This window comes from Oenanthe melanoleuca, chromosome 15 (assembly GCF_029582105.1).
Source record: "Oenanthe melanoleuca isolate GR-GAL-2019-014 chromosome 15, OMel1.0, whole genome shotgun sequence".
NCBI classification, from domain to species: Eukaryota; Metazoa; Chordata; class Aves; order Passeriformes; family Muscicapidae; genus Oenanthe; species Oenanthe melanoleuca.
The window spans coordinates 836,811-978,034 of record NC_079349.1 but is presented as its reverse complement, the minus strand read 5'-3'; the positions used below and the strand labels follow the sequence as shown (position 1 = coordinate 978,034).

Here is a 141,224-nt window from a genome sequence, read left to right as displayed (position 1 = left end):
GCCCATAACCAGTGGATATTCCCCAGGGCATTTAGCAGCAGGAGTGATGGCTGGGAGGGTGGTGAGATATGGAAATAATTGTCAGGATTTAGGCATTCAGGAGGCACAGCCTGCTTTGCATGTAAACAAAATGTAGGTCTTGAGGGAGTCTGTGTCTCGGCTAAATCTGCTCATGTATAAATCCTCTTTTTTAGGCTTTATATTTTGTAATCATTGTAATTTAAATTCAGCCACAGTCCACAGGATTTGCACATTTTACCACCATTAAGGAAGTCAATAGGAGCTGTGCATCCCACTCCCTGTAGCTGCCCTTCAATAATTAACTCCTTCCCCTCTCCAAAATATGAAATTTGGGACAGCAGCAGCATTTGAGACAGACTTTGAGAGCATTCACCTGAGAACCTGCATGTAAAGGACAATTAATTCAGCTGCTGTGTGCTTGTCTCTCCTGCCTGACTTTCTTGGGCAGTCCCTGGTGACTCCCATGGTCATTTCCATGGTGATTCCCTGGTGATTCCCATGGTGATTCCCATGGTGATTCCCTGGTGATTCCCATGGTGATTCCCATGGTGATTCCCTGGTGATTCCCTGGTGATTCCCTGGTTTTAACCATGGTGATTCCCATGGTGATTCCCATGGTTATTCCCTGGTGATTCCCATGGTGATTCCCATGGTGATCCCCATGGTGATTCCCATGGTGATTCCCATGGTGATTCCCTGGTGATTCCCATGGTGATTCCCTGGTGATCCCCTGGTGATTCCCCTGGTGATTCCCTGGTGATTCCCCTGGTGATTCCCATGATGATTCCCATGGTGATTCCCTGGTGATCCCCTGGTGATTCCCATGGTGATCCCCTGGTGATTACCATGGTGATTCCCTGGTGATTCCCATGGTGATTCCCATGGTTATTCCCCTGGTGATTCCCATGGTGATTCCCTGGTGATTCCCATGGTGATTCCCATGGTGATTCCCATGGTGATTCCCATGATGATTCCATGGTGATTCCCATGGTGATTCCCATGGTGATTCCCTGGTGATTCCCATGCTGATTCCTTGGTGATTCCCTGGTGATTCCCATGGTGATTCCCATGGTGATTCCCTGGTGATTCCCATTGTGATTCCCATGGTGATTCCCATGATGATTCCTTGGTGATTCCATGGTGATTCCCATGATGATTGCCTGGTGATTCCCATGGTGATTCCCATGGTGATTCCCATGGTGATTCCCATTGTGATTCCCTGGTGATTCCCATGATGATTCCTTGGTGATTCCCTGGTGATTCCCATGGTGATTCCCTGGTGATTCCCCTGGTGATTCCCATGGTTATTCCCCTGGTGATTCCCATGCTGATTCCCTGGTGATTCCCTGGTGATTCCCTGGTGATTCCCTGGTGATTCCCATGCTGATTCCCATGCTGATTCCCATGCTGATTCCTTGGTGATTCGGAGCTCCACGTGCTCTGAACAAACTCCTCTCAAACCCCTGCTGAAACAAACTCTGCTGGGACAGCAATCCCCATTCCCCAGAACAATCCTCGTTCTGCTCTCATCCCTGTCCTCCTTCCTTCAAGTGCTTCCATTTCCCATGGATAAAGTTGTGTTCTGCAGCTTTCCAGGAGTGGCAGATGTTGCTTTGCCCGCTGGCACAGGAGGCAGATGTTCCAGAAATCACCCAGCTTTGCCCACCAGCCACAGCTGAATTTTATCCCCCCTGTAGCTGAACATGTAGAATCCAATCCTGCAGGGGAAGGAGGTTCAGCATCACCTCAGTCACGCCTGCTAAGTGTTATAATTGAAATAAAGGGAGCCTCAATATCTGTGCTCCATGTGGAACAGTTTATTAACTCACAGAGGCACTTGGAGTTGGCTGGTTTTTTCCCTCTGGAGGCAACAGTAAAATTTGACAGGTGATTTTGTAGATGAAGACAGTAAACAGCTGTTGAAAATGATAATGTCTGAGTGGTTTTGTTGTTTCTATGAAAACTTAGTTACACTCATTTCAAATTAATTTTTCATTGTCTTCTGTAAATGAGAATTGCTTACACGGCTGCTTCAAATGGGACTTTGATTGCTTTCCATCTACTGCCAAAACCCTAAAAGACAAAAAAAAATCAAAAGCATAAAACCACTTATGAGCAAAGATACAATAAATTCGTGCTATAGTGCATTTTAATTTGATAAAATAAAGTTTTGCTGTGCAGCAGTTTGTATTCATGTGTGAGAGAGGCATACATTAGCCATTTAAATTCAGCACTGTGTTAAACAGCAATAAAAGCAATTCTGGCAGCTAGTGGGAGCTTCTGGTGTGGTGTTATGGAATTTCCCAAAAGTCTGAGAAGCAATGTGGGAAAAATAAAATGGAATGTACTCGTGCAGTCCTGCAGCAAAGCCACCAGAGAGGGATGGAGAAGGTGGAGCTCCAGTCCTGCCACGGAATTCCTGTGCTCACTTTTTTGGGGAGAGTGGAGGGAAGGGGCTGCACTGGGGCTGGCTCCAGTTTGGAGCTTCTGCAGGTGTTTGGTGGGATCTGGAGCAGCTCAATTTTCAGTTTATCAATGGAACCAACAGACATCCTTCCACACTTCTTGTTTGTTTAGTCAGTGTGGTCACGAAGTCTCCTGTGAGTGAAAACATCTTTTTGGTGTAAAACACCTCTGAGGGCAGTGTGGTGCCAGTGTTCCAGAGAAAGGAAAAACAGACAAAGTCCAGCCATGATCCAGGCCTGCTCTGAAGCAGATTGCAGGCACTGAAAGTAGTGACTCCCTGCTCGTGGGTGATTCCACCCAGGCTGGGTCTCTGGGGACACAGACAGGTCAGAGCTGTTGTTTGTGAGTTTACAGAATGATCAGGCAAGTGTGAGTGAAAGCCATTGCTCTTTTTTTAGATCAAACACTTAATAACACTTGAGTCCTGTGCTGACCTTTTGCAGAATTTTCTTTTGGCATAAATGTCAGGAAATGCAGCTGGGAGTGGAAATATTGGTAAATACAGTGCCAGGATTTAGCTTGCTGGGGAGCAGCTATTTGGGCAGCCTTCATTTGTTTTTGAAACACTGTGCATCACCCAGTCCTTCCTATCAACACCTCTGGAAATGTTCCTAACACATCATTTACCTTTGCAAGGCTTCACCCCACAGAGAGCATTGTTCAGAGAGGGAAATCACCTCTTAGCAAATTGATGCTTCAAAGTTCACAGCAGGGCTGCTGTTTGTAATTCTGCACCCGAGGAGGTTCAGCTCAGATGTGCCAGTACATTTTTAAGGAGCTCCTGGTTTTCCTGCACTGAGCCAATTCTTCTGGCAGGCTGAATAGGAGGGCAGGGCAGGCAAGTGAGTGGTGTGAGATCATCCAGGCACTCCATGACCCCACAGACAGACAGAACACCACTGCACCTTCCTCATGGCTCATCCAGAGCTGGGGAGGAGGGAGAAAAAAAAAGGAGGGTGGTCTGAAAGTTTTATTCTAAATTTATTATTTATTTATGTTATTAATAAAGTTTTTCTTTACACTCTTTAAGTTCTAGGCCTGCCTTACTTCTGCTCCTAATCCTATCTCACAGCAGAAAATAAGAATATTAAAATTGACAAATCTAAATCTACACTAAATTGATGTTTCTGCCCTGTTTCAAACTGAAACCAAGACAAGGGGTTAATGAAAAATCTGGTGGAAATTTGGGAACTGGGAGTGGGGAAGGGGAGCAGATACAAACTCAGCTTGACAAATTCAGCCTGTCCAGGGTGTTTTCTTGTGTCTCTCTGTGCACACCCAGAGCATTTCACTCACAGGTTCCATGTCCTCAGCCCTTGGGCTGTCACTGATGGTTTTGTGCTTGCCAGTGAATGACATCAGTGCTTCCAGAAGCTCCTTTTTTGTGTCTGCTGGCACAGGTAGGACAGGGGAGTGCTGAACAATAATTCAATACAGCCACTTCAGACATTCTCTGTTTTTTCTCTTCCCTTCCTCTGTCCTCTTCAGCAGGACATTTAGTGTCTTGTTGATGATCTGTGAACCACATCATCAAGAAGAATTGAATAAAAATCTACTGATGTCAGGAAATAATGTCAATTTACACTAGGTGTCATCTACTGAGGATGAAGAGACAATCTCTGATAGCCTAGAGCATTTCTGACTTGCCTTAGGCATAAGTTTGTCTTTATATTTGAATACTTGGAGCTCAATAATCCTGTAAATCCCTTTTTCTATATTCAAAGAGCTCCATCTGCTTTGGGAAACCCTTTAAATTAGTCCTAAAGGCCAAGTCTCTTTATAGAAATAACTGGATAGCACAGATATCCTATCTGCAAAAAAACCAGCCCACTTCCTAGTGAAAAGTAATTCTTGGAAGAGTTGGCAGTGCTGCTAAAAATTATTAGGAAAATATTTGTCCATTTTCAAAAGGATTTTTGATTGAATGTCGTGTCGATCTGAGCATGTTTAACAATTCTCCCATTTGAATGGGAGAATCCTCTCTCTCTCTGGTGCAAACTGTGTATTCTGCAGGCAGCCACAGCAGGGTGTTTGCAGAGATTTTGTGTTTCAGTTCTGTGTGCACAGATTTGTGTTTCCAGTTCTGTGTGCAGATTTGTGTTTCCAGTTCTGTGTGCAGATTTGTGTTTCCAGTTCTGTGTACAGATTTGTGTTTTCAGTTCTGTGTGCAGATTTGTGTTTCCAGTTCTGTGTGCACAGATTTGTGTTTCCAGTTCTGTTTTTACAGATTTGTGTTTCCAGTTCTGTGTGCACAGATTTGTGTTTCCAGTTCTGTTTTTACAGATTTGTGTTTCCAGTTCTGTGTGCACAGATTTGTGTTTCCAGTTGTGTGTACAGATTTGTGTTTCCAGTTCTGTATGTACAGATTTGTGTTTCCAGTTCTGTGCACAGATTTGTGTTTCCAGTTCTGTGTGCACAGATTTGTGTTTCCAGTTGTGTGTGCAGATTTGTGTTTCCAGTTCTGTATGTACAGATTTGTGTTTCCAGTTCTGTGTGCAGATTTGTGTTTCAGTTCTGTGCACAGATTTATGTTTCCAGTTCTGCATGTTGGCTGAGCACAGCTCACCCTCACAGGGCAGCAGAGCTGAACTCTCCTGGACATGCAGCTCTTAATGTCACCTTGCCCTGCACAGGGTTTAATCTCTGCATTAGCCTGAACTTTCAGTATCTGGAAATGGAAGTTTTTTGTTTGTGTTGAAACAATGCCCAGGCAGAGGAATCAGTTGCTGTGTCCTGTGCAGTGCTTTGCACTGGTGACAGGAGGGCAGTACCAAAGGTGTGGAGCCACACTGTGACCCCCATTCATTGAATTGGGGTGAGAGAGGGACAGCAGCAGGAAAACCCATCCCTCTGCAGAGCAGCCAGGTCATCTGTGGGAGCAGAGCATTGCAGCTCTGGAATATTCAATAGCAGCCTGTAAGCAGCTCTCTGCTGGTGGAAAAGGTCATCCCTTGCTTTGCCTTGGGCTTTAGAAAATACTTTCAAATTGTCCTGGCTGCTCTGAGCTGACAGTGCTGCTGGAGAGGGCCTGGGGGTACAGGAGAGGTGACACTGAGCAGGGGCCCCACTGCCATCAGAATCACAAAATTGACTGGAGCCCGGGTGAGGTCAGGCCAGAGTGTGACAGGAGCGTGGGTCAGGGCTGTCACCAGCCTGATTTATCCCCCAGGAGCAGCACTCAGTGTGCAGCTGCAGGAGAGCAGAGAGATGCTGCCACGGATTTAACAGAGGGATGGTTTCCTGCACGCTCTGCTCTCTGTGTTAAAAGCAGAGTAACGTGTGCCTGGTTCAGAGCTTTGACAGGGCTCTGAAGGCAGGAAAACCAGACTGATGGGGGATGTCAGCTGGGAGGAGGCTGCAGGGGCCAAACCCTTTATACTGGTGCTGGTGATCCCCACCCCTGTGCTTGGCTGCCATCATCCTGCCCTGTTTTACCAGTTTTAAATACTGCAGGGCTGCTGTAGCACACAAGAGCCTGTGCCAGCATCCTTGGGTTTCCTCTCCCTGCAGCTCAGGTGGGAGCAGAGCTCAGCCTGGCCTGGCAGACACAGTGCTTTTCTTTCACAGTTGTGACATTCACACAGCTGTGGAGTCACTGCTGCTGCTGCTCTCCTCCAGGAACAATTAACAAGTGTAAGACAATCTCTTCATGTGCAGGCAAAGGTGTTAGTGCAATGGAAAGGTCCAGGGGAGCTTCTGATTTTGGCTCTGCATTTCCCCAGAGCCTTGGAAAGCTGAACTTCCATCAGTCCAGTCCTACCTGTGATCAAACAGAGTTCAAAGTCAGTAAGAGCAGGAGTGGTACTAATATTGTTGAAGATTTCAATAACAAAGGAAAAGCTTATGTTCTCTAGAATCTTTTTTCCTTTTTTTTTTTTTTTTTTTTTTTTTTTTTTTTTTTTTGACAATCTCCTGAATGTCATTTGTATAATTACATAAAAACCTGTTTTGACTCACCTAGTGGAAAAAGGCATAGAAAGAAGGACATAAAAAGCAGCAATGATTGCTTGGAAAAAGAATCACAGCAGAGTTTGAAATGTTTGCTCTGGGCAGTGAGGCAAACGTGTAACTGTGCTGCATGGAGGGATTCTGTAAGCTCTTGTTTATTACTTTACTGTCTTCAGTGGAAATCTTGCTGTTGTTTAAAGACAGTTTTGATATCATGGAGCTTGTGGTTCCCTCTGCCACTCCTGCACTCTTCCTGGGGTCAGGTGAAGATGAAATTATTTTCCCAGCACTGGAAAGTCAGGAATTGTTTTGCTAGAATGGAAAGTCACCTCTGTAAAGCACATCTCTCAAAAGCCTCCTCCAAGCCCATGGTGTTGTCTTGCTTTGCCTGATTTAGCACATTTGAAACATTTGAAGCAGTTCCAACCCATGGGCAGGGATCCTTCCATTAGACCAGTTCCTCCAATTCCATCCAGCCTGGCCTTGATTGATAAATCATAAAATGATAAGTCTGTAGAATGATCAATTTTTTATAGTACCCTCAATGCAGCAGACATAAGGAGAAAGAAAAATATAAATATCCAGAAGTGAGAGGGTGAACTTGCTGGTGAGATGCTGAATTAGGCAGAAATCCAAGTGCAGATAGTTGGTGCAATCTCAGGTCTGTCAGCCGTGACAGTATCTGTTAAAATGAATCCTTAAAAATGTTAATTGCACATCACAGGCACTTCAGCAATGACATTTCTGCCACTGAATGTCATGGGGACATTTTCCCTTTTATTATCCTTGAGCAGGAGGAGTGAACTACCACCAAATAACTGTATCATGAAATGTAATGGATCTACCTCCAGTATTTATGCTGCTTCCACTTTCAATAAGCTTCTTTTTAAATTTGCAATGAGCAAGAGCTTTGGATGGCATTAGGAAGGCAGTGTTGTTAATCTTTGCTTTATGAACTGTAAAATAAAGGTTTGTCCATCAGACTTGCAGAACTGCAGCTCCTGAAAGCCCCAGGGTCTGTGGTTTTTGTAAATTTGAATAAGAGCTGGTTTATAGCTGCAGCCTGAAGTTGGTCTCATTTTTGTCTGATTTCCCCAGGACATTCACTAGCACCAGCTCACTCTCTTTTGTTTTAAACATTCATAAGAAGGAAAAAAGTCAGGGAAAGCAGACAGGGAATTGTGGAATCATGGCATGGGTTGGAAGGGAGCTTAAAGCCACCTAGTCCCCCTGACCTGGCTGCTCTCACTTTCACCAGCCATTCCCATTCCCTGGAGTTCCACCAGCTCAGTTTATCCCCTGCTGTGCTCAGGGTTTTCCTCAGGCTGCTTTGGGTTTCTGCTTCACTCTGCTTGTCTTTGCCTTTAGCACAGGAGAGCAGCACATGGCATTGAAGAGAATTTACAGCAAAGAGTGGGATTGAAAGAGTAACAAACATTCTACAAATACTAATCAGGGGAATAATATGGTCTGAGACTGGGGGAAAGGAATTCATCCAGGCTGCAGAGTGCTCCTTAGTGAAGCTTGCAAAAATAAATTGACATTTTAGAAAGAAAATTTCTGCACCTTCCCCAGACTGGTATTGTCCAACCAGCTTTGGGTTGAACTCAGTATTATTCAATTCCCTGCAGCTCCCAGTCCAAGGGGCTCCACTCAAACTGGGTTTTCTGTGGGATGAAATTGCAGCTGTTGAGTTTATTTCTCAGAGGACAAGGCTCATTTCAAGATCTTTTTCTCTCTGTTCAGGCAGCTTCACAGGCACCCAGAGAAGCCTGGAAAAGGAAATTTGGGAAGTGTCCACAAGGAATGCAGGGGGAGCCTGGGGCTGCCACCCACAAACTTGATTTTTCCTTGCCCCATGGACTTTCTCCATGGCCAGCAAGTGTGAAAAACTACTTCAGTTCACCTCAATTTCTTAGTTGTTTCAGCACAATATCCAGCACTTACATGCTGTTCTTCTCCTTCCTAAGCCATTAAATGTGTGCTTTCCTTAAATCCATTGCCTCTGCAAAATGCAGGAATTATATCAGCTTTACATGCCTGTGAATGGTTGGCTTGGCAGGTGTTTTTCCAGCAGGCAGGTTCTCTGTTAAGAAGGAATGGGGATCTTTATGCACAAATACTTCTGGAGTTTTAAACACGGCCAAAAAGCAGAGACAGTGGCAGAGCTGTAATAAAAAACAACCCAGTAAGAACTGTGGGAGCTGGAACCTGAAGATACCTGAGTTGTAGATGAGATGTGCATACCCCACATCTGCTTTGCATGCACAGTTACATCTAAATGTGATTTTTTTTATTTTTTTTTTTTTGCCACCTGATTCCTGATGCAGCTTCAGCTTGCTGCAGAGGGAGTGCCTGGTGCCCTGGCTGCCACAGGAGCACTGGGGCTGTGTCACCCTTTGGTCACTGTGTCACCCAGGGGCAGAGCTCTGCCACACCCCAGTGCCAGTTAGGACAGAAAAAACTGGTCATGGCCACAGCAGCTGCCACATCTTCACTGGGTGAAGGTGGAGCCTGAGCCCATCCTGCTCACTGATGGATTCAGTAAATGGAGTCCTGCTCATTTCCAGGGGTGCTGTTGCTTCTAAGTGGAATAAAAGACATGTGCAAGGTGTTTGTGGTCAGAAAATGAGTTATGTAGACTGCTTTGTCAGAGGTGTTCTCCTGCCTCTGCAAATGTTTCACTGGCTGCTCCCAAACTGTTAAAGGCAGCAATTAAATGGGAATGATAAAAGCTCCTTTGGGGTGTTTGATCTCATCTTGCTGCATCTATCAAGCTGAAAGAGCCATAAAATCTATGGCTGGTGATGAGATAATTCTGCCTTCCTTTCTCCATCTGAAAGCTCTGGGTTTGGAGTGAGTCTCTGAAAATATCTGCTCAGGGTCTCCTTTCCAGTGATGTCCCTTGGAAGCTTTTCAGTGCTTGCACATTTGCTGTCTCCAAAAGAGGAAAATGCTGCTTGCTTAGGGTGCTGCTGGAGAGGTTCCAGCACTGAATGAATGCTGAGCAGAAAATGTCCTTCTCAGGGGCAGGAAGAGATGATGAATCACTGTGAAAGCTGATTTCTTGACCAATCTGCCTGTGTATTCTGTTATCTGAAATTGTCATGAAGACATGAGCAGCCTCATATCTTGAGCAAACTGAATGGGAAATGAAATGAAGGTGGGAGCTGGTGGCAGCCCAGACCTGTGTTTCTGATGGCACCAGTGTGGTTCCTTTGGGAACAGGGAAAAATCAATCCCATCTAGCTGGTGTGTGATGTAGTACCAGAGAAAACTAATGAGCCTGCTGTCCTCACTGCAGTGTTTATTGGTGATTAGTGACTCTGAATATCTGCTCTGCATGCAAGGAAGAAATTGGGATTTATTGTGATCCCCAGTCAGGTCTCCCTCCTTCAGGGCCTGTCCAGGAGAGGAGCATTCCTGGTTTTCTGTTCTCCAATTAGCAACATGCTAATTGCTCTCAGTGTAGCATCACTGAGATTGGCAAGGCTTGGGCAGAGAATTCAGGCTCTGAGTTGGTTATTTGTGAGTTCTTCTTCACCTTGTTCCCCTGGGGAATAGAGGCCCAGAAATATCACAGAAATATCATTAGCTGAGAATCCCCCTCCCAGCAGCTCCCAGCAGCTGGAGCAGGATGCTCTGCAGGTCTTCCCCAGCCCTGCTGCTCCTGGGCTCATGGCAGAGGTGCCATGCTCAGGTGCACAGCCAGGCTCCAGAGGTTTGTAAAGCTCCACAATGCCTAATGCCTGTTGATTTCATTTTAGCTTTAAGGATCTGGGTCTTCATGTCTTGCCTGAGGTCGTTCAAGGATGCTGTGGAAGAGCTGGGAAATGAGATTTCCTGTCCTAGTCCAAATACCTTAATCAAAAAGTGATGTTTTATATCACAGTTTATGACAAGAAAGCCAAGAAACCTTATTAACTAATCTAACTCTGATCTGGACTGTACAGAGAAATCAAGTGCAGCATTATATCATCCTCCTGAAGATACACACATATATTATGTTATGATGATCAAGAGTTTGCTCAGTTATACCTTGGATATTTTCCTTTGGAGAACTTCATAATACTTTTAATGTTGTAGATTTCCATGAAATTATATCCTCCCTATCCATTAGTGTCAAAATAGATCATCCCTTTCTTTCTCCTCTGCTAGCTTTTATGGTTTAAAAGGTAAAAGCTGGGTTAATATTGCAAAATAAGATATTTAAACTGCATTTTGTCTCCAGTAGTTAGCATTATTCTATAATTACTACATCCTTTCCCCATTTTTTTGGGGGGGTAGCTTTGTACCAGCTTTTATTAAGGACTTGCTGAAAAAAAACCAACTTGTTATTAAGGATTTGTACTGCATGTGAACAAGTGTTTCAGGTGGGCAGTGGTGGAGCAGCCAGCTCTGGTGGAAGGGGGTGGAACTCAGTGGTTTTTAAGGTCTTTTCCCCCCAGACCATTCTGTGATCTTTAAAGTCATCTTCAGTCCCACTCTCCCAGATCAAGTTCTAATTCTGTGCCGTTAATTTTTCTCTCTGTGACTCAGCCTGGTCCCAGGTGTGTTCATTACCATTATCACCATTACCAGCTGTGCTTAGGGAAGGGAGAATTGCAGGAGCACCAGCCCTGAGCCCCATCCAGCCTTTTCCAGGGTGGGGAGAGGCTCTGGTGTCTCTCAGCCACAGATTGCTCTGGGCTGCAGCTTCCCCAGCAGCTTTTTGGGTTTGTCCCTGCCCATGGTAATAACATGCTTCACTACATTCCTTTTAGTGAGGAGTTAGATGTAACTGGGGGATGATGGGGTTTGTACTCTCCATTTTTTATGTCATTTGGTAAGTGCTGATCTTGCATTAAGATGTCACTGTCAGACTGGATGGCATTAGGGGAGAAAGGAGCTGCTGGATTTCCAGCAGGTCCAAGTATTCTCGGATCCCTGGGCACTTTCAGTAAAAATCTGCTGGAATAAAGGATGGCTAAAAAATGTTTTTAATCTAGGCTTTTAAAAATTTCTCTTTTGAGAGTCACTGTAATAAATCGAAATTATTGATTTAGCCTGTAGCAGTCCTAAGATTCACTCATTTAAAGCTGAAACTGCTCTATTACTTGGAGCAATAAGGCAGCACTGTGAAATCTCTCATCAGAGACTGCTCTCCTCACCTGCAGATGGGCAGCAGCAAAGATTTCTGTCTGCTGAGGGCTCTGGCTGCTTGTCTTGGTGGTTTTCTGCCTCCCTGCCCCTGGAAGCCTTGGTCTGGTCACTAGTTCCAGGCTCAGTGGTCACCAATTCCAGACTCAGTGGTCACTAATTCCAGGCTCAGTGGTCACTAATTCCTGGACTCAGTGGTCACCAATTCCAGACTCAGTGGTCACTAGTTCCAGGCTCAGTGGTCACTAATTCCAGGCTCAGGGGTCACTAATTCCAGACTCAGGGGTCACTAGTTCCAGGCTCAGTGGTCACTAGTCCTGGGCTCAGGGGTCACCAATTCCAGACTCAGTGGTCACTTGTTCCAGGCTCAGTGGTCACTAATTCCTGGGCTCAGTGGTCACTAATTCCAGACTCATTGGTCACTTGTTCCAGGCTCAGTGGTCACTAGTTCCAGGCTCAGTGGTCACTAATTCCAGACTCAGTGGTCACTAATTCCAGGCTCAGGGGTCACTAATTCCAGGGTTAGTGGTCACTAATTCCAGGCTCAGGGGTCACTATTCCTGGACTCAGTGGTCACTAATTCCAGGCTCAGTGGTCACTAGTTCCAGGCTCAGTGGTCACTAATTCCAGGGTTAGTGGTCACTAGTCCTGGCTCAGCTATCCCTGGCCAGGTTTGACATTGCTCCCCCTTTACCAGCCCCCTGCAGACAAGCAGGATGTGTTCTGTGTTCTGCCCACACTGTGAGTCTGCCCATGAGCTGAGCTGGGCTCTACACCCAGGTTTTAAATCCCCAACATTAAGTCCAGCTTTTGATAGAGCCACTCCAGGGCATCAATAGAAGAAAAATCTCCTACCAAGGGTAAATATTTCTCAGGACAGTGGAGGTTTGAATTATCAATTAGTTGCAAAGGAGTGCTTAATGTCATACTCAAAACTCTTCCAGGATCACAAGTCCAGTGCAGTCAGCACTGTCCCAGGGTGTGTGCTGCCCACACAGCTGGCAGCAGTTCCATGGCATTTTCTCCCTGTGTCACTTCTGTTTTGCCTTTTATGCATCTTTGATTATCTTCCCATTAACAGACCATTTCCATTCCACCTTCTTTTCTCGGCTGCTGTGCTCAGAGGTGTCCAGGGGCTCTCTGCCTGTTCTCTGTGCAGTGCTCACACCCTGCTCAGCACATCAGGAGTCCTCACTCCCCTGTGCCAGCACGTGCCCCAGTCTAACCCTGCATGATTAGCATTTTTATAAATTAAAATAAGTCCAGGGAGTGAACTGGCCCAGGGGAACTCTCAATCCAATCAAATTAGACTCATATACCCACCCTGGAGCAATTCCTTAGAAGCCCTGCCTGAGGCAGCTTCATTTGCAATCACTGAGTGCTGTGTACTTTAGAAAAGTTTTATAATTACTTGCTGTTCCGGCTGCTGAGCACTTCTAAATGTTGGATATTAAGGAACTGCTGTTTCAGTCACTGAACAAGCTCTGAACATTAAATGTGCTTCACCAGGAGCGTTTTTTCTCAGCCATTACACATCTCTGAAGACACATTTTTTTTTCAAGTGGATGCTTTCCCAGCTGTTGATCATCTCTCTGTTTCTTCTGTGTGAAGAGAGGAGGAGGGAGCTGATGATGGTGTGACATTGCACAAAGGCTGCTTGGCTGTGCATCACTCACAGATGCAGGCACTGCACTGATGGTGCAGGTCAGCCTGGGAGAGCACCAAGAAAAGCTTTGTCTTGCACAAGGCACATTTTTCTGGCATTTTTCTGTCTCATGTTTTACAGAAAAAAAATACTGTAGCATTAATCACAAGCACAAGGCACATTTTTCTGACATTTTTCTATCTCATGTTTTACAGAAAAAAAATACTGTAGCGTTAATCAGAGGTCTGTAGATGAATTTTGGTACCATTTTTACAGCCCTCCACCACTGCAGCAGCCTGTCTTGGCCATGGCTCAGGGTCAGGATAGCTCAGTGAGTGATACCCAGTGCCTGGGGAAAGCTGGGAATCCAGATTTGGCAAATTTGGTGTTTTGTAAAAGGTGGTAATGATGCTTTCTATCACAGAATAACTCACCAGAAATAACCTCAGCTGCAGGATGGTGTTAGGGTGCTGCAGACCATTTCTAGAGCCAGGTGCTGTGGCACCAGAATGGTGGAGCAGGGCTTAATAAAAGATTTGGGCAGGGTTTAATAAAAGATCTGGGGGGTTCCCAATCTGTGCCACCTTCCCTGTGGCCCTGAGGGTGTCACCAGCCCCTCCTGAGTGCTGGAGCAGAGCTGGGACCCTGGGGGAAAGGCAGCAGAGGTTTGGGGTCAGGGACTGGCTTTTCCCCACTTGAAATGCCCACCTTGAGCTCTCTGGAGCTGCCAGCAGAGTGTGGGGCTTTTCCTGGATAAATTCACATTTTCAGGGGGTCTTTGGGGGAATAAATGAATCTTCCTGGTCTGGAGAACTTCCCTGGTGTTCACTGACTCCTAGAGCAGCTTTGGTGTGTGCAGAGAATTATTCTCCATTTGGTGGAAGTGAGAGCACTGAGATAGTCAATCACATGGAAAAACTTTGTCAGTTACTGAGAATCAGAGCTAGAAATGGTGCAAATAATGTCATTAATCTGAGGCATAATGGTGCCTTTAGCAGCCAAATGAACACTCAGGTGGTTCAGGTATCCTTGCCCACAATCATGTTTGCAAATAAATTCCCAAGTTCCACGCAGTGTATATTCACTTTGAGGTGTCCCAGAAGTGTGGAAACCCCAGTTATTGCAGCTGCCTCTATTTACAGGCTGTAAGATTTATTTAGTAGGAGCTCTTCAAAAGGCAACAGGCTGGGCTTGAGTTATGAATTGCTAAACCCATCCATCTATCACACTGCTGCCCAAAATCACTCTCTGAGTGCAGGCAGGAAATGTGCCACTGTCACAAAAGTGCTCCAGTGCTTCTCTTTTGACACAGCAAGAAAACAGCAAGGAAATAAATTTCAAGCATTAGGCAGTATTAAGACTTTTCAGAGGGAGCCATCCAAATGAAAACCCATCATCAAAATAATAATTATCAGGGGAACCATTTGCTTTCAAAGTCATCATGCAAAGTAAAGCACAGAATGTGTCTTAAGTAGCAAAAAAATGGTGATTTCTGTTCAGAGGGAGAAAGAAAGTCTAGCACTTGAGAATATAAGTGCTTTGTACATGATCAGTTCTTGATGGATTTTCTCAGAAATGGGCCTTCCTGTATTGTATGTTAAAAAGAGAGAAATTGGAGCTGTTCAGTGATGAATGAGGCAAAGGTGTGATGAGGCTGGGATTGGGTTACTGAGCTGGCAAGTTACCTGTCATTCCCTTCATTTTCAAATCATCTCAGAGCAGGGTTAGATTGCAGTCATATTCACTGATATTGTAACACTCTGGGAAGGCATTTGGAAAGTTCCAGAAAAGTTAATGGATAATTTCTAATGAAGGGAATTTAAACTTTTTTTCCCCAGTAAACCAGCAGCTAGTCCAGCAATTTTCTTTCATATATTCTTATTATTTCTGGTGTAGCTAAAGAAATTTAATATGAGATAAACATTTCCAACATGTCTTTTCACATTTGTTTTTCAAATTTGCTAACTGAGTTTTTGGTGTATTTTACCTGCCACAGCTTTTTGTTTTGTTTGGTTTGGTTTGGTTTGGTTTGGTTTGGTTTTGGTCTCAGCTGCCTGAGATTTTAATGAATTAATTTCCAGAAAGCACCTCTAAGATTAGACTAATGTCTATTAGTCTAATGTCTATGAGTGTTAGAATAATGCAGTTTTTTCATTTAGTCAATAATTAACATTTAATCGTGTTAATTGGTTTAAGGGTTTCCCCACACCAGTTGCACTGAGTGTCATTGCTGAGGATTTCTGTGATTTTGGTGGTGGACATCTTCAAGAAACTTTGATTTTCTTTTTGACTGCACTAATTCTGGATTCCCCAGCCTGGCCTTACCTTTGGTTGACCAGAGCTCAAATCCATCTCAGAGTATGAAACACATTTGCAGAATCACACAGCCCATGGGATGGAATAAGTGTGTCACAGCAACCTGGATCCCATCCCTCCACAGTGCCCACAGTGAGAGCTTGGAATAATTTTGGATAATTCAGTTTGTGTGCTCTGAGGCAGCTGTATTTTGGAAGAAGCCTTTTGGAAAGTGTGTCTGTTAACCTGTGGCTGCCCTGCCCTGCAGCTGTTGGGGGGCTGGATGCTCAGAGTCCAGATAATTCAGAACTCAGGCAGCAGAACCTTCAGCTAGTGAAGGATAAAGGCTTGAGGCTGCATTGTAACAGTTCCCAAGATAACTTTATTTTATTCATTTATTAATGAGACAACAGTCTCATTACATCAGACAACAAAGGGTGTTTATAGGTTTCTAGAGGATTGAACTTCTAACCAATAAAAACTACAAATTACAAACTAACCAATTACCTTAAAATTCTAAGTAAGAAAATGACCGATTATCGTAAGTAAGAAAGGACCAATTATTGGATAACTTTAAGAACCAGTAGAACTCTTAAGAGATAACAGGAGTTTCCATAAGGGAAGGGGTCCTGTTTCCAGGAACTCCTTTGTTTCAGGGGATGGAGCCCCAGGGGCACATTTTGGGGGAGGCAGCACCTTGTGCAGTGACGGTGTTTGTGCTGTTTGTGTCCCCAGGAGCACCAGCCTGTTCCAGGAGGTGCTGCAGCTGGCCTTTGAGATCACCAGCTTCAGCAGCCTGTCGGGCACCCAGCCCATCAGCTGGCAGGTGGAGTATCCCCAGCACGGCGCCTCCGAGCCCGCCCTGGCTGAGATCTTCATCTGCCAGAAGGACCTGGTGGCCATCGTGCCCCTGGCCATGGTAAGAGCCCTGCCAGAGCCACTGGGTGGGGTGGGAGAGCCTCAGGGGCAGCCTGGGGAGCAGCAGGGAGCGCTCCTGCCCGGGCACTGCCTCTGGAACTGCCCTCTGTGCACAGCACGGGGCAGGTCCTGCAGGCTGACCCAGGGGAGGGGGGTGGAGGGGAGGGATGGTCACAGGGGAGGGGTGGTGAGAGGGGAGGGATGGTCACAGGGGAGGGATGGTGAGAGGGGAGGGGTGGCCAGAGGGGAGGGGTGGTGAGAGGGGAGGGATGGTGGAGGGGAGGGATGGTGAGAGGGGGGGGTGGTGGAGGGGAGGGATGGTGGAGGGGAGGGATGGTCAGAGCAGAGGGATGGTCAGAGGGGAGGGATGGTGAGAGGGGAGGGATGGTGAGAGGGGAGGGATGGTCAGAGGGGAGGGATGGTGAGAGGGGAGGGATGGTCAGAGCAGAGGGATGGTCAGAGCAGATGGATGGTCAGAGGGAAGGGATGGTGAGAGGGGAGGGATGGTCAGAGCAGAGGGATGGTCAGAGGGGAGGGATGGTCAGAGGGGAGGGATGGTGAGAGGGGAGGGATGGTGAGAGGGGAGGGATGGTCAGAGGGAAGGGATGGTGAGAGGGGAGGGATGGTCAGAGGGGAGGGATGGTGAGAGGGGAGGGATGGTCAGAGGGGAGGGATGGTCAGAGGGGAGGGATGGTGAGAGGGATGGGATGGTCAGAGCAGAGGGATGGTCAGAGCAGATGGATGGTCAGAGGGAAGGGATGGTGAGAGGGGAGGGATGGTCAGAGGGGAGGGATGGTGGAGGGGAGGGATGCAGGGATGGAAGGAATGCTCAGAGGGAATGGATGCTCAGATGGGAGGGATGCTCAGATGGAAGGGATGCAGGGATGGAAGGAATGCTCAGAGGGAGTGGATGCTCAGAGGGGAGGGATGGTGGGAGGTGGGAGGGATGCTCAGAGGGAATGGATGCAGGGAAGGAAGGGATGCTCAGAGATGAGGGATGCTCAGAGGGAATGGATGCTCAGAGTAAGGGGATTCTGCCTCTTCAACCATCTCCCTCAGGTTTAAACCCTGAATTTCTTGGCTTTTCCCACAAAGCCCAGTAGATTTTCCTTCCTGTTTCTGATTGCCTTGAGCTTCCAAGCTGCAGAGCAGCTCCAGAGGGCCTCAAGGACCTTCTGCTGAAGGCCCATTTCCTTGGGCCTTGCTAGGCTGAGGCTGATACTGATTATTCTGCTTAATGACTTAATAGTGTAAGATCTTTTGGGTTCAAATCAAAAAGAGAAAACAGTAATAGCCTCAATAATATATTTTAAGAATCATGAAGTGCAAACTTTCATGTGGATAAATGATTTGGGTTAAAATCTACTCTCTCTGCTCAGTGTTTAGGAAAAGAAGGAATTTCACTGGATTCTCCAGCATTTTAGGTGTGCTGTTGTTAGGCAGGCATTATATTTTCTGTTGGTCAGGATTTGGAAGAAATTTAGACATAACTCTATGCTTCTTGTGACTTTTGCCCCTGCAGTGCATCATCTTGGTGGCAAAATTCTGGCAGTCTTTCCTTTGAACAGTGTTCAGCAGATAATTAGATGGGTATTATTTCCTGGAAGTCCCAGTCTTCAATATATTCTCCCCTTTGAAGAGTGAAACTGCTGCTCATATCAAATGAGGTCATGCCCAGCAATTTCCTGATCCACAGTCTGTTAAGTCAGCAGAAAGCCTGCACTGCATTCCAGATCTGAGGGGGAAATAATTGTCCTCATTACCTGTCAGCTTGAGCAGGCAATATTTACTGGAGCATCTGTCCTCCAAGGGCTGGAGAACGTGCCTGAAGAGGAATTGCTGTGGTCAGATTTTATTTTGAGTTTGGTGCCTTCCACTGCCAAGCAGCAGACATGTGTCTGCTGGCAGACTTGGTGTCTTCTTGCTCTTTTCATGAAGGAATTCATCTTCTTCTCTGAGTCCCACCTGAGGGAATAGAGATTCTAACACCTGTCAGGGTGCAATGCCTTTGCACTTGCATGCAGGGTTCTTGCAGACTTGGCTCTGTTCTGCATTAAAATTCATCTGCCTGCAAGGGTTCCTGTAAGAGCTGGAGGTCTGAATGGGTGAGTTTAGTGTTGTATAAATCATGTAAGGCAAGATCCTTTATTCCCAGCAGATTGCCAGTGGGCCCTGTGGGTTCAAACAGAGGCTTCAAACAATGAAATCATTAAACCTTTCTCCTCCCAAAGCTTTTTTGTATTTATCTCATTGCTGTACCCTCTGATAACACTTAGCCAGAGCCAAAATACTCTGTGTTAACAGAATGCAGCTGGGTAGAGCACAATTGGCTTTACTAGCAGGATACTGGTAGATAAAGGGAATTTTCACTTTTCTGTCAGCAGACACTGCCTAGCCAGCCAGGGTGCCTCCTTCATGCAGGCATTAATCTCCAGCTGAGCTGATTCCCTGGCAGCTCTCCTGCTCACAAACAGGAGGGCAGGACTGTCTCTGCTGGGAAGTCAGATCAGTCTTTATCTGCCCTGCCCAGAGGAGCAGCAGCACAGTTGTGCACAGAAATCAGATCTCAGTGTTCAGCAGCAAGTGGGGTTTGTAATCCCCTGCAGGGGAAAGCAGATTGTGTTGATTTAGGTGTGGAGTGTTCCAGGGTAAAGCTGCTGCCATCCAAAGTCAAAGCTGTCACTGCACATTTTGAAAAGTGAGCAGAAAAAGGAGCTGCCCAAAGTCACTGCAGGATGCAGGGGCTGCTCTGAGCAAAGTCCTTCAGCAAACTTTCCCTGCCTTGGGTGAACATGCAGCTGCCTCTGACCCATGGACTAAAGCTGGTCTCCTGTGAGCCATTCCAAACTTATGAAGCAAGAAAGATCATGTATCTTTTATTGCCCTGTGCCTGATTACATTGCAGAATGAGTAGTGAGATGAAAACCAAGTGGTCTTCAGAAGATTAGTGCAACTGTTGCTATGGCATTTTGAGAGAGATTAAAGAATTGACATTGTCAGCAAGAACTGAACCTGAAAGTTTGAAAGGGCCTTGTAGGGCTTGGATCAGTGGAGCAAGTGTTGGGTAAAGCTGCTGAGAAATCAATGGAAATTCCTCAGGAAGGCAAAAAAAAAAAAAAAAGGGTTTTAGCAAATCCATATTCCATGTGCCTAAACAGTGTGTACAGTAAGGAACAGCAGCACAGTGATGTGCTACAGGGAATAACAGGAGCAGGAGACACCCAGACTGCTGGACTGACAGTATCTGGAATCATTTTTTGCCAAAAAAAAAAAATTGACATGTAAATTTGAGGGAAATTTTATTTTTTACCCCAAGCTCAGAAGTTAATCAGTCTGAGTAATTTTGGAGAACGTGTCACCCTTCAAGGGAGTTGGAGAGGAAAAGTGAGACAGAAGAGTTTAAAAAATACAGTTTTAACTGGTTTGTTGCTTTCTAACTCTGACATCACAGAATATCAGCTAAGTACTGTGCACCAAACTAGATTCTAGATTTAGATTCAGACAAATCCTCTCCTTTCCAAATTCCTGAGAGTGGCACTTGGTGAAACCATCCACTCAATGCTCCTTCCATGCAGGCTGTGTGGAGATCTGTGTCTCACCCAAAGTGATTAAATTTACATTGCTGTATTTCCATCACTGAACAGCAGGAATTACTGAGGCAAGATTTGTAAGGAGTCAATGTCATTTATTAGACCTTTGGATAGAGATGGGAAAAAATAGATGTTCTTTCAGGCAAACACTCCCTCCCTCAGATCCCTGGACTCACTTAAATCACAGCTGCTGAGAGACAGCACAGCTGCAGAAAGATGAGATTCATCAAGTAGGAGAGTTAAATAAGAAAATAAAGTAATTTCTTAAGGCATACCTTAAGAAATATATATAAGATATATAAGAAAATATATCCTACTGTCTGGGGCTGAAGTATGCCTCTTCTGGCTTTTTCAAATTTCATGTTACTTGTTGCAGGGTCAATTAGGAAAGTGCTTTTGTAGGACCTTAATTAATGATTTGCTAAGCTGCTTTTGAAAGCCTCCTCAATTAATCACAGGTAACCTCAGAACTAGCTAATGAAGGTGTGCAAGGTTGCTTCACTCACTTTGCACAAATTTTTCTGTGATTTCCATCCTGTCATGAGGAAATGTAGCCCATGTGCAGATTCTGCCTCTTGGCTCTGTTAAAACACCTCAAATTTCCATCTGTGGTGTGTGCAGAGCTCTGTGTTTGTGTTCAACACAAGGCCACGTTTTGGGAAGCTCAGCCAGAGATTTCTTTTCATGCTTTAAGTGGGTAATGCATGTTTTTAACCCTACCAGGTTTTGTTTGGGATAGAAGAAGGTGCAAAAGCTGTGTATGAGTGCATTGCTCAGTGCTGGTGTTAAAGGAAAGCTCCTTCATGGGGGGAGATGGGGAATCCCTGATTTAATATCCATGCCAGAGCATCTGTGTGGAACAGGAGCTGCAGTCCTTCACCAGCAGGATGCACTCCCTCTGAAGTTGGTCTGCAGGTGTGACTTGCATGAAATCCAGGAATTAAAATGCTGAAGCATTAACTCAATGTCAGGAGTCTATTCTGAGAGTTCTGCCCCAAATTTACTTCAAAGGCCACTTGTCACCATGAAAAGCCATGCAACTCTTTAATTTCCTCTTTAAATAACTCTGATTTTCAGTGGGTCTCTCAGGTTTCACTCTGTGGTTCACTTTGCTCACAAGCAGAGCAAACTTGGAGCAGGCTCAGGCACTTCTGAACGTTTCCTGCTGCTGTTTCACGTGCCCAGGGGTTTGTCTGTCCTCCTCAGCTGTACCAGTGGCTCTCACAAAGGATGTGATTACAAAAACCACCTGTCTGTACCTGTCCTGCCTTCCTGCTGATACAAACTGATTCTTGCACTGATGGGAACTGATGCACCCACTGATCCAAACTGAGTTTTTCCCCTGTGGAGCAGCATCCTGTGAGCTGTTTAACCCAGATTTCCAGTCTGTGTGCAGTGAGCTGGCAGTCCCAGCATGAGGGTGTAGCTGGGGCTCTCAGCTGCTCCTCAGACAATTCCTCCTGTGCTTTTTGCTCAGAGCTGAGCTCTGAGGATTAGGATTCATTAGGATGTGCCTGAGTGTTTCTTTACATCCTGAGCTCAGTGTGTTGATGCTCCTGCTGCAGAAGCAGGGGATGGACCTGCTGCAGAGCTGTGACTCAGCCAAAATCACTTTTGGCAGTTTGATGTCTGCTTGTTAACTGGCTTTCCATTAAAACAGAGGTGATCAAAAACTCAGCTCCCAAGGCACTGTTGTTTTATATACACATTTATGTCTGCTGTTCCCTAAGGTAAGGATTTTTTAGGTATTTCATTGTAATGAAGTCCCTGCAATACCATTTTAAAATATGGACCTGAATAAATAGAGTTCTCATCCCTGCACAGTCTGAGTTCACACCATAAAGCTCTATCTAGTTCAAGGGCACACAAGTGCAGAATTCTCCCTCTGGTTCATCTTCCAGTCCTGAAGTGGAAGCAACAGGCACTGAGGAGCTTTCCAGAAGGAAAAACCCATTTCCTGATTTGCTTATCACAAACAAGCAAATGAACAAACAGATCATCCTCGTGTCAGAGTTTTCAGCTGACAGGAATTGTCTCAGATAATTCAGTTATGAATTGCATGGAATGAATACTGCGAGTTTAGGAAAATTATTTTATGCAAAATTGAGTTATTCTATTCATAGTCCTAACTGGGACAGCTTAAATCATCTCTGCAGCCTGAGCAGTACCATGAAGTCAGGAGTTTTTAAAGGAGAGGGAGAGCAGAGTCACAATCTCCTGGTGTGAGGGGAGACACTGAGATCCCTGCTGTGCTTCCACTCCAGCACTGCAGGGCTCTGAGTGAGGAGATTCCTTCATTTCTGAGGCTGTAATTGCACTGATGTGCCACTGCTCTGTTTGTGTCAGCTGAGCTCAGACCTCTGTCCCTGCCTGTGAATCACCTGTGTCACACAGGGTGTCTCTATGGGACTAGCAGTGCTTATTGATTGATCTTATCTGGGAGGAATTGGCTTTTTTTGCTGCCTGCCCATCAGGAAACAAAAGCAGAACGGTTGTTCATTGATCTCAAATTGGTCAGAAGATGCAGACAGCATGAAGAATCCAAAGGGACTCAATTTAACACTGTGTTTTAAGTCCCAGACATCACTTCTACAACCCTTGCACTTTTGCCTCCAGCTTCTGTTTTCCTTTTCTTTACTACAGTCCCATCCAGTCCTGCCTTTTGCAGGAAATGAGAACAGGTCAGTAAGGCTATCCCAGCTGGCTGGAATTCACATTTCCATTGGATCAAGCTGTATGTCATTTTCTGTGAGTCTGTGTCATTTCCTCTTGCAGCATCCCCTATCTGACAGTGCTGTGGGATGGATTCCTTTGGGATTTTTGAGGTGCTGAGGAGAGGTGGGGCCAGCTAACTTCAGATTTTTAAAGCTCTCTGAGAAACATTAATATGAGGATTAATAGATGCTTCTTAGTCTTGACAGGAGGCAAATCCTGCTAAGCAAACAAAAAGCTGCAGAACAGAAGAATGTGCAGTAAGGCAGGTAACAGGTAAATTATTGGCTGCTTGGTGTGCTGATACCAAAATGTCCTGGAAGAGGAGTGTCAGAAACCTCTGGAGAATTCTGTGAGCCAGGCTGATCAAAGTCAGGATGTTGGGTCAGGGTTCAGTGGAGCTGAGCTCCCTGAAAGGACAGGAGGGACAGCACAGGGACACAGCATCCACCTGTGTCAGCTCATGGCTCTGCACTGTAATGTGTGAAATCTGGAGGTTGTGTTGTTCTTGTGATGTGTTTTGGGGACTGTTTTAAGTGTTGGTTCAGCTTTGTGATGCTGCTCCATCAGAAGAAGACAGCTTAAACAGCAGTGAATATTGGAAGTGACAGCTGGTTAAAATTCGGGTTGTTTAACACAAGCACAAGGGCAGTTCCACAGCTGCCACACGGGGAGCAGAGCCAGGGCTGAGGTCCCACATGAGGAGGACACTCCAGGGCTGGAGTTTTGCTGCTGAAGCTCTCAGGACTGGGGCCAGCCCTCCCTGCAGCCAGAGCAGATGGAGGAGGGCAGAGGGGCACTGCCCAGGAGGGGCAGAAAAAACTTCAGTGCTGTGCAGGAGTTTGCAGCTGACAGAAAACTGAATTTAAAGGAGGAGTGCGGGTTTGTAGGGCTGCAGAGTGTGTTGGCAGCTCAGGCTTTGGGCAGGGCTCTCCTGTGGCCACCTCTGCAGGCAGGAGAGGAGAGGAAGCAGCTGGAGGAGCATTGCATGCCTTTGGGAAAGGGAATTGCATCATTCTCCATTGCTGGGTCCTGCCTCCTCCTCTGTTCCTAATGCAGCTCTCCCTAAAGCTTCTCATTGTCTTCAGCTACCAAGTGATTGCTGGAGTTACTGATAAATGCACATCCCCTGGCAGAGGAGCTGCAGGCAGCAAACACTGGTGGTTTTCCTGGAGGTGAATGGTCCCCAGCTCCTGGTGCTGTCCCTTCAGAGCAGGCCAGGTGTGTTTGCAGGTGTGTTTGTTTGCAGGTGTGTTTGCAGGTGTGTTTGTTTGCAGGTGTGTTTGTTTGCAGGTGTGTTTGCAGGTGTGTTTGCAGGTGTGTTTGCAGGTGTGTTTGCAGGTGTGTTTGCAGGTGTGTTTGTTTGCAGGTGTGTTTGCAGGTGTGTTTGCAGGTGTGTTTGTTTGCAGGTGTGTTTGCAGGTGTGTTTGTTTGCAGGTGTGTTTGTTTGCAGGTGTGTTTGTTTGCAGGTGTGTTTGCAGGTGTGTCTGTTTGCAGGTGTGTCTGTTTGCAGGTGTGTTTGCAGGTGTGTTTGTTTGCAGGTGTGTTTGCAGGTGTGTTTGCAGGTGTGTTTGCAGGTGTGTTTGTTTGCAGGTGTGTTTGCAGGTGTGTTTGCAGGTGTGTTTGTTTGCAGGTGTGTTTGCAGGTGTGTTTGCAGGTGTGTTTGCAGGTGTGTTTGTTTGCAGGTGTGTTTGTTTGCAGGTGTGTTTGCAGGTGTGTTTGCAGGTCTGTTTGTTTGCAGGTGTGTTTGCAGGTGTGTTTGCAGGTCTGTTTGCAGGTGTGTCTGTTTGCAGGTGTGTTTGCAGGTGTGTTTGCAGGTGTGTTTGTTTGCAGGTGTGTTTGCAGGTGTGTCTGTTTGCAGGTGTGTTTGTTTGCAGGTGTGTTTGCAGGTGTGTTTGCAGGTCTGTTTGCAGGTGTGTTTGCAGGTGTGTTTGTTTGCAGGTGTGTGTTTGCAGGTGTGTCTGTTTGCAGGTGTGTTTGCAGGTGTGTTTGTTTGCAGGTGTGTTTGCAGGTGTGTTTGCAGGTCTGTTTGCAGGTCTGTTTGCAGGTGTGTTTGCATGATGGTGTGTTTGTTTGCAGGTGTGTTTGCAGGTGTGTTTGTTTGCAGGTGTGTTTGCAGGTGTGTTTGTTTGCAGGTGTGTTTGCAGGTGTGTTTGCAGGTGTGTTTGTTTGCAGGTGTGTTTGTTTGCAGGTGTGTTTGCAGGTGTGTTTGTTTGCAGGTGTGTTTGCAGGTGTGTTTGTTTGCAGGTGTGTTTGCAGGTGTGTTTGTTTGCAGGTGTGTTTGCAGGTGTGTTTGTTTGCAGGTGTGTTTGTTTGCAGGTGTGTTTGCAGGTGTGTTTGCAGGTGTGTTTGCAGGTGTGTTTGTTTGCAGGTGTGTTTGTTTGCAGGTGTGTTTGCAGGTGTGTTTGTTTGCAGGTGTGTTTGTTTGCAGGTGTGTTTGCAGGTGTGTTTGTTTGCAGGTGTGTTTGCAGGTGTGTTTGCAGGTGTGTTTGCTTGCAGGTGTGTTTGCAGGTGTGTTTGCAGGTGTGTCTGTTTGCAGGTGTGTTTGCAGGTGTGTTTGCAGGTGTGTTTGTTTGCAGGTGTGTTTGCAGGTGTGTTTGTTTGCAGGTGTGTTTGTTTGCAGGTGTGTTTGTTTGCAGGTGTGTTTGCAGGTGTGTTTGCAGGTGTGTTTGCAGGTGTGTTTGTTTGCAGGTGTGTTTGCAGGTGTTTTTGCAGGCTGAGCAGTTGGAATGAGGTGGGGATAGCTGTGACCCCTGCAGAAAAACAGGAGGGATCTCTGTTAATTGGCAGCTTCCAATGATGATTGTGATCTGTGAAGAGAGTTCCAGTATTTCTGGGGGATACTCTTCACAGGCAGGTGGAATATTTGCTTAGCAGAACTGTGAATGTTTAGGCTGAGCTCTAATTAATGAGGTGCTGAGGTTGGACAGTGAAACACTGGAGACACAAGAGAATGCTTTACTCTAATGGGATATAATGAGGGAGCAGGGGGTTAAAAAAATCACCAGGAGTTCTGTAAGACTCAGTGTTTTAATGAACTGCCCCCAAACCTTAAAAACCCAGGAAGTTTTCACCTTCAATTTGCTCTGGGATGCATGTTTGCCTTACCCTGCTCTCAGTTTACAGTTCATTATCCAGACAGATGCTCATCACTGAGGATGTTTGTCATGGAATTCATTAGGAATCTGTACTTCAGACTCTGAGTTGTGCTTGGGGGAGATAAAGCTCAGAAGCAGGGCAGGGTTAGCCCAGGGCAGAGGACAAAGCTGCCTCTGTGCTTTTGGCTCTGTCCTCTCCTCTGCAGCAGCTGCTGAAGGACAGCACTGGGGAAGGGATGGGATTTATCCCTAATCCAGAACCAGAAGGGTACCAGAACCTCACCAAAGCTTGGACCACCCAAAAAAACCACTTTAAAACAGCCTTAATGCCCAGCTGTGTGTGTGATGCCATGTGCTGAGTGAATGACCAGCCCAGCCCTTCTCTGGGAATCCACACCAAAACTGGGCTGCCAAGGTGGGTTCCCCCTCAGGAACAAATCCTGCCTAATACTCAGTGTCCAGCACCACAGCATGACCACCAGCACGCTGGTGAGAGAGGGAATTTCAGCAGGCAAATGGAAAAAAAGTTCCACTGACATTAATTTTAATCAGGTCCCAATCATCTGATTTGTCCTCTGCATTTTTTTTTTCCCCTAGCAGAGCTGATTGTCTTTCTGCAAGATTTGTTACTTCACAGAACAATAACACAGGCTGTAATGATGTAATTTATGGCTGTAATTTGCTTTTGGAAATCCTCTATTAGTGAAAAATAGCAAGAGTGCAGTTTTATTAATTGCAGTGGGTGACTGTTGAATGCTGAGTGTCAGTACCAGAGGAGTGCCTGTGTCACACTCTGCTCCCCAAGGTCCTGTAGGAACACAGCTCTGTGTCCTTTGCAGTGAGTATTTTGCTTAAACTAAATAAGTGTAAAAATAATTCAGGTTCAGTGGGAAGTTTGAGCAAATGGCAGAGGGGAACATTAGCCTGTAAATTCAGTATTGAGAGGCACAGCAGAGTGTTTCTGCAGCACATAATGTGCTCACACCCAGGATGGCTCTGCAGAATTGCACTTTTATTTACACCAGAGTGCTGCTGGCAGCTCAGACCTGCAGGTTCATTACTGAGCTCCAGCCTCACTGTGCCATGCCAGGGAGAACCACTTCATCTCTCTTCCTTCTTTAATGTGGACATCTTTTACCTTGGCAGAACACTTTTATTTCCATTTGCATAAACCAGACTTTACCAGGATGTAGCTTTGGAGGGGGGGAAAGCACACAGGTAAAAAATCACCTTGTGTGATTTAAAGGTGAATTCTCTTCCCTTTGTGCTCTGCAGCAGTGCTCAGCTGGCTCAGCTCCAGGAGCCTTGCTGTAACCTCTCTGTGCTCTTGAGCTCTCATTTTGGGGAGCTGACAGAAGGCAGGAGCCTCCTGCTGCTCAGATTGTGTCAGCAGCAGAAACCAAACCCATCCTTCCCAGACTGAGTGTCCTCAGGAATCATTCTGTCCAGGGTCCTGCATGCCTTTTATTTTTTTTTTTTTTTTTAATTTTTTTTTTTTTTTAAGTTTTTACATGGTTTGCTGCTTGGTTGAGCCAGCAGAGGAGCCTCTGCTGTGGCTGCTGGAGCTGGGACAAAATGTCAGTGGAAAAGCAGGGCTGAGAGGAGCTGCCAGCTGGCACAGGTATCCTGAGGCATCTGTTTTCAGGATGCCTGGAAGCTTCAGGAGTCAGCTTGGTAATAAATAAGTCATCCCAGACTCAGTAATTCCTCCTTGCTGCTCTTACCTCATCCAAATGATGGGCTCCTCATTAAGCCCTGGGAGGCTCTGAAATGCAAAAATAGGAATTGTCTGGCAGGGTGGCAGCCACATGTCTGTCTGCAGTTGGTTTCTGCCTCTCCTCTTTGGCTGGGGCCCACAGCAGGTTGACTCATATTCAAATGGACTCTGTAGAATGGACTCTGTAGAATGGACATGTGTTTCCTGTGTTACAGTGCAAGGGCTTGGCTGACAGCATCACCCTGCACTGCTGATTCTTCAGGAAGGAAATTTCCCTGGATGCTGGGGTGCCCTGCTTCAGTACTGGCAGGGCATTCTAGCCCTGAAGAGTGAAAATCACAGTAATTCCATAAGTGAGGCCAGGTTTGTGGCTGGAGGTGATGTCTTTTGTTAGGCCATCCAATAGAGTTGGAAAAAAAGCCAAGCTCTCAAGCACACATCTTTTTTCAAGGCTCTTTCAGCCTGGAAGTTGCAGTGAGATGCTCAGATAAAGTTAATGGTCACTGGGATTGCTCCAGGTTACACTAACAAGGAAAATGGGGCTTTAAACAAATGGATTTGATCCCTTTGTCTGTCACATCCCTAACTTACACAAAGATCAGAGCAGCCTTTTTCAAGGATGCTTCTCTAGCCAGAGCCTCCAGCAGGATGTGGACAAGCAGCCCCTGGAGGTAAAACATGTTTCTGCTTGAGGAAGGGGGAAGTAATTGCATCTGTGATTATATATACTGTATATATTTAATTTTCCTCCTTCTAGATGATTGCCAGGTTTAGTCTCTATAAGGCCCACCAGTCTATCAGACATGTGCCTGATCAATAATTCAATTTTCCTGTGTCACTCTCTCATCTTTTTAACCACAGTGAGTGTCTGATGTCTGTACAGTGTCTGCTCTCATTAATGCAATAATCTTGGTCCTGCCCTCTGTGTGCTTTGCTTATGTAGAGCTGCTGTGAAGTCAGTGGAATCAGTAAACCATTTGAAAAGGAAGAATAATCTAGGTACAAGGATAGGAAATAATAATGGCTGTTTTCTGCATTTTTATCACCACTTCTTCATAGTGGTTGCACAAGAGTTTGTGGTGGTTTTGTTACAGATTTTGCTTATCAAAATTTAAAACTGTAGAGCCAAAATAAGAAAAAGAGCAAGTAGAAGATTTCTCTTGCTGATTGCAAACCAGACTAAATTCAATTGAAATACTGAAACAGAAGCTGCCTGCTTCACTTCCACTGTGGCTTAAATGGGGCTGTGACATCCCCTGGACTGATCCTGGGGTGTCTGAGCAAAGCAGGAGCTGCTGCAGCCACTGCCTTCAGTCTCTGGAACAAATATTTATCTTTTCCTGAGTGCTGGAAGTGGCTGCATTCACTCAGTTAATGCTCTTCAATATGATTCTCTCCACTCTAGTGTTTTCCAAGCACTCATCTAAGGGTGCTCATTAGATAAAAAATTCTGTGTGTGGCTACTAGGAGATGATTTCGTGTGTCTGGCAGAGAGGAAATGAGTCTAATTTATGCACTGCATAAATGCATAAAGCCAGAAGTTTTCAAGAGACCTCAGGACAGTTTATTGCTTGTATTTATCAGGTGTGAGTGTGTTCAGAAGTGCCTGCAAGTGCACTTCCCTCCAGAAGCAGCAGCAGTGGTTCCCAAGTGTGTTGGTCTCAGAATAAGGGCTTTTCACCTGTCACTTCACAGGTTTTCATCTGTTCCCATTTTCTTTGCTAAAAAGAGCCAGTTATGGTGCTGGAGTTGGAATATCTCACATTTCAAGCCATAGCTACAGTTTTTTTCTCTCTAGATAATGTGTTTCCTATGTAAGTGCTTTCATTTCTAAGTCAACTTAGCAAAATATTGAAAGTGAGGATTGAATTGTCACAAAGAGGAGCAGGTAGTTTCTGGGTTACAAATAAGCATCTTCTAAATAAATCTGTTTTTTTTTTTAATTTATGTATATGCTTGGAGAAATAAAATGCAGGCTTCTGCTTCCCATCTTCTCCAGTCACTTTTATGTCCTTATTCTGTATTTAAGTGGTTATAGAAAGATGAAATGTGGGGTTCTGTTTCCCATCTCCTGCAGTTATCCTTAAATTTTTTTTCTTAAGTTTTAATGGGTTCCAGAATTGTTTCCTTTGAAGTCATTTTCAGTTCCAGACTCTCAGCAGGAAATACCATTTTTACAGATTGGCCCTGAATCCTGCCATGGCTCTTCCATCAACAGAAAGCAGAGACAGCTTTGGTGTAATAGTTGGGGTTTTATATATTTAATTTTGTTTATTTATTTCATATTATTCAATATTTGAGCTGTTCCTATTGGAATTTGGTGCCACAGCTCCTGCAAGGCAGAGAGGCCCCAGCCAGGGGCTCAGCACTGGTGAGACACACTGATAATGAAAAACACTCACAAAAAACAAACTGCAACCATTTACAGCTATAAGGATGCTGGAGGAAGAGACAATCTAACATGAAAACATTGATTTTGTTCCATCTCCTTATTAATTTGCTGTTCCCATCACCTTTCTGCAGGTTTTAAGATAAAATAGAGGTTTTATGTATTTTTAAAAAAAACAGTAATAGTCAGTTATTGACCCACATGTCTGGGGATCAGTTGATCTGGGTGCTCTTGGTGTGTAAAATCTCACCACAGTCTCTGCTCAGCACTGACACCCACGGTGGGGCTGCTTTAGAGAAATGGGAAATTCATATTCAGGCAGTGGAACTTTAAAAATATTAATGCAAGTGCTTAGATCCTTATTTCACAAGGGAGAGGAAATAAGATTTCCTGGTTAGTCTCAGTGCCTGTGGCAAACTCATACAGCTCCAGAATTAAGTTTTGTATTGGTTTTATGAACTGCATATCATAAAGTTAGTATAGCAAATACAGTGGAGTAAATATTTACTTCTGAAACCAATTTGTTAAAAGAAATCTGAATTTGATTCTCAGTTGTTTAGGAGTGGAAGAGGTGACAGGAGCTTTGGAGGCATCGTGGTTCTGTGGTTCTGTAGTTCTGTGGTTCTGTGGTTTGTGGTTCTGTGGTTCTGTGACTCTGGTTTTGTTGTTCTGTGGTTCTGTAGTTCTGTAATTCTGTGGTTCTGTGGCTCTGTAATTCTGTAATTCTGTGGTTCTGTAGTTCTGTAGTCCTGTTGTTCTGTGGTTCTGTGATTCTGTGGTTCTGTTTTTCTGTGATTCTCTGGTTCTGTTGTTCTGTGGCTCTGTGGTTCTATGATTCTGTAATTCTGTTGTTCTTTAATCTTGTTGTTCTGTGGTTCTGTTTTTCTGTGGTTCTGTGATTTTGTAATTCTGTAATTCCATGGTTCTGTGGTTCATGTGATTCTGTGGTTCTGTGGCTCTCTGGTTCTGTGGTTCTGTTTTTCTGTGATTGTGTAATTCTGTGGTTCCATGGTTCTGTGGTTCTGTAATTCTGTAATTCTGTGGCTCTGTGACTCTGTGGTTCCATGGTTCTGTGGTTCTGTAATTCTGTGGCTCTGTGGTTCTGTTTTTCTGTAATTCTGTAATTCTGTGGCTCTGTGACTCTGTGGTTCCATGGTTCTGTGGTTCTGTAATTCTGTGGTTCTGTGGTTCTGTAATTCTGTGGCTCTGTGGTTCTGTTTTTCTGTAATTCTGTGGTTCTGCTCTCTGGACTGCCAGGGTTCTCCAGCACTGGTTCCAAAGCTGGACATGAGCAGCAGTGCTGGTTCTGCCCCTCCAGCAGCTCACAGGGAGCTGCCCTGCCTGCCAGGGCAGTTTGTCCCCTGAGCTCTGCAGGAGCTCAGCCCTCAGCTCAAGGCAGGATTGCTCAGAATTTGCTCAGAATTTGTCCCTTTTGGAAGGTTCATGCTGATCCTAACCCAAGGTGTGCCCACTGCTCATTTTCCTGCTGGCCAGAACATCATTTAGGGCCTGTTCAGATGGAATGCTGGTAAGATTTTACCTTTTTCTATTCAAAATTCCAATATTCCTGCTGTCACAGTAGTCTGGGTGGAGCCCAGAGCTCTGTCCTGTCCCTGGGTCAGCGTGGCCTTGGTGCCCACACAGACCTGAGCAGTGCCAGCAGCTCACACCACCTGCACACAGGACAGAGCAATTAAATGCTGCAGTCTCTCCTTCCTTTGTCAGGGGTGCTACCAGGATGGATTCACTGCAAGGAAAGGGGGATTAGTCACCCATGGATCCAAAGATATTTCCCTGCTTCCCTGTCTGGTAATATATTCTGCATCCCCCTTTTCTGTCTGCAGAGTGTAATTTATCAGGACTCAGAAATTCCACTAGCAGGGCATTTGAGAACTGTACAGGCAGGGAAGAAGATGGAATGGTGTGTTGCTAAAGTAGGGGGCCAGTAATTAAGATTTATGTTAATGTGGAGACTAAACAGAGACAAGATGGTTGATTAAAAGGGCATTGCATTTGCAGAACACCGAGTTCCCATTTTGAAGAGACACTTAGATCTTCATCATCAATTACACTGTCCACCAGAGCTACAGGGAAGATTGTGCTGGGCCCAGAAAATTCCCATCCCAGCTTTGCTTTCTGTGCTCCTGGCCCCAGGAAGCTGCTCCTGAACTCCTGCAGGGCTGGAGCCCCAGGAGAAGCTGGGCAGGGGCCCCACTGATGGTGTGATCTAGTGATGGGCACTGATAATGGGCACTGATAATGGGAACTGATAATGGGAACTGATAATGGGATTTGATAATGGGAACTGATAATGGGACCTGATAATGGGAACTGATAATGGGCTCTGATAATGGGAACTGATAATGGGCACTGATAATGGGATCTGATAATGGGCACTGATAATGGGAACTGATAATGGGATCTGATAATGGGAACTGATAATGGGAACTGATAACGGGCTCTGATAATGAGCACTGATAATGGGATCTGATAATGGGAACTGATAATGGGCTCTGATAATGGGCACTGATAATGGGAACTGATAATGGGATCTGATAATGGGCACTGATAATGGGAACTGATAATGGGCTCTGATAATGGGAACTGATAATGGGCACTGATAATGGGATCTGATAATGGGCTCTGATAATGGGCTCTGATAATGGAAACTGATAATAGGCTCTGATAATGGGAACTGATAATGGGAACTGATAATGGGCACTGATAATGGGAACTGATAATGGGCTCTGATAATGGGAACTGATAATGGGAACTGATAATGGGCACTGATAATGGGAACTGATAATGGGCTCTGATAATGGGCACTGATAATGGGAACTGATACTTAGCACCAGTGAATGGGAACTGATAATGGGCTCTGATAATGGGCACTGTTAATGGGCACCAGTGATGGGCTCTGATAATGGGCACTGATAATGGGCTCTGATAATGGGAACTGATAATGGGCTCTGATAATGGGCTCTGATAATGGGCACTGATAATGAGCACTGATAATGGGCTCTGATAATGAGCACTGATAATGAGCACTGATAATGGGCATTGATAATGGGCTCTGATAATGGGCACTGATAATTAGCACCAGTGATGGGCTCTGATAATTGGCACCAGTGATGGGCTCTGAGTGTCAGAGCCTTCTCTGGCAGGTGGGAAGGATGAGTGTGAGTCCCTTCCTCGTGTCCCTGGCCCCACATCCCCTCCTGGAGCCCCCAGGCTGAGGCTGTGTGTGCCAGGGACAGGGCAGTGCCAGCCCCCAGCTCTGGCTGTGCCCACAGAGGTGTTTGGGCTGGCTTTGTTCTGCCTTGATTTCTGTGCCAGTTAACAAAGCTTTAACCAAGAGGAGACAGCTCACAGTGCTGGGTGGAATTAGCATCCAAGAGAAACTTGGAGCTCCTTTGTTCTCCTGTCCTGTCAGAAACAGATGCAGAAACAGCAGCTTTTATTCCCTGAGTCTGTTTCTTATGTAGATTTGGAATGGCCCAGTTTTTCTCCACAGTTAATCTGTTCCTTAGCTAACATTTTCCTTGGCAGTTGGACCTTGGAGTCATGGAGTGATCTGGATTCCACCTGGATCCATGTTTGAGGGATGCTATTGAGAAGCAGGCTGTCCCCTCTTGGTTTCCCTCCTGAGCAGCATTACCCCATTGCAGTTTCTTCTGCACTTGACATTGCTCATGAAGTAAAGCCCTCATGTTATAAAGTGATAAATGAAGTAGAGCAGAATTGAGATTATATGGGCAAATAGTACTGGAATCAAGTGAGAGAGCAGCCCAAAATCCAACCAACAAACTTTGCTTTTCCCCACTGCTGCAGACCAAGGAGTTTGTCCCATCCAACCTCCCTGGTGAGCAGGAGCACTGCTGTTCTCCTGCAGGGTGTGCTGAGAATGTAAAAAGCAGAATGTCAGCTTCTTCCCCCCTTGTGCACAGTGCCTGTGGATGTGGAGAGCCAGAGAGCCCAGTTGGCAGAAAGCACAATGTATAATTTCCTGGTAATCACAGGATTATGTAGATAAACAGAGTCTGCTGCCTAACAATGTTATTTCATTAATCAGCTGTAATCTTAGCAGCATGAATAACCCCAGTCCACACCTAGTGTGTCCCCAGGCTCATTTTCAGGTGGACAGTGCCTCTTTCCCACATGCTCTTTCCTTATTAAAACACAAATGTTATTTTTGTGTCAGTCCTTCAGGTGTGTCACTGCTGAGGTGGTGTGGCTGTGAGGGACAAATCTGAATGCTGAGCCAGGATTAACATCATCCTGGGGGGCTCCACTCACAGGAATTTCAGCCTGCAAACTGGACCACTCTCATGACCTCAGGCTCCCATGGATTTCTCTTGATAACACCATCTAATCGGATTTAGAGTTTAATTAAACAGCTGTCACTTTGCTTCCTCATTCTGCCACAGTTCAGTGTTGAATTAGTTCCTGCATCAGTCATGGCTGAATGCTTGCCTTCCTACAGCTGGGAGCTTGGATGAACATGAGGTTTGCTCTGCAGCTAATTCCAACCAAGACTTTGTGCTCCTGCTCTTGGTGCAGAGCTGCTCTGCCATCAGTGCAGGTTCCCTGGCTGCAGAGGGATGGAATCAAATGTGGGATGGCTGCAGAGCCACCCTGGGGTTTCCTAGCTCTGCACGAGCAGATGTGAGCACAGCCTGCCCAGCTCTGCCTTCAGCACTTCTGCTTTAGGAATATTCTTTTCCCTTTCTAAGGAAAAAGTGATTTTTCTGAAACCAGTCCTGCAGCTGTGGGAGGAAATGTTGAGGCCAATACTGCTGCTGGTGGATTTTATCCAAATTGACCCTGACACAGGCAGGAGCAGAGTGTGAGTGGAGGTTTGTGGTGCTCTGAGCTCCAAGGAGGAGAGCTTGGGGATCTCCTGGGAAATGGTAGTTTTGCTTCAAATTCTCTCAATAAATTTTAAAGTAATTTCTTACACACAAAATTCAGTGATTTGCTTTCAGACATTGATACCTCCTTGAGCCTAACCACGAGAGTTTTCCTTTAATCATTTAATCAAAAATTGTTCTTTAATTATACTATTTGTTAATTAAATACATTTAAATAGTAATTATTTCCTTTATGTGTTGCATCCATAGAAGGGATGCCCTGCTAACAGGAAAGCCCCATCCTAACTGGCAGTTTGTGGATGTTTTCCAGGCAGCAGAGCCAGCTCAGCCCTGCAACATCAGTCAGATGTTGTTGGGATTTGGGCTGGAGGCTTCCCCAGTCAGAGCTCAGCCTCCCTTGTTTCCATGAGGATGATCTGTGTGGCTCTGTGTCAGCTGTGCAGGTGCCAGCCCTGCTTCTCTGGAGTTTGTAATGCACTTACAGAAACTTCTTTCTGACCTGGATATTGATGCTGACTTGCAGTGCATCTTCCTTCTGTTTTCTCAATTTACTCTACTTCCCTCATTTTTTAATTTCTTGGGGAACAAGTCCAAACACTGCTTTCTGGTTTTTTGTCACACAAAACAAATTTCATTTTAGAACTCTACTTGCTGCCTGCACAGAAAGTGGATTAGTTCTTGGGGGATTTTAAAAATTAAAGAATGTGGAAATGGCCAAGATACTGTGATTTTGAAAAGTGCCTTCATTTTCAATGAATTCACAGTCTCTCTGAAAGTTTCTTAGGAATGTTGCCTGTGTTCTCCTGAATCAGCCAGCAATCAGGGCAGTATCTTGTGTTTAAAAATGAGACCCAGGAGGCACCAGCTCTGCTGCCTGTTGGGTTTTCTGCTGGGAGAACAATTGTTTTCCTGATGGTGTTTGACATACCCTTGATGTCCTGCTTGTGCTTTCCAGTGGATATTTGGGGATATTGCAGGGAAAAAAATCTGGGTGCTGAGCCAGAGCCCTGTGGGTCACGTTGGGTGTACTCACAGACAGACACACAGACAGACAGAGTTTCTACTTGAGCTCCTTTATTTTTTTCTATTTCAGTTCATCTTGTGAGGAGTTCTGGGCTGTGGATGCTTCCCTGCACTGCTCAGAGTTTTCTGTCAGTTTTGTGGTGCAGACAGTGGGTGATTCTCCCTGAATTGCCTTTGGCTTTATTGCAGCAATATAAAGGAACACAGAGTTGTGCCATGAGGCTGTTCCACATCCAGGGATATAGGATACATGATTTTCTATTTTAGTTCTAAACAAAAAAGACAATAAAGTCAAGGCTTTGTTCCTTGGTCTCTTTTTCTGGTTTGTTTTATCACAGGGCACTTAGAGCCTGAGGAAGGGAAGTGGCAGAGCTGAAAATTGCTTTTAGTGTAGTGTGTAATATATTAATTGCTTACACATCAGTATTTTTAATCTGTGTAATAGCCATGAGTTATGGCTGCTTTCAGGGGAGGGGAAGGCAGAAAGGTTTCCATCTCTGCTCAGAGCTGTCCTGGATGGGCACCAATCCCTTCCCAGGATCTCTCATGTGCAATTGCAATGATTTTGGGTTCTTACATTTCTAGAACACTCAACATTCCTTTTTAGCATTTCCTTTTAAGTTTGATGGGATTTCTTATGAGAGCTGCAGGAGAACCTGAGAAATAACAAGTTGCCAGATGAAAAGAAAGTCTGACCTAAATTTCAGACTCACTAAAGTTGAATTGAAAACAGTATCAGCAGTATCAGTGCCCCATTTTGCTGCTGTTGCCATCAGTGGCTGCAGTCCTCATGACTTCAGTGCTGAGGAATTTGCTGAATATTTTATTCACTTTATATTGAAAGCTGAAAAGTTGGAGAAAACTTTGAAGTTCTTCCTGCATGGGAATCTTGGGAATAGAGTGATGCTGAAAGAGTTGAGGAGTTCCAAGTGTCAGCCTGGTTGATGGTGCATTGAAAGGCTTTTATGTGCCACAACCCCAGTTCAGACTTCAAATCTCCTTGTTATTTCCCCTGCAGTTAACAGCATCACTGACTCCTTCTGGATTCCTTACATTGCTTCATTGGCCATATCAGAGGAAATTAAATAATCTTGAAACAGTTCCAGACACAGAGTTCACTGAGAGGCCCCGTCTTTGCACTGGGCTTGGATTCACAGAGCAACATTTTTATTTTGGAGGCTCTTACCCAAACACTGCCAGTTGAGTCTACATCAGTAAAAACTCTGAAGTCACAGGTGGGAAGGTGAATATTGGGAATAACCCACATAGCTCAGAGGCAGAAGATGAGCTGGGTGTAGCTGCAGTGATGAGCAGCACTGAGTGTTTATCCAGCAGGGGAACAGGGCTGGTTCCCGTGTCCCAGGGGATGAGCAGCACTGAGTGTTTATCCAGCAGGGGGAACAGGGCTGGTTCCCTTGTCCCTGGCTGAGCTGGGTGTAGCTGCAGTGATGAGCAGCACTGAGTGTTTATCCAGCAGGGGGAACAGGGCTGGTTCCCTTGTCCCAGGGGATGAGCTGGGTGTAGCTGCAGTGATGGTGCTGTAGAACACAGAGCAGCACTGAGTGTTTATCCAGCAGGGGAACAGGGCTGGTTCCCTTGTCCCAGGGGATGAGCTGGGTGTAGCTGCAGTGATGGTGCTGTAGAACACAGAGCAGCACTGAGTGTTTATCCAGCAGGGGAACAGGGCTGGTTCCCTTGTCCCAGGGGATGAGCTGGGTGTAGCTGCAGTGATGAGCAGCACTGAGTGTTTATCCAGCAGGGGAACAGGGCTGGTTCCCTTGTCCCTGGGGATGAGCAGCACTGAGTGTTTATCCAGCAGGGAACAGGGCTGGTTCCCGTGTCCCTGGGGATGAGCTGAGCTGGGTGTAGCTGCAGTGATGGTGCTGTAGAACACAGAGCAGCACTGAGTGTTTATCCAGCAGGGGAACAGGGCTGGTTCCCTTGTCCCTGGGGATGAGCAGCACTGAGTGTTTATCCAGCAGGGGAACAGGGCTGGTTCCCTTGTCCCTGGGGATGAGCTGGGTGTAGCTGCAGTGATGAGCAGCACTGAGTGTTTATCCAGCAGGGGAACAGGGCTGGTTCCCTTGTCCCTGGGGATGAGCTGGGTGTAGCTGCAGTGATGAGCAGCACTGAGTGTTTATCCAGCAGGGGAACAGGGCTGGTTCCCTTGCCGTGCCCCAGGGGCTGAGCTGAGCTCTGTCTGCAGGACACGGAGATCCTGAACACGGCCGTGCTGACGGGCAGGACGGTGGCAGTGCCCATCAGGGTGGTGTCCATCGAGGAGAACAGCGCTGTCACCGACATCTCCGACTCTGTGGAGTGCAAATCCTCGGGGGAGGACGTCATCAAGGTCAGTCCCTGCCGCCGCTGCCTCCTGCAGGCTGTGCTTTGTGCACGGGGGAAAAGAGCCCGGGAAAAACCACTGGAGCAGCTCCTGCAGGTTAATTGTGCTGCCTTTGGGGCTGCCTGAAAACAGAGGGCAGACAGAGTTATATATAAATATATAAATATATAAATATATAAATATATAAATATATAAATATATAAATATATAAATATATAAATATATATATATACATGTAAATAGATATAAATATATATCTATATATATACATGTAAATAGATATATATATATACAGACACACATGTAAATATATATAAATATATGTGTGTAAATATATATAAATATATATCTATATATACATGTAAATATACATAAATATATATACAAATATATATATCTATATATTTACATGTAAATATATAAATATATATAAATATATATACATATATGTATATATATTTTTATATATTTATATATATAAATATATATACATATGTGTGTATATAATATATACATATAATAAATTATATTATATTATATTATATTATATTATATTATATTATATTATATTATATTATATTATATTATATTATATTATATTATATTATATTATATTATATTATATTATATTATATTATATTATATTATATTATATTATATTTTACATATATATATATATATATAAAGGGAATATATATTTGTATATAAATACCTCTTCTATTTATTGAAGGGCTTTCAGGTACATTTGGGGCAGACAAAGCTCTCCAGGGGCTGCACTCAAAAATGGACAGTGAGTCATGGGGTTTTCACACTTTTGTAAGTTTGGTCCATTTGCATTTTGGGGTTAATCTCCCAATTTCAGCTCCAGGTAATGAGGTCATTTACCCCAATTTTGCTCCCCCCAGTCACTTTTGTTCCCATCTCTGGCCCTGAGGCAGTGAGGTGTCCTTGATTCCAGCCTGGGAATGTTGTGTCTGCCCAGAATGGGAGAGCAGCAGTGACACTGGACATGGAGTCTGGAGTTACTAAAGAGCTGCAGGATTACAAATACATAAAATCCAAAAGCTGAAATCCTGAGGCATCACAGAAACTGTCTCCTGTGTGTTTGGAAAACCCAGAACCTCTGGGCTGTGGCTGTGACAGGAGTGCTAACTGCTGGAAAACACAGCTCAATTAAATGCTTGGAACAAAAAGGTTTTCTCATCTCATCATAAAGCAAAAAAAGGCTTTTTAATTTTTTTCTCCATCTAGAATGTTCTGTTTCCACAAAATTTCTTTTTTATACGGGGAAGTGGTTTGGGGTTCAAGGCAAATTGACATCTTCAGTTGGTTCAAAAATTAAAAAGCACTCAGAAAGCTTCAAATGAGCACAGAGGCCTTTCATCCTTAATTCATTCTGAAATTCTCCATCAAGCTTTTATGTTCAATTCTTCAGAAATATCATCTTCCTCTGTGAAATGCTGGTGTAGAGACCTTGTTGGGAGTAACCTTTTCTGCTTAAAAATAAAATCCAGTCATGATAAATTATTATTTTGGGCAGAGCCCATGGTACAAGGGCTGTGTGCATGAGTTTATAGTAAAGCCTGAGAATTACCTTAAACCACAAACTTAGGGGAAAAAAAAGCAGCTATTTAATAATTACACTTATTATCATCTGGAGGTTCAGGCAGATATTTTTGTGTGCTTTTAATTGTGTGGAACTTCTGGTAATTTGGATTCAGGCAGACCTGACACATGGAGGCCAGAAGCTGAAGATGCTCAGTGCCTGTCTGCACTTGGCCTGTAATATTTAATTATCAAATAAATGTCCCTTTGAATGGCTCATGCAAAGGGCTTGAAGGTAATGCTCCTGCCCAGCAATTGCCCAAGAGCACTTTATTTATTTATATAAATTTTTATATTTATATTAATTTTTATATTTATATATTTATTTATGCTAAATATATATTATTTATATTAAGTATATATTTTTTAGTAAATATATATTATTTATATTATTATAAATAATATTATATATTAATATTATTTATATTGATTTATATTGATTTTTATTTTATAATATTTATATTTATATTATTATTTATAATAATTATTTATGTTAATTTTTACTTCAGCTGGGCTGAATTACGTTGTTCTCAGTAACAGAACTCTGTGGAAATCTGGAATTTTTTTTTAAGATCTCTCTGCAAAGAGCAGGTGACAGTGACACTCATGGTCCCAGGGCAGCTCAGTGCTCACTTTGTGTCCTGTCTGAATGTGCTGACTGCTGCTCCTTTTACTTCTTTTATTGTCTCATAGTTCCCAGCCTTCACTTCCAAATTTACAGCTGATTTCATGAACTTTAAATGCCTTTGAGTGCTCTAGACCTTCACACAGTGGTCCAACCTTTTAAAAGCGGACACAAAATTTATTAAGGCACTAAAAAAGGAAGCAGAAGCCAAATTTTATTTCACTAAGTGGAATTTACCAATAGAATCCATCTGGATCCATTAGCAGCAGTTGCAGCTGCGTGCACGGGCTCCTTCCCAGCTGTGGAATTCAGGTGGAGCTGCTTCTGCTTTGTGCAAATTCGGGCTCCTGGGTCACCTGCAGGGACAGGTGTGGGTTCCTGCTGTGGAGAACACAACAAATCCCCTTCCCCTGAAGGTTTGTGCTGTATGTTCAGTATCTGATGAGCTGTAAAGGCAGTTCCCACTGCCCAAAAACATCCTGACAGCCCTGGGAAGCAGCAGCTGCTCTGAGTGAGCCCAGAGCCATCAGCCTGGTTCTCCTTCCCCTCTGATCCTGTGTGATCCCAGAGCCATCAGCCTGGTTCTCCTTCCTCATTCTGTGTGATCCCAGAGCCATCAGCCTGGTTCTCCTTCCTCATTCTGTGTGATCCCAGAGCCATCAGCCTGGTTCTCCTTCCTCATCCTGTGTGATCCCAGAGCCATCAGCCTGGTTCTCCTTCCCCTGATCCTGTGTGATCCCAGAGCCATCAGCCTGGTTCTCCTTCCTGATCCTGTGTGATCCCAGAGCCATCAGCCTGGTTCTCCTTCCTGATCCTGTGTGATCCCAGAGCCATCAGCCTGGTTCTCCTTCCTGATCCTGTGTGATCCCAGAGCCATCAGCCTGGTTCTCCTTCCTCATTCTGTGTGATCCCAGAGCCATCAGCCTGGTTCTCCTTCCCCTCTGATCCTGTGTGATCCCAGAGCCATCAGCCTGGTTCTCCTTCCTGATCCTGTGTGATCCCAGAGCCATCAGCCTGGTTCTCCTTCCCCTCATCCTGTGTGATCCCAGAGCCATCAGCCTGGTTCTCCTTCCTCATTCTGTGTGATCCCAGAGCCATCAGCCTGGTTCTCCTTCCTCATTCTGTGTGATCCCAGAGCCATCAGCCTGGTTCTCCTTCCCCTGATCCTGTGTGATCCCAGAGCCATCAGCCTGGTTCTCCTTCCTCATTCTGTGTGATCCCAGAGCCATCAGCCTGGTTCTCCTTCCTGATCCTGTGTGATCCCAGAGCCATCAGCCTGGTTCTCCTTCCCCTGATCCTGTGTGATCCCAGAGCCATCAGCCTGGTTCTCCTTCCTGATCCTGTGTGATCCCAGAGCCATCAGCCTGGTTCTCCTTCCCCTGCTGATCCCAGAGCCATCAGCCTGGTTCTCCTTCCTCATTCTGTGTGATCCCAGAGCCATCAGCCTGGTTCTCCTTCCTGATCCTGTGTGATCCCAGAGCCATCAGCCTGGTTCTCCTTCCCCTCATCCTGTGTGATCCCAGAGCCATCAGCCTGGTTCTCCTTCCTCATTCTGTGTGATCCCAGAGCCATCAGCCTGGTTCTCCTTCCTGATCCTGTGTGATCCCAGAGCCATCAGCCTGGTTCTCCTTCCTCATTCTGTGTGATCCCAGAGCCATCAGCCTGGTTCTCCTTCCCCTGATCCTGTGTGATCCCAGAGCCATCAGCCTGGTTCTCCTTCCCCTGCTGATCCCAGAGCCATCAGCCTGAAATGGCAAACACTGTGATGGTCTCAAGTGCACAACTGCTGAGTAGATGGAACTAAAAGTTATTTCACCCTGGGATCCTGCCTTGCCAAGCAGGATATTTGGGGCTGTGCTGCATATATGGGCTGGCACCCCCAGTGAGCAGGAGCCAGGCTCTGTCCCCATTTCCAGAAACTGCTTGAGTGGAGAGTGCACAAAACAGGGCAGATTTTGGGTTCTGTGCTGCTGTGAGCTGCAGGGAGCTCAGCACAGCCACAGCTCAGCTCCCAGCCCAGTCATTTGGGAGCAGAGAGATGCCCTGCAGTCTCAGCTGGCATTCTGTGCCCCTTTCCCTCTCTCAGCTCTGTCGTGGTGAGTGATACTCAGTTAGTTCAATGTACTGCTGCAGCTCTGCAAGGCTCCTCTGAAATCTCTGTAATGAGATTAGTTCATGTACAGCCTTTCCCCCAAGAAAAGCTCTCTTGCTCTGGGGGCTTTCTGCTTAGTTTTGCTAATCTGGCTGCTGATACTGAAAATGCAGACCCTGCTCAGCAGAAAGAGCCCAAATTCCATCCAAACCATGGCCCTGGTTTGGCAGGTTGTGCCCTTCAGGCTGGGGGCTCATCCCTGAGCTGTTGGTGGGGATTGCTGGGAGCCTTGCCTGAGGGCTCTGAACCCACATCTGTGATGGGGCAGCTGCTCACACACAGCCCTGGTGTCCTCAGAGAGCTGAGGGACACAGAAACCAGTTAATAAAACCTGCTCATAGCAACAGAATTCATAAAAGCTCCTGTGCCCCACTGCCTGTGCCCAGGTGTTCCTCAGCTAGTGCAGATACAGATTCATTCCTTGGTGGGTCACAGGTGAAAAGCACTCTCAGGGTTATTCTTGGATGGAATGTGGGAGCAGCAGTCCTTTCCTGTGTTAAGGTGGGAGTTTTTCTGCAGCGTTGTGTTTGCCTCTGTGCAGGCTTAAACAGTTTAATTTGAAAAAATGACTACTATGGGCCTTGAGACAGCTTTGGTTTTCCACTAGGTTACTGATTATTCAGGATTATGCAGCCAGGCATTGAAATCCTCCTTAGGAAGCCTAATGTTCATGTAGCAGAGGATTTCCTTTGTGTATAAATCCATGTGTTTAATTGGAATCAAGGCTAGAGAGCCACATGGAGTCTCTCTTTCAAAACCTGTAGAATTTAATAGAGGATAATTCCCTTTCTACAGAGGACGTTGTTGAAAAGAAATCTTAGGAGAAATTCTGTAGCAATGAATATCCAAATATAGACATGAATATTCAGAAAGCTCATGGAATTATTATCACTGTCTAATATTTCCTATAAATTCCATGTTGGTTTGTGGTGAATAAGTGGTCCTGGTGCTCTGTTCCTTGATGGAATAAATGGCTGCTCCCAGAGCTGGACCTGCATGAGCTCCAGGTGCCTTGCTGGTGTGTCAGAGTGATGACACTGTTCTTTACTGATTATCCTGTAATTATTTTTTTTCTCTGAAATTGAGATTTCTCTAAGAGGCACTGGAAAAAGCTCTGCTCATAGAAGTGCTGTCATAAATATTTCAACATTTATGTAACCTTTGAATATTTTAGCAGCATTTACATTAGTGTAACAGAAGTGGGTAAATGGGTTTACAGACAAAAGTGCAAGATTCTGAACCTGATGAATACAAGCAGGACATCCACTGTTCCCACAGCTCCTCATTTCTGCTCAGCCCTGAAGCCACACAGACTTCTGCCTAGGAAATGGACTGATGCCTCTCAGGTTTTCCATAAACCTGACAGGATTGCTGCATTAAAAACTTCCCTTTCTGTCCCCCTGAGCTGTCCTTCAGACACTGGGCTGGTATCTCCAGGGGTGAAAGCCACTGGGGGATAAACAAGCTTGGGCTGGAGTAGTCTCACAGAGACAACCACTCATTTCTTTTTAGGTTTTACAGTTGTCATTCCTTCCACTCCTGTGTACACAGACACACCAGGACAGGCAGAGCTCTGAGTTCATTCTTTTTAAAGGCAGCCTTTGCTTGTCTGTGACATGAAATTTGTCTTTCTAAAACCACCTGACTCCACCAGGAACTGAAGGAAGATGTCTCAGGACTCTCTAGTGGAATTCAAGCCAGCAAACCCCAATATTCTCCAGAGGTGCCAGCAGCCCCTCTCTGCTCTGGTGTCCAGCAGATCCTCTGTGCAGACTGAGGTCATGGTGGCACCCAAACCTTCATCTCAGCTGAGCAGTGAAGGCAGACCCAGAGGTTCTGCATTTGGCTGGTAACAGTTCCAGGAATATCCCTAAAATTCATGCAGCCAGTGTGCAGGTGGCCAGGGGGAGAGGGAGGTCCTGCCAGAGCACAGAGTGCCACAGCTGGGGCTCCAGGAGGGACTCTCTCTTGCTTTCCAGGCAGCAGTTTTCTCTGTCAGCTCAATAAAATGTGATTTGTTGCAGAGAGAATCTGTCCAAGTCATCTGGAAAGGGAATGGCCTTTGTTACAAAGGGGCACAAAAATATAATGCCAGGAAAAAAGACAAGCAGCCTCTAGGGAATTGTGCTTAGCCCTGTCTTTTGCTGTCTGCTTCTTTATTTTAGTTTTAATCTGGAGAAAGAAGTTAGGAAAATAGAAAAAAAAAAAAAAAAAAAAAAAAGGGAAAAGTGGTTGAATGCAGCTTAATAATGAAAGGAACTGCTGAAAAAGCATCAGAGAGCTCTTTAAAATGCAAAAGTACTAGCTGATCTGCTAAGCAGGAAAGAAAAAACCCAGTCACTTAAAGATGGTAGCTGAAGCTTTCCCTTCATCATTGCTCACTGCTTCTGATGCCAGAGATAAAAAACACCTCTCCTCTCCTCTCCTCTCCTCTCCTCTCCTCTCCTCTCCTCTCCTCTCCTCTCCTCTCCTCTCCTCTCCTCTCCTCTCCTCTCCTCTCCTCTCCTCTCCTCTCCTCTCCTCTCCTCTCCTCTCCTCTCCTCTCCTCTCCTCTCCTCTCCTCTCCTCTCCTCTCCTCTCCTCTCCTCTCCTCTCCCAGGAGCAGAATCACATGCAGGGACATTAGCAGTTCTTGTTCTTAGGGAGAATAATCATGTTTTTCACAGTGCAGCTCCTACAGACCTGCCAGTGGTGCTGATGCATGTCCAGCAATAAATACCAACCTGGGGCAGTCTGGAGGGCTTGTGGTGGCTGCTCAGCCCCCTCCTTGGGATGCTGGATGGGCTTGTTCAGCCATTTGTCTGTGGCATGCCCACAAAGGCTTCCAGCAGCTTTCCAAATACAGATGGAGATTGGATCTCAGCCCAGGACCAATTTGGAATTGCAGTTTTGCTGCTATTGTTCCTCTTTTTTCTTTCCCCAACAGTTAGATTTGTTCAGTTACTGACAGCATGGAGCTTTAGACAATATAAAATCATGCATCTGGACCAGACCTGACCAGGCTGAGGCTCAGAAATCTTTTATCAGCACGTGCAAGTGGTTTGCACTGTGCATAAATAAACAACTTGCACAACTGAACCAGGTTCACTTTGTCTTTGGGGTGAACTCCACAGAAATGAGTGGGACAGCAGTGGCTGCTGCTCCAAGCAGAGTTCAGTGAGATTTTGCTGACAAGCCTCAAACACTTCTGCTCAAAGGAAGGGAAGCTGAAGAGCCAGGAGCTTTATCTGAGCTGCTCTGTGGAATGTTCAGACCTAGGATGGACAGCAGCAGCTCAGACACAGGGCTGAGTGTCCCTGGGCCGTGCCAGGGGCTGCTCAGGGCTCCAGGCACAGCCCCTCCCTGGGCAGGAGTCAGGGCTGGGGCTCCTGACACGCAGCCCTTGCCTGCAGCTGGAGCTGCTCAGTGGGAAACATCCTCAGCATGATTCCTGTCCCAGGGTGAGCTGGGGCAGGGACACCATGGAAAGAACCAGCAGCCCATCTAGGGTGTGCTCTGAGCACCTGCTGCTGTTCTGTAGGATATTAAACATGTTATCGGGTTCCTCAGACCTCTGCTGCACGGTGCTTTTATTTTAAATCAGTTTGGAACAGCCTGGTGTGAGCCAAACCTGCTTCTGGATTGCCATTCCAGTTAACAGGTGGAAAACGAGGCCATGCCATTCATAGTGCTAAAGTGAGGATGTTTCTGCCCCCTTCAGCCTTTCAGAGCAGCCTCAGGTGGTCTGAGGGAGAAGCCTGAGCAGAGGGATGGCTCAGGTATTGCAGCACGTGGTTGTGCTTCAGTCAGCTGGAGCACAGCCCTCTGAGGGAACAAGGCACAGAAATCTTGGTGCTGTGTTCTCTGGAGTTTCTTTTTGCAATCTAATATTTTACCTGAGTATGAGCAGTGCCCAAAGCTGGGAGGGGATACAGGCTGGGAGTTCAGCTCCTGCAGCTGGTCACAGAGGACATCCATTAGTCTGGGGACATCAGCACTGCCAGCTGATCATCTGTTTGAATAGAACAGGGCTGGGGGTGGATAAAAGGGAGCAGATGATAATATAAATACATGTTCAGGTGGGGAGATGCATTTCCACCATTACCAGTGCTCATTAGGGGTGATGAAATGGAATTCTGGCAGGGTGGGAGCAGGAGCAGGAGTTGGGATCTGCTGGCTTTGCTGATAATTTCTGCAGACATACCAGCTCATTTAGTAATGTAACAGCTCCCATTGCTCACCACTTAATGCATGATTAATGTGCCACAGGATTTCCCCAGACATTTATGACACCTTCAGGAATAGAAATGACAATGACTTTATCACATGGAGTCACTTCATACTATCTGCATCTCTCTTAATGATTTATATTTCCAGGAGTGATTTTATCACTAGTACTCAGTAACATAATAAATGAGAAAACTCAATGGTCTGTAAATTACAACACTGATTAAAGAAGTGATTACTGATATAACTCTTACACAGCTATGATAATGCTTGCTTATATTTCAGGACAGCATTTACATATTAATGATAAATCTGCTGTAGTGTTTAGAAATACTTTACAGCTTTAATCAAAATGTAAACATTTATAAACAGATAATGTTTATTGCAGAGGAAATGAGTCGACTTCTGTTACCCTTCAGTGGGTGAAATCTGCTGCAGAGCCAGTCTTGAAAGCAGCATCAGCCCTGATGGAGGTGATCCTCGGGGGGCAGCTTGGCTTGGCTGCTGGCCCCTGTGGAGCCCAGTTTGGGTGTGCTGGGCTCCTCCTGAGCAGGCTGGGGAGGAGCTTTGCTCATTGAGAATTCCCCAGCACTGCCACAGACAGAAAATCAACAAACAGCACTCAGTCTTCAGGCAGCTCCAGCAGGACTGTGCTGCTGAGCCAGGGACGGTTCTGTGTCCAGCTGCTCCATTAGCATGGATAAAGAGAAGGGAGCCTGCTCTGTTTGTTTGGGGCTGCACTGGGAGCTTGCTGTGATCTCTTCCCTCCCCCTCCCAGGTCTCTGACAGGTGTGACTATGTCTTTGTCAACGGCAAGGAGATGAAAGGCAAGGTGAACGCCCTGGTGAACTTCACCTACCAGTACCTGAGTGCTCCCCTGCAGATGACGGTGTGGGTGCCCCGCCTGCCCCTGCAGATCGACATCTCCGACACCGAGCTCAGCCAGATCAAGGGCTGGAGAGTCCCTGTCGTCTCCAACAAAAGGTGGGTTTGCATTTCAATGGCTGCTGTGCAGAAGGGATGCTCCCAAAACAGCACGGTGTTGGGGAGGGAATAGAAAAATGGTATGAGTGCCTAGCAAGTAGTTCTGAACAATAGATGAAATAAAAATGTTGGCATATTTTGACATAGAGGCTGAAAACAGCCATGTGAAAGTTTGAGGCCTCTTCCTTTGTTCAGATGATGCCACAAACCCCGAAGAACCAACAGACATCCTGTCCCAAGGCTGGCAGGAAAGGTCTGGAGATAAGGGTTACAGATAAGAAAGCCAGAAAACATGGGAATTTAGTAGTTTCTATGGGTTGCATGCAAATATTAAGAAATTAGTATATTGTATTAGATTGGTTAATGGAAATTAGAATATTCATCATAGAAGAATACTTACTGTATTGTAAATATAAAATAATAAATATAAATAATAAATTCCTGAGCACACTTCCTTTTTCCCTGACACTCCTGAGCGCATTTCTTTTTTCCCTGAGTTCCCTGAGCACATTTCCTTTTTCCCTGATGCTCCTGAGCACATTTCTTTTTTCCTGATGCTCCTGAGCACGTTTCCTTTTTCCCTGACTTCCCTGAGCACATTTCCTTTTTCCCTGAGTACATTTCCTTTTTCATTGACATTCCTGAGCACATTTCCTTTTTCCCTGGTTTCCTGTTTCCTTTTTCCCTGATTTCCTGAGCTTTTCCCTGAGTTCCCTGAGTTCCCTGAGTTCCCTGAGCACGTTTCCTTTTTCCCTGATTTCCTGAGCACATTTCCTTTTTCCCTGAGTTCCCTGAGCACATTTCCTTTTTCCCTGGTTTCCTGTTTCCTTTTCCCCTGATTTCCTGAGCACGTTTCCTTTTTCCCTGATTTCCCTGAGCACATTTCCTGTTTTCACTAACATTCCTGAGCACGTTTCCTTTTTTTCCTTTTTCCCTGAGTTCCTGAGCACATTTCCTTTTCCCCTGATTTCCTGAGCACATTTCCTTTTTCCCTGAGTTTCCTGAGCACGTTTCCTTTTTCCCTGAGTTCCCTGAGTTCCCTGAGCATGTTTCCTTTTTCCCTGATTTCCTGAGCACATTTCCTTTTTCCCTGATTTACTGTTTCCTTTTTCCCTGATTTCCCTGAGCACGTTTCCCTTTTTCCCTGATTCCCTGAGCACATTTCCTTTTTCCCTGATTTCCTGAGCACGTTTCCTTTTCCCCTGATTTCCTGTTTTCTTTTTCCCTGATTCCCTGAGCAGTTCCCTTTCCCTGCTTCCCTGAGCAGTTTCCCTGCTCTGCTGTCCCCAGGCCGGCCAGGGACAGCGATGACGAGGACGAGGAGGAGCGCAGGGGCCGGGGCTGCACCCTGCAGTACCAGCACGCCATGGTCAGGGTGCTCACGCAGTTTGTGGCCGAGGACTCGGGGCCCTGGGGCCAGCTGAGCTACCTGCTGGGCTCAGACTGGCAGTTTGACATCACTGACCTGGTCAGGGACTTCATGAAGCTGGAGGATCCTCACATTGCCAGGCTGCAGGAGGGCAGGATCCTGGTGGGCCGTGAAGTGGGGATGACCACGATGCAGGTACTGCTCTGGGCTGGTCCTGCCTCTGCACAGCTGGGGTGGGACTGTCTGGGGGGATCCTCACTAAAGCCAGTGCAGGAAGGTGAGCAGAGCTGATCTGGTGGGTATGAGGAGGGTGGAGAAGGCAGCACGTGCCTGGACTGGCTCCCTGCAGTTCCCTAAAGAAAGCAGCATGGCCCTTGGTTTCAGCAGAGGGAAGGATGTTCTACTGTCCTGATGTTCCGTCAGAAACAGAAAAAACCAGAGGAACATGCATTTCCAAGCAAAGAAATGAAGGACAATCCTGGCTGGTGACCTCCCTTTGAAGTAGTCGAGAGTTCCCATCCTCATGGGAAGACAGAGTAGCAGGAGAGAATTGTAAATCCACTGTTGTGCTGAAATAATGCAAACAACAACTGGGATAGGACAGCTCCAGGTGTGGGTGGTTCTCAGCCATAACTTCTGCACTCAGGTTTTCTGACCCTGCTAATGCAATCAGACTCCCTTTTGCACGTGCTCCTCATTTCTGTGCATAAAGCTGTGGAGACAAGAAGGGATGGTGACCTTAGGAAAGGATTTATTAATTGGTCAGCCTTTCCCTAAGTCGATTCTTCTGTGTTTCTCCAAAGGTTTTGTCTCCTCTGTCTGACTCCATCCTGGCAGAGAAGACAGTGACAGTGCTGGATGACAAAGTGACCATCACAGACCTCGGGGTGCAGCTGGTGTCTGGGCTCTCTCTCTTCCTGCAGCCCAGTGCAGCCACCAGCAGGGCCATTGTGGCCACAGCTGTTGCCCAGGAGCTGCTTCATACTCCTAAGCAGGTAAAGTACACCTGAATTTGCTGGGATGGGGCAGGGTTTTATCAGTGCAAAGCACAGAAAGATAATTCATAGCAAGTTTAGAATTTAGACTTCAGGTGTGTCCATGGTTAATTGCTTTTCCTACACATACTCTGGAATTACCTTGTCATTTCTTCCCTTCCAATATGGACTTTATCTGCAGTAAAGTTCTAACTACACTGAAGTTTGTGCTGTTTGCAGTTTTAATACCCTTTCTTCAGCTAATGAGCTTGTGTTCTCACTGCACAGGCAGTGATCCTGCTTTGCTGTACAAGCCCTTGTTGTTTTTTGTATTGGAGAGCTCTGTGGTCACAATTTAATATCTTGAAGAGCTGTAAAACAGAGGCAGAAGATGGCCACATACATTTCTTTTCTCTCCTGGAGCCCTGACACACTGCCAGGCTCATCTCTCATTTTATTTTTCATGTGGATTTTGGGGGTTTCATCATCCAGTTCATGTGCTGATCATAATTAAAGCCAGCAAATTCCCTTCTCTCTAGAGGGGGTCTCTGAAACAGCTTGTCTCAGGTCACCAGCTCTGTGGAAAAGAAGCTTGGAGAACATCACCAGGTCAAGTCAGACAGTCACCCTGGCCCAGAGTGAACCCAAGGGTCAGAATGTTCTTCCTCCTGTTATTTGAGGATTTGGGGACTGGGGACCATGCAATTAAATCTGTCCACAGCTGCTCCTCCTGCAGAAATTGTTTTTCCTCTCACACAGATAGGGAGAGATCTCAAGTCAAGTTTTATGGCCCATTTTCATGATTATTGCTACCTAATTTTCTGGAACATAAAAATAATGTAGTTTGTTTTATAACTTAGTGACAGCAAAATGTCCAAACTAAAAGGACACAGTGCCCATCTGTTCCATTTGTTGCATCCTGTAAACATAAGAATCTTATGTAATTAACCCATTTATACCCTTCTTCAGGGCTTAGAAACCACATCTGGAATATTGTTCTAGACAAAGGCTGTGAAAATAAAATCTGGAGCATTCCTAGCCCAGTCCTGTCCTGTAGAGCTCCATCAGCCCTGCAGCAGCACTGGAAGAATTGGGGGTTTGACTGCAGAGAAAAGAGTTTGTGAATCTGGGGAGGTGCCCAGTCCCACTGTCAGATTTATGGATGATCTGTCCTGAGGATGAAAAGCCATTTATCAGCACCAGGTTATCAGATTGTGCCCGTGGTGCCCATTGTGACACCTCCTGTTGTTCATGGTGTGGCAATGTGGTGTGAAATGCATTATATTGTAATTGTCACTGCAACTGGCAAGTTAGGAAAGAATATAAAAGAGTAAAAACATGCTTTGGGTTGAAGTTAGTTTTTCCCAGCATTGAGTTCTGAAGTTATTGTAGTGGAAAGTTTGTTTGAAGCTGCTGCTCCTCTGCAGGACAATTTCAGGCTGCTGAGAGTGGCACATTTCTGGTGCTGGAGTGGGATGGCAGGCCCTGGTTCTGAGCAGTGCATCTCCACCACCAAAAACTGGGACAGGAACAGATTCCACCCTGGGAAATAAATGGGAGGAAGTGGTGTAGGAGTGACCAGCAGAGCCCCAGACATCTTTTCCTTTCATTTGCAGTTTGAATGAAGGATAGAGCATTTAAGTCACTTTCCCTTAGAAAAAATTAATGCAAATGTGGGAATGTTTGTGGTTAAATTTTGCAAGAAGTGACTCATGGTTTGGAGTGCATCAGCTGAGATCCTGACTGAGCTGGAATTCTGAAGGCAAGTGCTGAGTGTTTTCTGGAAATCAGGCCCTTTTCAAAGAGGGTTTTTTCCATGGACACAGCCCAGGTCTAAGCCTGTACTTGAACACTGTGAGGACTTCATTATTTAGGTGCATCTTTTCCTCTCAAGCAAGTTTATAAAAAGGCCCAAATAACTCATGCAGACCTTACTGAAATTCAGGGTTTTTGCTGTGGCTTTCTTTCAGTGACCATAATGACTAATTACCTTAATTATAATGACCACACCTTTCTGCATACTCAGCACAAAGCAGCCAAAACACAAGTCCTGAAAAGTTGGCAGTTCCCCCATAAATACAAAGCACTCTAAAGAAGATAAGCCAATATTTTTTTTACCTTGGATGCTTTAAGTTAGATATTTTTATCTGTAGCTGAGCAACTAATTACCTGCTGTGACAAGGTGACCTTGAGGGATGCTGAGCCCATCTATTATTTTTTAATCAATAGGGAGCTCATTGGCACTGAAGAGTGGATCAGTGATTTAGGTGCCTAAAAATAGACACAGGTTGACCAACTCTTAAAGATGAAAATTTGGAAACTGTGAGCAGTCTAGTTTTGGTGGCCATCTGCTCAGGTAGGAAAGCTGTTCCATTTGGCTTGTTCAGTCAACAGTTGTTAAATCAACACTGAAAGGCTTTTCCAAAATGTAAACAAAAGAAAACCAACAGTGTTGCAGTGTTTCCTGATCTAAGTGAGCTCCAAGAACTCTCAAAGCTCAGCTGCCTCTGCAGGGAAACTCAGTCAGGTCCATTTTTTGTCACTGTAGGGTGTTGCATGGGGTCTAATGAACTGAAATGGGTCAGTGGAGAAAGAAGAAAAAAGCCTTTAATGAACAGCTCTGTGCAGTGACATGTCTCTCAGTGCTGCTGGGCAGCTGCAGACATTTTCTCAGGGAAAAAGAGCAGTGCTGGTGCTTTCTAAAAGGCAGGTTCTGGTGTTTCCCAGGTCCTGCTGACACCAGTGACAGCCCTGGGGCTGGGGGTGTCTGCTCTCCCTGCTGGGAGGGGAGGGGAGAGGGGAGGAAAACAGCCTGGGGCCATTTCTGGCCATTTCTGGCCATTTCTGACCCCCCTGGCCCTGCCTTTTGGATGGGCTGGTTCATGCAAACCAATCCTGAGAATTCACTGACATCTCACAGTTAATGACAGGTATTAGGAGTGTTTTTATGGGGTGGGTTCATTACCCCATCCTGGCAGTGTAAGTTACACTTAAATTGTATTTATATCTTCCTTAAGCTGGCAGAGCAGTGGAATGGCTGCCAGGGATGACAAAGGAATTCAGCAGCATGGGAAAGGGAGAAGGGGTGCATTGTTAGAGAAGAATCTGAATTCTTCCCTTGCAAATACAAGCAAATTCCCACTGGAAAGGAATGCCACATTAGCAGACTGGACAAAAAGGAGAGAGAGAAATCCACAGTGGGGGAATGCATGGTTTGAATTAAGATCTGAGTCTTGGCTGCCTTTCATTTCCACATCATAACGATCAAACCCAATTCTTATTACACAAGCCACGGGCTTGAAAATAAATGCACATGTAATACTTTGATATTTCATGTGATAAAATTGCTAGGGCAATCCATTCCAGCATTCAGGCCCCCAGACAGAACAATCAGAGCTGCTCTAAGAGAAGCTGCTGAGAACATTGTTCCTTTGCCTTTATTTCAGGGAGGGATGTATTTGTTTTCTGCAGAGCCAACCATTTCTTCTCTGATGTCCTGCCTCACTCCAGGAGCCTTGAGCTGACCCCAGCAATTGAGGCCTTATTCAGAAATACTTTTATTTGTGCTGTAGTGAATGAAGACCATTAAAAGGCTGCTTTATTTGAGTGTGGAATAAAATCAAATATCCTGATCTGTGTTTCTAAGCAGCAGAATTCTCTAAAATGCAGCCAGTTTATCCAAGAGGATTTATCCAATGGTATCTTTTGGCTGATAAGCCACAGTGTAATTCAAGGCCAGAAAAGTGGTGGGACTGCCACAGATCAAGAGCTGAAATCACTCCTGTAATGGGGAAGAGAACAGCAGAGGCACAAGGGACAACTCAGACAAAACATGGGTAAAGTCTTGAGAAAGTTTTTATGTGCTTTAGGAAAGCCTGGTGATAATCAGCAGTGGTTGAAGCAGTTTCTACGTTCTGGACTGGATTTTGGTGTCATTGATTGGATTTTGGTGTCATTGATTGGATTTTGGTGTCATTGACCTGAGCTAATGACCATTCTGTGGCTCAGCTCACATCCCAGTCAGTGTTTCAGAGCAGCCTGGCACTGATGGGGCTGTGGATTGTTCTGGGAGTGCAGTGAGCACCTCTGTGTGTGTGTGAAGGGAGGAGAGAGGAAAAGCAAGGAAAGAAAGGCTGGAAAGCAAGATAAGCCCTCCAACCCTTTGTTTATGCTTGATAATTAAAGAGCAGAAGCATTTGTCACTCAGTGCTGAGGCCATGAGACGAGGGGCAGCAGCTCTGCAGGTGAGGAGGCTCCAATCCATCTTCATCTTCTGAGAGCAGCTGGAGGACCTTGTCAGAGACAAGGAGGGGATTTATTGATGTGGTACCCAGGATTTGCAGAAACAGCTCCTTGAAGGACGTGGCACTCAATCATTTCCCTTTTCTCTCTTCTTTTCTTTTTAGCTTTTCAGAATTTATAATCATGTGGGAAATTCACTTCCTTGCCCTGCCTTTGGCTTTCCTTTAATGATGTGAAGGAGAGGAGATGATCTCTTGCCAAACAGAATATTTGGCCTGATACAATATATTTTGGCAAGATTTTAAACTTTCCCTCTTTCTTGCATTTGTTTTCTTTCCCTTTTAATTAATGTTGTCCATAGTATGGGGGTGACAATGTTGTTTTGTGAAAAAAATTGGTTCCTCCTATGAAGAAACATCCTCTTGGAAATAAAAAAATGTCAGTGCTGGTAGAAAATAATGGCTAAGCCAGTGCACACCTCTGTTATCTACAGTAAATCACATGTGTGCCTGCAAATTTCAGCTGCCTGCCATCTCATTTTTCTCTGTCTCTGCTTCATAAAACCAGGAATGCAGAATTGTAGAGCAGTGGTGTGAAAAATAGAAGTTGCTTTGAAGTTGCTGGCAACTTTGTCCAAGTGCACAAAGGATTTGGTGACATAAATCCCTTGGCAGAGGTGTGGAGCTGAGGGTGTTGCAGCTGGGCAGGAGGCACAGGTGTCATCATTTCCAGCCCTCCCTGTACAGAATCCTGGCACACAGGGCTGACCTTTGTTTTGGGGACAGGAAGGCACCAGGGTGCTGACCTGCCTGAGGAGGTGAATCCTTTTCTCCCTGCACATGCCCATTAAAAACCTCTCTGCTTTCCTATGGCCAGGGTTGCTCTGCTATAGATTTCTGTGGTGGGAATTCGAGCTGTGCCCTGCAGCTCTCTGTTGGTCTGTTCAGCCATTTCAGGGCTGTTTCTCTAATGAAAGATCAGATGTTTTAATTTCCTTATGCAGTTCACCCTTCCCAGCTTCTGAGTTACCCTGGCTCCGTTTCAGCTCTTTGAAGTAAATTTGAATCACCAAGAACTTTGCCTTCTTTCCTGTTGTGCCACAATTTATTTTGCTTCTTTCAGTCCCTCAAGTACTTGCTGATAGTGCTTTGGAAATCAAATATTCAGCTTGGCCCAACCTTCTGCCCAGCTAAATGCCCCTTGCTGTTTTCATTGAAAAGCTTTAAATTCAACTGGAAGGGTAGCAATTCTCTTTGTTTATAACCACAGCATAACAAATTGCAGCCAATTGAAAACCATATTAAGTTGTAAATTTGTATTATGACTGGACATTAACAGGGTGGCAATGTTTTTCCCCAGTGCTAATTTTTCAGCCCAGTTGTTCTGATGTACCCAAGTGTGAAGTTATTAGAGCCATTTGTGGTTGAAGTGTGGGAAGGAAAGAACTTCACTTTTGTGGGAAGTTGCACTCTGGCAATCTGCCTGGCCTTCTGCTGGCTGCACAGGCAAGACATAGAACAAATGAAAAATTAAAGAAATGTCCTGCAAAGAAAGCTATTGAGATGTGGAGGAGTAAATATCTGTGTCATCTGGATGGGATTTCACATGGCAAAGAGCTGACCTCTGGCTTTGTGTTTGTTTCTAATGCTGACTTCTGACAGTGCTACCTGCTGAGCATACAGACAGACCAATTAAATCCAGGCCACTTGTAATTTTATTGCAGAGATCATGCCAGAATCCCCATCCTCGTCTTCTCGACACAGAAATTTGGTGAACTTTTCCATTATCTCAAGGATAAAATGTGTTTTACTTAAAACAAACCTTCCTCCAGCAAAATGGCAATTGTTCTGTGAGTCATTTTCTTCCAGGTGAATCTCCTGCTCCAGCCATTTCCAAGATATTGTGGTAGCTCCTTACTCCTGCTAAGATACTTAATTTGACAGCTCCTCATGACACCTGTGCATGTGGAACATGAGGAAAATAAGTGTTCTGTCAAGTGCCTCCAGTAAATTTTGTGATTTGCCTCTTTTGGCTTTTGTACGACAGGAATGACTTTCCTTACAGAGCTTGCAGAATTGTCGCTTGCTAATGGGTACTCTGGTAATAAAGACATCTCATATCAATTATTTTCTGTGTCCTTGTGCAAAACACTTGCAGGGAGGGTAACAGTGGAGCCTTCAGTGAGAAACGTGTCCAGTTTTCTGCTCCATCACTCGAGGCTTTGGGCGCAGCGCTGTCAGCGTGCCCCGTTTCCACGGATGAGCTGGTTTGTCTTTAACCATCTCCCTGTCCTTTCAGGAGGCTGTGGTGAGCACCTGGATCCAGTTCAGCGACAGCTCTGTCACCCCTCTGGACATCTACGACCCCAAGGACTTCTCGCTGTCGGCCGTGTCGCTGGACCAGGGCGTGCTGTCGGTGCAGCCGGGCGCGGCGCCGCGCTGGCCCGTGGTGGCGGCCGAGGGCGAGGGCCAGGGCGCGCTGCTCAGGGTGGACATGCTCATCTCCGAGGCCTGCCAGAAGTCCAAGAGGAAGAGCGTGCTGGCCGTGGGCAGCGGCAGCGTGCGGGTCAAGTTCGGCCAGAACGACGCGGAGGCGGCGGCGGGCGGCGACTACGGCGAGGAGCTGGAGAACCGCGCCAGCGAGCGGCGGCAGCGGGGCTGGGAGCAGGAGCGCCAGGGCCACCAGGGCCACCAGGGCCACCGCGGCGAGGGGACCCTCGGCAGGGCCAGCACCACCGCCAGGCCCGTCCTCAGGAATAAGGTGGTGAGGAACAACCGGCTGGACGGCCCGGACGACGGGCAGCTGCAGAACATCCCCATCGACTTCACCAACTTCCCTGCGCAGGTGGAGCTGCCCAGAGGAGGGCCTGGCGTGGAGGACGAGCTGGTGCAGTCCCCCCGGGGGCTCAGCGACCTGGAGATCGGCATGTACGCCCTGCTGGGCGTCTTCTGCCTGGCCATCCTGGTGTTCCTCATCAACTGCGCCGCCTTCGCGCTCCGGTACCGCCACAAGCAGGTGCTGGTGGAGGGCCAGAGCAGCATGGCGCACTCGCACGACTGGGTGTGGCTGGGCACCGAGGCCGAGCCGGCCGAGGGCGCGGCCGAGCGCACCACGGCCATCGACCGCGGCCTGCTGCTCAACGGCGGCGCCGCCCGCGGCCTGCAGGCCCGGGACAGCGCGGGCAGCGGGCCCGCGGAGCCCCCGCGCTCGCCCACCTCCAGGAGGAAGAGGGTGAAGTTCACCACCTTCACCACCATCCCGCCCGACGACGGCTGCCCCACCGTCAACTCCATCCTGGGCGGCAACGACGATGACATTCAGTGGGTGTGCCAGGACGTGGAGCTGGGGGACTCCCGAGAGAAGCGGAACCACGCGGGGAAGTTCAAGGACAAAGTGTAGCTCTCCCTGCCGGGGTTTCTCTGGGTTTAACCACACCTTGATGCCTTCAGTTCTACAGCATATGTTAGGACGGGCGACAGGGAGGGGAGGGGGTCGCCAGCAGAAGTGATGAGGCAGTTTTTATAATCAGGGAAAGAAATTTGCCAAACTGTCCATGGTTTGTTTTTGTTTTTCACTTTGTCCTGTTGGTTTTTTGTTGTTTGTTTTGTTTTTCCCCCCGTGGTTTTTCTGCTTCTCACGGATTCAGGAAATGGAATACAAATAGCAGAAAGGAACAGGGGAATGCTGTGACCAACACGATGAACTGGGCAAGATGAGGTTGTGAAAATTCATTTTATGGGTCATACAAGTAATAATGGTAGTAATATCTCACAGTACCAAAAATAGCTGTAAAAAGAAATGAGGGAATATAAGAGCATGAAAAGAATAAGCAAGAGGCAAACAATACCTGATAAAACATCACAGGTATGGACGTGTGACCCACAAGGGGACTTCTCATATTGGTACTCGAGCTGTTTCTTTTCATTCCCTCTTTGGAAATGAAGATGTGTCTTTGGCGTTACCTGTGAAGGAGGAAGAAATTACCTGGTATTCTCATTTTCACTTTTCCATTTGTCTTGTAAATTGAAACAGAATCATTTTCCCTCTTGTATTTTTCTTTTAAATATCTTGAAAACAGGAAAATTTAAAATTCAATAAGTTCGCAGTGGGGCCAAGAACATTCTGTTTCTAAGTTAGCTGTAAACAGTCTCCTGTCATTTAAAGAATTCAGGGGATAAGTATTGACTGATAATTTCCACGTGGTGTCTCTTCTGGAAGCCTGAGCCTGCATTCCACCCTAGCTAGAAAGATGTTCTGCTTGGAAGAATTTTCATTTTCCTTTCAGGTTTGGATTGTTTGTTTAGTTGCTCGTTTTAACTTTCCACAACCAAAGTTCCTGTGTTTTTCACCAAGGGAAGAAGGTGCTGGTTTCTGTTAGATTTTTTTACAAGTCCCAAGCAGTGGGAGTGCCCCACTGGTGCATCCTAAATGTACCTGGAACTGAGACATTCACATGTGTACAGCTGGAGTTGGGCTCTTGGTTTGTTTTGGGTTTTTGTTTTTTTAAACCAGGTTCATGAATTCATAATTTTGTGCTGCAATTTTCTCTTTATTCTGACGTCACCAGCTCTCATCAAGCACTGGAAGCAAGAAGAAGGATGGACAGAAAGACCCTGATTGCCCCCAGCCTTTAATTCCCTTGTACTGGGAGAGCTGAGCTCTGGGCACACTGTTGGGAGGGAGGGAGGGAAATATTGCTGAAGCAAGATCAAGAAGTACCTGGAGATATTTTATACATTTTGGAGTTGTTTTTTTTTGCCATTGGACCAGCTAAGACTGAAAAGTTTTGACTAGATTTTAAATCTGATGCTTGAATAAACAAAGACCAGCCCAGTAACAAATCAGAAGTGAATACAAAACAGAGATTTAATTCCTGCTGTGAACTGGCAGAACTGTGTTCACTCAGTGCCAGCTCACATTCCTGGGGGACACAGATCAAAATCTATTCCATGAGGAAACCACTGTCCTCCCAAAGCTCTCCTGACTAAAAGCAGTATTATATCAGTGTGATGTCCTGATAGCCAGAAGCACTTGCATCCTGTCTTTGCCATGTGTTTCGTTATTTTGGGATTTTTAATTACTAAACTCCGTAGTTGGGTTTGTTTTTTTGTTTTGGTTTTTTTTTTTTTTTTTTACTTGGACAAAGTCAATCCTGCCACCCAATAACATAGATGGACGTTTTAACAAGATATGCCTAGTATGCATTGTAGACTGAAAGAATGTAATATTTATTTATACCTGTTATATGAATTGTAATTAAAATGCTTTACACAGCTTGACAAATTAACCTCTCTTTCCTCAGGGGGGGCTGCTCTGTCCTTTCTGTGAAGTGCTGCATCCAGTGCCCTGGAGGAGGATTTAAGGATTTCTGGAGGGAGGATAGAGATGCATGAAGCAGCTCCAGGCATGGGCAGCTCCTGCCATTAATTAATTAATGAATGATGTGGCTCTTCCTGGGAAAACACAGGTGTCCCTGAGGTGGGAAAGGCATTGACAGCCTGGAGCTGCAGCAGAGGAGTGAGAAATGCAGTGTTGGAGCAAAAACAGTGTCCTGTGATGGCACAGGATGGAGCAGTCCCACCTGTGCAGCACCAGCAGGAACCCAGAGCAGGACAGGCTGGATTTGAAAAGACAACAAGGGAGGTAAAAAAAGGGGAAAGAACTGAGCCCTGCCTTCACATCCAGTTTTTCTCAAGCTACAGAACATGGGGCTTCAGAGGCTGCTACTGAATTTTTTCCACTTGTCTTGCACTGACCAAAAATTGTGTCACAGCCCTGCTCTGAGTGAGGCACCATAAATGATCATCTCAGCAGGGAGGAAACCACTGGGCTGTGAAATATCATTTATTTGAGAAATGCAGGTTGGGTCAAATGGCAGGATTCCCATTCCTGCTGCAGCTCCAGAGGCACTGGGGTGGGCACAGGGAGCTGCTGGAGCTCACCTGCTGTCAGCACAGTCACCTGTGGGAGCCAGCAGAGAAATTCATTGGTAACAATTTGCACTTGGAGGAGAGCCTGTAAAGATGAAAATGTGAGCAGGTGTGTCCTGCAGGGAGGCAGGGCTGGGGAGCAGCCCCCTCCTCCTGGGATTGGGAGTGAAATCACCTGGAGCAGTGGGAAGCAGGAGCCTGGGCAGGTGGGAGGCAGGAGAGGGGCAGGGCTGGGGCAGGCTGGGCTGGGTGAGAGGAGAGGAGAGGAGAGGAGAGGCAGCTGTGGGACAGGTGCAGCTCAGGGCAGTCCTGCTGCTGAGGCCACGGGCACAGAAGGGACTCCAGGAAAAAAGTGAGTTCTGCCTTTATTCCTTTTTATTACTGAGTTCTGTTTGGGGAGAAGAGGAAGATTGATGGTTTAGGTGTCCTGAGTGTGGGAATCAGCAGGAGAAACTCTGATTATCCCTTACCTTAGGCAAGGGAATGAGGTGCAGCATCCACAGGGAGCATCCTGCAGCACAGTGGGTCCTGAATTCCTCCTTACCCTGAATCCTGCTTTATCCTGAGCCCTGCTGCTGTGGCTGAGCTCCTGGCAGCCCATTCTCCTTCCCCTTGCCCTCAGCTCTAGGAAGTGCTTTGACATTGATTAAATTGGAGAGGTGACCTGGAAAAGGCTCTTGCATTTGGAGGCAGTGAATTCATGGAGCTGCACCCTGAGTGCTGGGGTGGGAAGGAACTAGCAGCACACCAGTATTTTATATATAAAAATATATATAAAAATATATATGAAAATGTGGCTGTGGCTGAGGCCAGCAGCTCACTCCATGGCCAGCACAGGCACTAATTAATGACCTCTCTAATTGCCCAGACCTGCTCAGCAGCAGTGAGCACATGTTCCTCCAGAAATGCTCTGTGAGCACATGCAGGGGAGGCAGCCAGGAAGTTTGATGTCAGCTCCTAGCTGAGGTAATGGGCATAAAAATCTCCATATGCTGAGAAGTCACTTTAAGGAACAGTTATTAACCTAATTAGCCCATTTGTCTCTTCTCTCATCAAGCATCTTTCTAACAACCTCAGTTTCTTGCCTTAAACCAGGGAACTAATAGGTGTAATGTCATAGCTTGTCTTTGGAGGTGCTTGACAAGGTTGTCTTGCTCTTTAGAATAAATTAAATTCAAATTAAATGCAAATTTGTCCATTTCAGGCTTGTATGGACTGGAGAATTTCATGGCTTTAAGGCAGCAGAGTGAACCCCAGATTCAGAAACCAATTTATGGCTCTTTAGTAGGAATGCAAAATAAGAATGAATTTTGAAACAGAGTCTGTTGGAAAGCAGGAGTTCACCCACAGGTAATGCAGGAACATGACCAGGGCAGTGGCCCCCAGCACTGATGTGGATAAACAAAAATGCGCTTAAACAAAAATTCCTGAACAAGATTTGGTGCAGTTTTGGTTCTAAAGAGGCCTGAAAATCTGCTGGCTGCCAGCTTCCCATCAGAACCCTGGGGCTTAATATTGGACAAATTAAACTATTGCAGTGTCCAATTAAATTATTTCCTGATCCACAGGAACTGGGAATTCCTGTATTTCCCTCAGGTACTGGTGCCCCAGTGGTTAAAAATGCAGAGTGCAGGTTTGTGCAGGGCTGTGGGAAGTGCCTCTTTTTGGGATGCTGGGTTGGGATGCATCAGGAACTCTGCTGAACACCACGGGGCAGGATGGAGAGCTCCCAGCTGCACCAAATCCTCTGGCTGGAGCAGAACTTGGTGTGGGTGTGAGGATGCCAAGTGCCAGTTCTGAGTCAGGAAACTGAGCTGGGGAGAGCTGAGATGTTGGGGCTGGTCCCTGGGAACATTCCTGATTCCTGGCAGGAAACCCTGTGGGGTTTTTGTTTTGGTTTGGTTTTTTGTTTGGGGATTTTTGTGGTTTTTTTTTAGTTTTTACCTGGCAGAAAAAGCTTTGGGTGCCTTTAGGAGCAGGCACAGCCTGTCCTGGGCTGCCGGCCAGGGGGAGAAAACCCCTCCTGCATCTCACAGGGATCTCAGGGTGATTAAACACGGCTGGTGATGGGGAGGAGCTGCTGCGACCCGGGGATGGAAGGGTTAACCCGGCACGGCTCGGGCAGGGATGAGCCGGGACTGCCGGAGATGCGGGAGCCAGGAGGTGGCACTCGAAGGCTGGAGTGTGACAGGTCCTGTACCAGAGCCTGGAGTGTGACAGGTCCTGTCCAGAGATGGAGTGTGACAGGTCCTGTACCAGAGCCTGGAGTGTGACAGGTCCTGTACCAGAGCCTGGAGTGTGACAGGTCCTGTACCAGAGCCTGGAGTGTGACAGGTCCTGTACAGAGCCTGGAGTGTGACAGGTCCTGTACCCAGAGATGGAGTGTGACAGGTCCTGTACCCAGAGATGGAGTGTGACAGGTCCTGTACCAGAGCCTGGAGTGTGACAGGTCCTGTACCCAGAGCCTGGAGTGTGACAGGTCCTGTACCAGAGCCTGGAGTGTGACAGGTCCTGTACCCAGAGATGGAGTGTGACAGGTCCTGTACCCAGAGATGGAGTGTGACAGGTCCTGTACCAGAGCCTGGAGTGTGACAGGTCCTGTACCCAGAGCCTGGAGTGTGACAGGTCCTGTACCAGAGCCTGGAGTGTGACAGGTCCTGTACCAGAGCCTGGAGTGTGACAGGTCCTGTACCCAGAGATGGAGTGTGACAGGTCCTGGTACCAGAGCTGGAGTGTGACAGGTCCTGGTACCAGAGCTGGAGTGTGACAGGTCCTGGTACCAGAGCTGGAGTGTGACAGGTCCTGTACCAGAGATGGAGTGTGACAGGTCCTGTACCAGAGATGGAGTGTGACAGGTCCTGTACCCAGAGCCTGGAGTGTGACAGGTCCTGTACCCAGAGCCTGGAGTGTGACAGGTCCTGGTACCAGAGATGGAGTGTGACAGGTCCTGGTACCAGAGATGGAGTGTGACAGGTCCTGGTACCAGAGATGGAGTGTGACAGGTCCTGTACCAGAGATGGAGTGTGACAGGTCCTGTACCAGAGATGGAGTGTGACAGGTCCTGTACCCAGAGCCTGGAGTGTGACAGGTCCTGGTACCAGAGATGGAGTGTGACAGGTCCTGGTACCAGAGATGGAGTGTGACAGGTCCTGTACCAGAGATGGAGTGTGACAGGTCCTGTACAGAGCCTGGAGTGTGACAGGTCCTGTACAGAGCCTGGAGTGTGACAGGTCCTGTACCCAGAGCCTGGAGTGTGACAGGTCCTGTACCAGAGCCTGGAGTGTGACAGGTCCTGTACAGAGCCTGGAGTGTGACAGGTCCTGTACCCAGAGCCTGGAGTGTGACAGGTCCTGTACCAGAGCCTGGAGTGTGACAGGTCCTGTACAGAGCCTGGAGTGTGACAGGTCCTGTACCCAGAGCCTGGAGTGTGACAGGTCCTGTACCCAGAGCCTGGAGTGTGACAGGTCCTGTACAGAGCCTGGAGTGTGACAGGTCCTGTACCCAGAGCCTGGAGTGTGACAGGTCCTGTACCCAGAGCCTGGAGTGTGACAGGTCCTGTACCCAGAGCCTGGAGTGTGACAGGTCCTGTACCCAGAGCCTGGAGTGTGACAGGTCCTGTACCAGAGCCTGGAGTGTGACAGGTCCTGTACCAGAGCCTGGAGTGTGACAGGTCCTGGTACCAGAGCTGGAGTGTGACAGGTCCTGGTACCAGAGCTGGAGTGTGACAGGTCCTGTACCCAGAGCCTGGAGTGTGACAGGTCCTGGTACCAGAGCTGGAGTGTGACAGGTCCTGTACCAGAGATGGAGTGTGACAGGTCCTGGTACCAGAGCCTGGAGTGTGACAGGTCCTGGTACCAGAGATGGAGTGTGACAGGTCCTGGTACCAGAGATGGAGTGTGACAGGTCCTGTACAGAGCCTGGAGTGTGACAGGTCCTGTCCCCAGAGCCTGGAGTGTGACAGGTCCTGGTACCAGAGCTGGAGTGTGACAGGTCCTGTACCCAGAGCCTGGAGTGTGACAGGTCCTGTACAGAGCCTGGAGTGTGACAGGTCCTGTACAGAGCCTGGAGTGTGACAGGTCCTGTACCAGAGCCTGGAGTGTGACAGGTCCTGTACAGAGCCTGGAGTGTGACAGGTCCTGTACCCAGAGCCTGGAGTGTGACAGGTCCTGTACCCAGAGCCTGGAGTGTGACAGGTCCTGTACCAGAGATGGAGTGTGACAGGTCCTGTACAGAGCCTGGAGTGTGACAGGTCCTGTACCAGAGCCTGGAGTGTGACAGGTCCTGTCCAGAGCCTGGAGTGTGACAGGTCCTGTCCAGAGCCTGGAGTGTGACAGGTCCTGTACCAGAGATGGAGTGTGACACTTTGGGCTCCTGGCTCTCTCTGATTTTGGGCTCCTGACTCTCTCTGATTTTGGGCTCGTGGCTCTCTCTGATTTTGGGCTCGTGGCTCTCTCTGATTTTGGGCTCGTGGCTCTCTCTGATTTTGGGCTCCTGGCTCTCTGAGTTCCCCAGCTCATTTGGTATTCAGGGATGCAAAGAGGAACATAAATAATTTGATATTCACAGTGACGAGTCCAGGCACTGCTGTAGCCCCAATTTCAACAATGTAATGGACAGTGTGTTATCTCCTAATGTGTTTTGAGATCAGAGCTGATTTAAAGGTTATTCACCCCAGGAGAAATTGTGCTGTAATTGAATTTATCTTGCATTCGTCTATTCAAGGAAACATAACTACAGTTTAAGGGAGAAAAATACATCAAGGAGCTAAATTTTTATTATCAGTTTGTGTAAAAAGATACAAATTATTCCAGCAAACTTCCTCCACTGAGCTGTGTTATTTTCTGCATAATGGAAGTCCAGACTGGAAAATAAAGTCTTGTCTCAGCAGATAAAGCTGTGCACCTTGAACTCAAAGGCTGCAGATGATCGTGGGGCAAAGCAGAGCACTGGAATAATGAGGTTAATGGAAGAGGAATCAGAAAGTCTGGGCTTTAGGAAAGTAAAGGTTCAGCTGTGGAATGGGGAAGTGGAGCTTTGGCATTGCCAGCCCAGGGGGTGGGAGCACCTGGGGGGCACAGGGAAGGTGCCCAGGGCTGTGCCAGGCTGGGAGCAGCTTTGATTTGGGATCAGAGAGGGGACAGAGCTTGGTTTGGGATCAGAGAGGGCACAGAGCTGTGAGATCCCAGCTTTGATTTGGGATCAGAGGTGGACACAGAGCTGTGAGATCCCAGCTTTGATTTGGGATCAGAGGTGGACACAGAGCTGTGAGATCCCAGCTTTGATTTGGGATCAGAGGTGGACACAGAGCTGTGAGATCCCAGCTTTGATTTGGGATCAGAGGTGGACACAGAGCTGTGAGATCCCAGTTTGATTTGGGATCAGAGATGGGCACAGAGCTGTGAGATCCCAGTTTGATTTGGGATCAGAGATGGGCACAGAGCTGTGAGATCCCAGTTTGATTTGGGATCAGAGAGGGCACAGAGCTGTGGGATCCCAGTTTGATTTGGGATCAGAGAGGGCACAGAGCTGTGAGATCCCAGTTTGATTTGGGATCAGAGATGGGCACAGAGCTGTGGGATCCCAGTTTGGTTTGGGGGACCTGCAGGGATGTCAGGGCCAGAGATGGGAACAGGCAGCACGAGCAGGGCTGGGCTCAGCTGGAGATTTGAGCAGCTGGATCTGACAGAGGTGCCCTGGACACTCCAGGCACTCCTGGGTTTGTGCAGAAATGCCCCTGGACACTCCTGGATGTGACAGAAATGCCCCTGGACACTCCTGGATGTGACAGAGATGCTCCAGGCACTCCCAGCCCCTGCCTGTGCTCTCCCCTGGGCACACCCAGCCCCTGGATCTGTTCTGTGGGCTCAGGACAAGCCCAGGGGTGTCCCTGTGCCTCTGGCAGGGCCCTGGGGCTGGTCCAGCTCTGAGCCTCCCCTGCAGCCCTTCAGGAGCACAGGCACTGCTGAAAACCCTCTGGGTGTCTTCCCATTTCCAGATTATCTCAACAAGCTGTTCTTGAAGCAGAGATGGATTTCAGCTGATAAAAACACTCCTGAATGTGGGTCTCTATATCTTGGGTTTTTCTGCCCCAATCCAGCAATTCTGATAAAGGGAAAAGAATTAATTTACCTCTGAGAGAACAAATTTTATGCTAAATTTCTGCCAGATGGTACAGAAAACAGCTGAGAGATTACAGCCCCCTAACCAGGCTTTAAATAGAAATGATAAGTTGCTATAAAGCTGCCACCAGCACCATCCTAACAATGGAAGAGTTATTTCCCTCATTCACTCTCACATTCCTTATTAATCTTCCTGTTCTTCATTATCCATTTTATTTCACTTCTCCCACTGCTCATGGTGTCAGAGGGAAGGGCTGGAGCCTTAGAGAGCCTCAGAAGCAGCAGATTTCCTGCTTTGCCTGGGAGTTTTCTTCAAAACTCTGGTTTTGAATAACAAAAATACTCTGGAGGAGCAGCAGCCTGGGAGGGTTGGTTCAGTGGAAAAGGGGATGGTGGTGGTGGCTGCTCAGGAGATGCTGTGCTCTCCTCAGGTGCTGCTCAGCCCCTCTGAGATATCCCAAAATATCCCTGCAGGGCTTCTCTCCTCCTTACAGAGGATGATCTTTCCAATTTAGTGCATCACTGCCTGTGGGTGACCAGAAACTCTGAAAGCACACCCAGAGCCCAGATGGTTTTTAATGTTTCAGGACAGGCATTCTCATGTCTCCCTTGCCTCTGTGCCTTGTCCCTTCAGGTGACAGCAGCACTCAGCCCTCAGCTCTGCCTGGCTGACAGGGAAATGGAGAAGAAATGCACTGATACAGAGCAGAGCTGGAAAATCAGTTTGGTGGGAGACAAAGGGAGAAGAGCTCTTGGTATAATAAAATTTGCTGGTGGCTAAGCAGTTATCACCTGAGCAGCCCTGGGGGAAAACCAGGCTTGATCTCCCAGCTGGAAAATTTCACTCTGATGTTAGGGAAGGGTTTAGGAGGAACCACTGGGGGGAGAATGTGTTTGCTTCAGATGCTCCCTGATCCCCAGGCAGGCACTGCTGGCAGTGGCTCTTGTGGGTTTTTTTTAATTTCATGAAGTGGGGGAAGATCCCTCCTGGGAGCAGAAGCTGCTTTTACTCAGTGAGGGGTGCAGGCAGAGCTTTGGGAATGGGAGAGCCAAGGGGATGGGGCAGGACTGGGCCAGTGCAAATCTAATTTTAACTGTGACCTTCAGGGGAAAGCTGGGTCCCCTCCTGAGCCTGAGAGAAGGCAAGGAAAGGATTGGTTTGTTCAGAGCAGCTGCATTTCTCTTGCCAGGGCAGGTGCTGCTCCCTGAGTGTGAATGAGGGGGGTCAGAGCACAGAAATCCTGCCACAAGCCAGGCCAGGCAGCTCCTGTGCAGGTGCTGGGAGAGCTGGGGGTGCTGCTGTGCCTGAGCTGTGCCTGAGCTGTTCCTGAGCTGTGCCTGAGCTGTGCCCTGAGCTGTGCCTGAGCTGTGCCTGAGCTGTGCCTGAGCTGTGCCTGAGCTGTTCCCTGAGCTGTTCCTGAGCTGTTCCCTGAGCTGTTCCTGAGCTGTTCCCTGAGCTGTTCCCTGAGCTGTCCCTGAGCTGTTCCCGAGCTGGTGCCTGAGCTGTTCCCTGAGCTGTGTCCTGAGCTGTTCCTGAGCTGTGCCTGAGCTGTTCCCTGAGCTGTTCCCTGAGCTGTTCCCTGAGCTGTTCCCTGAGCTGTTCCCTGAGCTGTTCCCTGAGCTGTTCCCTGAGCTGTTCCCTGAGCTGTTCCCTGAGCTGTTCCCTGAGCTGTGCCTGAGCTGTGCCTGAGCTGTTCCCTGAGCTGGTTCCCTGAGCTGTTCCTGAGCTGTCCCTGAGCTGTCCCTGAGCTGTCCCTGAGCTGTCCCTGAGCTGTGCCTGAGCTGTTCCCTGAGCTGTTCCCTGAGCTGTTCCCTGAGCTATTCCCTGAGCTGTTCCCTGAGCTGTTCCCTGAGCTGTGCCTGAGCTGTGCCTGAGCTGTGCCTGAGCTGTTCCCTGAGCTGTTCCCTGAGCTGTTCCCTGGGCTGTGCCTGAGCTGTGCCTGAGCTGTTCCCCGAGCTGTTCCCCGAGCTGTTCCCTGAGCTGTTCCCTGAGCTGTTCCCTGAGCTGTGCCTGAGCTGTTCCCTGAGCTGTTCCCTGAGCTGTCCCTGAGCTGTTCCCTGAGCTGTCCCTGAGCTGTGCCTGAGCTGTTCCCTGAGCTGTCCCTGAGCTGTTCCCTGAGCTGTTCCCTGAGCTGTCCCTGAGCTGTTCCCTGAGCTGTCCCTGAGCTGTGCCTGAGCTGTTCCCTGAGCTGTCCCTGAGCTGTTCCCTGAGCTGTTCCCTGAGCTGTCCCCTGAGCTGTTCCCTGAGCTGTGCCTGAGCTGTGCCTGAGCTGTTCCCTGAGCTGTCCCTGAGCTATTCCCTGAGCTGTTCCCCGAGCTGTTCCCTGAGCTATTCCCTGAGCTGTTCCCTGAGCTGTTCCCTGGGCTGTGCCTGAGCTGTCCCTGAGCTGTTCCCTGAGCTGTTCCCTGAGCTGTTCCCTGAGCTGTTCCCTGAGCTGTTCCCTGAGCTGTTCCCTGAGCTGTTCCCTGAGCTGTTCCCTGAGCTGTCCCTGAGCTGTTCCCTGAGCTGTTCCCTGAGCTGTCCCTGAGCTGTGCCTGAGCTGTTCCCTGAGCTGTTCCCTGAGCTGTTCCCTGAGCTGTTCCCTGAGCTGTTCCCTGAGCTGTTCCCTGAGCTGTTCCCTGAGCTGTTCCCTGAGCTGTGCCTGAGCTGTTCCCTGAGCTGTCCCTGAGCTGTTCCCTGAGCTGTTCCCTGAGCTGTCCCTGAGCTGTTCCCTGAGCTGTCCCTGAGCTGTGCCTGAGCTGTTCCCTGAGCTGTTCCCTGAGCTGTTCCCTGAGCTGTTCCCTGAGCTGTTCCCTGAGCTATTCCCTGAGCTGTTCCCTGAGCTGTTCCCCGAGCTGTTCCCTGAGCTGTTCCCTGAGCTGTTCCCTGAGCTGTTCCCTGAGCTGTTCCCTGAGCTGTTCCCTGAGCTGTTCCCTGAGCTGTTCCCTGAGCTATTCCCTGAGCTGTGCCTGAGCTGTTCCCCGAGCTGTTCCCCGAGCTGTTCCCTGAGCTGTTCCCTGAGCTGTTCCCTGAGCTGTTCCCTGAGCTGTTCCCTGAGCTGTTCCCTGAGCTGTCCTTGAGCTGTGCCTGAGCTGGCCCTGAGCTGTCCCTGAGCTGTCCCTGAGCTGTCCCTGAGCTGTTCCCTGAGCTGTGCCTGAGCTGTGCCTGAGCTGTTCCCCGAGCTGTTCCCCGAGCTGTTCCCCGAGCTGTTCCCTGAGCTGTTCCCTGAGCTGTTCCCTGAGCTGTCCTTGAGCTGTGCCTGAGCTGGCCCTGAGCTGGCCCTGGGCTGGCCCTGAGCTGTTCCCTGAGCTGTTCCCTGAGCTGTGCCTGAGCTGTGCCTGAGCTGTTCCCTGAGCTGTTCCCTGAGCTGTTCCCTGAGCTGTTCCCTGAGCTGTCCTTGAGCTGTGCCTGAGCTGGCCCTGAGCTGTCCCTGAGCTGTCCCTGAGCTGGCCCTGAGCTGTTCCCTGAGCTGTGCCTGAGCTGTCCCTGAGCTGTCCTTGAGCTGTGCCTGAGCTGTGCCTGAGCTGTTCCCTGAGCTGTCCCTGAGCTGTTCCCTGAGCTGTTCCCTGAGCTGTTCCCTGAGCTGTTCCCTGAGCTGTTCCCTGAGCTGTTCCCTGAGCTGTTCCCTGAGCTGTGCCTGAGCTGTCCTTGAGCTGTGCCTGAGCTGGCCCTGAGCTGTTCCCTGAGCTGTCCCTGAGCTGTTCCCTGAGCTGTTCCCTGAGCTGTTCCCTGAGCTGTTCCCTGAGCTGTTCCCTGAGCTGTGCCTGAGCTGTCCCCGAGCTGTCCCCGAGCTGTTCCCCGAGCTGTTCCCCGAGCTGTTCCCCGAGCTGGCCCCGAGCTGGCCCCGAGCTGGCCCTGAGCTGGCCCTGAGCTGGCCCTGAGCTGGCCCTGAGCTGGCCCCGAGCTGGCCCTGAGCTGGCCCCGAGCTGGCCCTGCAGGCTCTGGGCTCTGTCTGGGGTGAGGCTCAGCAGTGTCTGTGCCTGGGCAGGTGTGGTGTCCATCCAGCCTTGGCCCAAAACAAGGGGTCAGCCTGAGCAGGTGCTGCAGGATTTCAGTCCGTGAGCACAGCTGGGTGATTCCAGGTGAGAAAAAGCAGCTGTGGGACAAAGGGGAATTTTGTGACCATTTGAACTCCCTGTCTGTTTAACTGCAGCCCATGCCAGCAGTGAAGGCTCAGTTGTGCTGTCAGTGTTCTGTCACTTCACTCTGCTCTCTGCAAGCACTTCTATTCTAAATGCTGGGGCAAACACCTCTGTAAAACATCTGGGGCTGGGGAAAGGCTGTTCCTGCTCTGGGAGGGCTCTGAGCCCAGCCCTGGCTGCTCTGGGGCTGCTGCCACATCCAGGGCTCCTGAGGGGCTGGAAGGAAATGCTCATGTGAACTGGAAATTTTTTCTTTGTGCTGTCCCCAGACTCCCAACCTCCACCAAAAATTACTCAGAATACTCCCCTGCCTCCCTCTGCTCCCCCCAGGGTGGGAATTGTTCCCAAAATTGCTGCCCAGGCTGAGGGGCTCAGCCCTGCCCTGTGACCCCTGTCCCTCCTGCTCCGTGGCTGCAGCTGGGCTTTATCTCCTGAGTTTATTTCACAGGCACATTTTAAATTGCTACATGTATATGAAAAGCAAACAATGGGGCTCCGTGCCTGCCAGGGACATGAATCACGTCAGGGAAGTGAGAATAATAAAATATTGTTTAATATACTGCAATAGACACAGCAGATGTTTAACTTTCTTTCAATAAAAATGACCCCATATCATTTTATTAACTTCAGGGATGCATTAGTCTCTTCTCCAGAAGGCAGGAGAAAATCCAGCTATTGTACCAAAAATTAAAGAGGAAATTGAAGGGGGATGTTATCATGGAATATTTTCCTGCTACATTCTGTAGTTCTGTAGCACGAATTTCACTGGGAGTAGCTCAAGTCTTACTTGTATCTGCAAAGCCAAACAAAATGGATTTGCACCCCAAATGAGGCATCCTCTCCAAAAACCCTCGAGGATCAGGCTGAGGTCCAGCACATTCACTGCTGAGAAAAGCTGTGCAGGGTCTCAGAAGCAGATTTGGGATGGGCACAGCACCCCAGCTGCTCTGGGTGGGGTTTTACAGGACCTGAGCCCTGCTCCTGCACCCACAGGGGACAAACCTGCCTTTACCTCCATCCCCACACTCACTTCTGCTTCAGGAGGCTGCAGGCAGGACATGAGCTGGGATTATTTCTTTTATTGCCAGAATTATTGCTTTTTGAGACACTCCAAGTGTTTTTCTCAGCCTGGAGAGTATGTTTTGATGTCTACTGCTTTTACTTCAAAAGGCTATTTGACCATATTCTGCTTTGACATCCCTGTAAAAATATTTGAAGTGCTCCAGCACCATGAGTGCTTTGAAAAGCCCACTCTAAATTATCATGGTGCTTTTATAAGGACTTGAATTTGCAGTTTTGCATCACACAGAACAATTTCACCACGTTGAAGCTCATCAATTGATGATCTGGAGTTTGGAATGATGAGGATTGTGCACATGTGTAATGTAATTTTTTGGAATTCTGAAACCTCTGACAGCTGCAGCAGCATCACTCCAGGTTTGCTGGGTCAGGCACTGCTCAGCTGAGGGGGCACCCTAAAAACATCCCTCAGGGTAACTCCTGTCACATCTTTCCAGGGCACTGGAACAACCTAAGTGAATGTAAAATTCAAACTCTGAATCCTCCAGGTGTTTCATTAATGAGGTGCAGTGCTCAGTCATGAAGTTAATTGGTTTATTGGTCTTATTTCTGTGACTGGGGTGGAACCACTGAAAGATGATGGGGAGGAAGGATCAGCTGAGCCTCATCCCCTGATGAGAAGTGTCAGGTTAATGTTGATAAATGGTCAGAGTTACCTGTGCCTGGAGCTGAGCCCAGTCATCCCAAATAAAAATTACATTACAGAAGGGGCTGCATGTCCAGCCTCATGTGCAGAGTGTGGAACAGCAGGGTCTGTACATGAGTCACTGTGCTTGTGCCAGGTGGGATTCTGCCCAAACCCAGAGCAGCCTGGCCCAGCAGGCACTGACTGTGCTATATTTAATAATAATAATAATAATAATAATAATAATAATAATAATAATAATAATAATAATAAATAATGTTGTCACTGAAGTGAGCCTGCACAGCTCCCACTGTCAGACACCCCATTTCCATCAAAAGCTGCAGATTATTCTCCTGTCCTTAAACTCAGCTGTAACTGTCCCCTATCAGATGGGAAATTCATGGATGCTGTTGATAAAATTTAGGAACTTGGGGTGAACAGTGCATCTAATGGAGTTGAAATGGGAATCGATGCAGATGTGAAAAACCACAGGGTTCTTTTTTTTTTTCAGGGAAAAATTATCTGGTCCCTGCTCTGCCCCTTATGCAGCTTCCACTCTCCTAATCTGGTTTTTTTAGCTGGTTATAAATGGGATATTCCACAAACACAGCATATGGAGCTTCTAAAAGTTAGAAAAGGAAATTAGTTTTTCCTCATGGAGACATTATTCTTTAGTCATTGCAGTTTTAAGTCATGCTAAGGAATGCTGAAGCATTTTCACTGATTTATCTGGGCAAGGAGAGGACACTGCTGCAGTGCCTGACACAATTAATGGGGTACCTGTGGACATTCAGAAATCCAGCACCATTCCACTGAGTCTTCAGGAAATAAAGGCTAAGGAACAAAATAGTTGTAGTATAATTTTATTCACCTAGAAACAAAGGGTCAAAAGTCACAGCATGGAGGTTCATTTTGTTTTGTAAACTCATTAAAAAGATGTCCTTGTACAAAATAAGGACATTTTAAACAACAGAACTGCAGACAAAGGAAACTATAAAAATCCAACACATTAATAAAAAGGTTTTATTCTCTTTCTGCATAACTCCTTGCACCTTCCATACCAGTGTGCACACACTCTGAAGTGCAGCTGTTAGAATCATTAAAATGCTGAACATAAAGCCATTTGCTCTGCTGGAGGAATGTGTTGCTGAAAGATCCAAACCCTGGAGCACGTTAACTAAAATAAGACAAGACTGAAGGACCTGGCTAAAGGCTGCTGAATGCTCACTGTGCATTGATCTGCTCAGAATTCTCCCTGCAAATGTTTGCAAGTCCTCAGGGGAGTAACAGTGCCAGACTGAACAGGGTCTGTCCAAAGGTGGCTGTTGTCCTAAGACACCTAATGCAGCTCAAAAATAAAAACACTGCTGCAGCTAAATTTCAAACTGTGCACCAAAATCTGCTGCAGCTGTCTGATAAAACACTGGGATTTAGGAGTCAGTCCTGACTGCAAGTCTGGACTTCCATCCTTGACACACTGTCAGTAAGAGGTCAGTTATAAAATTACATTCCTTTTTGATCTGGCTGCTTTGTAATTGAGTTTGTGCCTGTTCCTCCCCCGTGCAGTGCCTGAGGTGCTGTCAGATGGTGCCTGTGCTGTGTCCTGGGAGGGTTGGTGTGGCTCCAGGGCTCAGCTGGGTCAGGGCAGTGCTGGCACCCCTCAGCCCCACTGCAGGAGCTCAGTGCCCACGTCCCCGAGCACAGAGCACCCAGCTGCTGCGGGCTGCTGTCCCCTGCCAGGACCTGGGCGAGGCCAGCCCTGCCGTAAGGCGCTCCCGGCCCCGGACAGGCGCTCCCAGCCCCGGGCAGGCGCTCCCAGCCCCGGACAGGCGCTCCCAGCCCCGGGCAGTGACTCCCAGCCCCGGGCAGTGACTCCCAGCCCCGGACAGGCGCTCCCGGCCCCGGGCAGGCAATCCCGGCCCCGGACAGGCGCTCCCAGCCCCGGGCAGGCGCTCCCGGCCCCGGGCAGGCGCTCCCGGCCCCGGGCAGGCGCTCCCGGCCCCGGACAGGCACACCCAGCCCCGGGCAGTGACTCCCAGCCCCGGACAGGCGCTCCCGGCCCCGGACAGGCGCTCCCGGCCCCGGGCAGGCGCTCCCGGCCCCGGACAGGCACTCCCAGCCCCGGACAGGCGCTCCCGGCCCCGGGCAGTGACTCCCAGCCCCGGACAGGCGCTCCCGGCCCCGGGCAGGCACACCCAGCCCCGGGCAGGCACTCCCGGCCCCGGGCAGGCAATCCCGGCCCCGGACAGGCGCTCCCAGCCCCGGGCAGGCGCTCCCGGCCCCGGACAGGCACACCCAGCCCCGGACAGGCGCTCCCAGCCCCGGGCAGGCGCTCCCGGCCCCGGGCAGGCGCTCCCGGCCCCGGACAGGCACACCCAGCCCCGGGCAGGCGCTCCCAGCCCCGGGCAGGCGCTCCCAGCCCGGACAGGCGCTCCCAGCCCCGGGCAGGCACACCCAGCCCCGGACAGGCACACCCAGCCCCGGACAGGCACACCCAGCCCCGGGCAGGCACACCCAGCCCGGACAGGCGCTCCCAGCCCGGACAGGCACACCCAGCCCGGACAGGCACACCCAGCCCGGACAGGCGCTCCCGGCCCCGGACAGGCGCTCCCGGCCCCGGACAGGCGCTCCCGGCCCCGGACAGGCGCTCCCAGCCCCGGACAGGCGCTCCCGACCCCGGCAGGCGCTCCCAGCCCGGACAGGCACACCCAGCCCCGGACAGGCGCTCCCAGCCCGGACAGGCGCTCCCGGTCCCGGACAGGCGCTCCCAGCCCGGACAGGCGCTCCCAGCCCCGGGCAGGCACACCCAGCCCCGGACAGGCACACCCAGCCCCGGACAGGCGCTCCCAGCCCCGGGCAGGCACACCCAGCCCCGGACAGGCACACCCAGCCCCGGACAGGCGCTCCCGGCCCCGGACAGGCGCTCCCAGCCCCGGACAGGCGCTCCCGGCCCCGGGCAGGCGCTCCCAGCCCCGGACAGGCGCTCCCGGCCCCGGACAGGCACTCCCAGCCCGGACAGGCACGCAGCTCAGCCTGCCCAGCCCTCGGGGCTCACAGCCTCCCGTTGGCCGCCACCTCCCCCGCCCGGGACCTGTGGTGCTCGTACTTCACAGAAACGATCAGGAACAGCAGCAGGGTGGCTCCCTGGATGGCAGCCAGCAGGAAGAAGTAATAGTTCAATTGGCAGCCATTAATATTACCTAGAAAGAATTGGGGAGGAAGAAAAGACATTAATATAGATGACACAAATAAAAACGTGAGTCTTGTCACGTTTAAATGGTGAAGACTTTTCTGCAGAACCAAACCAAAGCACGTTTCCATCCCACAGCACAGTTCATGTTTAATTCTCCAGAGCAAAGGCTGGCATTGCTGAGGAGGATGGGCACAGGATAAGGAATGTTTTCTTTTGTTCACCAATGCCTTAGACCAAGTCAAAAGAAAATTTAAAAAACCCCAAAATGAATGCTGTAAAGGAAGAAGTTGGCAGCTCCACAGATATAAAAAAAGCCATTACTGCAATTGTTTCTCAGGTTTTGGGGATGAAGTTTAGAGTTCACAAAACCACAGGTGACTTCTTTGTGCTTCAGTTCACTGATGCTCCCTCAAAGCTGCCACACATCAGTGCTTTGGCCATTAAACAATGTTCAATGAAGAAAGCTCCTTGCTAAAACATCCCTCCCCTGTTAGGGAACACCCTGCTGTACTTCCAAGAACAATATCCTGTGGCTCACTTCCAGCCCAGCCCAGCCAACTGGACATTATGGTTATCAAATGGCTTGCACAGACTAAACCAGTGATGTGTACATGGACCCCAACAGCTGTTCCTGCAGCAGGCCTAGAAACGTTCAGATTAAATTACTTTAATTACTGAAACTTAAGATTCAATTAAATGAACTTATAATAAAAAGCAGTAAAATGAAACTTGACATTTAAAATACAATATACATGTGAATCTGTGTTTCAAGAGCAGATGTGTTTGAAGAGCAGTAATTATCCTTTATGAGATGGGATATTAAACCCATGAAATCTTAGTTTGGGTGGGAGAAACAAGTCAATTCACTGGCAGGGAGGGAACTGGTTAGAAGATTTTGGAGGCAGCCAGTCACCCCCAGTGATGTCATGAAGAGAACAGAATTGTTCTCTTCTGCAGCTTTTAAAGAACAACTTAGAGCCACAGATAACTTTGGCATAGGCAGGGATCAGACATTGCTTTTTGGTAGATGCAAATCCAGCAGAAATGGCAAATTCTCTTAGCCCAAATGTGAAGTTGAGGCTGCACTTTAAGCCATGCACACCCAGCAGCTCCAGACATTTAAGAATGTTCACACTCCTCCTGGTTGAACTAATTAGCCCTTGAGAAGGGGAGGATTTTCTGAAATTCCCCAGGTGCCACCTACTGGTGCCAATAATTATTTTTAACCTCCATTGGCAACTCAAAGCAGGTGACTTGTTGAACTTTAGCAGTATAAATAGCCAGCAGATGGAAATGCAGAATTAACTCATGCTAAGCATTGAAGTCACTGAAATGGGGAAGCTGAATAATCACTTGGACAGAGTGCAATTTTACATTTTACTCCCCATAACCACAGAAAGCAATTTCAGTACTTTATACTGAATATATATGAAATATATATCTACTGAAATACTATATATACTATATATATATATATATATATACTGAAAATATATGCTGCTGCACATAATTTAAATATTTTTTACTGAAATGAAAATATTTGTAATTTCCAGTGATGAAATGCAGTAACAGCTGAGCTGTTACAGAGGTTTCTTGTGCTTTCATCAGGGCAGTAAATTTTTTTGCAGTCACATTATTTTGTACTTAAGATGCAAAATGAAACTTTAACAGAGCAGCAGACAAATTAATATTTGAAAACAATAACTGTGTTCAAACTCAACAATGCCATGCCCTTGATGCTTAAGTGAAACTTCCACTTTCCAGACCATGAACCTGAAAATGACACTTACCAAAGTCTGTGTGATTACTCATCCAGCCAATTTCTTTAATAGACACCAGTGCCAACAGTCCAGAGCCAACAAAGGAGCCAATCCCAGAAAAGAAAAAGAACAGCCCCATAATGGCACTCTGCATAGATTTGGGAGCAGCTGAATATGCAAATTCTAGACCTGTATTAAAAGATGAAAAATGCTGTTGGAATATGTAAGAGCAGATGGTTCTAGAAGTGTTCTAGAAGTTTCAGGTGTGTGGTGAAGCCCCAGCAGCTCCCAGGTGCTTTAATTGCTTTATGAATCCTCCTCAAGGTCATCAATGTACCAACCATTAAATGGACAATGTCTGAGACACAGATCTAATTTACATTCCATGTGTAAAATCAAGAAATCTTCTGAACCAACATATTCATTCTTCTGTCTAAAATTATCCTTAAAGAAATGTATTAAACTAACCAGAACCTGGCAATTCCATGTTTCCCATCTCCCTTGCTCCCCTTGTCCCTGGTGGGCAGTACATGCAGGACAAAAAAAAGTCACTCTTGCATTGGCCGTGAACATTTATTTCTCTCAGCCTCAGTGTCTCTATTTCTGAAAGTGCAGAGAAATTAACTGGAACTGGAAAGGCAGTAATTGTTTTAATTTAATTTACTTTTGATCTAGAATTCTCTAAGTTCATTGCTTGCTAGCAAGCAATTCTTTTAAACATTTGTAGATATGGGGCTTGAACTTTCAGCTGTCTTTACTCAAATTTCAAGCCATAAACCCAAGAGAAAGGCACCAGTGACCATCCCTCTGCAGATCTGTGCTCCTGAATTTGTGCACCAAGAGCACACACTGGGTTAGGCTGTGCCATGCCAAGATTAATGCCCATGATTAACTCTCCTTTTTAGAATAATACTCCTGTCAAAAATCAAATGGGATTATTCACAAGAGACAATCAAATACATTCCTTGCAGAGCTTTTTCTGACAGGTGAAATGCTTGTTTCCAAACAGCCTGCTCATACTGAGAATTAATGCTACCTCATCTCACATTTTTCTTGGCAAGGAGAGCATTACAGACCTGCAATTGCATAACTCTCATGTCTGCCATAATAAAGGCTTGCTTTATTTACACCACCACTGCTGCCTGACTGCTCCAGGCAGGTTTAGTAAAAATCCAGTGGCATTTCTCTTCAGGAAAAGGATTAACACTGGGAGCCAGACAGCCAGCCTGGAACTTTGTTCTTGGGAAGGAATCAGAGCTGGGTGCTCTCCCTGATCCACCAGCAGCCACCTGACAATCCCTGGTACCAACTCCCTGCTGCTCCTTCCTCTGCTCCACATGGAGCTGCTGAGAGGCCAGCAGGGAACTGAAACAGCCTCAGCCAGCCCAGCTGTGGGGCTTCCCTAAATTCAAACTGTAACCAGGGACTGCACACAGGCAGCTGCAAATGGGAGGGCAGGGGGGAAGAATGCTATTTATTCTGAGAATTAAAAGTGCCTTTGTTGCCTAGGCTCTGCACCAGTATCACAAGTCAGATTTTCCAAGGAGTATTTATCTGTCTAGGCACACTTTAATAAGAAATAAGCAGCTGCTTTGGGACTTCTTGTTAAGTTGCCAGAGCTGCCAGGGGCTCCTGAGCCTCAGGCACACCTTGGGCACCAGGCTTGTGGATGTTGGTACAAGTTAAGCTCAGGTACAACAGGTGAGGGGATCTGGATTGTTTCTTTTCTTGTTCATTTTACAGGTACACTGGATCTGCCTGCTGCAGCTGGAATAAGACCTTAAGGCTCAGAACAAAAAACCAAAATGAGTGTAACCCTGCACTTTTTGCAACAAAATAAGGTACATTTCTAAATCTGAGTAAGATTGAATCTGGCATAAAGAATGTAAAATCTTCTCTGTGCCTTCAGAGCTCCTGTGGCTGCTGGCAGCCATTGATGATTATTTCATGCTCCTGCAAACAAGCACTTCTGAAATCAAAGCCCCTCACCACTGCTGGCATGTGAGATTACAATTCCCAGTTAAACAAGGCTGCTTTAGCAGGATTGACAGAATAATACAAAAGATTAATGCAATGTGTATCATCTTTTTAAAGGTACCTCAAGTGTAACTAATGTGGCTTAATAAAAATATGCTTAGTTTTACAGTAAACAGAAAAACAGAGGTTATGTTTCATTCTTGTGCTATTTAGTCCCTTTTTGCTCACAACAAACATTTCCACATCATTATGGTTTTGTAAGCATTAACACTTTGCTTATTTTAAGCCTGAATTTCATAGCACAGTAGATGCCTTTATCAAGTTTAATACTGAATTGGTAAAGTACACTCTGAATCTTGAAGGGCCTTCTTAAAAATATTAAGAATTATGTTCAGATAACAGTCAGAAGGCAGGAAAGAGCCTTTATAAAAAAAATTAAATGAAAATGCACTACACAAAGCAATTAAGCTCTGCATAGAATTTTTGCTAGATCTTTTTCAAACACTGACCAAGAGTTTTTGAAGTTATGGTGCTGTTGGTACAGAGCCAGCAGTGCAGAACAGCAGAATATTCACACAAGAATTGTGTAAGCCTTGCAGACTTCTCCCAAAGAACTCCACTGAAGTCCTCTCAGCTTGGAGTTCAGCAAACAGAGAAAGCTTCAAGGCCTTTCCACAGCCTGCAGACAGGTTTGCTGTTTTTTCCTTGCTAACACCTACAAACTATTAATAGCACCTGACAGGGAAACAAGATTGTGTAATAGGGAAGAAATTGGTTTAATTTTCCATGAACACTTGTATTTCTGATAAGTCATCTGTTTATCTGAGGTAGGATTTAAGTGGTACAATCACTAAACTGACTACAAGTTATTAATTTTACTCTTTGGATAAAAATGCTAAAAACAGCCTTAGTTTTAATAAGTAATTAAAATTTTACCTTCAGATTTTTGTGTGTTACCACTTGTGACAGGTACATACACACATAATGAAATGGAGAGCAAATGAGTAGTTAGGAAAAAACAACAAACCCCATTTGTATTCTCCTTGCCAAGCAACCCAAGCACCTTATTTTATTTCCTAACAAGTGTGATGACAGCAGAACAGGAGTAACCAGAAACCTGATGGAGCAGAAGCTCTCTGCTCCACTGAGAGGGGAACAAATGGGCCATGGGACAGCTGGGGCCACTGCCAGAGCTCCAGAATCACAGAATCCCATCAGCTCTGAGTGCCCAGGAATGAAGGGAACCTCCCAGGGGGAAATGAAACTGAGCTGGTGTCACCAGGAATGCAGGGACAGGAGCTGGGGGTGCTGCAGGCTTAGTGCAGGATCCCACACTTCAGTGTTTCAACACTTGAGTAAGTAACCCCAGTCAGGCAGAAATGAACTGATTTTCCATCCAGTCAGTGATGGATTGCATCAGCAGCCCCCAGCTCTGAGGCAGTGCCAGGGCAGCTCACACTCAGCAGGCTGGCAGAGCTCACCAAGCCCTGCTCCAAACAGTGCCAGCTGTGCTGGAGATCCCCTGGGCAGCCTGGGAAATGAGAGCTGGGAAAGCCCCAGGGACACAGACTGAGCCCTGCACTGACAGAAACCCCATTTCACAGCTCTCTTCACCCTCCTTCCTGGCAGTGTGAGCACTCAGCTGTCCTGACACAGGCCAGTCTCAGGGAATTCCAGGTCTCTTGCATTTGTTCAAACACAGAAAATTTGAGCACTGCTTCAGTTTGCTTAGTGTCATGTTGGAGTACTGGAACAGCTACAGAAAAACTGATCTAAAGTAGATAAAGTTATATAAAAACAGCCACTTCATTATTAATATGCACAAAAACTTCTCTTATTTCATAGATGAAAAAACTCAAGTAACATGAATTTAAACTAGTCTTTCTAAATTTGGTTTATTTCTTCTCTTTCACCTCAGAAAGGTGTTTCCATTTACTGACTTTCTAAACTGGGAGCTCACTTTATAAGACCAAATAAAATAAAAAGCACAAACTGTATTTCCAACACAGAGAAAGATTCAGAGGACACAAAACTGATATTAAAATACAATATTGAAAGAGTATATTGTTTTCTATTAGGGCTTGCACTACCTGGATGCCACACAAATATTTTAGGTGTTACTCTGCTTGAAATTCAGTTCTGAAAGCACAGTCTTGCATAGCCAGGCTTCAAATGTGCAAGGCAGTGGTGAGCTCTGCCACTCAAATTGAGCAATATTGTATAAAAATGTATTTGGGAGCATCAGAGCTTACTTTTCATGGTTTGAGAAGTGTTTATTTTCTGAGATTCCATCGTTTATGACAGATACAAAAGCAGATTTAAGCACACAAAGGCTCTTACCTGCTATACTTGCAAATATTTCACTGAATCCAATCAGCACATATTGAGGAATCTGCCACCAGATTGGCAAATCTGCAGCATGGTATGTAACATTCCCAATTGTCTGGTTAATTGTTTTAACCTTTACAATTTTCAGTCTGTTGCTTTCCAGAATTCCTATGTGAAAGGGGAGGGAAAAAAGATTGACCCAAGATGCAAACATTGTTTCTCCACATTAAGAATTAAATTAGGATTCAGCCCTGCATTACAATTAGGAATGATACAATAGGAATGTGCATTTATTTCCTGGCATAAAGCATTTCAGACTACTTTTGCTGTTGTTATTTCAAGGCACACAGTTGTTCTGCCATAGAATTAGTGATTATATTCTCATTCAGTGGCAATAATTACACAAACACTCAGCCCATTTCTGGATGGATCAGCTCACAGCTCTCATGGACACTGTGCTGGGCTTTTTTTAAAGACAATCTCATTTTCACAAACTACTACTTTGCACTGTTGAACCATTTCAACTGCCACCACAGTATTCATAAATTAGAAACCCTTTTGCTTATGGAAATGGCTACCCCAGTCCTGCAGAGCTATGAAAACCTTCTATGAATATGATTATGACATTTATATGACACTTTTCATCTGAAGAGATCCAAGAGCTCATTAGAGCTTGATTTACAAGCAATACATTGCATAGAAAGTACTTCATATGGAATGAAAAAGAGACATGATAATGTAAAATATAAGCATTTTTAGCTTGCTCAGCACAACAGTTTAGAGTAGAAAGTGAATATCAAATAATGCTGTGGGGTTTTGGTGAAGTTGCCCAGATTAAATGATTGACTCACAGTTACATAAAATACACAGAACAGCTATCAGTTAATAACACTCCCTGCTTCACCCAGAAGAGTCCTCTAGAAAAGAACTCTCATCTCTAATCCTTGGAAATCAGGTGAATTTATTCATCCCCATTCAGAGGAGCAGGGCTGAGCCACTGCCACTGTTCCTCCAGAGTGGGTTGCACTCCCAGCCCCCCATTCAGGGCTGTCAGCTGGGGGCTCTCCTGCTCCCTGAGGCAGGAGCTGACTGCTCCTGGGCCACCAAATATCCCCAAATATCCCCAGGGCTGAGCTGTGCTGCTCCGTGGCTGCCAGCCCATGCACATCTGCTTCCTCTGGCCAGGCCCTGTCCTGCAGCCTCCCAGGGGTGCCAAGGACACCCAGCACTGACAGCACTTCCCAAACACACAAACACAGTCCCTGTTCTCCCATGGCTTCCCAAATCTGGGACATGAAACCCTGAGGGGACCAGCCAGACCAGCACCTCTGTGCCCAATTTCTTACTGACACTGGGCTGGAGGTAAAGACTGTTCTGAATTTATTACTTCATGTCAGGCCAGCCACCACATCTTCTCTATATACCTCACTTCTTGTAGGTGACCCACCTTGTTTTTAAGTATCTTTCTTTAGTTACCTCAGTGCCCTCTGGACTATGGAGAGCTGCTGTAATTAAAATAAAACTGAATTTCTTGATGTTTTCCTTTTAATATAGCTGCCAAGCTTTTTAAAGTGGAGGTTAATTAAAGTGTAAACAAAGCAGTAGAGTCATCTAAGAGCTCAGACATAATTTCATTTATTTCCACTCAACACAGAATTGTTGTACCTCAAAACATGAAGTGATCTTAATGTGTTTCTGCTCTTACAAAATAAGCATTGAGCCACCTAGGAGCACAACTGCAATATATCAACTTTTGCCATAAATTCATCTTCAAAGTACTTCAAATCTGGAATCTATTGATTCTTCCCTTAAGACTTTGATAGACAAGTTTCATGTTTAATTTTACACTCTTAAATAAAATAATCTGAACTTTTTGCTATAATGGTTTAAACTCTATAAATGAAGTAGATTTTCCAGTTGAATAACCTTGAACATTGCTGCTCAGAATTCACCAGAAGATGCATGAAGCACAGCAGATGTTCATTAAATCTAATCAGTTGTATTTTAACACAGTTTATAAAATATTTTAAATAATCTAACCAATCTGATAGGCAGCCTGAGTAGTGTCCACAACTAATGGCTGTTTGATAAGCAAGTCAAAATGGAAATATGGCACAAACAAATGATTAAGATACTGCCATGACTGCAATTCTTGACATTTTCAGATGTTTAGGAATTCATTCAGTGTCCCTCTCAAATGCAGCAATGGTTGGAAGTTGCAGTGTATTTTAAGAATGTTAAAATATGGCAGCCATAAATACCACTTAAGAAAAAATAAAAACTGAATGAAATGTATAAACCAACACCTTGCTAGAAATAAAGTTTCCTAAACCCCAAATTTGTCTCAACTGAAGCTCTTAAACTCCTGTTGTGATGAACAGATGTTAAGTTACTCCAAAAGGTTAAACCTTCCAAACAGATTGCAAATAATCACCCAAAGAATTCACCTTTTCAGTTTCTAATGGGGAACAGTTGGGGTGGATCAAACCAACAAAATCATGTGTTACATTTGTAGGTGAATTGCAAAAAGCAGCTGAAACTTGAAGGAATTTTGCTGTGTGAGCCCATTCCCCAAGTCAGCTAGCACAGCTTGATGTCCCTTCCCCACTATGAATAAAGACAGACATTGCTGGGTTTGAATTCCCTTCTGTGGGAGCCCACAGGTTCTATTTCAAGAGGTGACATTTAAGGGTTTTACATCATCCTCTTCTGCAGCAGCACTGTCCTAGGAAACATGGAATAGGAGAAACACTTCTATCTTAACTTTAAGTGACTTTGCTTTGAGAACTTTCCTCACCCACAAAGTGACCTTGGCCCAATAATTACCTCTCTCATTGAAAGAACACTTAATAACCATATAAAGTGTCCCTGTCCCTAAAATACAGGGGATCCCAAGTGCTGCAATGAATTTATTTAATGCTATAATGCTTTATCAATATGTTCATTCCAGTGATGCTGGTGAGGGCTATAGATTCTGTGGAGCACTGCTCAGAGATGTTCAGTTCCACATCAGCAGCACTTAACAACTTGAAATCATCTCAAAAGCAGCTGATTTATGGGGCCAGCAGAGCTGGCATCTGTTCCCTTTCATGCTACAGCTGAGCTATTTTACACCACACTAATTCCCAAACATTAGGGAACAGGAAGATAGGGGAGAGAAAACCCAAAGTGGGAGGAAACTCTTGTTCAGCCATAAGCTAACTTTATTATTTCAGGTCAGGGGAAAGGATTTGAGGTAAAATTTCAGCATTTTTCTACTTGGAAGTCAGAATGTATGAAGAAACATTTTTAAAGGGTATATGTAAAGTCTACATCAGGCAGGAAAAGTGGTCCAATTTTATTGCAAGTGTTCAAAACAGTTTAGTAAATTTTTTGATACAATCCCCTTTATTGAGGGAAATGCATCCAGGAAAGCACATTCCAACTCTCTCACAGAAAATAAGGCTGAATTAAATATTCACACAGTTTTTTTTAAATGCTGCTGCAGTGAGCTGAACAATTCACCATGTCAGGAGATCTCCAAGTTGTTTTCTTACCTGCAGCAAAGGCAGAGCACATCACAAAGAACATTCCAACTGCAATCCTCTTCAGTGAGGAGGGCAGCAAGCCATTCCTCTTCAGAATGGGGTCCACCAGCTTGTCCTTCAAGGGGATTAGGATCAGGATAAGCACTGCATCAAACATGGTCAGCCAGGCTGCTGGGAACTGCAAGGGGAGAGGACTCCAGTTGGCAATTTCATACTTAAGAGCTGAGTTTTACTATTATTTTACAAAAAAAAGGTTTTGATTGAATGCTTTGATGCAAAATAAACAACAGTGCACTGACAGACATTGAGAAAGTAAAATAAGAGTGTTTGAAAGCTGAAGAAAATATTCAGCTCTTCAGGTTTTCATTGAATCTGCCTGCTCATACATCTGCAGGCTCAGTTTCTCATCTGACAGAATTAAACCTTTTACCTAATTGAGTCATGGAAAGTATTTAATAGCCAAGCTCTGTATATCTTCTGTTAAGCTTAGAACTATGAGAAATATGCCACAGAGCAGCAGAAACAGATATACAGCAGAAATGCACTAATGTAAATGCAAAATTCAATTCAAATCAAGTTACACTTGCCAAATGAATAGAGAGGGGGTGTAACACATGTATCCTGTAAATGCTGTGGTTTCACTTCTCTGTACCATGTCTGGAATCACATGATGCCAGCCCTGATTGAACAGCTCCTTTCAATATGCTAAAGGTAAAGTGATTATTGATCAGGCAGTCTAAAGTTAAACAAATGTGTCTCCAATTCCAAATGCTGATGTATCACTTAAGGAAGGGTATTCACTCCTCCTGAGTTCTGTCCTGGAATGTAGATTGATCAGCTCTCCTCAAAGGTCAGGCTTTGGCCACTGCAGAAACTCCTGATGAAAGCAGTGAGAGTTACCTGAACCCACCAGAGCAGTGACCAGGCTGCTGTGAACTCCAGTACTTGTTGGGATGACAGATCTGGGATGTAGATCTGGGATGTGCATCTGGGATGTGCTGAGGCCACTGATCCCCAATAATCACACACAATCAGGTAGTTGAGCACTACCTGAACTTCCTGGAGTGTTTGCACACTGCTGACCCACTCTGCATCTCAGCTGAAGAAAGGCTCTTTGCACCTGCTCTGCTCTGCTTACCGTGTGGATGGAGTTGGTGTCATTGGAGATCTCAGGAATTTTCAGATGGAGACTTTGTAGTACATATGTTGTCTGCATCTAGCATCAGGAAACAGGAGTTGAGATTATCTTGCTCTCAGCATTCCTTGTCCAAGTAGTTTTCATTTTGTAACAATTAAGAAAGATTATACCAGAGTCAAAATGCTAACACAGCAAACTGAAAAGAATTATGGCCAGAATATTACAAGGTTTTTTAACCTTATAGTTATTTTTACTAAAAACACAAAGAATCATTTGTGTGTCTTTGAAAACAATTTCTGCATTGTGTTTTTTTCCCCAAAATGTGTCTGATATCCTGAATCATCTCCATAAGACAGAACTTGAAAATCAAAATGAGGTCTAGACCAGTTACCCTAACTTATGTGAAACAACTGCAAGGTGAAACACATCACAGTATTTAAGATATGTGAATTTGTATTGCTGAGTCTTAACTACAATTGTAATTATTTCTTTTTCTATTATTAGGTCAAAATATGATTTGAGACTATTCCTTAGCAGTCATTTCTCATCTCTCAACTTCAAGGTAAGTTTCCTATTTATGAGAGAACACCCCAAAAAATGTTAAATGAGAAATTATGTCAAATATAACCATCAGCACTTGGAACAACTCACTTGAAAATACACTGTCCAGTAAGGTATTAAAGCCAGAAAGACAGGGATAATCTTGACAAGAGCTTTGACATCTTCCACTTTATCTTCTCTGAAGGGGCCCCCCCGGGACAGCTTGGCCATCTCGAAGAGGCTTTGCCTGCGAGGTGGGTGCAGCACTCCCTGGCCTTCACTTGGGAAAAGGATTGCAAATCTTTAGTTGAACACAACTGGCAATCTTGTCTGCCTTATAAAAGTGTATTTCCAAAGTAAGTAATTCATGTGAGCTACAGCAACACAGAATGGGTCCCCAGCAGGTGGAAACATGAGAGGAAAGTCCTGCTATGAAGTTTCCTTCTTTCTCATCCTCCCCACACACCCCAGCCCCAAGGAACTGGCAGAACTCAGGGTGACCTGTATTTTGTGATATTGCTTGTTCAATCATTGAACTGCTTGGCAATCTGAACACATGAACCCCACTGCAGAGGGGACACCTGACATCTCTTACCAGTGATTCCATTCAACCACCAGTATTCCATGGGCAGCTGCTAGGAGTGGAAGAATTCTGGCTCCCCATCAAGCTACTTAGAGCTTTAAATGCAGATGAGAGTGCTTTTCAAATGAGAAGGCATCCAACAGAGACCTAATGCTGGGGGCAGCACAGCCAGGTTACATGACACTCCCAGAACTGGAGCTGGCAGCACACAGAGCTCAGCTGACACCATGATCTGGCTGCACAGACCCAGTGATCTCAGGGTGCCTCTTTTCCACCCCTCAACTCCCAGAAAGCATCTGCAGGGCTCCAATTTCCCAGTTCTCAGAGCAGACCTGCTCCTTCTGCTGCAGTGTCTGGTGGGAGTTCCAGCCCTAGGCTGCCTCAGAATGGAGGCCACACAGAAACATCACAAACCTGTTTGCTGAATGTTCCCCGTGGCTCTTCTTGGAGCAACAGGAGTATGTGAGAATTCTGAACATGTCTGTGAAGGCACTGCCATCAGGAGGTTTGGTGATGAAGAAGCTCTGCCCACACAAGAAAACCATGAATGAAATCCCAATGCAGACTGCTGGGATGCTGTATCCAATCACAAAGCTCACGTTCTGCTGGATGTATGCAATGCCTCCCAGGGAGAGGATAGCTCCCAAATTAATGCTCCAATAAAACCAATTAAAAAATCTTCTTGTGGCTTCTGGACCCCGGTCTTTGACCTGGAAAAGATTAAAAGCAAGCCCTTCAGTTTCTGAAGAAAATGAGGCTAAACAGAATTAGAATCTTTGAATTAAATTCAAACAAGTTCAACACACTGAAGAGTTCAGGTTTCATTTAGAGTCACACTGAAATGATTTAAGTGTTCTGGGTTTCACATGGTACCTGATGAAATGACACCTCAGTGAGCTGCACCATTGTGTGTAACCTTCTAGAAGCTCAGCACAGGGATAAAAAAGCCACACTGCTGAGAGACACAGCTTCCCCAGAGAGGCCATCATTGTTTCTACTGCACTGGCTCCCACTGGGTCATTTCTCTACAAAAAGCTCCCCCAGATTTACATCCCATGGTCCTCAGGAGTTTAAGTAACTATTTTTTAGTAACAAAAAATTAAGCTACCTAAAAATTCACCTATTTCCACAATTGCTTCTTCTAACTGTATGTATGTAACAGTTAACACTATTCCATTTCCTAAGCCTCTAATTAAACAACAAATTTAAATTTTAACACAGTCTTAATGCCTCTCATCAGAACACAAACTGAGGACTTGTCATTCTGACCTTTCAGAACTTGGTACTCAATTCCTAACCTTCATCAACTGCAGCAGTGTATCAATCCAGGAATTCCTTCCAAAGCCCAATGAGCAGCAGGATATTAGCAAACAATTACATGAACACAGAGCTCCAACTTGGGTAAAGTGTTAGCAATCTGTCTGATGAAGTTTCCATTTCTTCATCACAAAGTCTCAGTTCTCTTATTTCTGCAAGGAAGATGACTTCTCATCCTCCCTCTTGCACATGACCTTGCTGACATCTCTACAAAGGAAAGCTGGGAGAAGAAAGCAAACTTTGATGCAGGTAAGAACAGGGAAGCACAGCATGAGTCTTCTGTCCAGCATTATCCCAACCTGCAACCATTAGCTCCTGAGAAACCTCCTGAACCAAGGCTGCCTTCTCTCTGCTTCATCAGTGCACCTCTCTTCTCCCTCTCCCTCTCCTCCCTGTCAGTCCCTAAAGCCCTGAAGTGGCACAGGGCTCCACAGGTAATCACACCTGGGCAGCTGCTCTGACCTGCCCTGTACCCTTTACCTGCTCAGGTAAAATGAGCTCCAGCCCATTCCTGCTCCACAAAACACTGGCACATCTTTCTTTCTGCTGCCTTTTCCAAAGTAGGAAATTTAGTCTGATTTGTGACTCCTCACCTGGAAACTACTGATCACATCTATGGCCTTTCTCAGAAACTTCCTTCACCATCCCCAGTGTCCTTTCTGGAACAGAGTGACAAAAGGAAGGCAGTGCTCAAAGGACAGGCACACCACAGACTTACAGTGCACAGAATCCAGTTTCTCCTTCTTTATCAAAGTATATATTTACACTAAAAACCACATCACAGCCACATCTGAAATGCCATTTAACTGGCAAACATTAATAACTGAATAAAAGTCCCACTGAGCTACCTGGAATATCTTCTCAAAGACAAAGAACAATGAAATGTCTTGTCAAAACCCCCCATGGAAGGAACAAGATCATTCAGAAGTTCCTGGCAGTAGCAGCTTTCATTTGTTCCTGCAATCAAGTGACAGTCACAAGTGACAAATGTAACAAACACCCCGAACTCTCCCAGTCAGCTCTGAGAAAAGCACACAGCACAGCAAGGATGGAACTGAGAGCCTTGTCCTGTCCTTAGGCTGCCCAGGGAGGTACAATGCCAGGAGTTCTGGGCAGTCAAACTCACAGAATCTGACCCTCTAATCCCTCCCTGCAGACAACTTACTCTGAGATCATCACAGAGAGCTCTGTAGCACAGTATTACTCAGCTGCTACATAATTTCCAAGTTTTATACTAAAATTCAGTCCTTTAAAGTCTGCTTCCTCTCCTATCTGTTATTACTGGCCTTGTGAATGCCTCAGCTTGTTTCAAACTTGTTCTCTGCAGAGCCTTGGAGGTCCACAGGCTCATAAGAAGTTCCACAGCAGCAATAATAAAATAAGTTGCAGTCAGGGACCTTCAAATGTTTATCTGTGGCTCCCCATCCTTGTCCAGAGGATGGAAAATCTATGCTCTAGAAATAAATAAAGGCTGGAAATCACTCTGAAGCCATCTTTACAGCAGCAATTTCCAATGGCAACTGTAAACCAACAATTTTAGAGGATGTCTGGCAGTTGTGGCTGATAGATTTACTGACTATGAAGGCAGTTCAGAGGGAAGGCTCAGAGGGGTGAAACCTGGCCTCCCTCGTGGCTGTAACCCTCAAAGAGACCCAGCTATAATTAGAATGATTATGGCTGATACTAGATTAGGATCTGCTACTATTCTGGTTTCAGTGCTGAAGCAGCTTTCACAATAATGACCAGCAGCCCTATTGTTTCCTAACTGCAGAAAGTCACAGAGTGCTCCATGGGACAGGAAGTGACAGCAGAACACTCGAAAGGGGAACTGGAAAGTGCCAGGTTCTGGGACCACGTGGTGAGAAATGCTATTCTGAGAACCATCAGCTCACACTCACAGCAGGATGGATCAGTGTGCAACTTCTAGAAAAGCATTTATAAACACAGTTGAGAAAAGCTGGTCTTTTTTTGACCAGCAAAAAAAAAAAAAAAAAAAAAAAAAAAAAAGGAACTTTTTTTGCTAAGAAGTTACTCGATACTAACCCTACTTTTAAGCACTTCTAAAGGCAAACATGTAACAGAGTTAGTTAGAAACTAACTAAATAACTAACCATCTTTCAACTTCAGAGAAAAGTAAGTACTGCAGTTCAGTTTCCAATTTTCCGCAGTTATTCTGCTAAGTAAAGAAACCTCTTGTTATACAAGAGCTCTCCACCCAAATTCTATACACACATTAAAGCTGAAAAATTCACACGGTCATTTTTAAGAGCTCTGCAATGAAAATGTAATTTACATTCTGAAAGGTGATTGTGCCAACAAAAGGACACGATGTACAATTCATCCTTTCCTTTGGTACTTTGAGGAAGGAGGACAAATCTTATCAGCACACCTCCAGCCAAAACATGTCTGCAATGTGCTCTGGCCTCCCAAGGATGTTTATTCTCAGATATACAGAGAGATGATAGAGATAGATAGAGATATACAGCTATATGGATATATCCACATCTCCCCAGCAGTTTTCTACATTCCTTTGCAGGGAGAAGGCACCCAAGAGAGCCCCAAACTGCACTCCAAGGTAAGTGGCATGCTGTAATATATTTAACATGATAAGCCAGAAAAAGAGAGAAGGGGGGAAATTCAGTCCTCAGCAGAGCTCCACTGATTATTATGGCCCAGAAAGGAGTATTTCTTTTGCTTCACCCTACATAAATCACTGTGAATTATCTGCAAACCCAGCCAAAAAGTGCTTTCCTTGAAATCCTGGGGGAAAAGCCTTTACAAAATCCAGCTACAACAGCTACACTTCCATTGGCAATGGCTCTTCTTCTGCTCTGTTCCTGCCATTATTTATCTGCCATATTTAACTTCCATAAAGTGTTCTGGGGATAAGCAGTCAGTTTTGAAAAACACCTTACAAGATAAAGTCATATTAAAGCTATTTCACTTGATGGGCTCAGGCTGGCTTGAGCATAACTAATGCACTGGGGACACACAGTCCTGGGCTATAATAATGTTTTACATTTATACACTGCCTTTCAGCCAGGACTCCAGAATTCAGAACACACAAAATGCCAAAGAATGACAACTGCAAACTGCACAACAGAAACAGAGGTATGGCTGGCAATCGTTCTGTGGTGGATCCTCCCTCCTAGAAAGAATTCATGGCATTTCTGATACCTGCTCTAAGCAGAACTCAGTGAGCCATTAAACAGACATGCAACTGGACTTCCAGTTTGGTTAGAAAAATTACATTTCAACAACCACAGCCAGCACACCTTATGCCTTAGCACAGGACTGCAAATAAGTACATGTAACAGAGTGTTCCAGTTGCTACTGAACTCCAAGTTGCTCTCAGATGTTTTCTGTGAAGCCACTGGGTTCTGCAGGGATGACCAATGAATGAAAGCACTGTAGTGGGTCTGGATAAGGTCATTTGACAGGACATGTCCTTATGAGAACAGCCCAGGTGATGTTTACCACAGCCAGAGCAGCTTCCCCCATCATGTGATGCAGCATGAGCCTGCACAAAAGTACCACTCAGTGCACAAGTACCTAAACACAAAAACTGTTTGTTCTGTAGACTTCTCTTATCACAGGATGGTAAAGGCCTTAGAAGGCCCATCCTTGTCAAACTAAAATGTGTATTCTATACTTCATCTGATGAGCTCTGAAGTCAGATTAACTGGGGACAAGCTCACCAGGGAGGATAATTAACAGTCCACTTAATGGCCATTGAGTATTCAAGCCAAGTCCTCAAGGTGGTGATGGCTTAGCCAGCCCAGCTACCACAGCTGGGGCAGGACAACCAGGAAACCAAAGGCCATAAGGGATCTGACAGCGCACAGGCACCAGGATTATATCAAACAGGGCACAACTTAACCCGCACAGGGCTGGGCGCTGCGATTCCCTGCACGGCTGAGCACCCACAGAGCGATCGGGCGGCCGGGCAGTGCCCACCCCAGCCAGGCAAGCCCCTCTGCCTCCCCTGGCAGCCACACCATACTCGACCTGGTCTGCCCCGAACGGGGTGATGTTGGCCTTGACCGAACCGACGCCCAGCCCCACGAGGACCAGTCCCACGAAGGTGGCGGTGGCGCAGTAGCGGGTGGCCCCCGCCTGCGAGCAGGGCGCCAGGGTGGCGTTGGCCGCCGGCGAGGAGCAGTTCTCCACGGGGAACAGCGGGATGTCCCCGCACAGGCCCTGGCGGGTGTGCGGCGCGGCGATGACGGGGAAGGCCAGCATGCCCAGCAGGTACAGCGCCATGCTCAGCAGGATGGTGCCGAACTTGCCCAGCAGCGCGTCGGCCAGCCAGCCCCCGAAGGGCGACACCAGGTAGGTGATGCCCATGAAGAGCAGCAGCGCCTGGCTGGCCTGGGCGCCCTCCCAGCCGTAGGGCGGCCCGTTGAGGAACAGCACCAGGTTGGAGGTGATGCCGTAGAAGGCCACTCGCTCCAGCAGCTCGGCCAGCAGCACGGCGGCGCAGGCCAGCCGCCGGCCCTGGAAGGCGCTGCTGGCGGCGCGCCCGCGCTCGCCGCTGCTCAGCAAAGGGCTGCGCTCGCTCGGCTCGGCCTCGTCCATGGCCCCGCGTCCCCCCGGCCCCGCCGCGCTCCCGGCCCGCCCTGAGGGACCCGCGTCCCCCGCCGTGCCGGGCCCGCCCCCCGGGCAGCGGCGCGGTGCCATTGGCTGGGGCTGCTGTCACTCCGCTGGCTCCTGCCCCGCCCCCGGCAGCGGCGCGGCGCCATTGGTGGAAGGCGCTGTCACTCCGCTGCTGCCGGCCCCGCCCCCGGCAGCGGCGCGGCGCCATTGGTGGAAGGCGCTGTCTCTCCCCCGCCCCGCCGTCACGTGCTGGGTGGGGCGCGGCGGGGCGGAAGCGGCGGCGCGGGGCGGGGCCGGGCGTGAGGGAACCCCGGCGGGCGGCGGGGGGAGGTTCCTCAGCGTGTCCGTCAGAGCGGCGGGGCGGCGGCGAATGCCCTCAGGGTCCGTCAGAGCGGCGGGGATGGCCCTTAGCGTGTCCATTACAGCGGCGGGGAGGTTCCTCAGCGTGTCCGTCAGAGCGGCGGGGCGGCGGGGATCGCCCTCAGGGTGTCCATTAGGGCGGCGGGGATGCCCCTTAGGGCCCGTCAGCGCGGCCGGCAGTGCCCGGTCAGAGCTGAGCACCCCGGGCCGTGCGGCGCCTCTCCCCGCCGGTGTTCTCGCCCCGCTCAGGTTTTTCACAGAATCTCCGAGCCGTTTGTGTTGGAAGGGGTCTCTGGAGATCGCCCAGGCAGGGTCACCTGGAGCAGGGGCACAGCAGTGCGTGCAGGTGGGTTTGCGGTGTTTGCAGACCCCGCCCCTCCCTGGGCCGCTGTTCCCGTGCTCTGCCATCCTTAACCAAAATGAGTTCTTCACGGAGAGGTGGAACTTGTGCTTTAGTCTGTGGGCATTGTTCCTCATGCTGTTGCCGGGCACCACTGGAAAGAGCCTGGCAGAGTTCTTGGCTCCTGCCTGTGGGATATTTCTGTGCATTAATGAGATCCCTTCTCAGCTTCTGGAGGCTGAACAGGCTCAGCTCCCACCTTCTCTCAGAAGAGAGATGCTCCAGACCCCAGATCATCTTTGGCGCTTTTCAGGGTTATTTAATGCTATCGTTTGTCTCACAACAAGGCTTTCCAGCATGATAAGTGCACTGTAAAAGGCTGGGTTTATATTTTTGTATGTGTTTGGAAGCAGCAGGGCTGGCTCAGCACCCAGGGTGTGCCTGGTCGCTCAGTGGGAGCAGAGCTGGGTGTGAGGGCATGCAGGAATTACCCAGCTACACATGGAGAATAAACACTGACTTCAGTGGGACAAAGCATGTGATTACAGTGGGAAAACATCAATTAGTGGCTGCAAGATCAGAACCCTGAGATGTGCTGCAGTGCCTGTTGAGGTAAAGGTTGTGAACATGTGAAATTCTCTTCAGCAGCAGATCTTAAAGTCTTATTTTTGGCCAGAACAAGGTGGGTAAGGCACTGCTGGTTGTGTGTTTCCAGTGGAAGAGTTAAATTGATTGACATCATATGCTTACATACCAAACATTTAGGTGTGACTTATTTGGGAGCAGTGATGGTAGTGGAGCAAGTGATGCTTGTAAAAGTAAATATATTCATTTAATAATGGGCCTTTGTAAATAACATACCATAAAAGTGACTCACTAAATATATTTGCTCTCTGAAGTACTTAACAAATTTCATGACAAAGGACAATGAGGAAAAAGCCACCAACTGTACAGACATCTCTTTGTGAACTACTGTAACATAAACACTTCTATAATAAAATTATATTTCATCTTTTCCTGGCTTAATACAAAATTGTCATATTACCTGTGCTTGCACTTTCTGAGGAGTTTAGTAGTATTTTCTGGAGACTCAAAGTACTGAAGCACACTTTGTATTATTGTCTCTTGTTTTCATGTTTTAGGCCCTTCATCATTTACCTTGGTGAGGTGAGATTTCCATGTTGACCTGTCCCACAACTGGAACAAACACCCAGCAGTGCTGAGCAGTAGAAATGTACATTAAAATGTTACTGAACTCTTCAGGTACAGAGATGTGGGTACTCATTGAAATTCACAAGTTACTGTTTGAACCCAAACATTCTCTCTGGCACTATAGCAGCTCAGGAAGAAGGTTTTAATTTACCTCCAAACAATTCTGAGCTACAGGGTGTTTAAAACTTCATTCTAATGCTTCTCTGAACACAGTGAATGCACTCTGTCTGTAAGGGAGTACATTAATGCATATCCATATTTTCAAGACACGATGCTGCCATTTCCAGATTATTTTTTTTCAGTCAAGGCCTGTATAGCATAAAGCCAGAGTTCCCATAAATAGTGATCTCCTTGAATGTTTCCTTTATTTCCTCTTTATTTCTCATTGGACTGGTTGAGTTCCCCCATTTCTCAGGGAGCAGGCTTTGTCCTACTTTAATGTTTGCATTTTTGTTTTCTTTGTGCTTCACACTGAATGTGATGGACAGCTTTTGTTAACCCAAAACGTGGCTTTCTGAGCCAGTCACACACCCTGCTTCAGGCCATGCACCTGACAAACCCTCTGCATCCTGACAGGAGTGGGATTTCGTGCCACAAACACTTTCTAGGATGGTGACAACTGGTGTGGTTCTACCTAGCCTTAGATTAGCATTTATCTCTTTTTAGCATTTCTGCAAGATTTGTTGCTCTTCTGGGTTGTAGCCAAAATTTTTTGTCTCACTGGAGTCTGAAGTGGTCTAAATAATGTTGTGCTGAATCTAAGTGATAACTCAGTGAGATGCAGTTAGCACAGCTCTGCAGCATTAAGATTTGTAAGCAAAACATGGGCCTGCCTACCAAAATGTTTAGTTTGCCAGAACCCACTCCAGTGTGCTTTTATCACTTCTAAACCCTCAATTCCAGAACACCTGTTAACCTCAGAAATCCACACAAATTACTGGAGGAAGTACTGTTTCAAAAATGATTAAATTCAATGTTCCTCTGCATGTGGCGTATTTTTTCTGTCTACCTGACACTGAAATTTGAAGAGTAATTTAGGCTACAATAATGAGGCACTGCAGTTTTTGATGACCACTTTTCCCTGTCTTCTCCAGCCTTTGGGATCTGTGTGACTCTGGTGAATTATATCTGGCAATCAGACTGGGTTACGAGCTAAAAAGTGATTTTTCTGTCCAGTCAGCCACCAAAGCCCTGCAGCTGTTCTCAATACTGTCACAAGCTGTAGGAACAAGTTCAGGTGGGTATTTACATCAGCCTCCTGTTTCCTGTTCATCTGCCAGGACTCCCTAGAGGGGCCTCTCCTCTCCCTGCCCGCTGCCCCACTCGCTGTTCAGTGTTTCTGGAATTGGGGTGCATCCCGTTTATCCTGAAAACTGGCTTGGTGCTGTGGATACATTTTTCTTCCTCCAGAGTTCAAGTTTGTTCTTTTTCCTGTTTTGCTGTGTCTATGGATTTTACCTGCTGCTGTGTTTTTTTTTGGTTTTTTTTTGCCAGACCTTTCCCCTGGTCTTCCACACCTTTGGCTCTGCTTCAATATGTGGCGTTCATGATGCGGTCTTTGGACATCGCATTGCTTTGTTCTTTGGACTAGCACGTTCCTCTGGCTGTGGTGGTGGTTGGCATCTTATTGCACGTTCCTCTGGCTGTGGTGGTGGCTGGCATCTTACCCACCTGTACATTTTGTCCTAACGGTGTTCCTGCCCTGAGCACGGGGCACCTCGCGGTGATATCGGCAGGCAGAGGCTGTGATGCTCTTCTCGGAGGCCTTCGAGTTAATGTTTCCTGGCCGCGATCTCAGCGCGTCATCTCTGTGCCTGAGTAACGAGAGGTGTGGGAAGGCACCCAAACCGCGTGGCTCGGTAGCCAAGTGCCCTCTGCCCGGGCACGGCCGGTTAGGCTGGCCCGTCCCCGCTCCATCCCCGCTCGGTTCGGGGCCGCTCCGCTCCATCCCGGCTCCATCCCCGCTCGGTTCGGGGCCGCTCCGCTCCGTCCCCGCTCCGTCCCCGCTCCATCCCGGCTCCATCCCCGCTCCGCAGCGCCGTTTCCGGCAGCCGGGCAGGTGAGAGCAGAGCAGAGCGGAGCGATGAGGCTGCTGCTGCTGGCGTGTCTGCGGGCACGCACCGGCAACGCCACCACGGCCGCCAGGATCCGGTAAGTGCCGGGGGAGGATGCGGCGCTGCGCTCCCCGCGGGGCTGCGGCGGAGGCGAGCCCGGCCCTGCACCCAGGGCTGGCTGGCCCAGCAGGGCTGGCTGGGGCCGGCAGGGCCCGCTCGCCATGGCGAGAGCTCCGCCGAGCCGCGGCTGTGCTGGGCACACGGCGGGCCCGCCCCCGGCGCGGTGCCCGGAGCGCTGCTCTGCATTGCCGGAGGATGGGCAGCCCTGGCAGCGTGCCTGGTACCCGGGCACGGCAGTGCGAGCTGTTCTGCATTGCCGGAGGATGGGCAGTGTGCCCTGGTACCCGGGCACGGCAGTGTGAGCCCCGGGCTGCCGCTGTTCTGCATTGCCGGAGGATGGGCAGCCCTGGCAGCGTGCCCTGGTGCCCTGGCAGCGTGCCCTGGTACCCGGGCACGCCAGGGCGAGCCCTGGGCTGCCGCTGCTCTGTATTGCCGGAGGATGCTCCGGTACCCGGGCACGGCAGTGTGAGCCCCGGGCTGCCGCTGCTCTGTATTGCCGGAGGATGCTCCGGTACCCAGGCACGGCAGTGTGAGCCCCGGGCTGCCGCTGCTCTGTATTGCCGGAGGATGCTCCGGTACCCAGGCACGGCAGTGTGAGCCCTGGGCTGCCGCTGTTCTGCATTGCCGGAGGATGCTCCGGTACCCGGGCACGGCAGGGCGAGCCCTGGGCTGCCGCTGCTCTGTATTGCCGGAGGATGCCCTGGTACCCAGGCACGGCAGTGTGAGCCCTGGCTGCCGCTGCTCTGCATTGCCGGAGGATGCTCCGGTACCCGAGCACGGCAGGGAGAGCTGTTCTGCATTGCCGGAGGATGGGCAGCCCTGGCAGCGGTACCCGGGGCCCCGGGGCTGCCGCGGGCTCACGGCCGGGGCTGTGTGACCTTAACGGGGCTCCCGGAGCATCGCGGCCGTCCCGCAGCAGCAGCTGTGCCAGAGCCGCTCCGGCCGCTGCCATCGCTGCGGGGATCACTGGGAAATCCCTCGGGCTAACAGAACCGCCGGAATATCCCCATATTTCATATTTTACTATTTTCTACTTTTCTGTATATTCCTAATGTCCGCATTTAACTTTTTCTGTGGTGTAGATAAAGGATGTGGCTGTGCATTGATGCTGCGGTTTAGCTGTGCACGTCAGCTATAAAAACAATTAGGTCGCTATAAAAATGAAACAATTTCCCCATGGTTTTGTCCTTTGAGGCCTGAAATCACAATTTGGTTTCGTCTTATCTAAAAGTTGGCCCCCGTTTAGTTGTTTAGCTTCGGATGAATCTCTTGGGATGCTCTGCTGTTGGGAGTTTTCCCTGACCTTGATCTGGGTGTTATCTCACAGGTAACGTTATGCACAGGAACATCCTCAGAAATTCGGTTTTCCTGCTGCTTGTGTCATACCAAGTGCAGCCTTAGACTTGTGCAGGGCTGCTCTGTGCTGTAAGGTCCTGGTAGAAATGAAGATATAAAGCTGAAGCTTTTGGTATTTTTAAATAATAATCTTAATAATAATTTTTTTAGGCTTCTGTTGCATCTGCATATGTGATTAGGAAGTTATTTGTTCAATTTTTTTTTTTAATATTGAACTTTTGGTTAAATATAAATGAAACCATGACGTTGTCTCTGGGTTGAACGCTTGCTAGCATAGATTAATTTTATGGCTTAATATCACAGTGTATACTCTGTTTATGATATTACAACTCTTCCAATAACTGCTTCATCTCTTCATAAATAAGATATTCATTTCCTGAGTTTAAAGAAAGTGGTGACAGAGGTACCAGAATCTAATTTGGCTAAAAATCAACTTGCTAAAACAAGTGGTATAATGAATGTGCTTTATTCCTATTGGTGTGCACAGTCTTTAATCACCTTAAAAAATATGAGCAATGAATAAAGAATACAGCACTAAGCAAAAGTCTTTGCTTAGGCTGCCATTGTTCAGCCTTAGAAATGAGATCAAACAGGGTGTCAAAGAAGAGAAGAAATTATTCCTCCCTGCCCCTTGAAATGTTTTGTTTGTCTTTTATTACTTGTAGTAAGGAGGAAGGGAAATCTGGAATTAATAGGTTAATCAGAAAGATTTAGATTTAGCATTTTGCCAATATGGAAATGTTTTCTGGAGAGGGAGAAGTTGTTTTGGCTGTCATTAACTGGCCAGTTGAGACTGCTCTTCTGTAAATCTGCAAGAAATCACCTGTGAGGGAATTAAAACCACAAATTCAGCCGTGCTTATCATTCCTCTTGACAACTGGGTTTTACCTTAGACATTTATTGGAGTAATTTAATAATCCCAGCACTTCTGTTTTGCCTTTGCCTGTGTGCCAGTGTTGGAATCCCTCAGGAGAACATTCCCAGGGCAGGGGGTGCCTCTGTCCCCATGGCAGCTGTGGGAGCTCCTGCCCCTCCCTGCAGGCTCTGCTCAGGTGTGGGAGCTCCCTGCAGGTGTTTGCTCAGGTGTGGGAGCTCCCTGCAGGTGTTTGCTCAGGTGTGGGAGCTCCCTGCAGGTGTTTGCTCAGGTGTGGGTGTCCCTGCAGGTGTTTGCTCAGGTGTGGGGGCTCCCTGCAGGTGTTTGCTCAGGTGTGGGGGCTCCCTGCAGGTTTTGCTCAGGTGTGGGAGCTCCCTGCAGGTGTTTGCTCAGGTGTGGGAGCTCCCTGCAGGTGTTTGCTCAGGTGTGGGTGTCCCTGCAGGTGTTTGCTCAGGTGTGGGGGCTCCCTGCAGGCTCTGCTCAGGTGTGGGGGGTCCCTGCAGGTGTTTGCTCAGGTGTGGGGGCTCCCTGCAGGCTCTGCTCAGGTGTGGGGGCTCCCTGCAGGTGTTTGCTCAGGTGTGGGGGCTCCCTGCAGGCTCTGCTCAGGTGTGGGGGCTCCCTGCAGTGTTTGCTCAGGTGTGGGGGCTCCCTGCAGGCGTCTGCTCAGGTGTGGGAGCTCCCTGCAGGCTCTGCTCAGGTGTGGGGGCTCCCTGCAGGCTCTGCTCAGGTGTGGGAGCTCCTTGCAGGTGTTTGCTCAGGTGTGGGGGCTCCCTGCAGGCTCTGCTCAGGTGTGGGGGCTCCCTGCAGGCTCTGCTCAGGTGTGGGAGCTCCCTGCAGGTGTTTGCTCAGGTGTGGGAGCTCCCTGCAGGTGTTTGCTCAGGTGTGGGGGCTCCCTGCAGGTGTTTGCTCAGGTGTGGGAGCTCCCTGCAGGTGTTTGCTCAGGTGTGGGAGCTCCCTGCAGGCTCTGCTCAGGTGTGGGAGCTCCCTGCAGGCTCTGCAGGGCCATTCCCAGAGCAGGAACCTGCAGGACAGGTGTTCACCTGCTGTTCACCTGCACCTTGGCATGAGCTGCCATCATTTCCAGGCCCTGCCCTCGGTGCTGCTGCTCCCACCATGGTTTGCACTGCCAGCACTATTTATAACAGGTTTAATAGTGGGATTAAGGTTTAAGCTTGGCAGAGTTCTTTGGTCCTTCCAAAGCTCAGTTTGTGATTTCAGAACACACAGACAAGAGGAGCTGGTCCCCATCTTCACTCCCATTTTTAATTTCTGTGATTCACAGTGAATTTTATTCATAGTTTCACTCATGCCAATGCAATTTGTCTGTGTTGCTTCAAGGAGACGTTTGAGAGAGAAATAAAATGAAGGAAATGTTGTTTTAACAGTGATGAAAAAAATAAAATAATTTATAAAGAAAACAGAAGATCAAGCAGGGTGGGAATTGTGAGTATTCAGGTCTGGCCAAGTTTCTGAATGACTCTGAATTGTGCCATATACATTTAACAGCAGTTGGTTCACAGCTGCTGTGCAGAACAGACAGCTGAGGGAAAGAGATAATTAATATTTTTGGATGAAGCCTATTTTGTGCCATTCAAAGTGTATCCACCTACCAGGAACTTTTTGGGAATCAAACATTCTTTGTCTGCAAGTAATTCCATTAAATCAGTATCAGTTGAAATTTAGAATGTAAATGTTTCTGTAAGGAAGACATCACAGGAACCAGAGCAAGTTTCACAACCAGAATACCTTAGAAATAAGCACACTTTTTATTCTTGTGCCTTCTCATCAGCCAGGCTGTGTTTGCAACTCCAAAACTGTTTCCTTAAATGAAAACCTGTGAACTGCAGATTCATGCTGAAGGAGGGAAGACTGCTAGCCAGGAAGAGTGAGAAGTGGGATCAATTATGTAGGGAATAAAAAATTAAACACTGTAAAACATGGCTTGGTATTTCATACTAAGAGAAAAATGTTTTTTTTAATAGAAATCTCCAAGTGAATGTGTCAGAAAAGGGTTGTACCTTTTAGCAGGATCTCTCTGCACACAGTATAGATCCACACTTAGAAGCTTTGTGATTTCCAAAGGATATAAAAAATGTACCAAGCAAAAGAGAAAACAACTTCCTGAATGCTAAAATGGGTGGGACAGGGAAACACTCTGTCCAGTGTTCAGGTGTGTATAAATATCACAGTGTAATGTAATTCTAAAAGTGCTTGTACTCATTTACTGAGTGGCTGAAGTTGATGCTTTCTGCTGGAAAAACACCCCAAATCTGGCATCAGACAGCTCAACTCCATCTTAGAAATATTATTGTCTCCAAGCCATGGCACTGGCTGCCATGAGAGTTTCAGCAGAAGGGAAAAATATGGCAAGGCAAATTCTAGATCCAAGCAATTTGTTAAGCCACACTTGGGAATTTATCTCCTGTAGTGAGAGCTGTGATAGAGAGAAAATGTAACTTGATTGAGCATTTCAGTGTTGTCTTGGATTCCCAGACAGCAGGAGCTGGGTTAGTTTTTCTTCCTCATTCAGAAAGTATTTGTTTATGAAATGGCAAGATAATGTGAGGAGACATTTGCCAGGAGGAGAAGAGATGTGGGTAATGTGTCTCCTCTGCCTTGGTGTCACTCAGGGACATCTGTGACTTCACAGACAGATCAGTCTTCCAAAAAAAACCCCTGCAATAACTTTGCAGCACTCTCTAATCATGTTCCCTGGTAACAGCATATGTGTGAAAATCACAGTCTGCTTTTTTTTGGTTATAAAGATGAAAAGCCATTTAGAAAATATGAAAATAACTGTAAGTTCCAGTACTTAAATATTGCCCAATAACTCAGCTTCTGCACACATGCATTTCCATATGTGCATAATTTGAAGCTTGTGATTAATGATATCAAACTCAATGGAATGTTTAGGGGATCAGGGCTTCTTTAAATCTGAGAATTTGAATTATTCTGGGAATATTTGCTTGTTTTTCTTTCTAAAGATGTATGCAAATTTTACGTGCTCCTGAGTAGAATAAAAAATCTGTAAAAAGAAATTAATTTTGAGGTAGTAAAGGTAATGCACAATTTCTGAGCCCTGGAACACTTGAGAGTGTATTTACTGCAGAAACTGCTGACATCCCCCAGGGAGATTTGGAGCTGAGCAAAGTGTGGAGGAGAAGTAGTCATCCCTAGTATATTTAAAAAAAAAAACCACTTTCCATTGGAATTCCTGACTGAATTTCTTGATTCCTGATGTCCTGAGAGAGTTATTTTCAAATTAATTGTAATATGCAAACATATTGCTTGTACATGATAGTGATTTATGGTAATTGGAGTACTGATGGGGGAAAAAAAACCCTTTTAGACTATTTAATGAGCACCTGTGAATTATGGAATGCATGCACGAGAATCCCAAGTATTTGCCCAAGAGATTTTCTCTCCACAGCTGGGAGATTTGGGCATCATTATTTAGATATAAATTGAGAACCTCTTTCAAGAGGAAGGCAGGTTCACAGGGCAGCTGCTGTCAATAATTGCTCAACAGTGTAAATGAGGAGCTTAAAATGTGGCTGTACTTTATTATTTATTGGTATTTATCATAATTGATTGGTCTTGTTTCGAATGGAGGAATTAAAAGGAGTTTCCTTTTAGGATAAGGAAGAAATCCAGCACCATGTGTTGTGCCAATGGAGCTCTATCTGATCTGGTGCTAAAACATTCCTGCAGACCTTTTACAGCACTTTGAGCACCAATGACTAACTTCTGCAGGACAGAAAACCCCATTTCTTCAGAGGCTGTGAAATAATCAGGAAATGAAGGCTGACATTATCCAGGAAGTCAGTGAGTTAGCAGCATTTTAATGCCAGAGCAATTAATACACGATGAGAAATAAATCAACCCTAACAATATGGAATAAGCAGAGAGCATTCTTGTGGTGTTTTTATAATGACAGTGCAAACACTCCATGCCAGCACACACAGATTTTCTCCTGTCTGGTTTTTGGCTGATGTTCTTGGGAACACTGATGTCTGATTCTGCTTTCAGGGAGAGGAGTAAAGCTGTCTGTAATCAATTAGTTCCTTGACTTTGGCAGTCAGGAAATTAAAACATCATTGTTTTAACATGAGGAGCCCCTGTATAGAAAGATGAATGGGTAAGCTGACACTGACACTGGGAGGGGTTTGCTGTTGGATTTGTTGCTTTGGGTTTTTTGGAACTGAGATTCTTTTAAGGCAGGCTGTGAAGGTATTTGTGTAATTACTTTTGTGCAGTTTTTTGCTTACAGTTCAGTTATCCTTTGCCTGGTTTCTAAATGGGTGAGCTAAGACAAGAAGCCCACAATCAAACAGAAAAGGAACACAGTTCAACTCCCTGATGCATTCATTTTTGATGTTCTGTATTTTTATTGCTTTCTTCACCTGGTGTCCTTTCTCCAGACCAAGGGTCTGAGAACCTCTGAGAGGAAGGAAGGTATGACTCACTGCAAAAAAAGTATTTCAGTATGAGAAGCTGGACTCAGTCAGAGGGGTCCTGGGCAAACTTCATTTCTCCTGATTCTCTGAAAGGTTTTCAAAGTTGTGTTGGTCAGGCTTGGGCCATGGGGTGTTGGAAGTGTGCCTGTGGCTTCACAAATTCCTTCCAGGAAAATCCCAGCCTTGTAAATAGCTCCTGGCTGCTGGAATAAAAATGGCATCAAGTTGAAAATCTGAGCAAAGTTTAAGGAAAAATGTTTTGATTAACTTATTTCATATACTGCTGGGCCTGTAACATTAATAGTGACTTCTTTATTCTTTTTCTGTTGCTCCAATAATGAAGGAATCATCTTCATGCTGCTGGCCATATCTGTGTTCTTAAGGATGCTTTCATGTATGAGAGTCCAGCTGAAATAGCAAATCTGACCTCCACAGACAAGTTTGATGCAGCCCTGGCCATTCACCTCTACAAAGCAGGCAGACTGCTGCAAGGTAATCCTCTTTCTACTTTGCTATAAAAATACCTCCTGAAAAGGTCCTGCAAGGGAAGAGAATGAATCCTATCTGTTATAAATGGCTATAAATGTACAAACCCACCCAGAATATTCTGTTTATCCACTTCAGCAAACGTTCAGAAATGCTGAAAATCTGTCACAATGGGAGATCTGATGGAGAGAGAACTAAATAAATGGACTTTTAAACCACACAGTGCTTTTGATAATTAAGTACTTTAACTACATCAAGATAAGAGCATTACATTAACATTAGGATCCTTTCAGCAAATGTGCTCTTTCAGAGGACAATGGCTTGGCTAAGTAGAGCTGGGGTCAAATGGAAGAAAGCAGGGAGGACAATTTGATTTTTCTGCTCAAAAATGAGTCAGGGTTTCTCGACATGAAATAACATTCCTGTCAGCTGAACTATAGGAGACAGGATGTTATCAGACAAATGATAAAATTTTCTATTCTCTAGCCACGCAGAACAAAATTTTAGCCTGCACTAATGATACACTAGAAGCACTGGCTCTGAAAATTACAGCCACTGTCACCTACTGAAATTGCAAGTGTGCATCCTTTTCTGAGCCCACTTTGTGTTCCATGAATCTGTTCTCTGCAGCATCATTTCATCCTTCCATCAGGTCTCAGGGTGAGTTTGGAGACTTCAGGAGTGCCCCCAGTTTGTGCTGGGGGGTTTGCAGAAAGCCTGAATTATGTTGTCTGCTGTGCCTGGGCTCCTTTTGTTCCAAAGGGGCTCTGATTTCAGCAGGGACCTAAAACACAAATACAAAACAAGTCTGTAAAATGAGCTCTGCCAAGGTGTGAATTAAGGCTTGTTGCAACAGAGAGATGATTGGTTTTCTGACAAGACCTTGAATTGTTCTGGAAGAGGCTTATGGAAAGTCTGAGAACCATTTTTTTTGGGACTTTTGCTGAGGAACAAAAGATAAAGTTGAATTTTAACTGTTTATTGGAGTAAAATTTTATTGGAGTCTAACCTGCATGGCAATGCCTGAATGCTGTTGCTATTTGCTTTTCAAAACCCCAAGTGACCTGAAAAGCCTGATACTTTATAAAAACTCAGGAACTTAAATAAATCAAAATTAAATAAATCTAAATAAATAAATTTAAAAAATTTAAATAAATAAACTAAATAAATTTAAATAAATGTGCTAAAAAGTAACTGAAGGAAAAATAAACCCAAAATCTCTGAAAGGCAAGGCAGGAATAGATTACTGAGATGATCACAAAGTGTAAAAGTTGTTGCAGAGTTCTGGGAGGGAAAAAGGGATTGAGAGGACACTGCTGGCTCCTGGAACATTTGGAAATGTGGTGATTGCACTCCTGCTGCCATTGCTGCCACACTATTGATCTCCTGGAAATTCTGTTTATATGATCCACACACGTGCTGGATGGCACAATAATTATTTACTTTTTAATTTATTGAAGGGGTGATGCATATTTTATGTGGTGTTGCAGCCAGTCTGTTGAAGATTAGAGGCAGTGGTGCTTTGGTAGTGCACATTAATTCCTTCACCTGCAGACACTGGAGTGTGACATCAACAGATGCCAAGGAAATTCTCCAAGTAGCCAGGATAGTAATTAGTCTTTCATTCTTTTTGCTTGTTCTCTCATTTAGTAATGAGGAAATTAGCAATGCTAATAAATCCTGATCTTACAGCTCACTTACCTTTCAAATCCCAATGTGAAATCTGTGGTACATTTTCTGTCTTTATCAACATGTTTTGTTTCCCATTTGGTTTGGTGGAGGTGCATAGTTATTGGGTGTGGGGTTAGAGTGCTAAAAAAAACAAAAATCCAAGTTTCTCCAGGTTTCCTTCTCAAAGATTTTTGTTCAGATAGGTGATTCAGTATTATCAATGCACAATTTTCATTCCTGGTCATTACATGGACACGTTGGCCAGTTCTCATTGCAGTCATTGCTTTGCAGGGAGCAGAATTCCTTTTGGAATCATCTTTGGTGGCACAGATGTAAATGAAGATCTGAAATGTAAAGAGAAACTCCAGGTAATGGGAGCAGTGCTGGAGGAAGCCAGGTAAGAGAGTGGGGAAGGTTTGTGACAGGAAATTGCATTTTTGTGTGGCAGAGCCTTTAGGAAGTTCCCACACACACCTGGACTCAGTGGGGGATGTGGAGGCAGCAGATAAAGGCTGGACACCATGAAATCCTTGTGATCTCTACATATTGGTGTGTGATTCAGAAAGCACAGTCTGTGTGCAGTCTGTTTGCTTTGTATTTCCTCTGTTCCTCTCACAGCTTATTGACACAATGCCTGGTTAAAAAGCTGATCCTTCAAGTACAAGCAGATTTTTTTATTATTATTTTATTTTTTCTCCTGCTAATGTGAACCTTTCCCTGGGTCCATGAGCAAAGAAGCAGAGATTGAAAAAAAAGTCTTTAAGCAAATTCTCTCAGTTTTTAGGTGAAATGCCAAGGGGGTGATTTCAGGGTGTTTTAAAGTCTGGGAAGTTCCAGTGACACACCAGTGTAGTCATCCAATGTTGATCACAAACCACAGGAAATTACTAAAAACCAAAAAGACCTTTGAGCATTTTTCACGGTTTCAACATGCTCAGAAAAGAAGTTTTCTCCTGGCTGATCCAAAGGTTTGTTGACTTCAGCAGTGTTTGATGCTGGCCATGGTGGGGGAGGGAAGCTTTTCCTTGTTCTGAAAGCAGGATGGATTTTGGGTCAGGCAGGATCTGCACCAGGCCTCTCTCTCCTGGGTTATCCCTGCTGATCCCACTCTATTTTCCAGCTATTATTGCCTCACTTAACAGTGGCAGAGATGTGCTGCTCTGTCTGTAATCCTCTGTAAAATGTGGTAAGTAAACAGATTTTAAAGACAGCACTTAATCACACTCATTGGAAAATCATTAGGGCATGTTCTTGTGTCTGTGACTTGGAGCTGAAAGCAACTTAAGGTTCCACTCAGGAAAAAATTTATGTGCTTGTTTACTTTTGTTATCAAATAATCAGAAGTTGTTCTTTAAACAGGTCTGAAGGAAAAGAAAAATGCATCTGATGTGTCAGATAAATTTCAGCACTGTGCAAAATGAGAAATACATAAAAACAATCTCAGAGTGTGTCCATTAAATCCATCTCTGATTAAAATAATGTCTGCCACAAATACAGCTAATATAAAAACTCTGCTTTACTGAAGGTTTTTTAATGGTATTGAGTTGGCAACCTGAGGTATCCCTTAATAGCTTGAATTATCTATGATATTTCAACATCTATTACTGCATCCTTGTGCAGTTTACAATATTTTCTCTGCCACAGGAAAAGGATCTCAGTTTTCTGGGGGTTATTCTGAATGTTCCTCTTGTGCAGGAGCATCACTGGTTTATTCATTGCACAGTTATTAAAAGAAACATTGATTTTTATTTTTTTTTCTTTATTGATTGCAGGGTTCTAAGCAGAAAGCATCATGAATTGTAGATGACTTGTCCAGTACAATATCCCACCACATTCCATAAAACAAACTATTGAACACTGTCTGGCCCTATGAGTGTTTCATTTTTAATCAAATTCCTCTGAATGGTGCTTGTACCTCTCTAGGGTATTTTTTTTTTCTATTGAACAGTATTTTGTAGATTTAGAAGCAACATCTTTTTATGCTTGTTTATGTGATATATGGAAAGGATAATGGCAAAATCTGGGGAGGGAGCACATGCAACTTGACAAAACAAGCATTTGCAAAGTCTTTAATAACCTTAAACTGTCAAGTTGTGTGTGAGAAATTCATGGGAGTGCCATAAAGCAGATCCTACAGAACAAATGTGGGGAAATAAGGTTTGTTTCAACAAGCAGGAGTTATAATTCAGAATTTATGGGAATTCTAATGAATGACTTTCATGCCTTCAGATGATGACATCACATCTCCAGTGGAGAGGCTCTGTCCTGTGATTTATCTCAAACCTTTAAGGTGTCAGGGGCTTGGCCCAGGACAGAAACATTTCAGAAATCACAGAAAAAGAAGCACTGAATCAGCAGTGCAAGCTGTGATGACCTCTCTTTTATATTCAATCTCTCTACAAGTAATTAAAAAGGTGTTTTGCTGAGCAGGAGTGCCTCATGTGAAGGAAACATTCAAACAGGACTGAAGGTCTCCAGAAATGGCCCCACTGCTGGGTCCAGTGAACCCTGAACACCCAAAGCCTGTGTTTGTGCTCCATGACAACCTAAAAAATGCCATTAAAATCCAGCATGTTCAAAGTCTGCATGAAAACATCTCCCACACCTTCCTGCTGTTACACTAGTCAGAATAACTTGTTTGTTGGGTGTGCTCAGAAATCTGCCTTTTGTTGGGTGTCCCAGCAATGACAGCTGTTCCTCCCAGTGCTGCCCTTTCCCAAAGGCTGTCCCTGAGCTGTGGGGAGCAGGCTGAGCTCTGGGGAAGGTTTAAACCTGGATTTGAGTCAGGCTGCATGGACAGTGGCTGTCACTGCATGGCAGCAGCTGCAGCTCAGTCCCTGCTCGCTCTTCTGGGTGTGAAAAGGAGCAGAAATCCAGGTTCCAGCTGTGGGCATGAATCTAAACTGGCAGCTGTCCCCATTTTTGGGGTTTCTCCCACTTGGGGAAATCCTCACTTCAGCTCCCAAGAGCTGAGCTGTAAAGCCTGAGGAGCTGCTGCTGGTTCAGCCACGATTTTCTGCTGGAACAAGTGGAAAGCCTGCTTTGCCTTTCATCTGGGATCAGGTTTATAAGCCTCTGATCTTAGTTCTTATCAAGATTTTTCTGATTTTTTTTTTTTTTTTTTTTTAACATTTAAGCTCTTTAAGCAGATGATCCCAACTGTTTTTGTGCCTTTAACCAGGTTTGCAGTGGCTTTCACAGTGGAGATGAAGGAGCTGGCAGCAGCAGAGTGGGTATGTGTCTGTGGGGTGGAAATGCTCAGTGCTAAGATCTGCATCCTGCTGAAGAGTTTCTGAATAGTGCCAGAGAATTGCACTTCCCTGTTCCCAGCCCTGCTTTCCTTTCATTTCATGTTGGTGTGCTCAACAGCTCCAAGATATCTGGCAGTAAAAGCTGCTCAGTATTGAAAAGTGTGGAGCAGTTTCTCTATAAAATATAAAACAAATCATTTGTTGTTACTGAGTCTCTCCTGATGCCAAATTGTTTCTTTTTTTGCATCATTTACTAAACTGCATGTTGAGAAAATTCCTCCAGACAGCATTAGTTGTAATAAAGAATTTGGAAGTATAATTTGGAAATACTTGGAATTGTTCAGGTGAGCTGCAGAGGAAATGAGATTTGCTGTGCTGAGCAGCAGATCCAGAGAGGGGCAGGAACCATTTGGGATAAAAGCAGCAGGGCAGGACCTCCCTCTGCACTGAGGTGTTGGCTCCACTCACCTCCCCCTGGGAAACATCAGCTGAAGCTGCACAATTAATGCCAGAAAGTGAAACAAAGTGCTGGTACCTCTTCAGTTCTCATTTGCATCTGAGTGTGATCATTAAAGCACTCTTGCCTAAAAAATAATCACTGAGAGTGGAGCTTGCACAACCCAGCAGTAGGATCTACAATAATACCTTATTTCAGCATTAATTGATTTAAAAAATCTATTTGCATTAAAAGGATACATGAGCAGACATGGGATTTGGTATTTTATTTTACAAGTGTAATTTGATTTTAACAGTTGCTACAATGAACTTCATGGTGGGGAAATGTGAAAGGGCACAGCTTCTGTCAGAGGTGTCAAGCAAGAAAAGGACAAAATAACAGAGGGGGAAGGAGAAGAAACAAAATTGAGCTTTGAAATATTTTCAAAATCAGCACCTCAGATGCTTTTCAGTAGCAGACTTTGATTTTACCTAACCACTTCTGTGGCCTGTGGGAGTAATTCAGTGTTTAGGAGGTCAGAGAGCTGCAGACAGATCTGGAAATCCAAACTGCAGTGCTGAGGGTCTGAGCTCTGCTGCTCCTGCTGTGAAGGCTGAGAGCAAATTCCACAAATTCCCCTGTGAGCAGTGAAGAACAGGAACACATCCTCCCATGCACAGCTCCTGGGACATCAATGATTTTTACTGATTACCTCACACTGCTGTGAGCTGCCTCATTCCTCTAATGTGCCTTTATTAGTGAAGAATTTAAATTACAAACATGTTAGCAATTGCACTGGACTCAAAGGCTGTCTCTTCCCACAAATTCTTTTCTATTGCACTGGATAAATTCCCCTTAATTATGTGATCCAGCCCTTGTAATAATCTGTATTCCAGGGGAGTTTGAAATACTGTAAAAGATCTTGTGCTTATGGTCAGCATTTTATTTCAGTAGCATAAAACTGGTGCAGAAGAATTACCTAAGCCAGTTTTATTAGCATTCAATCTCATTTTCCATTCTCCTCAAGCCCATTTAAAATGAGGAACATGAGAGAAAATGGGTCTATGGTGTGAGTGCATCTCCCTGCCCTGTCCCACAGTGTTCCTGCTGTTTTCTGCCTGATGATCCAGGCCCTGCCAGGGTTGCAATAATTCAATAAATAATTGTATTTACTCACCCTGAGCCATTTGGGTCCAGCAGGCCATGAAAGAAGATGCTTAACTTGAATTTCTTGTTGCAAATTGGTGTTTTTAGGGAGCTGGGGGCTGCTGCCCCTCTGCTTTTCCCACTCCTGTTTCCTGTGTTTCTCTGTTTTGCACTCCCACTTTTTCTGCAAAGTTAAATTCTGGATTTGGCCCCCAGCTTGCAGTGCTGTCCTCTTGTTTGCACAGGGGTTTTTGTCACTGGAAAATTCTTTATAATTCAAAATATTAGTCAGAGAATATCCAGTGTTAAGTAATAAAATAATATAACAATGTATGAAACTATTTTAATTATTTTTAAATCCTTTGGGCACAAAAGCTCTGATTGTCAGAAACCACCTCCTTCCCATCTGGGAGCTGCTCTGAGATGACTTTTTAAGTGACTTCTCTGCTCCCAGTTTCTTTTCCCAGCTCATTTTTAGTGACTGCCGTGCCTGGGCAGGGGGCTGAGGGGCAGCCACAAAGGAGCAATAGGAAAAACCAAAATTAAAAAAATAAATAAAAAAAAACACTCCTGTGGCTTCCTGTTTTCTGAGCTGAATGCGTCAAGAATTGGTTGATTAGAAGTTTGTTTCTGAACTGATTTTCTTTTCATTAAAAAAAAAAAAAGTATTCCATAAATCCACAGTTGGAGTTATAGAAAGATATTGAAATAGGAAATTGCTTCTTTAATCACCTAAATTAAATAAGTAGCAGAGCAGCACTTCAGGAGTGGTTTTGGAAGTGTGGTAATTACTTCTTTTACTGCAGCTATTTTAAAATAATTTATTTTGCAGTTTTTATTTGTGAGAGTTCTGCAATATCTACCAGGCACCAGATTTCCTGTTTGGGCAAACTGTGTGTTTGACAGCAGTTTCTGGAACTGATATGTTTATAAATGTTTATTGTTTATATTTGTATATTTGTATATTGTTTATATTGTTTATAAATGTTTATTGTGTTATGGATAAATGTAAGCTGGATTTTCAAAACCAACTTTTTTTTGGGAACTAGAGCTGATTTTCAGCTGGATAGTTGAAATTTGTTTTATTCCAGGAAAACTGGATAATGATCCAAAGAAATGATACAAACTAAAAATACATATTTGTACTAACTTGGTAATTGTGTTAATTGTGAAATTAATTAATTGATACCATAAATAGACATTAAATGTAAATGACATTGGTGGCTTTTGGTGTTACTTAATGGATCTCATAGTTAATTTTGATTTTTAATAGGCAAACAAAAATCACACTGACAATGTTTTGTTACTCTTTTTGTCTGTGTGTGTGTTTTTTTTTTAAGATTGACCAGATTTTTATGTTGAACTCTGAAAATAAATTTTCTTCTCCTTCTCTTTAAAGCCAGATGCCAGGAAGAAAATCTATGTCCAAAGTCAAGGTGAGAGCTTTGCAATCCCCATTCCATTTCTTTATTCATTTTATTCCACTCATTTGGTGCTTTGTGGAAGTGCTCCCAGCTGCAGGAAACTGAGAGGTGAGCTCACCCTGAAGGCAGCACTGAGATTTCTCCAAAGGCTGCAGAGGTTTTGATGCTGAATAATTATTTCCTGAATTATTTCCAAATTCCTTCCCATGCCCCAAGGTGAATTCCCAGCCAAGCCCATCACTTACTCAGCAGCTTCAGTATTTTAGGTGTGAGGACTTCATTTCCTAATTTTATTTGTTTAAAAAAAACTCTCTGAGGATTCCAAAACTCATTCCATTTATGTAGTCCACTTTCAAAGAAAATAACATTCTGTTCCAGACTGTGCTGTTGAAATAACTCATTGTGAAATCTCTTTAGCCCATATTCAGTTTATATTTAAGTCTCCTGTGAGTAATAGTTAAAGAAGAGATTAATTATTTTAATGATGAAACCATTTTATTAATTTATTTAATCTTTAACAAAAGGAAAAACAAGTGCATTAACATTCAGTATAGATTAATATTTAATTAGTATATCAATTTATTTCCTTTTATGTTGAGGGCTGTGGGTGCAGCTGCCCTGATCTCTTTTGGAATCATGTTCCCCCCCAGAGGATTTTATCTCCTGTGCAGTTTTACAAGTTAAAATTGAGCAGGGTTGTGGTGCTGAGGAAGTTCCAACACTGGGTGGTTGTACAAAATTTTCCATTTTATTTCAGCCTGTCTGGGGAAGGGTTGCACAGGCAGCCTGACCCAGCTGGGGTGGGAAAGCTGCAGGTGGGAATTCAGGGTGTTTGTTGGAAATATTGCTGCTTTAGATTTCCAGGAGCCTTCAGGAAGCACAGCTCAGCTTCCAGGGGACACTAAACATGGGAATCTCTCTTATTTTATTTTATTTTATTTTATTTTATTTTATTTTATTTTATTTTATTTTATTTTATTTTATTTTATTTTATTTTATTTTATTTTTTTCACACAGGAATTAAGACTTCACCCAGTGCAACATTTGACTGGTACAGATTTCTACAAAGTGCAGGTAAAACTCATTTTTCTGTGTGTTTATTCCAAATAGGTGTCAAGGATGAAAGAAACTTAGAGTCAGAGTTTAACTAATTATGTAATAAAGTGCCTTAATTACATAAAAAATGGCAGGATGTCAATCAGATAATCTGGTTCATCAAGTACCCAGACTGTCTCCAGATTTCAGTCTGGCCAGGGCTGAGGGGTCACAGCCTGTGGGTCAGTGTCCCCTGGAGCACAGCAGCAATTCCTGAGCACTCTGTGACAAACTGGAGAGGAGAAATGTGCAATTTGGTTATTTGGTGTTGGGCTGGAGCCTGTCCCTGCTGTCACCAAAGTGGTGGCAGGTAAGGCAGGTGACCTGGTTCTGAGCCACCTGATCTGGGCAATGCTTTAATCACTTCATCCTCCCCAAAAAATGATTTATAGGCATTTTACCCTGGTAAAAACGCTTCAGTTTTCCATTCATCAGGCTGATCTCTGATAGTGCAGCTGTTCCCTGTGCTAGAAATGAATCCTCACCAGTCAATGGCATTATCACATCAGGAAATGTGTGCCATTAGTCAAAGCCAGTGTCAATTTGAAATTGAGCATTGTGGGGTTATTTTGTTCCCAGTAAATCACAGCCCACGAGCACAGTGCCACTAAGATTAATAATTTCCTGAAGTGGAATGATTTGTCACTTGCTAGCACAGCCTCAGTGTTGATTTGATCTCTTGTCCAACCATTTGGTGATTAAGTGAGCAGTCAACAGATTGAGGAGGGGGAAGCTCCCCCTAAAGTGAATTTCTAATATATTAGAGACAGTTTTTTGCCTAATGTGTACTAATGCAAAAGTGCAAAATAATTCATAATGCACATGAAAAGCAAACTAAGATGTGACTCTAACATCTGTGCCTTATTAAATAATAACTTGCAAACTGGCATCAGATTATTCAGTGCTGTGTTTATGACAGTTCCATCTCGTTTATCTTCTCTGCCCATGTCCAGCTCTGGTGGCACAATTTCCACCAATAATTTAATATTGCACATGGAGTCAGGATTTTTGGCTGCACCTTGCTGCTTTCTGGGCACTAATTAGGAGTTCCCAGTGAATTGCATTTTTCTGGGCACTTGCAGTTCCAAAGTGTTTGAAATTCTGCTCAACTTGGAGCAATCAGAAGAAAACTCAAAAGCAGAGGCAGTTTTGCTCAGAGATTTTGGCACTGTGGGCTTGCACAACATGCATGGAGACCCTGAGCTTTAATGCAGATAAATCTCCTCAGGCTCCTTCAGATCATGCCATTTGTGATAATTTTTAAAGACTTTTTTCATTAAGTTCTGTTCCATGTCTGAAGGCACTTGATGATTTTTTTGGGGAGAAGCATTTCCCCAGATAACCCTTGCCTGTATCTTTAGCAGGACCCTTGACCATTTGTCAAATTCAGGATTCCCAGGACAGAATGCAAAGGAGCAGCACAAGCCCTGCAGAGCAGGTTTTAATTCATTTGAGGCATCACTGTTAAACATCCTTGGTGTTCAGGGTGTGAAATTATTCTCACAAATGAAATAACCTCTTCAGAATATTTCCAGACTTTTCTTTGCACTGATTTTTTTTTTTTTTTCAGTTAAAGGAAACATTTGCTCACCTTAAATATGACACCAATACATAAAGAACCTCTTTAAATCAATGTAATGGCTTCAAAAAGAATTTAGTGGCAGCTTTAAGTGAGTGGCAGAATGCACCAAATGCATTTTATGGTGGGAGACCTCCAGCCCCCAAACTGGAATGGAACTAAACCAAACTCTGAGGAATCCCAGCTTTTTGTGCCTCCATTTGATGGTCTGGGTGCTGATGTAAATAGAATTGCCTGCACAAATGGAGGCAGTGCTGTGGAAGGTTGCTGCTGTTGTTGTGATGGGTGCAGTACAATCTCAGTACAGAAACCATGGAATTGGTGTTTTGTCATGTTCTCAGCACAGATTTGGGAGTTGCAGAGGTGCTGCTGTGGGGCTATTGCTGTCTCCTAGCTGCAGGATCTAGGGCTGCCTAGTCAGCATTTACTAAATCTACAAAAAAAAAGGAGCTTTTAGAGTTAATTTGCATTGTGGTTAACAGTCAGCTTCCCAGTTTGTGTTCTGTGGGTGAGAGACTGAGCAGCAGCAGCCAGACCAAGAGGCTGAACTGGGATTTCAGCAGAGCCTTGAAGAACAAACACCCTCAGCCTGCTGGGGAGCTCAGCCTATTTCAGGAAGTTTTGCTGCCTGTGCCAGCCTGCAGATCAGAGCAGATGATCACAATGCTTTCCTCTGACCTTGCACTGCAGGGATCTATATCCAGCACAATCAGTTTGATTACAGCAGTTTTAGAAACCCTATCTATAGACTTGGGGGAGTCAGTGAAAGTTCAGCCTTTGGCTGCAAATTGACTGACAGAAAATGACAGGAGAGTTTAAGTAAATGAGAAACCTGAGACTGATCACAGACAGGCTGGATGTCACCACTCCAGGATGAAAAGCTTTCTTTGATTTCAGTGCAATGGGGCTGAAGATCCAGCCCCAATAAACATCAGGTGATGAGAAGATGAAGATAACTAACAAATCTGCACTGATAAACTGAGAAATCTTTCTTTAGCCAACACACAGGGGGGGTGGAAGCACAGGTCACATGCTTATTGCTCAGCAAATAAAACATGCACTATGCTTCACAGCAAATAAAACATGCACTATGCTTTTGTGGTTTGGTTTTTCAACTCAAGTAATTTCTGCTCCATAGCACGGCTGTTCCCTGAGCTTGAGAAGTTTTCTTAAGCTGTCATGACACAGGCAGGATTTTACAGAGACATTAGATTTTCCCAAAGCTCTGCTGGAGAGAGAGAGACCCACACAAGAAAAGCTGAACAGCAGAAGTTTGGGCACTTAGAGAGCTGCCCATAGTAAAAATTGTGTGCTGGCATCCCAAACTGATCTGAAACCACAGAGCTTTTTTGTTGTCTGATCTGTTGGAAGTAATGAGAAACAGAGGAGAGGAAGAATGGACTGAGAACTTTGCAGTCCAGTTTTTCTGGATTAGGAGCCTGTCCCTGGAGGTTTGCAGGTTCATTTCACTTCTCAATGACTCACTGTGGGCTGTGAGCAGCAGTGGAAACTCTTGGGGTAAAGTTATTGTGAACTTGTCAGAAACAAACTGCTGGAGTAAAGTAAAGTAATAAATGTGGGAGATCTGCAGGTGGCAAAGTGTGTCACTGAAATTAGGACTAATTGTGCTCCTAATTGCCCAAACTGTGTGCCACCAGTGAGTCCAGCCCCAGAGTCGGGGTGAGGCAGCAGGGGCTGCAGGAGCTAATGGAAAGTATTTCTTCAGTGTGTGGGGAGATCAACTTGAGAAAAGCTGTGAATGGAAAGATTTAGAGTATCAAAGGTTCCACAGTTGGATAAATTTATCTATGTTTCATGCTCAAGAAAATAAAGTCATTGTCTGAAATCTCAGCAATAAACCTGGGGCTTTCCTTTTTGAGGAGAGCAGTCAGTGCTTTCAGGTGCTCAGGAGATGGATAAATGAAATATTTTCAAGAGCAGTAAAAGACCTGCTGTGGTTCAAAGTGACCAGAAAAGAAAATAAGGTTATTTTCCCTCACCATCTCATTGTGGCTTAGATTTTGTTTCTGCACAAAGGCAGAAATGGATGAATAAGCCCAAATAATGTGGATTTGGTGTTGTTCTCTAAAGGTCTGTAGAGCACAACAGTGAGCTTGCAATCAGGGGTTGGAAAATTAATTTTAAAATCTTCTTCTTTACCTCTCAGCAACTAATGCTGGATATTACTCATTCACTTCCAGGCCTGCAGCCTTCAGTAAGATTAAAGATTTGCAGTAATACATTTATTTTTATTGTGCACCTATGACTAGTGCATTTTTTTCCCCTGATAGTACCTGGAGGGAGGGAGTTAAATGAATCTACACTTTCAAAATCTCTTTAGATAACACTTGTACTTATCCCTGCCTTTCTCAGAAAAACAATGTTCCTACTGAAGCTTCAGAAATTATTTAGGCTTTTTTTTGTGTTTTGCTGTGCAGGTTTTTGTAATGGCCCAAGTACAAATTGTACCAGTGTGTCATAATCCTGTTCTCCCCAGAAATAAGAGGAGATGGCCTCAAGTTGTGCCAGGGGAGGATTAAACTGGAGATGTGGAAAAACTTCTTCAGCCAGGGGTGTCAGGCCCTGGCACAGCTGCTTTGGGATCCCTGGGGGGATTTAAGGGATGTGGTGGGTGCTGTTCAGGGCTGGGCTTGCTGAGCTCAGGGGGCTTTTCCTGCCTGGATGGTGCCATGGGTGTGTGTCCTGGGGCAGTACAACAGCTGATGGGATGAGCTCTTGTGCTGTGGAATTGCCCTCCTGTTTTTCACTTTTCATATTCTCCATTCTCTCATTCTGCCTGGTCTCAGAGCACCAATATCCCAAACCCACCTGCAGGTGCTGGGGAATCTGGATGGACAAACCAAGGAGTGCCAACTTTCCCAAGGCCCTGCCCTGGCTCAGGATCAGCCAGCAGCAGAGCAGGGACCCTGAGGATTGTCCCATTTCACCCAGGCCAGCAGGTTTAGTGCCAGGTTTCAGGGGCACAGCAGTTCCACTCTGAAATGTCAGAATTCAGCAGCACAGCAGCATCTCTGGCTGACTTGGAACCATTATTTATGAACTGACAGAGATGTTAATGACAGTGCCAGGGCTTTGCTTGCACTTAGTGTAGAGTGGATCTTGAAGGATGGCTGGAAAACATGTACCATGCAGTCTTTTTTTAATTTTATTTTTTAATTGCCAGGGTTGATGTACAAATCTTTCTGTTTTGTGTTTGTCAGGCAAACAGGAAGATGCATGAGGCACATAAAATGAAGCACAGTGTGCTGCTGGAAATCCTTGCTTTTGTATCACTGACAGAAATGGGGAGAAAGAGACCAAAACATTTTTTGTTATTTGGGTGTTTTCCTGTCATTCAAACATGATAGTGGCACAGGGAAAGCACTGAGAGAGAAAATGACTTGACTGTGCCACACTGATGTGTTTCCATTCCACAATCACACGAGGTGCTCAGATCTTATTACATCTGCAAAAGGCAGAGTGATAGCAGGAATCCACACTCCAAAGTCTGTTTAAGCTGAAGGAAAAAGAAGAAGAATCTTTTTCACAGGGCAGTTTTCACCCAGCTGCTGAGTGGGAAGGCAGCCTGTGCACTTCAGGTGTGCTCAGAGAGGACAGAGCTGCTGCAATTGCTGTTCAGGGACAAATGGCTGATTGTTGGGTGGGTTTGTCCCAGAGAGAGCCCAGGTGGGAAATCAGCTCCATGGGAATCTCAGCGTTCCAGGGAGGGGCAGAAAGTGCTGCTGAGGTTGGATCTCAGTGGGCAGGGAGGAGGAGGCTGCCAGCTCCCCAAACACACAGTGCACCCTGCAGGAGGTTGCTGTGCCTGGGGAGGGCTTGGGGTGATGGCTGAGAGCCACAGCAGCAATGCAATGAAACTGCAGCAGATCCTCATCCCTGCAGCCACTGGCACAGGTAAATCCTTCTGGAGCAGCCCTTGGGGACAGGTTAGAGAAGGGCCAGGTGGGGCTGTGTGAACTGGCACTTACACAGGAGAGAGGCTCTGGGAGGTGGGAGTGTCTCTGCAAATGAGAGATCAGCTGAGTGAGCTGATTTCATCAAAAAAATCTTATTATAGGTCATTTCTCTGGTGAAACAGAGTGTAACTGATGAGATTCTTGGGAGGGGCACCTTTGGGTGGCACAGAATGGGGAAGTCTGAATGCTCAGGGAGCAGCTCCCTCCTTCTTTTTTGTGTTCAGGTGTTCATCCAGGGAGCACAGCAGCAGTCAGGGCTGCACAGAACTGCTCTATCAGGGCTTCAAACCCTTGCCCAATAAAATGAAAAGACTGAAAGCTGTAAGATAGAAACAAAAAGCTGGTAAGACATAAAAAGAGCAGTTATTTCAAGAGTGCAGTAACTCAGTCTCCATGTGAGAGCAGGAAAACCTGGTTTCTTCCTCCTGTGTGACTGAGCTTTCAGCACTAACTCCAAGTTTTGTTTCTAAATAGCCAGAGCTCAACATCAATAAATGGGAGTCCATAATTTAAAATGGGTATTTGTGCCTCGTGGGATGGCTGCAGTGCAGGCTGAACTTTGGTAACACTTCTTAGTAGTTTGTTTTGTGTGAGTTTGTCATAAAGTGCAGCACTGCTGGCTGGCTGAGACCACACACTATTGATGGCTTTTCCAATCCAAATGTTTGTGTGTTATAAACTACAAATGATTTCTTGGTCCAATAACCAGGAAAATGTTATTTACCACGTCTGCTGCAGCCACTTCTGACAACTCAGGGTTGTTTTAAGTGGAATGAAAGAGGCTCAGCAATGAACCCTGTGACAGGGGGGATTGAAATGCTCCTGAGCTGGATTTCAATTTTGGAAGCAGAGCCTTGATGGGAGCAGGATGTCCCCAAGGGCCTTGCAGAGCTGCCAGGTGTGGGTGATCCCTGCCAGCCCCCAGCTCCAGGAGGGGCTGAGCTGATTGTCCAGTGCAGCAAATCCAACCTGAGCACCCCAACCCCTCCAGTGCACATTAATTTATATTAATTGTGTTCAGTCAGCAGGTTTTGGCTTGTGCTGTTTTATCATGAACACATTTTATCAAAGCTCCTCACATGTGAGCCTTGTCCAGAATGTCCTGAATTCATGTCCTGCCACAGACCCAATGGGATCTGCAATTCCCTGAAAACCTTCTTTTCCTAATAAACCCTGCACAATTATGAGTTCTTGCTGTGGATATGTAAGAGGTTTTCAATGTTAAAACCTCCCTTGCTGAGGCTTTCCCCCCCCAAGTTATTTTTTCCTCTGTGTTTTAGCAATAAGTGCAAAATAAATGCTTTGCAATAATTTAATTTCTAATTAACTATTGTTAACTAGTATTGTTAACTAGTATTGTTAACTAGTATTGTTAACTAACTAACAGTGATGGCACACAGGCAGCATTTCCTGATTTTAACTACAAAAAGTGTCAGATCGAGAGCTCTAACTAACCAAACTGATTAACCAAACCTCATATCTGCTAGGTGGGGAGTTATGAGATGGATGCAAAGTTATTTTCAGGATTAAAACCTCTGAGAGCCACCCAGAGCTGTTCAGGGCCCTCCAGGCTGGGCTCTGCTGTCCCAGAACTCCACCAGCACCAGATTTTTCTCCAAGTCCTGCACATTCACTGCCTCTGGAAATAAACACCTGTGCCCTATAAAAGGATGGAAATCCTCAGTCTGAGGATTGATGCAAGAGCAAGAAACCAGGAATAAGGATAATTTTTCATAATCCATTCTTTTGCTGCTTTTACTATTGCATTCATGGAACAATTTGGAGCACTCAGCTTTTTTGTCTGCATTAATGAATTATTTTGCAGTTATTTTTACAATGATTTGTTGCAGGCATTCCTGCAGACACAGAGAGTTTGCATCTGTTCCTTTTGGTGTGTGGGCTCCGAAGAGTCAAAGACCCCCTGTACTTAGTAGAGGTTTTCTCAGGTAAGCAGTGGCCACTTGAATATTCTTGTTTTGTCACTCACTGCATCCTTTTAATGTTTGTGAGTTTGGCATGAGGTGTTTTGTTCATTGCAGGAAACATCATCATATATTTACATTTGAAAAAAAGAAATTCTTATGTAACCACTGATGTGTTGAACACATTATTTCTGTGCTGTGTCTCTCCCATCCTGCTGGGAATAACAGAGAATTCAAATCAAAGCAACATTTGATGGTTTTACTTGCTGAGAAAACTATTTTGCTGTTACATGCAATATTGATGGGAGACAAAAGAAAATATCATCTACTTCAAAATAACTTTTTTATCTTGCTGTCCCGTGGCTGTTCCAGTGATTTGCATGTGTGCTAATTAATGCCATTGAAGCTGCACACAGATTTTACCACCCATTGTTCTGCTCAGTGCTCAGACTCAGCTGAAGTTCCCTCACAGCCACAAAAGGGAATATTTTTGTGTCTGTAAAAGGTTCAGGCGTTCTGAGCTGGAGATTCAGCCTGCACTATTCACTTTTACAGCCCTTTAAACCTGGAGGTGCTGAGTAACAAATGCAGTTGGTGGTGAGTTGGTATTTCCTGGGAGCAGCAGATTTCTCCTGTGCACATTACTGAGTAATGATTGTAATGGCTGCACTTGCTTCCACTTGTTCTTTACACAGGAAAATATTCAAGTAATTTTGGCTTAGTGGCCAGAGTCCCTGCATTATACAGAGCATTGTTCTCTTGAGTGATTCAAAATTAATATCTGAGCTTAGTTAAATAACCCTTGAGTCAGAAGAGATTGCATGAAGCAGAAAGGCTAAGGACTAACTTTCAGATATGCTAATATTTGAATTCTGGGGAGTAATGAGAGGGCTGGAATCTGGTGCACATTGTCTTTTAAGTAGCAATACAATATTTTCTAATTTTTCTCTAATCGTGGAACAATTTATACTGATTTAAAAATTAATATTTTTTATTAATAAAACAGTTGTTCCTCTGTTTCAGACTGGCACAGAAAGGATCCCAGTGTCCACCTGGGCATTATTGGACCTGCAGTAAGTTGCTGCTGTAATTTCTTATCTCTAAATATTTCCATTTACCTGCATCTGAGATGCACAGCTCTGTTCCAAACTGAACCTAGGTCAGAGGATTTCTGCCAAAGAGATAAGAAGGTGCAAACCTAGACCTGGTAAAGGCTGTTCCCAACAGGACTAAACTGTGGAAGTGATTCCAGAGTTCCAAAGTTCAGCACTGCCAATCAAAGGCTCCTGCAGTGCAGGGGGAGCAGCTCCCAGGGTTTTCAGGGGGAGATTGAGGCAGCCCAGCCCTGCTCTCTCACTGCCTCATTCCATCACAGAAAGGAGTTCTAAGAGAAAAAAATCAAAATATTTGGATTTGACTCTTGGCTAGTGTTGTTACACCTGTGGGATTTTAGACACAAACTGCTAAAAATGTGTACTTTAGCAAATCAAATACCATCAATGCCTATTTCAGTAGGAATACCTCAGAAATGAGCTAACAGGTGTTCTGGAAGGCAGGGATTTTTTGCACAGGCATGGCTGGTGAGGATTTGTGGTGCTGTGCAGGTGCTCAGGTGACCCTGTCCTGCCATCCTGGGAGCACTGGCTCCCTGCTCCATTGCTGGGAGCCTGGGTTTGGGCACAATTCCCAGCTGGCAGCAGCTGCAAGGTGGTGTCAGCTTCTGTCTGACTCCAGCAGCCAGGACAGAGCCTGAGCCCACAAACCCAGCCCAGCTCCTTCTGCTTTCAGAACCTCAGAGCACCAAAGCCTGGGACACACAGAGGTTTTTATACATCCTCATCTCAGAACAATCCTAGAGCTGCTGCTCCTGCTCCTGTGTGCTGCTTCATGCTCAAGTTACAAAACTAATTGCAGGTTTTTGAGGAAGAAGTCAGTGTTCTCCTGCAGCACAGGCAGCCTGAGCCTTGCTTTGAGCAGTGCCCAGCTCTCAGGAGGCAGCTGTGCCATGTCAAACAAACTCTCACTGCTGCTTGAAGGGGACTAAAAGCTTCCCTGTTCCATCTGCTAATGTGTTCCCTCTGTATCAGTCTCATCTCTGATTCATCAGCCTGAAAACTTGCAGGCAATTTGCTTTATTAAAAGAAAAAAAACAACAAATAGACTCTCAGTAGGCAAATAAGAACCATTTCTCTATTTTCTCACTCAGCTTAATCCTTTGCAAATTTTGGGACGTGGGATTTTACTGTTAAAAGCTGTTTTTGTGTTTTAATTTTATCAGGGTTTTTTCCACACTAATACACAAAATGATTTGGAAGTGAACTGGTGTGGAAGGCAAATCTAGAGCAGGTGTAATGAAGCTGTGCTTTGGAATCAAAAGATGCACTTGCTGCCTCCAGTGAGGATTTTAAACATTTTAGTAGTCTTTTTAAATTTGCTTCACTTTTTCTTAAGCTAATGTCTTTACAGACCAGAAATAACCCCGTGGTAGTGCACAGGGCTGAGCCTCCTTAAAACATTTTAAAGGATTTTTCTCTCATGGAACTAAAACATTGCTAAAGGAAAAAAAAACACATCTCAGCTCTGTTGGTATTTAGCTGTACTCTTCTTATTCATGTTGCTTCTCAAACCACAAAAATCTTAAGAAAATCAGTACCACCACCTATGAAGCATGTAATTTTTATTGTGAATATTAAAAGCCCTTACAGTAAGATTATATTAATTAAGGAGAGAAAGAACAAAGGCCCACACTCTATTTTCTGCTTTACTTCCATGAGATGATATATTTGCTGCCAGAAGATTATATATTATTCCCTGTATTTTCTATGCATGATTGTCTCCAATGGTGCAGTCAAGGTAATGGTGCAGGATTGAGGCCTGTGTTATGTAAAATTTTCCCCATTTGTCTTCACTTCCAGTTTTCCTTTTGTTCCTTTCTGTAATGAAATTTGCAACAGCAGCTAATTTCCAGCACCTCCATATTCCAAGAATAGGAGCTTATGAAACTTTGAAAAAAAAGTTCAGGCCACAAAACTTTAAAGTTTTGTTTAAAGCTTCTGGGTAATCTCTCAGGGCTCATTTTGGGGTTTTTTATCCATTTCTGTTGGCAGTGCAGAGCACTGCTCCATTGCAATGTGGGGTCACCTGTGGAGTGAAGGGGATTCCTTTCCCAGTGGTGCTGCCCAAACCCCACAAACCTGAGACACTGAGGAGATTCTCCATATTGAATATTTGAGCTGAATTTGAATTTGGATTGAATTCTTCACATTGAACATCTTTGCAGGTGCCTCAAGCTCTTCACTGACAGAATTTTAAATTACTGAGACCTGTTTTCCCCCACAAAGTCAGGAGTCTCAGCACTATAAAGATGTTCCCAGGCCATTACTTCAGTCTGAGTCAATATTTATATGGCAGCATTTCAATATTGTGTGTTTCTAGAAGATTTGCTGGGTTTTGATCATGGTGGGCTCTGTGCTCAACCTTCATCTGGCCCCTTCATCTTTGTGCAGCATTTGGTCTGTGACTTCCAGCACTGCCAAACATAGGTGGAAGAACATTGTTCTGGGATGTTTTGGGGTGCCTGGCTGGAAGAATACTCTTTTCAGGGACTGAGAATTTTTTGTTTATTATTACTGGGGTTGGGAATTTTGTGTTTATTATTTACTGGGGTTTAGGATCTAGTGTTTATTATTTATTGGGGTTTAGAATTTTATGTTTATTATTTACTGGGGTTGGGAATTTTGTGTTTAATAGATTTCCAACAGCTCTTTCTGGCAGAGCACAGCATCTGTGTGAGTGTCTCTGCATCCAGGCTGCTTGCTGAGCTCACTGAGACACATTTTCACTCAGTGAGTAAAGGGACATCAGTGCCCTGCCCCTCACTCAGACAGGAGTTGTCACACCAGGCCTTGGAAAGAACCAAGTAACAAACCTGTGGTATGATTTTAAAGCTCAGCATTTAAAATATTTTAGTTTAAAAATGTTCTAAACTGTGTTTCTTTCTCTGGGCACTCCAAAGCTGAGCTGCAGTGCTGAGTGCTCAGTGCCACTGACCCTGTGTGTGCTCCTTTCTAGGTTGATCCAGTTTTTACCAGTGAAGTTAAGGAGAAAGTTAAAAGGTAAGAATTAACATGAAACCTCCTGTCTGCTGAATGAAAGCACTTGGCTGCCCCTTTTTAAATCATTATCTACAAATGAATGTCCTGACAGATCTGTCAGATTGTTTGGCATGGAGCAGTCTCAGACTGGGTATTCCAAACATGTCAAGTTTTAGAATAACCAGTCTGTTCATGTTTTGTGTTAAATCACATCTGATCTACTCTGATTTTATAATTTGTAGAGCTGTGGAAGGGTTTGGTTTGGCTGAAGGATCTTCCAGCTCAGCTCCATGGGCAGGCACAGCTCCAGTCCCATCCAACCTTGAACCTGGAACATCCAGAGTGGCTCTGGCAGCTGTCCAGCAGCTCGGCCCTCCCAGGGCAGAGTTCCATCCCTGTGGCTCAGTCTCTTGCTGTGTGTGCTTGCAGGGCCCCAGGGGTGCATGTGCTGCAGGAGCTGCCCCAGGAGGAGCTGCAGGCTGCAGTCTGCAGGTGCTGTGCCCTGGTGAACAGCTCCATCTCAGAGGGGATGTCTGCTGCCATCCTGGAGGTAACCTGCTGGGACAGACTCACCAGGGACTAACCTCACTCAGTCTGTATCTGCTCAGAGTTACAGCTGCAGCTCATTGTAAGAGTGAAAGAACAGAAAGTTACTGAGTGCTGCTGGCTGCAGCACAGGGTGAGACCAGGAGTGAGAGGGGGTTCAGAAAGAGCAAAGGGATAAAGGGTGGTGGGGTAATAGCAGGGAGGTGAGAGAGGGGTAAGAAGGGAGAGTAAAGAGAACAAGAGGGAGGAGAGAGAGAGCAAAGGCAGAGGGAGAGTAAAGAGAGAGAGTAAGGAGAAAAGAGGAGAGTGATTTCCCATTTACAGTACAATAAATCTTCCATGATGAACTTTCTAATTTCCACTAACCAATCTAATACAAGATACAAATTCTACAGCATTTACATACAGCCTATAGGAATTCTTATATTAACATAATGTGTTACACTTAAAAAACTACTCTTTGGACCTTTGGAGTTGCTCTCTGGCTGAGGGCATTGTTTAATCAAGAGGGGATTATCTTCAGGGGCCATCCCATTGTTTCATGGTTATTCAGGAACTAAGGCTTTCCTCTTACATCTTTCCCAACACCCTGCTCCCTCCCTTCAGCACCTCATGTCCATATTTCACAGCCTGTGAAGACCAAACTAAAATATTTCTTCTTGTGTTTTAGCAATTAAGGTTTTCTTCCCTTGAACTGACAGTTTTTGATGCTTTCACTGTTTTTAAAGGGTAGAATGTAATTTTATCAATCCTGCTAAATTAATAATGCAGACCTGAGATGTAGAAATCATTCTGATTTACTGGGGTTGTCACTAGGCTTGATTCAATACCCACTTCCTTGTAATGTTGCTAGAATGGACTTTCATTTATTTTTACATCCTTTCAAAAAGCAATCTAAGAGCTGTATTTGGTTATTTAATTCTGAAATGATTAATGAATGAATGACACACTCAGTTAATCCTTTTGCCATCAGTATTGAAAATTAATAACCAGTTTTATTTTGTACCTGCCAAAGTAGGGCACTGCTTAGCATCAAGTGCTTTCTCAGGAAAAAATAAGTGTACTTGGAGTGGAAGTTCTTTGTTCCATTTGTTTTGGTGGGTGCTGAATGTTGGTTCCTCATGATCTCATGGTCAGAGGTCAGAGCAATTATGAGACTGTTTGTATTAATGAACCATTTCTGTTTCTAATGAGTTGCATTTCCACTCACCTTAAAGTGCTCATGAGTAAGAGCTAAGTGGGCACTATAAGAAGTAGGAAGGGCAGGTGATGGTGAGGCAGCAGAAGTGAATTTCCATCCCAAATGAGCTCAGAGGTGGAGGCAGCTGCTCAGCACAGAGCCCTGCTCATCCCAGCTCTCAGTGCCTGCCACATTCCCAGAATTGCTGCTCTCAGGCCAGGTGATGTTGGGATGGGTGTGCAGAGCTCTGAGCCAGGTGCAGGTTGAGTTTGTGTCACACCAGGTGATGTTGGTGATGTTGGGATGGGTGTGCAGAGCTCTGAGCCAGGTGCAGGTTGGGTTTCTGTCACACCAGGTGATGTTGGTGATGTTGGGATGGGTGTGCAGAGCTCTGAGCCAGGTGCAGGTTGGGTTTCTGTCAGGCCAGGTGATGTTGGTGATGTTGGGATGGATGTGCAGAGATCTGAGCCAGGTGCAGGCTGAGTTTCTGTCACACCAGGTGATGTTGGTGATGTTGGTGATGTTGGGATGGGTGTGCAGAGCTCTGACTCAGGTGCAGGTTGGGTTTCTGTCACACCAGGTGATGTTGGGATGGGTGTGCAGAGCTCTGAGCCAGGTGCAGGCTGAGTTTGTGTCACACCAGGTGATGTTGGGATGGATGTGCAGAGCTCTAACCTGAGTGCAGGCTGAGTTTCTGTCACACCAGGTGATGTTGGTGATGTTGGGATGGGTGTGCAGAGCACTGACCCCACTGCAGGCTGAGTTTCTGTCACACCAGGTGATGTTGGGATGGATGTGCAGAGCTCTGACCCCACTGCAGGCTGAGTTTCTGTCACCTCCTCCTCACCAGCTCCATGTTCCCCTCAGGGCTACTCACAGAACAGTTGACCAAAAACCAGCCTGAGTTCTTTCCCCAGGGACAGGCAGCCCTGCAGCAGCAGTGCCTGTGTGCTTGCCTGGCACACACTGGTGGGCAGGCTCAGGGCTGCCAGGACCTTTGGTGCCAGTTCCAGAGGGTTTGGGGTTTGTGTTTGTTTGCTGCCCACCTGCACAGTGGGTTTGAGACATGCTGAGAAAATCCCCTGCTGACTTTGACAGTCCAGCACAGGGAAGTTCTTTGCTGGGATGGCCAGCAGCAGGAAGGGCCAGCTGCTGAGTTCTTGTTAAATCATGAGGAGAAAACTCTGCAGAAAAATCTTCTGGTCCTAGGCTGAAGAAAACAGGCTGGAGTTGGGAGATGCAACTCTCATTGTCCTCAAAGTTCAACATTTAACAAGGTCATGAATCTGTAAACAGTATTTTAGAGTGAGATAAATATATAATAGATAAGTGAGATAAATATATAATCACATCTAGTTCAACCTGCCTCAAGGTATGGAAGAGCTGGGAGCCATCACTAATTACTTTGTCAGCTGGTTCTGAGATCTCTGAGATTTGACTGCAACTGATCTGTTTGTGCTTGGCATTTGAAGAAGAGAAAACAAAACATGATAGCAAACATTAAAAATGCATCCCCTGCTCTGGGAGCTCGGGGTTCTGCACGTTCCTGGGCACGGGGTGGGGGGAAAGGCACTGCTGGGAAGGTTTCTGTGCTTCCAATATTCCTGCTCCTTTCCTTTCCCATTGAAACAAGGAAAGGTTTCTGTGCTTCCAATATTCCTGCTCCTTTCATTTCCCATTGAAACAAGGAAAGGTTTCTGTGCTTCCCCTGCTCCTGCTCCTTTCATTTCCCATTGAAACAAGGAAAGGTTTTTGTGCTTCCTCTGTTCCTGCTCCTTTTATTTCCCATTGAAACAAGGAAAGGTTTCTGTGCTTCCTCTGCTCCTTTTATTTCCCATTGAAACAAGGTTTGGACTCCAGCACCATTTCATTGGATCCCTTTCTCTGTGCTCTCAGGAATGTCCTAATTATAAATATCATTCCATTCTTATGCTTTTCCCAAAAAGAAGCCAATTAAAAAAAAAATTTAGAGAAGGAAATTGGACAGATTCTGCTCTGAGGCACAATCCAGTCTTGGCCAAGACATGGAGAACAGGCCTAGCAGTTTGGAATAAAAGCCCAGGCAAATTATAAAAATGAAAAAAAAAAATAAAGATGAAGGGATGCTGTAAAGCAGTAAAATTGAAGAGTCAACAAGAAGATACATAGGCTAGAAGGATGAAAATGAGGGACAATCCAGAAGACAAAGTAGTAAATAAACCCAATATTTGCTGTATTGCTGGGGAGATGCTTGTTGGGTAACATTCCCACAGCTTCAATTTCCACCCTGCATCCTCCTGCAACTGCACATTTGCAGTCAAAATAATGTAACAAAACAGATGGCCAATGGACTAAAATGGAGTTTTATGCTATTATTCCTGGAACTTGGGTCAGTAAATTATACATATTTTCAGCAATGCAAATGATTCTTTTTACTGCTTGAAAATAGAGTAAGTATCTAAATTAAATTCGAAGCCACTTTGTGCAGTAATTATTTACAGCCCAAGCCATTTGTTTAGGGCCAGGGGTATAAAGGCAGCCCTGCATCTCAAGTATTTGGCCATCTGTTCTGCAGCTATAATTCATTGGTACCTGTGTGTTTGGGGACCTGAAGATTTTCTTGTCTAGCAGCTCCTGCCCTCCAACTCTGAGATGGAACAAATCCCTTTTCCTTTAGAGATTGGAAATTACAGAATATTAAATATAAACTTGGTGCTTGATTTCAAACAATCATCAGCTCTGCAGCTTTGCAAAGCAGAAGTGAGGGAATCTGTCCTGAAACACTTTTTAGCTGTGCTGCAGCCCTGAAGTACCCCAGGCACTCACTCCTGGTCACTGGCCACTGGCCACTGGCCACTGGCCAGGTCTCCTGCCTCCCATGGGCAGCTCCTTGCCAGACACTCCCACATTTTTGGTTTTTAAAAGGAGAAATGCAGGGGAGGGCAGGTGACAGAGGAGCTGCCACCAGCCTGCTGTGGATTTTCAGCTCAGTTCAGGTGCAATAGCTTCATCCCTAATCCAGGAATGTGGGATGAGGCCAGCAGCCTGAACATAGGGGTGAGCTGTCAGGAGGAGCTGAAATTGAGAAATTCTGTCCCTCCTGGAGGAGCTGCTGCTCTCTGGGTCCCAGTGCTGGGGCTGTACTGGGGTAACTGGGGCAGGAGCAGCTCCCTGAGCTCCCCAGCCCTGGTCTCCCCTTTCCTGAGGAATTCTGTGTCTGTACTGGTGCTGCAGGCTGGCATTGAGCTCATCCTGTGGAGAACAGCTTTGGGTGACAGGGAGCTCAGAGCAGTGGCACAGTGATGTGTGGGTGACCAAAGACTGTTTTCTTCCACCAAAATGACTTTTTAAAAAAGCTGTGTTCAATAACTCAGACAAATGCAAAAGCCTGGTCTGTAGTTTTTATATTTCTCATTTATTCTGCTTTGTGTTCACATCATTAATCAGCCTGGATGACCCCAGATAATCTGGTAGTTTCTGCTACAAAGTGTAGAACAGGTTCTGTCATTAAGGGTTGTTATTTTTAGCACTAACTGCTGTAAAGCAGATGTTTGTGCCAGGGCTATGAAATGGTCAGACTAATACACCTGCAGTGATTTAAACAGTGCTTTTCTTGGGTATTTTAAATTATTAAAATGTGTTGCTAAGTCCCAGCAGTCCCTCCCTGTACCTTAGCCTGGGTATTTGTCTCTCAGTTTTGTCCAAGCTATAAAAAATCATGGTTTGCTCCTTGGAATTTTGTTTCCTTGCTATGTGGACTGAAGCAATATTGCTCCTCATGCAGGATTGTAATGACAGCAATTAAAAATGCATTGACTCTGGAGTGACAGATTGAAGATTTGGGGGAGTGCATTTCTTTGTCATTTGACACTGTGCTGAATTGCACAATATGAATATTTCTGGTTTTACACTCAGTGCATCTCCAGACTTCCCAATTGATCAAGCTTCAGACCAGGACCTGTGTGAGGAGCAGAGCTGGGTGCCCAGGTCTGCACACTCAGGGCTGAAGCTGCATTTTGTGAAGTGCCTGGGCAATGGTGTTTTTCAGTTAAAAAACTGGGACAGAACTTGGGGTTGTTGTTTCTACTTCTCTTGTTAAAATTGTTATTGTTAGCACCTGGAAATGCATGAATCCTTAGAAACTGTTGTTTCATTTTTTTTCACATTCCAGGCAATGGATTTAGGTATTCCAGTGCTGGCAAGGAACATTCCTGGGAATGCAGCAATAATAAAACACAAGGAAACAGGGCTGCTGTTCTCAACTCCCCAGGTAAGAAACCCACAGATCTTTGGGTGCATTTTCTGTTTCCATTCTCAGGCTTGTGTCTGTCTGCACACTTGTGTCTCTCAGCAGATTCTGCTGCTCAGACTCTGCCCTTGGAGCTGCCTGCCCTGCATTTGCAGTTCAGGGAGCTTGTACTAGGTGTCAGCCTTGCAGAGTGTTTGCTGCAGCTGCCCAGAGCCACTTGTAGCTCTGGGGTTTGGAGCTGCTCTGGATGTGGCAGATTTCCCTTCCAGCAGTAACTGAGACAGGAACTTGTGTTGGACAAGCTGCAGCTCCCCAAAAGAGAGTGAGCCTCAAGTTTCAGGTGGCACATTTTCTGTAATTTCTAGCAGGCAGTGTTAATGAAAAGTATTTTAGGTGCAGGATATTGCTCAGTCAGAGAAATTAATGATAAAATGAAGTGAAGTGCTGGATGAAGTCTCAGTGAAGTTGAGTAAGGGTGGAATTTTCATTTTAGAATGTTTCCCTGCATTAGGGCTTTGCTGTTACATATTCATGCATGCTGTGGGAAATGACTCTCAGGAAAAGATTCCCTCAGAGCTTTATCCAACTCAAGATGAAAAAAGCATACTAGAATACACCATTTGATAATTTTGCAAAGTAGAGAATGTAACTTATTTATTTACTTTGTGGAGTGTGTGATTAATGCATCCTATTAAGTTGTGTTTCTGGAAAGTGAATGCTCTTGGTTGGTTTTGAAGGAGTTTTTCATAGAAAAACTCTTCCAGTTCAGGTATATATAGAAAAAAATAGTTCAGGTATGGTTCTGTTTGTTTGTTTCTGGAATATTCAGTTTTCCAGTGGTTTCTACAAAACCCAGACTGTTTCTTTGGTAACTAATGTACATGTATTCCCTGAGAAAAGCTGACTGACTTCCAGCTCCTCCAAAACTTCCAGGACATCCAATCCTGTTGGCCAAGGGACTGGGAGCTCTCCTGGTGTTAATGCTGGCACATTAATTAATTAATTATTAATTCTGTTGTTTCCCTCAACAATCTGCCTGCATTTGCCTTGGAATTCAAATGCATTATTAACAGCAGACCCAGTTATCATCACCCATCCCTGCAAGGAGCCTCTGCTGTGCCCTCCAGGCACATCCCAGGTGTGGATTTGGGATTTGGGATCCATCACAGTTCTGCTGCACCTTTCCCCCAGGGGAAGGAGCAGTTTGAAGCACAGAAATGCTCCCAGGACAAATGGCTGAGGACTGAAGGACTCTCTGTATCACAACAACACTCACATGTAAATATGTCCAGCCCTGTAATTTTATTTTCTATGAACCCTTTTTGCCTGAGCTCCCTTCCTGCACTGTGCTGTGCCAAAGAGCAGGACCCCCTCCCACTGCTGCCTGCTGACCCCTCTGTGCTGCTGCTCTGTCTCAGAATCTCTCTTAGGTGAGGACTTGCAGGTAAAACTTTTGTGCTGGAATCAGCAATGTTTGTGCAGCAGCCCAGGGAAGGGAAGGGAACATCCCCCTCCCTCTGCAAAACAGCAATTGTAGCTCAGTTAATGGAAACCCTTTTATATTTATATTTATCAGAGTTTGCAGATTCCCCTTGTTTCCAGGGGAATCCTAATCCCACTGCAGAGCTGTTGAAAAACTTTCTTCAGGCAGAGGAGCTCAGAATGCCAAACACCAGCACTCCCAGGTTTGAAGATAAAGTTTCATTTTCTCCTGTTCCTTATCTCCCCAAACCACACCAGAGTTTTTAAACCACTGCACACAATCTGTCAGAGGCTGAGAGTCACATTAGATCAAAGAAATGCAATTAAATTAGAGGAAATGTTAATTGTTGGGAGAGGGGACACTGCCCATGGCACTCTGCATGTGACCTTAGGAGAGCTGCTCTGAGTGAACTGGGACTGGAAAACACGTTCTGGAAAGAAATATTTGGGTTTTTTTAAATTTGATTACTTTGAAATCTTAAGTATTTTTTCTGCTGTGCCCTCAGTGCATCAAGTTAGTGAGGAGAATGCCTTTGGTCTAGAAAAGATTGGAGCTGTGTGCAGGTGCTTGGGAAAGTCTGGCTGGCTGGAAGAATCTGGACCACCAAAGATGAGCAAAGTTTGGTGGATTGGAAAAGGAATTTCCTTGCTGAGTTTGGTGGATCCTGTCTGGTTGTGAAGATCCAGGCTGGATCACAGCTCAGGAGTTGGAGGCATTGCTTATTTTCAGTTGTTTCTGATCTGAGGAGGGAAAGCTTTGCAGTACCTTGGGTATGAGCAGCTTCTGAAAGCCAAATTTCAGATATTCATTGGTCATTATGCAAGGACAATTGTTTTAAATCGTGAGTGCTGCTGGCTTTCTTCTTTCATTCTTGCTGGAAGTGAGCTCTTGTGGCTTCCAGGAAAGTGGGAAATGTTGTGTCTGACTGTAGCCATCCTTAACCATTTGCATTTGGCTGGAAACAGCAGAAGCCTTGCCAGTCCCTGGAGCCAGACTCAGATGGAAATAGTTAATCTGGGAGTGAAAGCCCTGGAACAGTTTGTTCCTCACACTCCATCATTTGTGCACATTACTTTTGAATCATGGGTTGATCCTGCTGCTGCTTGAATTTGCAAGTTTATGGAATATTTGGCACTGAGTTAATGGGACCTGAAGTAAAAAAAAAGTAGGAGATAAGAACGGGGCAATAAATAATGCAAAACTGTGTTAAAAGGGAAGACAAAGAGTTATTCAGCTGGCTGAGCTTCAAAATTATTTGTTCAATGCCTGCAAAAAGCTCATGGAAGGAGGTAAATAAAGAGAAGGAGGTAAATAAACTTCAGAGGGAGTAAGGGAGGGTCAGAGGTGGAGGGAGAGAGGGTCGGAGGTGGAGGGAGCTGACCTGGGGGTGGTTGGAGGGTGGGAGGGATGCCCAGCCATTGGGACATGCATTTTATTTTTTTTTTTCTGTGACATGCAGAGCTTTCCTCTGCCAGACAGGCTCAGAATCAGCCCAGGTGAGAGCTCTGACCCATCCCAGAACCAGTCTGGGTTTGGGCAGGACCAGCACTCCCAGTCCAGCCCAGGTACCTCTGTCCCTGATGTTCACACCTGGCCTCTGCTCCCTGGGGTCAGTGCTGCTGTTGAACAATCCCCTCCTTCTGCTATGAAATGCTTTCATTGCAGACTTGCTTTCATTATATAAATAATATATTAAGCATGCATCTCATTTTCATTATGTGTGAGCTGCAGTGCCAGTGCAGCTCTGGGGGTAATTGAGGAATTATTCATTCTTTTTTACTCAGTGCACTCATTTGCCAGCTTTATCTCCTGGATACCTGTGTTTGTGTGTCTCTGTAAAATATTATACAGGATTTATTTTAGGTACTATACAGAGGAGTTGACATTTTCTTTAAGGGTGATTGGTCAATTTAGCAGGAGAAAACTGTATTATGGATGTTGCTGCTGAAAATGTTTGTGGTGGAGTGCTTCCCACGAAAAGGGCAGATGTGAGAGTGCTTCTGGATGTACAGGAGATGATTTTCTCCCATTTTGCTGGGTTGTGACTTGCTGCTGAGCCTCAGCTTTTACACTGTGTTCTGCTGCCATCTGTAAATTAATTATACCCACTCCTGTGTGGGAAGAAGGGTTTATTAGGAATCTGGATGGCCCCAAGTGGTGAGCTGGCACATAGATCACCTCCTTCACTAGGGCTGCTGAAGTCAGACCCTTGGGTTCTGTAAGTGAAAGGCAGTTTGTGAGTTTGACCCATTTCACCAAAACTGAAGCTTACTTCCCATCTACACCAAAATACTGGAGTGCAGAAATATTTGTGCAAACTGGCAGAAATACAGCAGAGCAGCTTCTGGAGATGTGTGAGCTCCCTGTAATGACTTTATCTATCACAGGCTTCTGGGAAAGCCAAAAGAAATGCTGGATTTTCTGAGAGAGCTCAGAATGTCTGCATGCTGCTAGTCCAGGCTTAGCACCAAACCACAACTGAAATGCAAGTCACTTGGAGTTAGGGGAGACACCTGAAAAATGAAGTTATTGCTGTCTAAAGCTGAGCATCCAGACCTGCAAACAAGCTAAGCCAGCTGCTCCAAGGGCACGAGGCAAAACCCAGATAAGTCAGAGTGAATCTTCCCACTGGCTTCCAGGGGCATTGCAGGGGACTCTGGGTGGTCACACTGCATTAGGGGAAGTTGGGATAAGGATGGCAAGTCCTTACTCTCTCCAGCTCCTGGGATTTTTCCATTTGCTTTTTCTCTCCCCTGTGTTTTCTCAGATTTTATGCTTGCACTCAGTCTGGCATTTTTTCCTGAAATTATCCTCAGCCTTAAGTATTGTAACTGTGAATGAGGATCTCGTTTCTTCCATCATTTACATGTTTCCAAGTTTTTGTCCTCCATAGCCACATTTTAAAAGAATGCTAATAGGACTACCTGTCAAGAAATGTTACATTGCTGCTTCTGCTCTTAGGTAATTTACATAAATTAGTTTAAAACATTACTTTAAATAAAATCCCCCACAGGAGCATAAAATCAAAGTTGGGGATGTAGTTTGGTGTGAACAGTATTTATTGCTGTGGTTTTCCTGGTAATTGGATGAAGCCAGCAGAAGTCAGGTGAGGGTTTTGCCACCTTCCCTGTGTCTGTGGGGCTGGGTCAGGTGTGACAGACACACCTGGGAGCTCCCACTCCTGCTCCAGGGGATCTCCAGGGTGAGGGGCTGAAATCCCAGTTCAGTCACTGGGTGGGGAGTGGGGGACACAGAGCCCATGGCCAGAGCTCAGCTCACAGCCAGCACTGGGCTGAGCTGGACAGGAGGGTGTTGTTCACTGGAGTGCATGGAAATCTCCTTCTCCTCTTACCTGGCTCACACCTGTGCACAGAAGTGATCTGTGTCTGTGACTCCTGAATATTCCTGATGGTTTCTCTTGTCAGGGACAGTCCAAGCACTGATCACCCTGTGCTTACCCTGATTCCCCAGAGCAGTGATCACCCTGTGCTCACCCTGATTTCCCATGAACAATGATCATCCTGTGCTTACCCTGATTCCCCAGAGCAGTGATCACCCTGTGCTCACCCTGATTTCCCAGATCAGTGATCATCCTGTGCTCACCCTGATTCCCCAGATCAATGATCACCCTGTGCTCACCCTGATTTCCCAGATCAATGATCACCCTGTGCTCACCCTGATTCCCCAGAGCAGTGATCATCCTGTGCTCACCCTGATTCCCCAGATCAATGATCACCCTGTGCTCACCCTGATTCCCCAGAGCAGTGATCACCCTGTGCTCACCCTGATTCCCCAGATCAATGATCACCCTGTGCTCACCCTGATTCCCCAGAGCAGTGATCATCCTGTGCTCACCCTGATTCCCCAGAGCAGTGATCACCCTGTGCTCACCCTGATTCCCCAGAGCACTGATCATCCTGTGCTCACCCTGATTTCCCATGAACAATGATCATCCTGTGCTCACCCTGATTTCCCATGAACAATGATCACCCTGTGCTCACCCTGATTCCCCAGATCAGTGATCATCCTGTGCTCACCCTGATTTCCCAGATCAATGATCACCCTGTGCTCACCCTGATTCCCCAGATCAATGATCACCCTGTGCTCACCCTGATTTCCCAGATCAGTGATCACCCTGTGCTCACCCTGATTCCCCAGATCAATGATCACCCTGTGCTCACCCTGATTTCCCATGAACAATGATCACCCTGTGCTCACCCTGATTTCCCAGATCAATGATCACCCTGTGCTCACCCTGATTTCCCAGAGCAGTGATCACCCTGTGCTCACCCTGATTTCCCAGAGCAGTGATCACCCTGTGCTCACCCTGATTTCCCATGAACAATGATCACCCTGTGCTCACCCTGATTTCCCAGATCAATGATCATCCTGTGCTCACCTTGATTTCCCATGAACAATGATCACCCTGTGCTCACCCTGATTTTATATTTGTGGAGATGCTCAGACACTCAGTGCACTTAGATTTTCAAGTATAATTGTGCACTTAACCCAATGTTGGTATGAGCTGTTACCTGTGCTATTTCCTGTGTAAATAATGTCTCTGCCCCCTGTCCCTCTGCACTGCTCCATCCTCACTCCCTACCCACTGGGCAGTACTGCATCCTCTGAATTCTCCCCTGCCACAAGAGCTTTCCTGAGCTGAACCCAGGCCCTGCTCTGCACAGATCTGAGCACGTTTGTAATCAAGCTGGAGCACTGCAAGTTGTCTCTTGATGGAAAATTAGACCAGCTGCTCAGAATAGATTAGTGCAGACATCAAATCTCCTTTCACATGTTTGAGGTTCTCAGTTTCTCTTGCCTAGAAGTAAATGAGAGAGGCAGAGGAGCAGTTGTGCTCTTTGAGCTCTGGTATTTTGCCCAGTGCAGTTAAAGGGAATAAATGGCTTTTTTTGGTGTTTGGTGAGCTAATCCTGCTGTGCCTGTATTTGCCCCGGTGCTGCATGCCTGCTCTCACCTTTACACTGTGGTTGTCTTGGCACTTTTTTAGTCTTGCCACAAAATTCACTGAAGGTGTCACAGTAGCAATGAGGTAAAAGTTTAGCTGAGCTGACCTCAAACATCTGAGTCCAGCTGTCTTCCATGCAGAGCAGGCAATTAATTTATAATAAATGCATGAATATATAAAAATAATAAATATAATATATATATTTATAATAAATTTAAAATTATTTCTAACCAGCCTGGGTTTCCAGCACGTGGGTAGGCAGACAATTTTTGTGTCATTAAGTGTGTTGCTTATGTGTCTTAACACTCTTGGAACTTTGATTTTGAATGTCTTACTTGGTGGGCTGTGTGAAATAATAAAATTATTATTTATTGGTCATTGTTTATAAATAAAGTATGGTACTTGACCTTGAAAAATGACCTAGGATAGCTTCTTTTATTGGCTCTCAGTGGACAGGTACCAGCTCTTTCAGGGGCATTAGGACTTTTAACTGATTGTTTCCTTCATCTCTTTTAGGAGTTTGTTGTGCTGTCCAAGAGTTTGATGAGTGACCCCATTATGAGACAGGAACTGACAACAAGGGCCAAGGACTATGTGAAGAAGCAGCATTGCTGGGAAGGGGAAAGGAAAACCTACCAGGACCTGGTGCTGGGACTGCAGTGACCTGCAGGGCTGAGCTGGGAGCACACAGCCTTGTGGCAGAGGGGCTGGGCACACACACTCACACACACCTGAGCCAGGTACACACACACCTGAGCCAGGTAAAAACACACCTGAGCCAGGTACACACACACACACACCCGAGCCAGGTACACACCCGAGCCAGGTACACACACACACACACACACCTGAGCCAGGTAAAAACTCACACCTGAGCCAGGTACACACACACCTGAGCCAGGTACACACCTGAGCCAGGTACACACACACCTGAGCCAGGTACACACACACCTGAGCCAGGTACACACCTGAGCCAGGTACACACACACCTGAGCCAGGTACACACACACCTGAGCCAGGTAAAAACACACCTGAGCCAGGTACACACACACACACACCCGAGCCAGGTACACACCTGAGACAGGTACACACACACCTGAGCCAGGTAAAAACTCACACCTGAGCCAGGTACACACACACCTGAGCCAGGTACACACCTGAGCCAGGTACACACACACCTGAGCCAGGTACACACACACACACACACACACCTGAGCCAGATACACACCTGAGCCAGGTAAAAACACACCTGAGCCAGGTACACACACACACACACACACACCTGAGCCAGATACACACTTGAGCCAGGTACACACACACCTGAGCCAGGTACACACCTGAGCCAGGTACACACACCTGAGCCAGGTACACACACCTGAGCCAGCCCCCTCCCTGAGCCCTGCCCTGCTGCAGCAGGTCCCAGTGCTGGTGCTGGGGCAGGGAGGGGCACAGGGGCAGTTCTGTGCTGCCCCCCCAGCCCAGCTCCCTGTGCTGGGCCCACACCTGCCCCCAGTGCCAGGGCTGTGCCAGAGCTGTGCCAGAGCTGTGCCAGAGCTGTCAGATCTGTGCCAGAGCTGTGCCAGGGCTGTGCCAGGGCTGTGCCAGAACTGTGCCAGGGCTGTGCCAGAGCTGTCAGATCTGTGCCAGAACTGTGCCAGAGCTGTGCCAGGGCTGTGCCAGGGCTGTGCCAGAACTGTGCCAGAGCTGTGCCAGAGCTGTCAGATCTGTGCCAGAACTGTGCCAGAGCTGTGCCAGGGCTGTGCCAGGGCTGTGCCAGAACTGTGCCAGGGCTGTGCCAGAGCTGTGCCAGAGCTGTGCCAGAGCTGTGCCAGATCTGTGCCAGAGCTGTCAGAGCTGTGCCAGAACTGTCAGAGCTGTGCCAGGGCTGTGCCAGAGCTGTGCCAGAGCTGTGCCAGAGCTGTCAGATCTGTGCCAGATCTGTGCCAGGGCTGTGCCAGGGCTGTGCCAGATCTGTGCCAGGGCTGTGCCAGATCTGTGCCAGAGCTGTGCCAGGGCTGTGCCAGGGCTGTGCCAGAGCTGTGCCAGATCTGTGCCAGGGCTGTGCCAGGGCTGTGCCAGAGCTGTGCCAGATCTGTGCCAGAGCTGTGCCACAGTGTGCCAGAGCTGTGCCAGAGCTGTGCCACAGTGTGCCAGAGCTGTGCCAGGGCTGTGCCAGGGCTGTGCCAGAGCTGTGCCAGAGCTGTGCCAGGGCTGTGCCAGAGCTGTGCCAGAGCTGTGCCAGAGCTGTCAGAGCTGTGCCAGATCTGTGCCAGGGCTGTGCCACAGTGTGCCAGAGCTGCTTTCCTACACAAACTACCTCTTGCTTTGCCAGTGCCATTGGTACCTCTGTGATTCACTTATTTATTAAAAGATTGATGGGCCCTGTAAGAAGGGGTGTGGAGGTATTTTCAGTTACTGTGTGTTTTGGTTCTGTTTGTTCTTATTTGTGGATCTATTTCAATATAATGCAGCAGGCTGAGCTTAAAGTGAGACTGATCTCTGCTTCATCCCTGCCAGCCCAGGGACTGTGGACACATCTTTGAGTTTAATTGGTCATCAAAGGACTTGCATCTAGAGGGAAAAAACCAAACCATGAGGGTCATGTTTCTAATAATTTCTTATTAGAAACTTTGCTTTGAACAGTCACAGATGATGTTTTCTGTTGACTTCAGTGGCTGCTGTGTCAGATTTTCTTTGCAATCATGAAGTTCTCTGTGTATTTTAATCTCTCCTCTCTGTGTTGGATGTTCTGCAAGGTTCTGGTGCAGTAAACAAGAAAGGAGTTTGAATGTTGTCTATTGATTTATCCCAGATTTCCCTCCTTCCATCACACAACCCCCAGGGGCAAAACCAGCCTGATTTAAAATCCCAGAACTGCTGTGCTCCCTTCTGAGCAGTTTTCCCTAAATATTCCTGGGGTAGGAGTTCAGCTGTGCTCCTCCTCAGTTTGGAAGGATCCTGGACAGGCTGGGAATGTGCAGCTGGAGGCTCCAGCTGGGTTTTCTGCTGCCCAGGAGGGACCCAGCTCCCCTGGCCCTGACACTGCAGGAGGAACAACTGCAGCCTGGATTCTCAGCATCACATGTGTGACAGGGAAAAAAAAGGGACTTTTCTAACTGAGCCAACTTCAGGGTGTCCTGTTCCTCTCAAAACATCTCAGAGATCTCTGTCAGCTTATTTCTGACAACCTGGCTTTGATCCTTGGCCATCCCCCCCTCCCCTTCCAATAAAATTGGTTGTCCTTGAGAAAAAGAGGTTTTAAAAAGCAAATAAACAAACACAGTGTGGCATGGAAGACTAAGCACTGAGCTAATGGTAGGTGATTAGTAATAGTAATGATTAGAAAGCTTTTTCTGCAGCCTGATACATTTATTACTAAGCTTCAACTATAAATATATAGATCTGGAATTTGTGCTATTCCCAGCAAAACAAAATATGTTCAAGTGAGAAATGCTGCTACACCCTCAGCATGTAATTAACATATGATTTTTCAGGCTGTATTTAATCTATAAATATGAAATCTGCATCTGGGGAACAGCATGCTCATTTGCATGTGCTAACCATGGCAGGGGCACAAACATGAAGGAAAAGCAGGAAAAGAACCCAAAGTGGTGGCTGAGCCCTGAGGAGTGTGAGCAGCTCTCATCCATCAGGGCTCAGCTCTGGGCATCCATCACAGCACCAGCCTCAAAGGTTGGGGCAACAACTGCAGGGAATTTCATCACCATAAACTGCAGCTGGATTTATCTTTTAAATTCCAGCCAGTCTTGTGTTCCAGGCCTATAAATATTCAATGAGC

The 141,224-nt window shown here is 46.0% G+C and overlaps 3 protein-coding genes across 8 annotated transcripts; 2 read left to right on the top strand and 1 right to left on the bottom strand.

Annotated features, from left to right (window-relative positions):
* Window positions 1-47,561: 47,561 nt before the first annotated feature.
* LOC130259849 (transmembrane protein 132C-like) lies at window positions 47,562-59,584 on the top strand. The gene is made up of 4 exons (XM_056504604.1): window positions 47,562-47,748; window positions 49,039-49,312; window positions 49,921-50,112; window positions 56,632-59,584. The coding sequence occupies exons 1-4, from the start codon at window positions 47,585-47,587 to the stop codon at window positions 57,730-57,732; spliced, it is 1,731 nt and encodes a 576-aa protein (XP_056360579.1). The 5' UTR covers window positions 47,562-47,584; the 3' UTR covers window positions 57,733-59,584.
* A 13,475-nt stretch (window positions 59,585-73,059) lies between these two features.
* Window positions 73,060-93,196, bottom strand: SLC15A4 (solute carrier family 15 member 4). Of its 3 annotated transcripts, none has more exons than XM_056504513.1 (9): window positions 92,581-93,196; window positions 87,670-87,965; window positions 86,784-86,952; window positions 86,133-86,210; window positions 85,004-85,172; window positions 81,480-81,635; window positions 77,193-77,351; window positions 75,233-75,409; window positions 73,060-74,739 (listed from the first exon to the last, which is right to left on the bottom strand). In XM_056504513.1, exons 1-8 carry the CDS (start codon window positions 93,148-93,150, stop codon window positions 75,261-75,263), a joined length of 1,746 nt encoding a protein of 581 aa, XP_056360488.1. In that variant the 5' UTR covers window positions 93,151-93,196; the 3' UTR covers window positions 73,060-74,739; window positions 75,233-75,260. The 3 variants fall into 3 exon arrangements, with proteins under 3 accessions (XP_056360488.1, XP_056360489.1, XP_056360490.1); XM_056504514.1 differs by having other exon boundaries at window positions 73,060-74,421; window positions 75,214-75,409; window positions 92,581-93,172; XM_056504515.1 differs by having other exon boundaries at window positions 73,060-74,241; window positions 75,214-75,409; window positions 92,581-93,172.
* A 1,324-nt stretch (window positions 93,197-94,520) lies between these two features.
* GLT1D1 (glycosyltransferase 1 domain containing 1) lies at window positions 94,521-140,214 on the top strand. 4 transcript variants are annotated; one of them, XM_056504474.1, is made up of 16 exons: window positions 96,769-97,231; window positions 104,285-104,433; window positions 106,390-106,495; window positions 109,280-109,331; window positions 112,331-112,367; window positions 113,373-113,429; window positions 120,857-120,952; window positions 121,952-122,001; window positions 125,000-125,043; window positions 125,452-125,572; window positions 130,899-130,997; window positions 137,942-138,553; window positions 138,791-138,937; window positions 139,344-139,540; window positions 139,572-139,680; window positions 139,722-140,214. In XM_056504474.1, the coding sequence occupies exons 1-12, from the start codon at window positions 97,164-97,166 to the stop codon at window positions 138,086-138,088; spliced, it is 1,026 nt and encodes a 341-aa protein (XP_056360449.1). In that variant the 5' UTR covers window positions 96,769-97,163; the 3' UTR covers window positions 138,089-138,553; window positions 138,791-138,937; window positions 139,344-139,540; window positions 139,572-139,680; window positions 139,722-140,214. The 4 variants fall into 4 exon arrangements, with proteins under 4 accessions (XP_056360447.1, XP_056360449.1, XP_056360448.1 ...); XM_056504473.1 differs by lacking the exon at window positions 139,572-139,680 and having other exon boundaries at window positions 139,712-140,214; XM_056504475.1 differs by lacking the exons at window positions 139,344-139,540; window positions 139,572-139,680 and adding an exon at window positions 138,980-139,065.
* The last annotated feature ends 1,010 nt before the right edge of the window (window positions 140,215-141,224 follow it).

Excerpts from the sequence above, each read along its gene's own strand:
- LOC130259849 (XM_056504604.1), top strand. The coding sequence starts at position 47,585 with ATGAAAGGCAAGGTGAACGCCCTGGTGAACTTCACCTACCAGTACCTG. Across the intron at positions 47,749-49,038 it reads CCTGTCGTCTCCAACAAAAG|GCCGGCCAGGGACAGCGATG; the intron begins GTGGGTTTGCAT and ends TGCTGTCCCCAG. Across the intron at positions 49,313-49,920 it reads TGGGGATGACCACGATGCAG|GTTTTGTCTCCTCTGTCTGA; the intron begins GTACTGCTCTGG and ends GTTTCTCCAAAG.
- SLC15A4 (XM_056504513.1), bottom strand. The coding sequence starts at position 93,150 with ATGGACGAGGCCGAGCCGAGCGAGCGCAGCCCTTTGCTGAGCAGCGGC. Across the intron at positions 87,966-92,580 it reads CCCCGTTCGGGGCAGACCAG|GTCAAAGACCGGGGTCCAGA; the intron begins GTCGAGTATGGT and ends AATCTTTTCCAG. Across the intron at positions 86,211-86,783 it reads ACTGGACAGTGTATTTTCAA|ATGCAGACAACATATGTACT; the intron begins GTGAGTTGTTCC and ends TCCTGATGCTAG.
- GLT1D1 (XM_056504472.1), top strand. The coding sequence starts at position 97,164 with ATGAGGCTGCTGCTGCTGGCGTGTCTGCGGGCACGCACCGGCAACGCC. Across the intron at positions 112,368-113,372 it reads AATCTATGTCCAAAGTCAAG|GAATTAAGACTTCACCCAGT; the intron begins GTGAGAGCTTTG and ends TTTTTCACACAG. Across the intron at positions 113,430-120,856 it reads CAGATTTCTACAAAGTGCAG|GCATTCCTGCAGACACAGAG; the intron begins GTAAAACTCATT and ends GATTTGTTGCAG.